General features: G+C 40.1%; 6 protein-coding genes and 2 non-coding genes across 13 annotated transcripts; 4 read left to right on the top strand and 4 right to left on the bottom strand.

The window, feature by feature from the left end:
• Window positions 1-41,009: 41,009 nt before the first annotated feature.
• On the bottom strand, window positions 41,010-41,082 carry trnav-uac. The gene has a single exon. It is a non-coding gene; the product is annotated as a tRNA-Val (tRNA).
• Window positions 41,083-47,145: 6,063 nt separating this feature from the next.
• LOC111234523 (histone-lysine N-methyltransferase, H3 lysine-36 and H4 lysine-20 specific-like) lies at window positions 47,146-79,057 on the top strand. Its single transcript, XM_022762669.1, has 25 exons — window positions 47,146-48,128; window positions 51,306-51,447; window positions 52,256-52,428; window positions 52,649-53,662; window positions 54,431-55,781; window positions 57,043-57,155; window positions 57,302-57,557; window positions 58,837-58,937; window positions 59,817-59,859; window positions 60,138-60,397; window positions 61,808-61,945; window positions 63,991-64,114; window positions 65,609-65,809; window positions 65,908-66,087; window positions 66,450-66,606; window positions 67,662-67,867; window positions 68,052-68,164; window positions 68,619-68,765; window positions 69,047-69,169; window positions 69,332-69,448; window positions 70,502-70,643; window positions 71,100-71,206; window positions 71,458-71,659; window positions 72,795-73,294; window positions 79,013-79,057. Exons 1-25 carry the CDS (start codon window positions 47,271-47,273, stop codon window positions 79,055-79,057), a joined length of 6,813 nt encoding a protein of 2,270 aa, XP_022618390.1. The 5' UTR covers window positions 47,146-47,270.
• Window positions 76,497-89,363, bottom strand: rab24 (RAB24, member RAS oncogene family). 5 transcript variants are annotated; one of them, XR_002665651.1, is made up of 10 exons: window positions 88,970-89,363; window positions 87,524-87,712; window positions 86,129-86,197; window positions 84,997-85,075; window positions 83,825-83,892; window positions 83,621-83,720; window positions 82,458-82,508; window positions 81,006-81,065; window positions 79,827-80,028; window positions 76,497-78,465 (listed from the first exon to the last, which is right to left on the bottom strand). XR_002665651.1 is itself a non-coding variant. In XM_022762442.1 (9 exons), exons 2-9 carry the CDS (start codon window positions 87,638-87,640, stop codon window positions 79,958-79,960), a joined length of 612 nt encoding a protein of 203 aa, XP_022618163.1. In that variant the 5' UTR covers window positions 87,641-87,712; window positions 88,970-89,363; the 3' UTR covers window positions 76,499-79,957. The 5 variants fall into 5 exon arrangements, 4 of the variants coding, with proteins under 4 accessions (XP_022618163.1, XP_022618160.1, XP_022618161.1 ...); XM_022762442.1 differs by having other exon boundaries at window positions 76,499-80,025; XM_022762439.1 differs by having other exon boundaries at window positions 76,499-80,028.
• A 2,399-nt stretch (window positions 89,364-91,762) lies between these two features.
• Window positions 91,763-97,396, top strand: pgrmc1 (progesterone receptor membrane component 1). Its single transcript, XM_022762603.1, has 3 exons — window positions 91,763-92,092; window positions 94,367-94,522; window positions 95,183-97,396. The coding sequence occupies exons 1-3, from the start codon at window positions 91,798-91,800 to the stop codon at window positions 95,275-95,277; spliced, it is 546 nt and encodes a 181-aa protein (XP_022618324.1). The 5' UTR covers window positions 91,763-91,797; the 3' UTR covers window positions 95,278-97,396.
• A 621-nt stretch (window positions 97,397-98,017) lies between these two features.
• trnal-caa lies at window positions 98,018-98,128 on the bottom strand. The gene is made up of 2 exons: window positions 98,091-98,128; window positions 98,018-98,063 (listed from the first exon to the last, which is right to left on the bottom strand). It is a non-coding gene; the product is annotated as a tRNA-Leu (tRNA).
• Window positions 98,129-98,350: 222 nt separating this feature from the next.
• Window positions 98,351-101,451, top strand: LOC111234265 (cytochrome c oxidase subunit 7B, mitochondrial-like). Of its 2 annotated transcripts, XM_022762242.1 has the most exons (4): window positions 98,391-98,456; window positions 99,296-99,350; window positions 99,782-99,897; window positions 101,218-101,451. In XM_022762242.1, the coding sequence occupies exons 2-4, from the start codon at window positions 99,314-99,316 to the stop codon at window positions 101,299-101,301; spliced, it is 237 nt and encodes a 78-aa protein (XP_022617963.1). In that variant the 5' UTR covers window positions 98,391-98,456; window positions 99,296-99,313; the 3' UTR covers window positions 101,302-101,451. The 2 variants fall into 2 exon arrangements, with proteins under 2 accessions (XP_022617962.1, XP_022617963.1); XM_022762241.1 differs by lacking the exon at window positions 99,296-99,350 and having other exon boundaries at window positions 98,351-98,456.
• A 2,769-nt stretch (window positions 101,452-104,220) lies between these two features.
• pgk1 (phosphoglycerate kinase 1) lies at window positions 104,221-116,789 on the top strand. Its single transcript, XM_022762501.1, has 11 exons — window positions 104,221-104,409; window positions 107,757-107,807; window positions 107,946-108,101; window positions 108,655-108,799; window positions 110,667-110,770; window positions 110,952-111,071; window positions 113,451-113,565; window positions 115,170-115,349; window positions 115,451-115,628; window positions 116,214-116,312; window positions 116,460-116,789. Exons 1-11 carry the CDS (start codon window positions 104,345-104,347, stop codon window positions 116,498-116,500), a joined length of 1,254 nt encoding a protein of 417 aa, XP_022618222.1. The 5' UTR covers window positions 104,221-104,344; the 3' UTR covers window positions 116,501-116,789.
• A 15,069-nt stretch (window positions 116,790-131,858) lies between these two features.
• On the bottom strand, window positions 131,859-135,916 carry LOC111234328 (myosin regulatory light chain 2B, cardiac muscle isoform-like). Its single transcript, XM_022762343.1, has 6 exons — window positions 135,833-135,916; window positions 135,081-135,156; window positions 133,955-134,059; window positions 133,744-133,822; window positions 133,202-133,250; window positions 131,859-132,027 (listed from the first exon to the last, which is right to left on the bottom strand). Exons 1-6 carry the CDS (start codon window positions 135,866-135,868, stop codon window positions 131,923-131,925), a joined length of 450 nt encoding a protein of 149 aa, XP_022618064.1. The 5' UTR covers window positions 135,869-135,916; the 3' UTR covers window positions 131,859-131,922.
• Between the last annotated feature and the right edge of the window lie 8,263 nt (window positions 135,917-144,179).

A 144,179-nucleotide genomic window follows, 5' to 3' on the forward strand; every position in this document is an offset into this window, starting at 1 on the left:
TCAAGGATGAATTGATTAGATTTTGGTGGTCAAAGGTCAAGGTCAGTGTGTGACACAAAACACTTTTTAGCTGTAACTCAAGAATTCACACAGTAATTAAGACAAAATTTCATACAAATGGTTAATATTATATCTGATTCTGGATAAACAGGGATGTAATCTGAAACTAGTAGAGCAGTACTGGACAGAGATTGGAGATATTATTTAAAATCAAAATAATCCAAAATAAGGCATGATTTTTCCCTACACACTTTTCGTTATTGTCACTGATTCAGCTGCTAACAATACATTTGGGGATGTTCAGCCACACTTGTAAAACTTCAACACTTTTATGTTGTGAAGTGCAGAGAGAAAGAATTGCTTCTGTAGGGAGAAAACAACAAAAACAATAGAAGCTGGCAGAAAACAGAAAACTTTATAAAGGCCATTGTGGGCAAAAAAGATTTGATATGTAAATGACAGTGTGAAGGTAACATGGCTTTAGAGGGGGGAGGGGGGAGGAGTGAAGATGAGAGCAAAGTAAAAGTAGGAAGTGTTAGACGAAAACGTCCTGATGACAGATGTCTGTCGACTGGAGCCTGTGACTGAAGAACAGGAACTGGAGCAGATAATGAAGAGGGGCAGATAAAGAGACAAAAAGGAAGAGAGAGGCTAGTGGTTGTGTTTAAATTCTGGAAATTACTCTGAGCTCTTTCAAATGTAAAATTGTTTTGATTTTCAAATGTGTTTTTGTTGACAACGTTACGGACTGGCCAATTTAATCCCGCCGGTGTACTGTGTGCCTTTCCTGGTCACAAAGCTTCTCTGTTCAGTCCAAAGGGAAAACTAACCCGAGAGAAAAATCATATCCAAAACTGTGAAATCAGACCAGACCTGGGTCCTGTACGTTTTTCTGTCTGTGTAAGATATGCAGCATGCTGCCCAACTTGAGTTTTTAGACCTGACTAACATCAGCCAAAGGTGCTATGTGTGACATTTTGTGCTGACAGAATCTTGAAATTGTTATAATTTCCAACCTCATATTTGTTTTCAGCCGTTCCTGTACAGAATTCAGATTTCCTTCACACACACAAGGATTTCACAGAAAACAATGCATGTAATCGAGTGTTAAAGTTTGTAATTTTATCCCATTGATATCATTTTTGAGGTTCAGAAATGTGTGTGTACATATATATATATTCACATATAGACAACATTTGAACGGTACTGACTGGATGACAGATATTTCATGTGTGTATTGCAGCGCTGGAATTTTGTGTTTCTGTGTCCTTTGACATCAGATTTCCCCCTTTCATTTTTGTAAAATCATCTTATTTCTCTCTGGGTGACAGCAACATATCATCTTGTTCCAGCTCTTTATTGAAGTAATGAGGGAAATATTAAAACCAAAGATGTGATTTTAAGACATAATTAGTAATTTTGGAAACCTTCTATTGGAATTTAAAACAGATTCCTGTGGGTCTGAATAAATTTTGGCTGCACAGCACGGGTTTGTAATGCCTGACCAACTGAAAATGTCACATTAAATATGATATAAGAGCAATTACACACTCAAGGCCGCACTATTTAACATTCATACTTCATGAGGTTTTGGCAGAAATGTGGCTGAAGGCCGAAGTGCACCCCCCTCAGACTTAATACACACAAGCTCTATCTGTGTTTCTTTCAACCTGGCAGGAAATCAGTGGAGAAGCCACTTTAAGGGACGACTCTGGTGATATTCTGTTTTTATTATTGTCAACAACTCAATGAGCAATGAAGTGATTGTACTAACAAGTGTAGCCTGTGTGTGTTAATCTGTGCCAGAGACCTCAGTAAATACTCACTAGAGCAACAAGTGTGTATTAACCCACCAGTGTTAATAGTCCCCAATAAAATGCACAGTTTCCTCCTATTTGCTAGTTTGCTAAAAAAAAAACAGCATAGCTCAGTTGTTTTTATTGAGCCTTTTTTAAAATGTAAGTGGGTGTTTGTGAGTGTTTTTCTAAAGTCAAAGTCGGGACAAAAGATTTAAAATCAGGGTAGGGAAGTTGGAAAGAGACAAGCCATTGTTGATTTTGGTCTTTTCATAGAATTTGGTGGCAATAAAATACATTTTGTTATTTTATAGATATTATCCTTTACTTGTATTCCTTTATGTACCCATAAATCAGAGCCCAGGGTTGTGTCTCCATGGAAAAAACTCACTGATTCAAGAACCTCCGAGCGGAGATTGTTCTCAGACTATCTGAGGTGAAAACTCATCTAAATTGAACTTTCAGTTATACCTAAACGAGTACACAGATACAGTTACGTACATGAAAGTATGACACGGAAACTGGTGACCATGTAACATGAATACATTTGAGTGTACTTCAAACGACGATAAATCAAAACTGCACTTTAACAATGTGCATGAAACAACACAGGAAGTGCAGAAAAATCCAAGGGCATGTGTTCCTGTGATGTGGCCCTTTACGTCACTATCACGGGGGGGAAAGTCCACTCCCAGCCACCAGCCAAGACGCCCTGTAGGTGGGCAGTTTTATCACGGAGTGCGGAGACGTGGTTGGCGGGAGGGTAGGAGATGGGGGGGGGGGATGAATCGGATATGGGGTTTCAAGGAACCTTTGTGCTGCTAAAAGCTGTTCCCTTAAATAAAAATCTAATCCTTTTACATTGTGTGTACTTCTCAGTCATGCGAAAGAAGAGGAAAATCTGTTTCTACAGATGATTTCTGACATTTGGTCGAATTATCATGCAGTTCACGACAGGAGACTCTGGTCCAACAACTTCTGATCCTTCAGGACCGCAGGAGAGCTGCAGGCATGTAATGTCCCGCTGTGTGATTGGTCAGATTGTGTTTCTTTCTGACAGGCAACATCAACTGGATGTCATTCTCATGTGTCTGTGATTTGATTTGATGTGATGTGATTATGTATCCTGATTAGTTCCGACTGAACACTACCTATATGACACAAAAGTTGTATAAAATAGGCTTTACATACAGTCTCAGTGATACTTTTTCCTTTTAATATGAACACGGAAACTTTTTTCCTTCACATTTTTGCTTTTGATCCCTCCTCTGTTGCTCTCCCTGAGGGTTTTTTTTTCCCCATTAAAGTTTTTCAGGGGGAGTTTATCTTTATCCAAATCGAGGGTCTAATAACAGAGTGTGTCATATGCGGAGCCCCTTGAGGCAAATTTGTGATTTGCGATGTTGGCCTATATAAATAAAGCTTACTTGACTTCACAGGTACAGTAAGTGCAGAACAGCTACTCACGTCAAATTCATTAGTCGGGGAAACTGGTGGAAACAACAGCTAAACAAGCTGCTGGCTCTATTACCCATGGACTATATTTAACCTGTGCCATTTTGTTTGAGTAAATTCTAAGTGTGACATTTATTAACTATATGGTGACCTCAATATTTCCTAGCAATCCCACAATGTAATTACTGTCGTGTGGCTGTACACAGCAGTGGCACAAAATCACGATACAGTAGGTGCCTGAGAACAGTGTGTGTTACATGTGAGAGGCCTCTGAGGAGAAACGGGAATATAGATTGACAAGCAAAAACTGCAAACTCTTAAGTTCAACCTTGAGTGAACACAATCACTCTCACTCGGCCTGCTCTGTGCAACGCCGTGATAAACAGCCTGAAGAAAATTGTCTGTAGATTTTATGTTGAGAGCTTCCATCCCAGCAGAAAGAACAAACACTGATTGTATCCGTCAACTTTCCCGCACGCCAAACAGTTAAGAAGCTCGATAAGCAGCTGTTTGTTCTAAAACTAAAAAAAACAACAAAAAAAAACACCTGTGTCATGTGGCAGTGCTGAAACTGAGAGTGCAGCTTTGTATTTAACTTTTAATATCAGGAGCAGTGTTTTAAAATACACTGTTTCCTGAAGTTTGTTTTGGTTTTTTTTTCCACATGAGTTGTTGGAAACATACAATAGTAGGTAAACTACTATTGGGCAGTTCTCCAGATGAAGAAGATAAATACAGCACAAGATCCAGATATTCGGTACAATCAATGATTTCTGACTCCACAGGTTTGAAATCAGTTTGATGAGGTTTGTTCCACTCTTGTTTCCCATTGATAAATCTCAACAAGCAGTGTGGGAGATAAACCAGGAGGAGGCCTGCAACTCACGGAGATAAAGTGTGGTATGTCCAACACACACACACACACACGTACACACACGCGCACACACAGCTCCCAGCACTGATAACTGCTCTCTGCTCTTTGATGTGGCTCCTTGAGGGAAGAAAGATTGACTGAGAAGGGGAAAAAGAGAAAAGAGTGATTGAGAGGGAGGGAAATTGAGGGAGATTACAGGAATAGCTTCAGGGTTGTTGTTTTGTGCAGTGTTACAGACCCCTCAGCCTCTCTCTCACACGTACACACACACACCTCACAATTTAATCCTTATCAGTCTACCTTCATCTTCTTTCCTTTCAGGTGGAAATGAAGTCTGCACAAGTAGCTTCAAACTAATTTTAACATTGACGACGTTTGGTGGCCAAAGGCTTTTCTATCATTCCAGAAAAGAGTCTAGCATCTGGGCCTGTGTCAATAAAGGCCGTTACAATTAATAATCTCAGTGTCCATGCAGGTAAAGTTAGAATAGGACATTTGTCTTGGCTTAAACTTGCAAACCTATATATGAAATCCCATTATGAAGCTGTGTTTTATAAATAAAAGAAGTTTAAGAATTAAAAAAAAAAAAAAGATTGTGCAATTTCAGTCAGTATTCAAACATGGGCTTTGTGAAGGGGATGGTGTGACTTTGTAAGTTTGCTCTGTTAGTTCAGCTGACCTGTTTCCCCTTTCAAACGCGCCCTCATTTTTTACATATTTCTCAGGTCCGTGTTGTGGTGTCATAGTCTCCATGGTAACCCTTTACATACACCGCCCTGTGTATATAGATTTAAAGGTTCAGAGTCACTGTGTCGGACGTACAACAGCATTCGTGCCAAAAGATCGTTATAGCTCCCGTTGAATTTCTTCTTGTTTCTATCTCATTGGTTTTGTTTTCAATAATCTCAGTGTAAAAGATCATCACTATGGTCCTGTCTGCAGTTTGAAATTAAAATTCCAATCGTGTGTGTGTGTGTGTGTGTGTGGTTATAGTATAGCCTACGTGTTGTTTTCAGGCAATTTAATGAAGATAAACACAGTGAACGCGCCACAATGCTGAAAGTGGTACAGTTACATCAGGATGCCCCTTTAAAATAACATTGAAACACTTCGCCATTGACTTCAGACCAGTTTTTCGTGCAATCAGTTTCGCTGCCTAAAGTTAGCTAACTGCTAACAGCTAACCACACTTCATTTTAAGACCAACACACTCATAGGCGCTCCAATGGGCGCAAGTGCATTTGCTATTTAAACAATGTGGTCACTGGACAGGAATATGACTGAAACTTGTATAGACACTTGCGTTGCACTTGTGTGAGTGTAAGATAGGGACCTGAGACTTTATGGTTTGTGTTGACGTTCTTTGAACAGAAGTCTTCAGATAATATTTTGAAAGCTTAAATAAGATCCAAACCAAAAATGTCAGCATCACGGTTGTGCTCATCTGGACCAAAATGACGTGACTCACATTACCGTGCCTAACCACACCGCTAAAACTGACAAACAGCTGAACAACTAGTGAGCATCATCAAGAGAAGACATCAACGCAACGGAGCATCTGAAGAGCGAGAAGAGAGACGGGGAGAGAAAATAATCTAAGCACTCTCCATGTCGTCTATAGATTATTATTGTTTAGGCTGATTGCGTTTTTACTCTGTCCGCTCCCACCTCGCAATAAATTTTCAAGCCTTTGTTGGCTGACGTGCACATTGAGGCCGGTCAAAAAATACGATTTAATGATGTTATTATTTCATCACCATGTCCTAGATCTCTGAAGGACGTCATCTTTTGAGTAAAAATATTAATGTTCAACAGCGAAGACCGTCATTCCTCTTGATTCTTGAAACTGTTCATTCCCATGAATCTCTAATAAGCCAGCAGTTGAACGAGTAACTGCCGTGTAAATTTAACACACACTCTCTCTCTCTCTCTCTTTCTCTTTCCTTCCTACAGGATGTTATCCTGTGAAATTTGAGTATGACATGAGAAAGAAGAGGGGGAAAAGGTGTGTGTGTGTGTGTGTGTGTGTGTGAGCGTGCGTGTGTGTGTGCTTGTTTACTTCCTGTAGGATGTTATGCTGTGACCTCTGAGGATGAACCTGGGGTGAGTGTGGAGGCTCTTCAGAGCATCCTGACACTAATAAGATACCTCCGTTTATCTGTGTGTGTGTGTGTGTGTGTGTGTGTGTGTGTGTGTGTGTGTGTGTGTGTGTGTGTGTGTGTGTGTGTGTGTGTGTGTGTGTGTTGGTGGCTTCACTCCTCAAGTGTCGTGATAAAGGAACGTCCAGTTGAAAGTAGCGCCAGCCCAAACTAAACAATCGAATCTCTGCTATTGGCCGTTCACACTTGTACGTTCTGCCTCCAAGAGATGCCCACACTCTAAAGCCGCTGCTTTTATATGGTACCAACTGCAAGCTAATTCAATGAAATATCTATTACCCTAAATAGTGTTAAAACCTTTTTAGTTTTTTTCACTCTTCCATGAAAAAGGCCAATGATGAGGGAAAGGGTGAAATTAGATTATACTGCATATCACACAGTGCTGCGCTGCATTCAGCAACTTAAGAAAAGACTGGGATCGCTTGTTCGTGGCCTCGCCTTCATGTAATCCTGGTGGGAAAACAACCTAACTTTTTGAGCTCATTCACAAAGTGACATTATACTACCAAATCGAATTAAAGCCAAGTTAACACATTCTAAGAAGAGATTTCTCCGTTTGCCCGGTACTCATGACTCATGTCCTACTTAAATCTGTGATTTGCCTCACTCTCTTCCTCCTTCCACTCCATTCATCCCTTCATCTTATCCTCGCATTCTGTCGCCGTCTCCCCTGGCAGGAAAAATAAACTTGACCCCTGCATCCTGGCAGGGGCTGACCTCCCCACCTCAGCGACCCCCGACCAACACACACAGACACACACGCACACTCCTCATTCCTTTCACTCTCCTTTCTCCTTCGCTTGAATTTTTCGACTGCTCGATCTGAACCTCAGCTGTCTGCCTTCTCCTCTCCTCTCCCCTTCATCATCTGTCACCTTGTCTCCCACTAAATTTTTAGCTCTCAAATAGCATTAATGTACGTTTCCCCACCTCTAGTGAGGAAAGAGAAGGAAGGCCTCAGCATCCTTAAATCAGAATGCTTGTTAGATCATCTAAAGCTGGGCAGACGCTGCTCAGATTGAGCCTGATTTACATCCCAACTCATTTTAGAACCGGACTGGTTGACGTGCAGTTTGAAGACGTTCACAACACCTGATAAGACTGAACTTCACTGCAGAACCAGAGAGACCATATTGTCTGCATCCTCCACACATCTGTCGCTCCATGTGTTTCTTTATTCCTGCTTACTCTCTGTTCATAAAGGAATTGTACAGTAATGTCTTTTTTGGTAGCATTGTTGAGACAGTGTGAGGATTAAAGTCACAGGTTCTGGCCACAGAGAGAGGCGGATGAAAACGTGTAGTGCGAGGTGACACAATGCAGAAGATTAATGGACAAGGCAACGATGACATTCGCTCCATGCAGCGACTGGGCAGGTGCACAGAGGTGAGGAAGTATTCCGGATTTGAACTCACACCGATTTCTTGGACTTTCTGAGAGACCGTGCAGCCAGGAGGAGGCTATGACAGCAGGCTTTTTGCCACTGTTTTCAGTGTGTGACCATTCAGGACGAGTACAGACAATACTTCATACTAAACTTGTTTGCGGTTTACAGAGGCCCTTGAGGAGCAATGGAGGAGGGAGAACGGAAAAAACTGAAGAAAGAGGGGAGAAGAGGGAGGAGGAGAAGCAGTGCTACTGTGTGTAGGAGAGGAAGAGGAAGGCTAAGAAACCTGCTGTTGGCCAATTGAAGGGGATGGAGGAGATGGAGGAGGTGGAGGAGTGCTGCAGCAGCAACACATGGTCCCAATTTCACAGTTGTGGACAGAGGAGTGCCGGCGGATGCGGGGGCAGGAACAGGCCTGCAATCTGGAGACATTAATACCTCAGTAATAGTCACATTCACTTCCACAACCAGGAAACTACTCCTCTGGACTTGCTATGTATGCATGTGTGTGTGTGTGTGTGTGTGTCTCTGTGTGCAGGTGTGTGTGTGTGTGTGTGTAACCCTCTAGTACGCAAATTCTCCACTCTCTCCTCCCAAACACTCACTCTGTCTTTTTCTGTACACGCACACCCTCTCAAACCAAATCCGTCACTGCCAGTTTCTGTTGTTCTGGTGCTAATTCAGTCTCTCTCTCTCTCTCTCTCTCTTACACACACACACACACACACACACACTGAGACAGAGCAGACCATAACAGAGTAGTAAAAGGCATGCAGCAGGGCAGAGCAGGACACCGAGCGCCTGACTTCCTGTGCCTCGTGTTCTTCCTGAGCGCTTAATGAGATCTGTTACAGTAAACCACCACCTCCACTTCTTCATCCATCCTCCACGACCTCTCCTCTCCCTCTTTCTTTTTTCCTTTTCTTCTCAGTTCCCCGGTCTCCTCGGTGCTACATAGCATTTCAGCAAACTGTTTTTGGTGGTACGACTCGTAACTGTATGGGTTTGGTCCATTCTCACTTACCCCCGCTGCGCACCACCTGCTCAGCATCGAACAGCACACACAGACGCAGCTAGCGATTAGCTGGTGAACATAGCAGCTAAAGAGTCACATGTTTAGTTGGTTGAAACTAAAGCAGGGCAAAGAGGAGCGTAAGTATGGGACTTACATTCATCTGCTGGATGTATGAATTAGGGAATTCCCATATAGTTGAAGTGACATGGAAATATCAACAGGAGCTGAGCCAGCCAACATTTAACACATTGGGTTGTTGTTGAATCCATACACAAACGGATACGTAGACATGACAAGTTGTGGTTTTTCAGAGGGGTTACGTGACGGTAACGGTTTTTTGGTGAACAATAGTGACAGAGCCTTGATGCCGCAGTGAGGTTGCCAGGTTGGGTAGAACCCAAAATCTGTGCAATCAAGCAAGATACACACACATAGCCAGGGACAGTGCACAGAAGTGTTATGTGCTGACTCAAGAAGTGAGATACAAGAAGACAGCTCTGAAAGTTTTGGAAACATAACAGCAAATGTGAAATTTTCAAAACCTGCCAAATACTGTATGAAAACATGTAGTGATTGACTCATTTAAAGACCGGAACAAATAAGATCTTTTCCCAAATATGTTGTCTGACGTACATTGTGTACAAAATCATATCAAACTGCGCCGGGCAGCCATGGGAAACAAGTTTGTATCCAAACGTTTGTGGGGATTCAAAGTTTTATACATCAAATAGGCCTCTGTTCGTTGTTTGACTTTTAGAAAACTACTTAATCATAAACACAGAGACACACACATAGACTCATGGTCTCAGTCAACACTCTCACCACTGTGTGTTTAACTGCAGCTCCTGGACTCTACCGGAGGCATTTCATCAATGTCAGGACCGGTTTGAAAACGTCCTCTGTCAGGCCACACTCGCTGGAGAGCCAGGCTGCTTAAAAAGAGCCAGAGACCTGAAGACATGCTGAAAGAAGCCCTTGGTACATCAATGGAGCGCTCAGTGGGGGAGAGAGAGGGAAAGATGGAGTTGGGGGAGAGGAAGATGCACACCGTACGTAAAATACGAGAGAGAGAGGGAGAGAGAGAGAGAGAGAGAGGAGAGAGAGAGGGAGAGAGAGATGTCAGCGTATAACTTTGATGGCACCTTTCAGGCGGAGGCACTGACAAAAAAAAAATAACAAAAATGTCTGCTTTATTTTATACTACATCAATATTCGCTTCTCTGATTGGGTCGCTTTGATCACTTGGATGAAGTATGTTAGACCCAAAAGAATCTGCAGGGAACACCGGGGTTTTCAGAAAGCGGACCTTTCCGCTTAAGATTGTCTGAATCTGAATCTGGATCATCTGGACCCTCGACTGACTGCAGGTCAAGCAGCACTTTTTCTAGTCTCAGTCACAAGGAGCTCATGAAGAAATGACAGATTATAGGCATTATTATCAGGATTGATACACTGCAAATCAACCACATTATGAAGACTGTTGAGTAGAGACTGGACGATGCGCATCTTTTAATGGACTGTAATGATCTTCCGCAGTAAACAGAGCAGGACACAAGCACCACCAGAGCAGTTTTAACTCTTCTGACTTCTGACTCTTTAAGTTGTAGACCTTCAGAACAAAGTCATTTTGACCTCACTCCGTCAACATGACAGTTAGGTTAAGAACTAGGATTAGGATTAGTTTATCTATTATAAACGGATGCCTTAAAGTCACTCCCCTCCCCCCCACCATCCCCCATCCCTTGTCCACCCCTCAACTTCTCCCCCACCCCTCAACCGCAGGCGCTCAGATCTCGGTGTGGTGCTGCTGCGTCAGTCCGGGCCTGTATGGCGTCCTGCATGCTGTTGGTTCAGACCACAAAACACACACTCTTCAATGGCTGCCCTTTAATCGAAGGACCAACATACACCCACAGCGCTCTGGGCTCGGGCCTTTAATGATCAAAATAGCCTCTGAACACTGAGGAGAGAAGACGCTGGCGGTTGAAGAGGAGCTCTGAAGTTGTGTTTTCGCCGTCCTCTTTGGTCAAACAGTCTAACCAGGAAAAATGTTTGCCTTTCTTCACGTTTATGGGTTTGATCTTGGTTTTCAATAAAGAAGCCAATCAGCCACCTGCACATGAAACAGCTGTTTGGTATTATACAGCGCTAACAGTCATGTTTTTCTTTTCTTTTCTGTCAAACAAATGAAAATTCTGCCGGTGCGTTAAAGTAATTTTCTATATTCCAAGAAAATAAGCGTCAGTGTCTTTAAAAAAAAAAGCAAAAAGAAAACAGATTGTCACACTAGAAGTCCATGCAACAAACTGATTTGCGCTGGAAACAGGGTTGAATAAGGACTCAATTCCAGGCTTCATACCATCAATAACGATCATATCCTGTGCGGGACAGATCTCATTGAGACAGTATCTTTACCCAGGATCCTCCAGCTGAAGGAGAACCTCTGTATTTACCGACCGTCCCTGTTTCCTCTTAAAGCAAACTCAGAAGTGTCAGGGGTCATTAAGGACAGGCTGGAGTACAGTTGAACCTCTGTGGAGCTGACACATCCACAAACATTAGAGGAAGATTTGTAGGTCAGACCTGAAAGCCTGGCTGTCTGTGTGGCTTTCACAGTGGGGTAACTAGCCATTTTTCAACCTCTCACAGTCGGACGAATGAATCCATCTATCCATCTATCTATCTAAAAAAGCAGTAAACAGCAAGAGTGTGAAGAGGGGAGGGATGTGGCAAGGAGTGATTTAAAATAATGGGGGTGTAGAGGTGGGAGGGACGAGGGGGACGATGTCTGGGTCTAATTTATGGCCCTAATAAATCCCCTCTCTTTACCCTCCAACCCCTGAACCAGGCGGGCAGCTCCCTAAAAACCTTAATCACTCCCCTGCCGGCCCCCTCTATATCCTCATGGGGCGAGAGAGAAAGGAAAGAGAGCGAACAGTGGCCATATTATTCTGCTGTAAAACCAAATGGCGTCCTTGTAATCACCTGACTGCCTCGTCAGCCAGACAGCCAGTGAAGCAGTCAGCCAATGAGACAGTTTAGTTATTCAGTGAGTTGTATGGCTGTCAGCCTGGCTGGGTGACTTATAGAGGCCCTTCTAGCTTCAGCACACACACACACACACACACACACACACACACACACACACACACACACACACACAGATTTATCCCTGGTCCATTCCTGCCAATCCTAATGGGATAAATCTTCATTGTAGCCTCTGGTCACACCTTTTACCACCAAACCTGAGCGTTTTATTGAGGGTAAATTTGAAAACGGTTTTTCAGTGTAAAGTCGACAGAAACAGAAATCCCGCTTTCCTTCATGTTTGCTTCATATAATTCAAAAATTATGTGTTGTCAGATTGAGTGCTTTTCCAGCCATTTGAGCTACTTTTTATTTAATTTGGTGGGTAAAATGTTTTCAGACAGCTTGTGATAATTTGCACTACTTTTTGTGGCATTTAGTTCAGTTTTCCTCAACAAAATGTTAGGGTGTAACGTCTCTCCTCTTCTCCAGTTAATATAGACATATCATCGAGACTGACAGGGCGCTGAGTTCGTTAGTCTCAACCAAAATGACAAACCTGTCCTCATCAGCTCCATGATGAAAGACTTGAGCTTACGTCTTTTCATATCAGTCATATTATTCAGAACACTATTTTTCGTTACTGTATTTGGATTTACGTAATTACACTAATAAGACCAGAGGCACGTCTGAAGACTCGTATTCAGCCACATAATAGGAAGGCTCTGATATACATGTATATCAAGGAAAGAAAAGGGAAAGTTTTCAAAGAAGACCTGCACAGAAATGGACTAATATGCAGCAAAAAAAACATCTTCCTCCTCCATTTCAGTGAGACTACTGCACTGGTGCTGCAGGTTGCACACAAAAGCAACACAGAAAAGTTACAATAAAACTGAACGTCATTCATCCCAGAGAAAATTGCCAAAGATGTTCAATGTAGACAGTAAAATAAATATATACTGTAGAAGAATATACACAAATCATGGTGCAAGGCATGAAGGGCACCAATATACATGAAAGTAATGCACTGATTTTTGTTGTCGTGATACTCTAGTGCTGTTGACACTGTGAAAGCCCCCGACTCCTTCCTAAACAGACAGGTTTTTTTTTTATCTGACTGACAGCAGCACTAACTAACCAGCCGGCGTCCAGAATCCTGCCCGGCTGGCCGACCTGTCTGGTTCGCTGTCAGCTGGGCTGACTTACCGGACTTACTGACTGACTTGTTTCCTGGCTGGTGGAGTGGCTGTGTCAGAGTAGATTTATGTCGCCTGGCCTTGGTGATAACTCATTTCAGACACACTGAGCTCCCCACGGGGGAGCAATTAAAACCACTCACTGTGTTAACCTGAATTCAGTGGCAACACTCTGGAGAGGCTTTGTTGACGTTTACGTCTCATTTTCCGCCCGTGCCTGATACTTTTATCCTCAGTCACTGAAAACAACAGTCCAATAACCTTAAAGTCAGAATTAACAACCAATGACATATTTCCACTCTGAGCTATTTTTAAGATATGGTTCATCATATTCAATACATTATTACTGTGGAAATCTGCTTTCAGTCGCAGTGTTCAGGATCCAAAGTCATTGATTCAACACAAACGCACTGAAAACCTGGCACAAAGGTTAACATAATGATCCTTTCAGCTTCTACACTCACTTGATTTTCACTGACCTCTGTCGTTGTCACTTGTTCATTTTGCTTCCACCTCATTATTCAAACGATTTACGTTTTTTAAGGAAAACCCATAATTGCCCAAACTGCCTGGATTCTGTTCACAGGAAATGTGTTGTTTATTTTATCCAGTGGAGAACGTGGTGGTCAGGGTGGATGGTCGGCGTGCAACGTAGGGCTAAAAGCTAACGACTATTTGCAATGTTGATTAATCTGCTGATTGACGAATCTGCTGGGTTCAACTATGTTTTTCTGGTCTTTAAAAACATGTTGATCATTTGATTATAGGTGAGACGAGGAGGCGCTGGCTCCATCTGCCACTTATACAACTGTGGATTTTTGAGCCCGAAAGCAAAACTTTTTGCTGATATTCAGATTTAACTTTTTGCAACTTGCCACGTATGCAGATGAACAATGTTTCCTCATTAAGGTGAAATCTAAATACAGGTGGTATTACCGGTATGTTTCCTTCAAAATATATTTGCTGTCACAAAGTTACATATAACCATGATTTCAAGGAGAGGGGGTTCTGTTATCCCAAAAGAGAAATCCCTGATGTCATTATTGTCATCCTAAAAACCTACGTAAACTCTAGGAATTTGAGTTTGTCTCACTAAATGCCTTATTTGAATATTGAAGATGAGCTGCAGGTGCTAAGATGTGCTCAGTTTATCTCCAAGCTACTTATCTTGGTTCAGCAGGTTCAAGTCCTCCACTTTCAAGGACAAAAAACACAAAGGACGGCGGCATTTAAGAGTGTGGTGTCTGAGAGACACTCAGTCGTGAGGAAACTGCAGCTGTAAAGACAAAAGAGGAACCCAGAGGTCTCATAAATCACTTTTTAAAAAATGCAGCGCTCACACCCACTTTCAACAACAACGACAACCACTTCCTTCAAGGCAACCGCACGCACCAATAACAAGCGAAGAGGAGGATTCTTTAAAAGAAGAGTCGGATGTTTGTCTCGTCTGCCAGATCGTCCACAGAGGGTGGAGCAAGGCACCAACAGTGACAGGGTTAACGGTTTGAAACCTCACATTTAGTGCGTCAGGTGTTTGTCAAGAGGCCCAAATCTACTCTGACCGTGTTTTATTCTGGGTTAAAAAAAAATAGAAAATAAAAACGACAGATGTTCATGTTTACAAGAAGGTTTGATTCCCTGTGACTGTCTCTTCCTGTCGCCTTTAATTAGGGTTATGTGTTTAAGGCCATACCAGTGGTTTGGTTTTCCATGGTCTTGCCTATTAATTACAATTCGCATATATTTTACATTACTGCAAACCATTTTCTAAAGCATTGCAAACATTCTGTACTTAGATTGATCTCCTGTCCTGGGAACAGACATTGGTCCAAGTTGTTTTACTATTATACTGTTATGTTATCTTATGTTTTTGGTTCACATTATCGTGGCCTGATTTTGCAAGCAGGACCCTTTTTCAAAAATCTAAAATGTGAGAAGTGGCCGTGCAAACACTTACTCGAACTTTGCTGGGAATCAAAACCACATCTTGTAGACAAAACTCTTGCATTCATGATATTTATTGAAACATTTTCTGTTAACCAACAACTGTGACCGTACACATGAAACAAGACGACAGCTGTAGCCTCAGAATGCTTATGCAGGACGCTTAAATTAAAACTGCACAACAAAAATGAAGCTAAAATCTCACTCACGAAAACTAGACCATAATTTGTTTTTTATCAAAAGAACAAAACGTCCTGAAAAACACAAAAAATAAGAGTTTCTTCTAAAAGCTTGGTTTCACATCTTGAGTATTTCTGTATAATGGAAAGTATTAACAAGTGTTTCTACAAATAAGCGACAGTTTAAGAATTGAGAGCCCTGTGTGGCTGTGGTTTCATCCGTTTTGACTGACAATATAAAAAGGTACAACAACCACACAACGGTCACCAGCTTTTCATATGTTGCTAAATCCTGATCAGAAATCTCTCCCTCAAAAATAAACAAAACTGTTCTAACTACAGCGGAAAGTGCTGTGCTCGTTTAGGACCCTACTAAGCCGATTGAGAAAACAGGTTTTATCGGGCTGTAAATGCAAGATGAATTTCATAAATTGCTCAAGAAAAAAACTGTTAAAACCTGGGTCTGTTTCTGCATAGATGATGGTAGCTTGAGGTTGTGTGCCCAGTTTAAAAGCAGCCGCGTCCTTTAATGATATACAAAAGTGTCATTTGGAAACAACAGGTTGTCTGGGGCTTTTAAGAGTCATTACTCAGCTGATGTGAACGATTACCGTCCGCTGCAGTCAAGCAGGCCTGTAATTGTTCGTGTATGGAGCCCCGAGGATGTGACTGATTGGATGTCATTAAGTCAAACGTGCGTCAACGGACGTGAAGAAAGTGTATTACAGTCAAACTCCCTCTCTCAACCCTACACTTTCTCCTCAGAGGGTGGCTAATGGCTCAGGAGGTCCAGGTGGCAATTTAGGCCTCTGAAGTTTTAAATGCTTCCTACTGTAAGACACAAGTACAAACACACACATACACGCACTCAATTCAGCGCTTGCTAAGAAATGAAAGTGGGACTGACATTGCAAAATGAACACCAAAAAGATGTTTGTCAACTCGTTGTATTATACCTAAGTGTCTGTGACCTCCATTTGCTTTGTAACGATTAAGTGTTGAGATTAAAGCATTTAAATAAGGCAAGAAAACTGTCCCGGAGAGTGAACATAATGTTTTCCTTCATGTAGCAGCTTCGAGTTTCTGAATAAATGTGTTCTTATTCCACCAAAAGACAGATGGATAGAGAAAGGGTTCATAAATTAGGACGAGGTCTTTTGATTCGATAGTTTTCCTAGCAGCAGGATGTCGGAAAGATCATTTTATCTCGATAACTGGTGGAAATTATACTGTAATTTTCTTAAATAACCTGCACCGTGCGGGCTCCGTGTGCCTCGGGGTGTTCAGACATACAGTGCATGCCAGAAGAAATCCCGGCGCAGCCATTTGCCTCAGTTGGTATCAAGAGTTGTTACGTGAATTTCAGGCAGATTGCGGCAACAGATTTTGTGCTGTGCTGCGTTCACGTGCTGTGGTGTGTGAAAGTTTCTCACAGTCTGACCTAAAAAAGCTTCCACTTACAACACGGACTCCTGTAGACCATGAAACCAATTGCAAGTCTTGGTGCCTTGCAGTCGGTTTCATGGTCTACAGATGATCATCAGATTATCCAGATAAATCAAATACATTAATAAACAAACTTTTTGGGGGCATTTTGGATCAATTTGCAGTAAGATTCATTTTATTGAGAAATAATATCGCATGCCATTTTGGCAAATAAACTCTCTAATTTACTAGAATTACTAAAATGCATCTAAATACATCTTAAATCACTGTGAACCACTTATCACAGACTTTTTTCCCATGTCAACAAACTGTTGACTGGCTGTTTTCTTCTGTCTTGCTCAGGGGCAGAGCCCTTTCCACCCCTTGTTTGTGTAGTAGTGCTGATGCTGTTTGAAAAGCTCAGTAAAACTAAGCCGAGCTGGGAGGTGTTGGGGCTGTGTGTGGAAGCATTTGTGATGTTCGGGCGCGGTCATGTTTGTGGGTTTATCTCTCGTGTTTGTGCCTCTCTGAGCGGGAATCAAAAACATGTTCAAAGACAACTGACTTCTGCAGGGTTTTACAATGCCGGGATTCCATGAGACTGTTTTATGGCTGAACTTTACAACATGAACACAACACAACAAAGAGCTAAAGGTCTTTCTGTATATGAACCAACCAAATACAACAAATCCTTTCTGTCTGTAAGTGGCACCACTGGCTGTATGTGTTCCTTATGAATTACAACATTACGCAGCTTTTAAATTAGAGTCAACAGTCACGCTAGCGCCTCTGCGACTAATTAGGCCTCGGCATCCACAGTGCTTTGAGCTAAATGCTAACATCAGCGAGCTAGCATGCTCACAATGACATTGTTATGTTTTTCATTCATATGTTTTTTTCATTCTGTGATGACCCCTGGTTGTGAGATTGTGAGATTGTGAGATTTGGTTATGGGTTAATTCTTGGTTTAAGCCTTACGTTTGGTTCTGCACTCACACACACACACCACACACTACTGATTTTTACTGATTTCTACACCTCATACTTGGAACATTTCATTTGGTCTCCTAATTTGGTTTAATAAAAAAATATTCTTTATTGATCTAAACCATGGTATGTCTCCCTTTTGCTGTGGCCACTGGAGCCAAGGTCATAACAAATGGGGGCTCGTCCACTTCGGTTGTTTTGTTCGTGCCCTGGGTGGCAGCAGGCACATGGTGCTGATTGCACATGCTGATTGGGTGATTTGGTCCAGCTGCGTGCTGGTTTGGCCGTGTGCTGTGTTTGCCAGAGCAGCTCTGGTTTTGCTCTGGATTTGGGAGATGCACCATGTTTTGTTTGTTCTCCTCTGATGAACTTGGTTGGGGTACCATACTGGAAGATAACAAGATCAAGAGGCAGATAAATACATTTTTTAATACAATTTTGTATCCACACACACACAATATATATATATATATATATATATATTGTGTGTGTTTTATATATGTAATTATGAACTGATGTTGTAAATGCAGTTTTGACAAGGGAGACTTAGGAAATATATGTGACAAAATACAGTATGTGATTAGTTTCAAGTAAATCAAAACGCACTGTCTGCACACACAGTACAGACAAAGGTGCTTATTCAGGAAATAACACAAAAGCATAATGAGTCTAATTAACTGTAGACTGCAGCAAATGTTTTTCATTAGTTTGCACTAAAAGCTGGAAGCGTTATTATATTATAGAGTGAAATGTCCTTTTAAGCCCCAGAGAGTCTCTGTGGCCATGAGAAGCACAATGGAAAATAATAAAAGAATGTAAAGAAAAAAACAAAAGACAAGAATAAGGCTGTCATCACCCGCTGTTCATCCTTCATCAGTGAAATATGTAATTATGAGTCCGGAAGAGCAGCCCTCCTCCTCCTGTTTATGTTTATCCTCTTTCCTGAGTGAATGTATGTCTGTTTGTTTTCTCAGCCGCCTTAAAGTCTCTCTCCGTGTCACACACACGCTCACACACACACACACACACACACACACACACACACACACACGTACACACACACACACATAGCTGCATAAGTGCATTGTCACTGGGACTTCTTTTAGTAGAAAAAAAAAAACGTTGCATTAATTAAATCTCACAACCATGACCAGCTCATCCCTATGTCTCTCCCACAATAATCAAAATCCACTTTTTATTTTTCCATCCCACATTTAACAACAATCTGCTGTAACTGTGAAAACAGACCAGACGGGATTTTTCTGTGGGAAACCTCACATATAACTATTTTTAGCCACATTGCTGATGTGGCTTTAGAGGTGGCATTGTCGAGCTGTTTGTCCCACAATTTTGGTCCAGACTGAAATATCTCAGCAGCTATTAAAGGGATTGCCATACATTTTGGCACAGATATCCATGGTAACCAGAGGATGCATACCTACTTCTGGTGACCCTCCGAGTTTTCCTTTAGAAACACTGGCAGATCAAACTTATTTCTGTGGGTTTTCTTTGTGTGATCATCTGGCTGAAATCCAGTTACAATAAACCAGCCAGACCACAACTGGAAGTGACCAGGCTGATCTAACCACATTGTGACCACAGTGACAACGACCATACGTGATTTTCCACATCCAGCTTTTAATACCAGGTGTAAATGTGGTCCATGTCTTGTTACTAGTCTTGTCACTTTTTGTTGAATCTTGAATTTGTTGAATGAATAAAGACGCATTGGACATTTACATAACACCTGCCTCCGGATAACAAAAGGCCAACTCACTTGGATAGATGAAGAACAATGTCGCATATTCTGTCTCTGAACAGGGCTGTAGACTTGCAGACCTGTAAACCACACACTGGCTCATCCAGCTCTTTCAACCTGATGGGAAACTCTGTGAAAACGTGTTTGTTTGCCTCTTTGGCAAACAAAAAGTTAACAGTTACCATTGTTAAATACAAAGGCTTCAAATCAACATTTTGTTTACACGCCCTCAGTAAGTCAAACATGTTGTAGCAGAGTCACGTGTGTTCCAGGATCCAGCAGATAAAGATTTCCCCGGGAGTCCGATCTCCTGCCGGCAACCAATGGAGTCAAGAAACTGACCCACGAAAAAGAGCACGCGCCTCTGTAGACTCTTGTCATTTGCTCTCCGATTAACTTTTACTTTAACTTATCAAATCAAACCACGTGTGAATCTGTGATGCAGATGAAGAATGGTGGAGTTGTTTTTTTTTTTTCTAACATTGCAGTTACATGTATGTTTTATGTTTATCAGGCAGCAAGTACAGAGCATTGTTTCTCTACAGGGAGGAGAGACCCAGAGACCCTCCCTACCCCTCCCCTCTTGACACCAGAGATCTCAGGAGGAGGTTAATTAAAACAAACTGGCAGCGCTGTCGTAGATGTAGGTGAAACGTGAAACAACTGGAGCCTCAGTGTCTCTCAAACTAAAACGAGTTCTGCACCAGTAAGCTCATATCCACAGCCATGTGAATACATGTGCTTAAGAAATGTTTTTGACATTTTGGTGATATATGCTAATTTGCTTTGTTGCTCAAAAGTTTAAAAAATTCACCCACCAGCATCTCTAAAGTGCTCTTATCAACATCATGTATTATAACTAGTTTGTTTAATCTATACGCAAACAGAAAATACAGCATTAGTTTTTTGTATGGATTAAAGAAGCGGAGCCAGGCTAGCTGTTTCCCCTGTTTCCAGCCTTTATGCTAAGCTAAGCTAACAACTGTCTGGTTCTAGCCAGTGATATTGATGTAGAACAAATGAATCCCCACTACTATAGCTCTTCAAACCTGCATTTGTTTAATTTCTTTTTCCCACACAGAGCTTAAAGAACAAGCTGTAAACACAACAGTGACAGTTTTTTCACCTTTTTAAGTCGATGTATCAAACTTGTTAGCAAATTGTTGCTTATTTACACATCGAGCAGATACAGAACAGCATTAGCATTCATTTGTAGTTGTGTTTGTGTTCACCTAATGAACGCATGTCCAATATTAACACAGTCTCCACCAGCTCCTGAGGGAAATATCTGGCTCTTCGGCTGCTAAATGCTCCACTGTGTTTACCAGCTAGTCTCAAACTGTGTGTGTTTGCTGTTTGGTGCTGAGCAGGTTGTGTACAGAGAGTTTTTTTGTGCTTTTTTTTTTTTTATGAGAACGGCTGCCTGCTGTGACCGAAAACAACACTTTTATACAGTAAAGTAGTGGGTCGGAAAAACCGAGAAAGATGTTTCAAAGATTTTTGAAAGATGTTAATCTGCTCCATGGAGCTGGGGGGAACAGAGTCGGGTGATAATTTTATGTGGGTTTATCACTATTAGAGACTTGAGAGTGTGAATCCTCGAGGGCAGATGAGATCCTTAAGGACCAGACACCGATCATCGCGCCCTGACAGTCATACAAAGCTCATCACTGAAAACCCTTTCATAGAACAGCATTTACAAACACACTCGCTGTGGAAGTGAGGAGAGAAGTACAAAACTGAGAAAAGGATGTGTGTTTTTTTTAATTTATCAGTATTGTGTATTGTGTTTGTGTCAGTGATGACCCTCCTCCCTCTGTTTGTTTGCCTTTGTTTTGCTTTCATCTACAAACCTCCAGAACAAGACAAGGACCAGCTGGAGGGCCAGAGAAAGTGAAGCTGTGCTCTCACCCAGAGGTCAGAGGTCAGCCATGAGTTAAGGTTTGTTTCATAGAGGACACAATTTAAAAATTTGACGGCAAAAAAGACAGAAGAAACTTTAGAATTGTAAACTCAGAGATAAAACCAGTTTGTTTCTGTTGCTTCTGAGCCATAAGGACAACACATGCAGAATATGGCATGCATAAAAACACTTATTCCCATTGTTTTCTATGCATTACCCTATTCTGGCCCCCTGATACATTATGGATATTCAATACGGGTATACTCTCTTTATCCTCAGACAAATTGGCGTTCAGTACAGCACTTGTTTGTAGAGATCAAAACCTTTGGGATTTTAAAAAAACAGTCATTACTTTGTGAGCACAGAAAAAACTATAATTCCCATTAAAAAAAAACTACAAGCGTGGCAGCATAGATATTTCTACAGCTTTCACTCCCCTCTGTCCTGCTGGGTTGCTAAGCCCACACACTGGTGACATCAACAGCCATGGGTTCATTGCAAGTTGAGGTGCTTTACCGCCTCAAGGTCCGACACTGTCTTATCCAAGCAATGATGCACATCATTGCCCCAGACAAGCAGCGGTTTTTATCTGCGAATGTGATCAGTCAGACTGGATTCCACATCCAAACATGAGTTTCTGAAACGAGCCATGAGCTGCAGGCACCTGTCTGTCTCCGAGGCTGTGGCGAGCGCTGTGGGGGTGAGACAGTCTGGCGAGAGCCCCGGTGACCGGGAGGCTCAAACTGTGACCGACGTCTGCCCACACAGCTATGGGTCAGTCTACACAGAGACAGACAGGGAGACGACGACTGGGGTCTCCTCCAGAGGACGTTAATGATCCAGACAGAAAGAAACAGGGCAGAGACAAATAGAGACGAACGAACTGTTGAAAGCACCAGAGTTTATTTTTTCCAAATGTTCTCCATCTGATCAACAGTTTCCACCAAAACGTACATGACCAGTTCTCTCCCTGAAGCTTTTCGTTCAATAAAAACATAACATTTTCATCTGGTTTTAGCAGCGTTGGTCTTAATTCAGGTGACACTTAAGCTGTCATGCTGAGTGGAAATTAAAAAGATTTGATCCACAAAAGGGGGAACAACTGCCTAAGAAGAACCTCTTGCACTGAACCAAAAATAAATGAACACAACATTCGAGATATTCTGAAAATATAAAGGAGCCAGTGCGATCACACTGTAATGTGTTTGTTGATTTAACCTTTCCACCTGCACTAAGCTCCATCCTGATTGTCACTTGTTTCAGAAAACTAAAATGTGTCGTGATGCATCCATCGTGTTTCAAAAAACTATTGTCTTGAAGCTGCAGAGTTTTTATGCACACAACGTCATAAACTCGTAACTGACAATGACGACAAGTGTTTGCCAGACGCTTTACTGCCAAGGTGAGTTTAACAGCCTACATACAGGAAAGCAATGGGGGAAATTTCTGAAAGAGTGTGAAACATGTCTTTCACATAGTCCACTCCATTGCGTACTGTAGCTAAAATTAGACGCTTTTTGGCCAGTGTCGACATTTATAAACTCATAACTCACAATAGAAAAGAACAGAACAGGTAAGTTCTTTCTCGCTCTTTCTCGGTATGGAAACTGAGGCAGACAGAGGCCTTTCTGTCTGAGCTGTAAGGGAGGAAACACAGGCGTCATGCAGCGCCGGGACATCCTGACAGGCCGGCAGCCGCTCTGACCAATTAAAAGGTGAGAGGAGAGGAAGAGCAGGATGTCAGGAGCTGAGCGGAGAGCTGCCTGGACTCCCCCGAAAGACTGGGCTCACTGTAATACTCAAACTCACTGTTTCACTTGTTTCTATTGGAGCTTATTTTAAAATTGAAGGCAGGGGAGCTGGGATTGATTCGTTTCAATTTTCTGAGTTAATCTGCTTCACAGCAAAGAGGTCTGTTCTTTTATGATTTGATGATTGAGTGGAGATTGTTTTTTCTGTCAAAGCCTCCGACTGCACGTTGGGTCTAAAAAGGACAGTTGTTTGGCTGGGAAACAGGAATGAACAACGCAACCCTGTGTGTGTGTGAGTGTGTGTGTGTGTGTGTGTGTGTGTGTGTGTGTGTGTGTGTGTGCGTATGTGTGTATGTGTGTGTGTGTGTATGTGTGTATGTGTGTGTGTGTGCATATTTGTATTTCTAGTTTGAAGATTAACCGGGTATTCAAACATCTGACTACTGCACATTGGTTTTATCAATACAGAAAAAACTAGAAGGGCACCTCACAGAACACAGATGTCCGCCAAGGCCAATGCCAAAAAACATGTCAAACAACTTTAGAGAAAAAAAATGCTAATTCATAGTAATTGATCTGGATCAGCCTCAAAGTTTAATGGGTTCGTCCCTGACCAATGCTCAAAGTGCAAATCGGTTCAGTATTTCAGTATTTTCTGTGTAATCCTGCAGACAAACAGACACGAGTGAAAACATAACCTCCTTGGCAGAGGTAAAGTTCGTACTAAAGTCAGTCAAAATTGCATCATTAACCTCCCATATGATCAAAACAGAGCAAAAAAAGCACATGGCACTCATATAAAGCACGTGAAACTTTATTCCAAGAGTTACTCTCATTTTCCATTTGGCTAATATATTGCAATAATCGTATTGTTTTAGTTCAGTATAACCCAGTCAGAGGAGAAGCATAAAAGAGTTGAAAAAACTATGAAAATAGTGGAGTTGTTTTTGAATGTCTGTTTTTGCTGATTGTCCAGAACATCATAAAAGAAAAACAAAAAAAAAAACTGGCAGATAATGTGACTCAGCAGCAGAGGAGGAAGAGGAGCAGAAAAAAAGGGTCAGAGCTGATGTAAAATGAAACACTTCATCAAAACGACAGTGGCCTCCAGGCAAACTCGCCACATTTAGGGTGTGTTTATTAAAGTGTTATTTATTGCCTTGTAAATGTGATGCTTTGCAGTTTGAGACAAGATTGATCAAACCCACCTCCAGATCTTTAAATGTCTTGAAAGAAAAACATGTTTTGCTTGGTGTTTGACTGTGGCATATCCCCACTGTTAGCCCTGAGCTCTTACAGCAGCTTATTCTAAAGTCTCAGGCCCGTCTGAGAAATTTTTGTAGTTTTTGGCATCTTTATTATCAACATTTTATCCATCAGCTTTGTTGCTGCATAGGCTCTCTCTTGTCCAGGTCATCTGGCAGCACTGGTGACTGTTGGGATGGCTGGCCTCAGACCAGGCGTAAAAAACTGTGGCCTGCAGAGGAACTTCAGCACTTCAGATGAATATCAAACAGTTTAGGAGGGTGATCATTTTTTGATAGATAGATGTCAGCTAGGCTGATGTTTCCTCCAGGACTGACAGCTGTTAACAAGACAAAAAAAACAGCAGTTTTAATTAATTAAATGATAGTGAACAGCAGTGAGAGATGTCAGACCTACTTTGGTTTTTGTTTTTTTTGTGTCTATTTCTGTCACATTTTGCAGGTCAACCACACCTGTAAACTACCACTGTATTTTGTTCACACTGAGGTTGAAGGGAGTCTGTCTAATGGCGGGCATATTACACTTACTTAATAAGAGCATAGCTATCAGCTGCCTGTTTACTGCATTGTAAGTTGTATAACTGACAAAAAAGATAATCAAAAGTAAAAATTTAGATTTATAAATGAATATCATAAAATGTGGTCAGGACATCCAGAAGTGAAAGTCAGATATTAATTTTAACACCGCCATAGAAACATGACAAGAGTTCTTTCTCTATATCATATCGCAAATACGATTACAGCAGGAGTAGATTCATAACAGAGTCACTGATGTGCATGTAAAGGTATAATTAACATACATGTTGTTTGGATCATACTAAGCAGACGGCATCCCTGGCAGAGAAGTGAATTATGCTGAAGGAAGAACAATATAAAAACAAAATCAGCAGTAATCATTTGTATTTGTATTTTAATCTTCTTTCTTTAGCTGTCTTCTATGGCAGTCAGTGGACTTCAAACAGTGTGGTGCTGTGAAGTCTGGCAGGTCCGGCAGTAATCTCAGTGTTGATGGTTTGGGTTTTTTAGAAAGGGGAGACAGCAGAGAGGCTCACGGTCGTCTTTTGATGAGGCCAGATGAGACCTTCACCCACATTCCTGGTCAGTCTCCTGGGCTGCAGCTTGCCACATTACTGCCTGCTGTCCAAACAAACAAGGCCAGTCGTATAGGGCCTCCTAGGCTGTGCCAAGCCAAGCCGGGACAAACCGCCCACCTCTGACGGTCCTAAAATATAGACTCTCCATTTTTAACTCCAGGAACAAGAAGCTTTTTCATTCTCTTAAAAACAAAGTCGTTCCACATGTTGTGGCACAAGCTGTTGTTGTCGGTGTCCAGACGTCACCAACCTGTGAATCAATGTGTGTTCCTGAAAGACATGAAATAAATGTGGCCAGTCTCTCCTTGAAATTTTGTAGAATCTTGTAAGAATAAATTGACTGTTTGCTAAAAACCTCCACCAAGTACGATAAGCAATACTTCCCAGAACCATAAAACCAACCAGGAAACAAAAGACAAGAGCAAGACTGTAAGGAATAGATTAAACAGCTTGTTTTGTGTTGCTCTAACAACAGTACAATGGTTACCATTTTCTAGCAACTACATTACATTACATTACAGTAGTGTTAGTTCAAGGCCATCATTAGCTAACTATTTTAAAAAGTCTAGTTTAGGAGAAGCACATTCACTATCTGTAAATTGGTCCTGGATACTAGAGTTAAGCAATAACTTAACAACCCCAGCTTAACTCATTTTTACTTAGTCCTCATCCATAAAGCCATCTGTCTTGTCACGTTAAAAGTGAAAACTTACTGTTTTCACTGAAAATGCCGAAACGTACATAAGCTAAGCAACTTAACAAAATAACAGTCGACTGATCGTACATTTTTCATCATAATCCTAGAGCGAACTAGTTCTACACACAAACATGTTTCCACGTGTATACTCAACTGATGAGGTTGTGGACTTTTCCACAGAGACCTGTAGCTTTAGCCTGAGTCATTTACCATGATCATATAATCCTTAAGTGCATATTTATGACCCCTTTTACAGGTTTCTCTTGAAACAAGTTAGCTGGAAACATTGAGGACCGTGTATTCAACCAACTTGCAGAGATAATGTTAACTTGATCAGGTTAGGCTTAGCAAATGGTCAGTATCACACAAATACTTAAACAAGAAAGACATGATTTGGCCGGTAAAATATCCTACTGTAAGAAATATCGCAATATTCTTATGTGGGATGAGATTATGTTCAAGTAAAAATACTGTTAATATCTTCAATCATGACCACTGTTAGGTGATAAAGCAAATATACACTTTGTTGACATGAATTCATGTCAGCAAACAGAGCATCTTTTTTTGTGTGATGTTTCAGGCCTTTGCTTAAGATATATCCGACAGCTGGATGAAAGCAGTTTGTGTTTTTGCGTGCATGCAGGCTTGCATATGTGGGTGTGTGTGTGCAGTTGTGATTTAAGTGTATATGTGAGACACAGAGGGGAGGATAAGGGAGGGATGTGTGTGACACAGAGGTCTAACAGGGGCAGAGCACTACTTGTAAAAAGCACAGACCACAGGATGTTGATTCACCATAAAACTTTACTAGACCTTTGTTTTTCACAGTATTCCTGAGCCATAGTTTGATCGAGCCAAAGCTGCAGGATAGTAGGCTAAGTCACCTCTGATTCAAGAGGAAGGAAGAGCGTGTAATACAGTCCATGAGGGTATTCTAAAAAAGAACTGTATACCCAGGAATTCAGTTCATATTAAACATCTGTGCATCTCATGATTTACGTTCAATGCCAATATTACATCCAATATTTAGTGCTGATTTTTTTACCACTAGGGGGGCAGCGTAAACAAGCGGCAAACACAACACTGACATAATATTACCTTTGAAACGGTGAATGCAAACAGTTGCTTATTTACACATCCAGGAAATACGTATAAAATCATCTGCCATCTGATGAAATTAAAGGGATAGTTCGGGTTTTTTGACTTTCCCTTTAAGTCCAATATTCATTCTCCTTTAGCTCTGTCTCCACTGACTTTAGCTGCTGCAGACTGTAGCTCACTGCAGTTTGGTTCTGTGGCTCAGTAAGTAGTGTACAGTGGGTTTTAGAGCTGTTTTTTTTCTGAAAACATCTGCTGCCAAAACAAAGCAGGTGAGAGCAGTGACAGTGAACCAAAACAATGAGCCAAAAGACGTTGAAACGCTATGTGGAGCTGAAGGGAACTGTAGAGTTGGATGATGACTATTTGTGGGTTCGTCACTATAAGCCGTCCCTTTCACATTACATGTAGTCATCTGTCTATTGTTAATATGAAAAACATTACTGCCGTGACCAAAATCTTTCCCTAACCTTAACCATATCACAGTTGCCATTCACAGAAATATAAGAAAATGGGAATTTTTAAATACATTGGCACTTAATATGACGTAGTATATGAAAGAATATGAAAAGATGAGTTTGAGTCATACAGTAGTAATCATGATGATAGTTTCCATTCTACTTGTAGAGGTTGAGAACTGCTCACACTGAAGTCTGTGGAAGTCACCTCTTTGTTTTTATCATGATGTTGTACAGTACAAACTACCCAGCCCTATGCAAATAAATTCTCCCTCTCCCTCTCCTTCCAGTGGCTCTCTCCCGTTTTGAATCTCAAATGTAAAGAATGAATTTTAAATTCTAAACAAATTATGGTATTTACATAATTTTTACATTTTACATTAACCAGACACAAGCACACACCAGAGGGACGGTTCAGTAAACAGACATAAAGAAGATCAACATCAACATTAAAAAAAGAAGAAAATTTTGTTTTGTTTGCACATGAAAAGAACAACATAAAAGGAGATTAAAACAGCAAAAGATTCATGTAATGAATGGATGTGTCAGTGCAACCAAAACAGCCCCCCTGAAAGTCCCTGAAACATAAATCAAAACAAATGAAGTACATGCTCAGAAGTGCAGTACTGTTGTATATGATGAAAGATTGTTGTACACAAATTAATAAAATATGATCTAAAAATGTAAATGTGGTGGTACCATAAAACTGATACTAGCAGATGAAAATTTATTATTAATTGTTAAAAAAATTCAGATTTTTCTGCATGGGAAAACTTTACAAATTAAGTAAAAATTAAATTCATAATTGGGCCTCCAGAGCTCTTTAGTAACTCCAACACTGATTGTCTTTACAGCGTAAAGCTGGATTTCTGCTTTAACAGGTTGCACTGTACCTACAGTGGTTATGTACATAAGGACCAAAATGATGCTGTAGGCTGTCCTGTCACTGATATGTGCCTCCTCAGAAATATTACCAGAAGTTGGGGCTACTGCAGCTGCAGAGATGCTACATGTAGACCATAAGAATTGTAACTGGTCATACTGGGCTGCTGGTATTTGCTCCTGCAAGTTTCTGATGAAGATTGTTCAGAGTGAAGACATCATGATGAATGCTGAAAATGACTCAATGCCAAACCCTCTCCTCTCTGCCGCTTCTGTCTGCATTAGAGTAAATACATATAAATATCGCCACAAACCGCACAGGCTAGTCCCATATATTCAGTACTGAACCAAGGCAGACCTTCCCACCATCACTTGTATCACAGAGTGATTGAAAGAACATAAGCTGTTGGGAATACAATAATAATAGCACTATACTGTCCAATCATGATACAGCCATTTAATTTTGCAGTACCTGTAACATGTACCAAGGCTTCTTCTTAAAGTTTATCTCATCCCAAATCACCTGGCAGGCATGACAAAAAACAAGTTTTGCACGACCACGACATTATGCCATTCCACAACATTCATCTGGTGTGGAATTTGTGTTTGTATTTTGAGTGGGACTGAGTCTAAAAATCTTTATCATGGTTGTCAAATCAGATTGACATGTAACCTTTGAAAGAGAATCTGTCAGGATGCCAGACTGTGACCGCGGGCAGCTCTGTGTGTGTCAGTATTGTGTGTGCGCCTTTGTGTCTGCGTCTATGTGACAGACAGAGACGTCAAGTCATCAAAGAGGACAATGCGTCTGGTCCGGAGCCGAACTCTGGGAGATGGAGACAGACAAAGAGATGGTGTGATAGGTGGCAGGAGGTGACGGAGAACTAGAGGCCAACGGGTGAAGCTGTTTGTGTCGCCACCTGCCCCCTCGCTGTCTGACGAGCTGCAAATCAAGCAAATGACTGCAAGAAAAATGTTTCCTGAAGATCCAATCAGTGAATTTTCTTTCCGCAAACATTAACTTTAGAGCATTTTGCATCTAGTTTGTTTATGTTCACACTGTTCTGTTCTGGTTGAGGTAATTCTTCTCCTCACTGCCCTCACACTGATTCTGTTTGTGAACAAACTCAAAGGAGTGGAGTTTTGGTGAGCTCAGGAGTGTGTCTCTACCTTTTTGCTGACGATGCAGCTCTGTTTGCTTCCATGGACCGTGACCTCCACTGCACGCCGTGACGGTTTGCAGCTGACTGTGAAGCACCTCCAAGTCTGACACAACGGAACTCTGTCAGAAAACAGTGAATTGGCCTGTTGGGATGAAGTTGCTCCTCCAAGTGGAGGACTTGAAGTATCTAAGGGTTGTGGTTCATACCCGAGGGTAAAATTGAACCAGACTGTTGTATTGATTAAAAGGCTGATCAATCTATGTTCCAGTACTCACCAGTGATCTTGAGATTAAATTATTACAGAGCCTGGGAGGTGTCACAGACCAAAAATCAAACACAAATATGTGCACACAATTTTGTAATTTGCACTCTCAAATCAATAATTCATGCTCTTGATACAAGCCTTTATACCATTAGTCTTGTCTTACACTAACCTTTCACACACATATGCTCCAGATTTGAAATGTGAAACAGAATTTTGTGAATGTGCGACGCCAAAGGCGTTTACTGCCCTCTATAGAGGGGAGGAAGCAAAACATAAAACGTGTTAAATCGAGAGTATGAATTGTTACTGGTTTACCATCTGAACAAAGTGGGCAACTGCCCCCAAGAACCAGGAGTCCCAAAAGCCCCTGGTTCACTCCTTAATAGCTGGTTTTATGTAAATTTGTTTGGGACGGTTTCTTCGTTACCTCATCTTTTGCTTCTCGTCGGCCTCGTGTGGAGGGAACCTGTGTTAAAATACAGTTGACATTTAACTTATTTTGGTTTATTGTGCGTTTACATGGTATCCTTTCATACATAAAGTTGTGTCTCTCTAATAAATCCACCAAAACAGTGCACACAATGGTTTCTAATACTAGACAGGATTTTATAATTCCAAATGCAGTCAAAAAATAAAAGTCTTTTTAAAGAGGGAAACTGCAGATTCACTTTGGCATTTTGCTGTTTTTGTCAACATGACTTCAATCATTGGACTCAAGTTACTTTGAAAACACAGACCTCATGTACTGACAAATGTTATTCGCTGATAATCAACCTAGTAAGACACACCAGCTTTGTTTGTGACTGTTCGTGCTTCTCTATGAAGACTTGCTGCTTGTTTCTCTACCACCTGTATCTTCTGTGTACCTTCCAGTCCTCCCCACTGACCAGCGAGCCAGCGTCCAGTGTCCTGATTGGTCCCGTGTCCACTGCTGCCAAGGCACCACAGGGGGTCGTATTATGAGCTGGTGGGGGCGTCACTCAAACCTCTCAGAGGAGAAAAGGGAGGGAGCTGATGTAGCATTAGGTCATCCCCACCCCTCCTGCTCGCTCTCTGTGGCTCTCTGACAGGTCTCATCATACAGGGGACCTGCCGGGCAGATTGACAACTCAATGAGACAACCAGCGCCAGGCTTTTACAAGCACCATTTCACGGCTTCACTCTTTGTATGACAAACTCCCTACACCACTCAATATCCCCTCTGCTACCACCCCCGAACTCTCTTTTTTTTTCTCTCCCTCTCCCTCGTCTTTCTCTCTGCAACCCCTCCCTGTCTTACCACTGTCCTACCTCTGTTGTGCTGGTTTGAGATGGGACGTAGCTGCATTGATTATGACTGAAACAGCCACCAATAGGAACAAAAAAATCTATTAGAAAAGAAAGAGGACTAAATTCTTGTCCTCTTCTTTATTTACAAGAGGGGATCATGTGCAGTGGTGGAATGTGTTGTACAATTTTAAGGTAGTTGTACTTCAGTATTTAAGTTTTATGCTACTTAACACTTCTACTTCACTACATTTCAGAAAGAAAAAGCTTCGGGCCGGTGTGGAGCGAGGGTAGTTGCCCCTATCCTCACTTACATATGGCACATCAATATTGTTTAAAGACAGACTTGAACAATCCTGAACCTGAACCTATCCTTTAAACAACTGCTTCCCCATTCATGGTACGAAAACATCAGATGTAAAGACTGTTATGTTCCTCAAATGAATACACAAAACAAACATATATGTCATATTTCCATCACAGTTTTGGTTTTCTGTTATTTGTGGTTTGACTGGCACTCTTTTATTAACATCATCTTGTTGAGCCCTCTTCTTCTGCGATGATAAATGGCAACTGATGACTGGAGAATAACCACTGCCAGCTGTTTTACTTAACACTTTCTGGAAGTTCTATTACATTTTTCACTACTTTTAAATAGAAATTTGACTAATGACTATGTTTGTCTTTTAAAGCCCAATGCCAACAATTTAAACATTTCAACTATTTCTGCACATGGCAACTGTGGTACGGTAAAAGTTAGGGAAAGTCGAGATTATGATTAATGAAAAGGTAAATGCAGGTCTGTGATGGGACACAACCTTCAATGCCCAACATGAAATTTAGACACGTTACATCTACCTGACCTCCGCACCTTTACTCTCCATCGTGTTAAACCGTGAGATGAAGAATCTTTCAGTGTAGACGTAAATCTTAGGGATGCTGGGCATGACATGAAAGGAGAGGCAGAAGGATGGAGGGAAACATGGATGCAGGGAGAGAGGAAAACATGCGAGGTGGAGGAGAATGAAAGAAGGAAGCAAGGAGGGGAGGGGAGGGGAGGGCGAGGGGATGAGGAGAGGAGAGGAGAGGAGAGGAGGGAAAGTGGGAGGCATGAAGTGGGAGGGGACACCGTCACGCTTTGGTGCCTCTCAATTGAAGTCTGAACACCGGCCACAAAACCCGGCTCGCTCCATATACCTCATCTTTGCATGTGAAAGGACGCCTCCATTGTCCGGGTCTAACTGCACATTTAACCTGTCTGGACTGAAAGAAAGGGGAAATTTCTCTCCCTGTATCTCCCCTCACACCCTCTCTCGTCTTAACAAACCAATTAGCTGGACATTTCTCCTGCAAAGACGACTTCTTTACACTTGTACTAAATAGTGAACAACCAGCACTCGGATGTTTAATTCGTAGCTGGAGGGAGAAAGCAGAACTTCTCCAGGGTTTTCTCTTGTTTCCTTCGGGATTTGGGCCTTAGGAATCTCCATGTGGTTTTAATGCAGGTTTGAGGGCCGGTGGTCACTTTGACCACAAGACAGGAATAAACCCAACTTCACATTCAGACATCTAGAATTTGACTCTGAAGAAAATATTTTTATAAAACTCAAGTGAATTCTTGTGTCATATTAGGCTGGATTTCTGTTGCAAATATTTAAAAAGTCAAATTTTCAGCTCCACAGAAAAGGCCCTATAATGCACTTATATTTCATAACACTTTTTTAAAAACTTTTCTGCTCAATTTTAATCAAGTTTTTATTTCCGTTATCATCTCTCCTGAAAAAAGTAATCCTGATTTAAAAAGTAGCAGCTATGGGTGTAATTTTATTTTAATGACAAACTGTGTCGTGAAATTGAAACATATAAAAACAGAAAAATAGGAATTACTATTGATCTCTGTAGGGCAGAGCATGATTGACACTTATCATCTACAAACTCTGATCAAAACATATGATATAATTCTGCTGGAAAGTAAGAATGCATTTAAAAAATCCTGAAACTGATGGTGCTGTTGTGAAGTGCAGCCCTTCCTGCATTTTACAGGTAGGTAAAGGCCTAGTTTTATTTCACCAGAATAGATGCATAATGATCCCAAATCATTCTGCGGCCATGTCCACAGAGAGTCTGCTGCTCACGCTGAGTGCCCGAGTGGAGATTGTTTTTCTGTCAAAGCCTCCGACTGCACGTTGGGTCTAAAAAGGACAGGGACAGTTGTTTGGCTGGGAAACAGGAATGAACAACGCAGCCCAGTGTGTGTGTGTGTGTGTGTGTGTGTGTGTGTGTGTGTGTGTGTGTGTGTGTGTGTGTGTGTGTGTGTGCATATTTGTATTTCTATTTTGAAGGTACCACTTTCAATAAAATAAATCTTATGAAAGTGTCCGTCGTTGTAACTAACAACTCAATTAATCATCTCAGTAAATCATCTATTAATGTTTTACAGATCTGTGCTTTTGGTTTGTGAAGAATCTGTTTGGAGGGTCTTTATCTTCCTCCAAAAACAACTTTCTAACATCTACAATGGAAGACTTGATGGCTTATTTTTACAAAGGAAGCTGTCACACTTTCATTAAAGGATAATGGTGTCTTAGTGCAACTTTTCCAGCTTTGTCCATCCTTCATCTATCAGTTATGATAACATTAATAACACTGACATGGTGACATGAAAACAAAGTCTGACGAGGGCAGAAACAGAAGCAATCGGACAAGTCGTTAATGATAAACAACTGAGTGCAGACAACTACGCAACGTCCAGTAGGTCGAAGTTAAATCAGGGAAGTGGGTTTCTATCTGCGATCTGTCAGCAGCAACCGTGTCTTCTGGGAACTATGCTGAAAATACAGCACGAGAGCTTTCTCCCAATCACGCTCTTATATTACTAAATTGTTTTCCCTATCACATAGTGATGAAAAATGTAATGGCTGCTTGCTTTATGTTCAGAGGGAGGCGTTCAGGGTGGATGGGGTTCACATCCTGAGTCTTGTCTGTGGTTAGGTTTCTGCAACGAAAGCATTTTGGTTAAGGTTAGGGAAAACTGGTGGTTTTGGTTAAATGTAAATAAGCATGTCTGAAGTCACTATGGACTTTTTAAAACCAGATCTCAAACCTAACCTAACCTAACTGAGAGTAATGATGGAAAAAGAGGTTAAAAGCTCATGCTATTAACATTCCCTGACAGCTTTCAACCATATCGGAGTAATTCTACCAAGTGAGAAAGTAAGAAATACCAGAACTTGAAACTTATAGTACTTGAATGTTATATCACTTTAAAGTAGGTCTTTCAACTCAAAGGTTTTTCTCGCTGTGTCTTGGCAGAGGTCAGTCCAGGCCAACACCCACCGTAAGAGGCCATGGACATCATTGTCAGTGAAACACTAAAGATGTGAATGCAGACTTAAATGGGAGAAGCTTTCCTCAAAGCTGCACTGCTCCCCTAATGCTCCGCCATGAATACTGGCTTCCTGAGGAGTAGAGTCCCAGAGAGAGGACGCCGTCTCTGTACCTGTGAAGCCGTCAAACAGCCGACTGGGGTTTGTTTGTGTCGGCAGCCGAGTCGATCCTCAGCAAGAGCTCTCTCAACACAATGTCCAACGCCCCGGCCCTGTGGCTCTGAAGCTCAGCCGAGGGGCCAGCTGTAAGAGAGTCTCAGCCGGGGGGCCCAAGGCCAGAGCAGGTCCAAAGGCCTGGTGCTGGGAGCCTCTGACGGGGGCAGCTGCATCCCAGCGGCACCTCAACGCCCCCGCTCATTCTTCTAATTAGACACTTGGAGAATTGACTCCCGCAAAGGCGAGATCTGCCTCCACTCCCCTTCAACCACAGAGCAAAAAAGAATGAGATTCATTTGATAAGTTCTTCAGTTTTCACTGTTTAAACTCTACGTTTCACTAAAAGAGCCAATTGTCTGTCAGTGCGCTGAAGTGATTCGCTGCACTCAACCTGTTCTCGTTTATTCACTCAGTCATTCGTCTCCAGTTGAAGAGCTTCATATACTCGTGTGGAATCCCATTTAATTAGTCTGGTTTGTACAGTAGCTGGTGTGAAAGTGTGGAGATGATTCCCTCTGCAGAGCCCAGCAATAGGTTCTGCACATCAGGCAGGGTCGGGGAGAGCTTTATACTGGCAGGATCCCGACGCTCGATAGGATGAGGCCATGTGGAGGAAGGTTGGAGTTTTTAATCTGCTGTTACAACAAATGCAGGTTTTCGCTATATTTCATCCATTAGTGACAGCCAGCTCGCTTGTTGCTGAATTTCATTCCTGCACTGAAAATTCATGATGTAGCTTTAAATATTGATCCCTCTACATCAGACAACATTTGTTAACCTGTGTTGATTAAAACCAAAGATGAGAGAAGAGAAAGGTCTAACGTCAGTGAGTCTATAGTTTTGGGTCCACTTTGCTGTTCATGATCTCTTAAGGGGTATTTGATGATGCTGCACCAAACCATTTGCCAATGCCAATGCCAATGCTTCCACCTCCTGCAGTGCCTATGCAGATTGTGACTGAAAATGTGGAGCAGCTTTTGTGGCCATGACCATATTTCCCTGAACTTGGGGATACCATTACCATACTGTAGCTGCCATGCAAGGATGTTTCCCGGAAAAATAATTATTAAAAACACAATTTTTGAACTTCTTCGTCTTCATCAAGCTTAATAGAATAAAGCATCGTTATCAATTCACATTTATCATGATAGAAAGTGGAGAGAGAATCGAAGTACTTGTAAGTAAAATTTACATTTTCACTTTTGTTGTTGCTGTTAAAATTAATTTTTCATGGTGTGTAACGAAATCTAAAATGTAAAATAAAACTATTGCTCCTGTATTCCCATTTTGTTTCTCAGTATTATTTGCTCATATATGTGTAACCAGGTGGTAAAAGCAAAAAGTTTAATTGAACTAATGGAAAATAAACCCACTATAAGGAAAGTTCTCTGATAGCAGTCTTGTTGTAGGTGTTGATTTTGTACAGCAGGGGGTGCAGTTTTGTCTCTGAGGGGTTCAGAGGGCACCGTGAAAATACAGGAAACACAACAGAACACGCTGTTGGGATGAAAATGTCTGTGGATGCTAACAGTGAGGGTACCCACGAATAATACTATGCTAAGAATCATTTAGAACAATACAACATTGTGTTGGTTCAATCTTGTCCCACATCCGTATTTTGAGTTTGTCCTCTGTGTGTTAGGTAGGGACCTGTGTTTTTATTTGCCTTATATCTTTTACAAATGGACATATTACTTTCTCTGTAAAAGTGAGAAGCTTCTAAATTTGATAATTTGCGCAGTTACTGCAAAGAGGTTTCACAGGACATTGTATTTTTCTTTTACCATACGTCCCGCCATGTTTTCTGCCGATGAAATAATAAGTAGGGAACAAAGATCCACAAAAATAGTATTTGGAGTTGTGTGCATGATTTATCCTGGCTTCATATGGTGGGTGTGTATTTCCCTATACTTAATTGTTTTGGCCAAGAATTTGAATCTTGGCACATGTCCCATGTTTTTCTCTAAACTTAAAATGTGGGGACATTTTTCAGTGTGAATGTACTGCATCATAATTAGTGGGGATGGGACGCTCCTCCCTGCTGAAGCCCCACTTTGTGAGGGCAGGTGCAGCTTTAAATGACTTGTTGACATTTTTTGCAGTGTGCAGAAGGTGGCAGGTTGTGATCCTACAACCCACATCTCATATACATAATCCAGCAGGCAGGCGGGCCCCTGCTCTTGTTGAATGGGGGAGACTCTCCCTTCCTCTGGGGACGTTTCAGGGCTGAAAGAGAACCCTCACCACCCGGCTACTGGGGGCCTGTGGGCGCAGTGAGAAAATGAAGACCTCTGCGCCCCTCTAAATCCCCAGGAATTTCTCATTAAGCATAGGTCCCGGGCTGCCGAGGGCCCTCTGGGCCCTCACCCACCCCCCGTAAGGGGTCTCCCTCTCTGGCAGGGAGAATGGAGCTCTCCACTCCACTTTGTGCTGGCTGCCGGCTACCAGGGCCTGTTATTCACCTTTTCCTTTCTCACCAGCACAAGAGCTTTCTCCCAATCATGCTTTCAAAGCCCTCAGGACTTCCTCTTCCTTTCATTCAGTTTTTACATAAGTGTGTGTGTGTGTGTGTGTGTGTGTGTGTGTGTGTGTGTGTGTGTGTGTGTGTGTGTGTGTGTGTGTGTGTGTGTGTGATGTCTTTTAAGATGCAACAGAGAGAAAGGCATAATTGAATTTGACATTTTTTAATGGTCTCCTGAGATATTTTTGTCCGGAGGCGCCAAAGCTGGAATGAAGCGGACTCTCATTTCAAAGAGTTTTTTTTTCTTTTTTTTTCACACGTTGTTCATGAGTACAAGTAGGATTAATGAGGATTATGTATATGAGGAGAGGTAATGAGTTTTGATGAGACTAGAGAGGATATTTAGTGTAAGATTTCAAAACATCTCAGCGAGTCAGGATTTGGCAGCATCAGTGGCTCCTGACTTTTTCTGTTGTTTTTGAGTCGCTTTATCCTCAGGTTTTTCCAAGAATATACTGACATGAGATAATAACGTGAAGGACAAAACATATGTCAGTGATTTTATTTTTTTTCAGACGATAAAATGCTCTAATAAACTGAAGACAGAAGCAAACCTGTCTCTTTGGTTCTTCTTCTTAAAGAGATGCTGTCACCTCGCCTGTGTGAAGAACTGATGGGTTTCATCCCAAAATGCTCTTGATTCCAATTATTGACTATCTGCTCTAAAATGTTTAATTGATCTTAAGGTATTAAAATAAAACAATATTATAATAAGCAGACGTTAATATTTTTGATTCCATCTGTCATGATTTCATACAGTTTTCATAAGGCTTCAGTTTTTATAATTCTTTTACTCAGAAGTCAAAATATTGTTTCTAATACACTGTGAATATGTATAAGATTAACAATAACTCCAGCGAAGACTTTGACAATACATAATACTGTATACAGGGATGAAATACATTTTCTAGTGTGATTAAAACTTATAGCCGCTCTCATTATTGAGTAACTGAATTAGTTTGTTTGAATCTATTCTTTGCTCTTGTTCCTGGTTGTGAAGCACTTTGTAACTTTGGTTTCACAAAGAAAAAAACTTGATTATATTTTTTATAACAGCTCAAAAAGAGCCAGAGAGAGTATTTTGTGGTCAGTGACATCCATGCCAGATGGGGGATTACTCAGCCAACAATGAAAGAAAAAAAATGAAACAGGAATGAATCAGTCACATGAGATATTGTTGAACTGCAGGTGAACAGTGTGAGAATCTCAAAAGATTCGGCTGTCCTCGACCAAACGTGGCGCTTCATGTTGGTGCCAGACCCGCCACTTCACAAGTCCACTGCTGCCCTGACATGTTCTGTGGGACAGCAGAGGAGCGGCTCCTCCTGGTCACTGCAGTTCTTCCATCGGCTGTGCGTGTTGGCAGGTCCGTGGGGAAGTGTTGGAGCAGTTGGTCGAGGCTCATTACCACGAGTTCGTCAACGTGTCCAAGCAGGAGAGCAGCTACATACGGTTCTCTCACTCACAGACAGCCTGGGAACTGCGGTCATATGATGGATGTGCGGGGCGACCTTAAAGGCCTGATATCTGTTTCCATGGTGATAAGATGATTCAGCATCTGGGGTTGTTGGTCAACAGTGACTCAACTCCAGGTGCTGAGATTTCTGGCTGTTTGTTTCCCCCCTAAAAAAAACACTTTCTCTGGTGCCATGTCCTCCTTTTGTCCTTGCTGTGTGTTGCTGTTTGCACAATAAATTATAATACTGAATGTGTAAAATAACAACAGGCAAGAGGGCCTGTTTATATCCTGGCAGCATACTGCTAGAATCACTCAAATTCTGGGTTCATGATAAAATGATGCAATCTGTAGACAATGAACAGCTACCACCAAACACAAAGAGCATTGTGCTTTGAGTCAATGTTAAAAGTAGAAATTGATACAAAGGCTGAATTCTGATGCAGAGGTGTATGACAACTGGATTCCAACACCAGGAAGTGTCTGCTCCTTATTTTCAATATACTTTTTCACTACCTTCCTGAAGTTAACAAATGGAGCAAAAGGGTCAGACATTTCTGTGAGCACTTAACAAAAAGAAACATAGATTTTCTAAACTTGAAACAATCTGATTTAAAAGTAGTCAGGCTCAATGACAAAGACACAGTTACAAGAAATGTTCAGAGTTATACTGAACTATTAGTTAACTATATTCTGTAGAGTTTTTAACAACTAATAGCGTGAACTAGAGGAAAGAACTCCACATACTGTAGCTCAGCAACAGACCTTATGTGAACATACAACTGAAGTGAAGACAGTCTGAGTCAGCGCTGAACATGATTTGTGGTTTCCACCTCTGCGCTGGACAAGAGCAATAACTTCAGTGTAAGAGAAGTGGACGAGAGAGGAGGAATGAAACTGAGACAAAAAGAAAAAAAAGTTGATAGAAAGAGGGAGAGAGAGAGAGAGAGGGAGAGAGAGAGTTGTCCCAAGCAGGCCAGGACAGCTGACAGCTGGGTTCAGCAGGGGTCAGAGGTCATGGATTGGCAGCAGTGGGGGAGTGAAGTGGAATCTAAAACAACAGGAAGACACACACACACACACACACACACACACACACACACACATAAACACACACACATACACACAGTTCTAGGAGAGGCCTCTGGAACGCTCTCTCTCTCTCTCGTGACAGACAGTTGACTAAAACTTCATCAGTGTGTGGACTGAACGCCTCCTCCCACAAATCTTATCCAGGAGCTTTCACTGTGTGTGTGTGTGTGTGTGTGTGGGTGTGGAGATTACCCACAAAGTAAAGTGGGCCCTAGACCTCCATGTATACTCCATATCATATCATTTGAGTCTACATAATTTGATTAATCACAGGTTTGTTAGAAATTCAAATAAAATTTTCTATGTTTCAAGCGATCAACACACAGATAACCTCAAGCGAGGTTCTATTATTCCATCATAGGAGAACTGTGAGGCTGCAACCAACAATTATTTTCAATCTCAATACATCTGACAATTATTATATTCAATAATCAAGTGATTTTTCAGTGAATAAAATGTCCTAAAACAATGACAATGCTAAAAAGCTGATGCTGATCAGGCATAATGTTCAACATCTCAGTTTGGCATGTTAGCATGTTAACATTTGCTAAGTATCCCTGAACAACTGAGGCTGATGGGAATGTCATTAGTTTTGCAGGCATTTAGTCATAAACTGAAGTCATGGACAGATAAAAATGTTGACCTGATGGTGGTGCTAGAGGAAAGGTCGGGGGATCACCAAACTCACAGGCATTCATCCTCCAGAAATCTAATTTCATTTCAATCCATCAAATAGTTGAGATATCTCGATCTGGAGAGTGATGGATTTACACAGCAGCTGACAGTGCCATTCCTAGAGCCAAGTGAATGTAGTTCAGTAACTATGTCCTCACAGTGTTTGTGGGAGTGTGCACGCTCGCTCTTCCTCTTGTGAGGAGGACTGGCTTTATGGAGACCAAATCTGATTTTAATCTGTAAGAGTGAGGACTAGTCCTCAGGCTTATGTTCTTAAACTTTATACATTGATACATACGAAGGGTGGAAGGGTGCTAACTCACTAAATAAATGTTAATATATATATATATATATATGCTAAATTAAAGAAAATATTTTAGATATAACTAAATGCACATGTATTTATACAATCAGCATAAATTGGTAATTAATCTGCACATATAAAAATCAGGAATATTGCCATAGTGTATCTACTGCTGTATTTCTACATTTCAACCCTTATTGTGTAACAACTATTACTGGATTTCTGTGTTAGTATGTTAATGAGGACAGTGGAAGTCACTTTTTGTCTTCCATACAGGTTTCACCATGAGGACACTAACCCCAAACTAACCTTATCAAGGACTGGAGCAGTGTGGTAGCTGAAAATACATTCATCTTATTACAGCAAAGACATGATTCCACTGGGGATTGAACCCAGGATCTTCTGCGTGTAAAGCAGACGTGCTAACCACTACACCATGGAACCACACAAAAGACCCTTTTGTAAACACATTCCCACAGTTCAAAGTCTCAATCTGGCACCTAGCTGTATATGTTGTCACTTGTGTTGCTTCAGACAGTGAGCAAAAAGTTCTTGCTTCAATCTTGTTGTCAATAAAGTTAAATTACATTTATAAAAGCTGAAAATCTAAGCTAAGAGGAGTACTGTCAATATAAAACTTAAAGCTTTGGGAGAGTATGGCCTTATTTGGAAAAAAAAATGTGCAAAAGTAAAAATAGTTCATAACAGTGATGGTGTCACCTGCTGGGATTCTTACAATGTTGAGTTACTATAAACTGCATTTATAACCTGAATGAGTCCAGAGGACTGAGCAATCATCACATCAGGTAAACACATAATGTCCTGCATGGTCAAATAAATGCTTTCGTCAGGATGATACTTTCGGACAGAGATTATTACACTGTGAATCCTGCTCACTTCTCAAGTTTCCACCTTATATCGTGTGCTGTGCTGCTCTCCAGTGGACATCTTGAGTCTTTACAAGGGATTTTTATTGATTGATCAAGAAAATGTGAGGCTTTCGCCAAGAAATAGAGGTCTGTTGGTATTGTGAAGTGATAATGACTGAGGACATCATGTGTCAGTTTAGTGAACCTCAAAGTCCCTGCATCTAATATTCCTGTCACTAGAGCCTCATACCAAACCAACTGTGAATCAGCTAAATATTACAGAAGTGCTAAGATCATTTACGCAAGTCAAAGCAGCAATACAGCAATGTAAAAATGCCCCATTACAAGTTCTATAACTGGTTAAGATAGTTTTACTGTTTATACAGTTCAGTAATTTAGTCTAGTGGTTCCTAATGTAGGGGTCAGGCCCCTCCAAAAGGTCATAAGAAAACTTTGAGGAGCTGTGGGATGATTAATGGAAGAGGAAAGAAAAAAAACTTAAACTTAAGATACACAAATTTGTTTTCAGTTTTCTTAACTTTTCACTAATATTTGTTAGTTTGACCTCTTTGGGTCTCAAAAAGTCATTTAAATTAAATCATGGAAAGTTTAGAGGTGAAATGTCTCTTTGGTGGAGCTGCTAACAACTCATAAACATCCTAAATGTGACAAGGGGCCCAAGCAAGGCTGGATTATCAAGCAAAGTGGGCAAATGCTTGAGGCCCCTGGGCCCCAGGGACCCCAAAAAAATCCCCAGATTTACATGTCAGTTGATTTTTGGGGTTAATGTGGTTAACAGTGTTGGGAAAGTTAGTTGAAAACTGACATCATAGACAGAGACATACTAAAAAAAAGGAATTGCGTTATTGTTATTGTAAGATGTTACTCAGTCATGTGTTACTGCCCAACACTGGTGGTTAATCCCAAAGCTGTTAGACATGTTATAAACAATGTGCTGATTTATATCGCGTCTGTTTACAGGTGTAAGGAAGTACAACTGCATATATGAAAAACAAGTTGCAGGAAGCCTTTTGCATGAAGCCTCTTGTGTCTCCAGAGAGATATGTGGAAAGTCTGATAAATCATGTGACATCACATGAATCTGAAGAATGCAAGTCTGAAAAAGAAAAAAATCTGGGGTTGGGGAGTCAGAAAGTTTACTAAACCTCTGTGGCTGCTCCTCATCTTTTTAATAGTGCAGACATAATGACATGTTGACACCACGGTGTCTTCATCAGAGGCAAAATACATAAAGACATAAGGAAAAGGCACATATAGTTGATCTAGAATAAGTTTACAATTGTCGTTGGACAGTTGGTATATTGGTTTCCCCCTCTTGAGCTAAATGAACAACTGAATTTGTCATGTTTCCTCTAAATGATTATACGTCATTTGCAGTAATAACAAGTGGACACCTATTACCACTCGTACAAACTGTAAGCAAGAAACAGATTTCTTATATGAGTAAACATTTGACCAATAAAGTTGATTCTGATTCTGGTCATTTGCTGTCATGTGCTTCTAGCCTGTGTTATGCAAATGTGTACAGATCTTTAATCATTTCTCATGCGTTTGTGGAGACACATATTTTTTTCAGTTGTTAGTGTGTTGTCAGTTCCTGGGTGTCTGGGGAAATAATGAAATTGCTGTGTATTGTGGGAGTCTGTAGGAGCCCAACAACAAGTTTTTGCCCCAGGGCCCCCCTAGGAAGTTAATCTGGCCCTGGGACCTAGACACTGCTGTTTTGTAAAGAGTCACAAGCCAAAAGGGTTGAAGACTGTACTCGCTGAATCTAGTGCAGCAGAATTATAAAGTAGCTTTAGATAGAAATACTCAAGTAAAGTATATTTACCTCAAAAATGTAGTAGATGTACTTAACACCTGGCAGCTTTCAGACAGAGCCCTCACCACCTGTTGACCAGTCTCTCAAAAAACCCCATAGTGGTATTTTCACATCGTAATATATACAGAGGTGGAACGTAACTGAGTACATTTACTCAGTGAATTACTTAAGTACAATTCTGAGGCATTTGTACTTTTTTGTATTCATTTTATGCTTGATACTCCATTGGATTTCAGAGGGAAATATTGCACATTTTCCCCATTACATTATCAGACAGCTGTAGTGTCACATTACAGTTTTGCATACAAAAGATAAGAGATAGATAAAGTAATAATACCCAATAATACAATGTGTCATTCATATATCACTCTGAACAGGATATTTTTGTATAATGTGTTTTTACTTTTATGTAGCCGATAATACTTATATTTGAAATGCTTTTATGTAACAGAGTGTTGGTTATATTTTTGTTTTTCAGGCTGTAGTTTGTGAACTACAGTCATAATGTCACAATCAACTAAATTCATAGTGTTTCTGAAACTGTTTTAGAGGTTTTGGTTTCATTTATCGTCATTTTTTAAAGTCTGGGAAGCGGAAACTTACCAACTGGTCTAAATGAGAATGAACCCACGTTACCAAGGAGCCTGATAATGACGGTTCCCAGGGAGATGCGCGGTGCTGCCGAGCCGCGGCGCTGTTCTGCGCTGCGCAAACCCGCAGCAGGCCCAGTCCTGTCTGCCCGTGTCCCTCTCCTGTCTGTCTCCGTAGGTCTCCCTCTCTCCCTCTGCCATAACAAACCCTTCCTGCAAAGATCGAGGCTTGAAAGCAAATCGCATCTCAAATCATCCGTGTTTCCGCTTCAACTAGTTGAAAAAAAAAAAAAACCCGCAAACACCGGGGGAAAGTGAAGGGCTTGATATTCACCGTATGTGGCTGCAGAAAACGTATAATCCCCCACACAACTGACCTGCAGAGACTCGCCTTTTCCTCTGGGCTCAACATTGACCCAGTCGAGCTTTTATTTCACTACATTGTCACATTTCTCCAGCATTTCCCAGAGGGGAGGAGAGGTTTTGCTGTTTTGCGGCCGTGTCGATCATGAACGCTGTTTCCCCCACGTCGACACCCGGTGACAAGAGTGGACTGAGAGTGTGTAAGGGAGTATTTTTTTTTACACCTGAAACAAGCCTCTGCCCGCCATGTCTGTCCTCACTGACACATCGTCTCCAAATCTACAGCTGTGGGCTTTTCTTCACCCATGAAAAAAAAAAAAAAATCAAACACACCAGAGCAGAAATCTCGCATGTCTCTCAGCTCAGTCTCACCGGCCGAGAGCTGCAGTTGCCTTCACCCCTTCGTTTCTGAAGAAGAAAAAAAAACAGAAAAGCTGAGCGTTTGTTTTCATGTACATGAAAAATCAGTACCCAAATCAACACAGTCGACGCTTAAAGTGCCATCAAGTGTTGTGTTTTTTACTGTCAGACGTGCGTTTGGCACACAAACACACACACACTTACACTCTCTCTCACACACACACACACACACACACAACAGAGGATGATTGTGCCTCAGTCCCCCTGTCGTGGCAGAAACGCTCATAGACAGTGACTTTGGGAGGCATTACATGTAAAGGAAATGTTCCTCTCGTGGCATGGGTGATTGAAGACTCTACCAGCCTCCAGAAACACCTCCACAGCACAGGAGAGGTGCGCTTTCTACCCCAGTTTCTCCGTGGCTGGGTGAACTTTATATCGAGCATATATTAACACTTTGTGGCCTGTTTTTTTTTTTTTCCTCCTCTAAGGCTGGAGGACTCCATTTTGAAGGGACCGGGTGTGCAAGCCAGAGACTACACAGCAACTCGTCTCAGGAAAGGAAACTCATCTGATTTTCCGGGTAGCCTGCAGCACCATTTCACTGCTTCTTAGACGTGGTGGTGGACATTTTTCTATCACTTCATTTATTTATTTTTTCGTCTCATCTCCAGGCGCATGTGTGCTGCCCAAGTGCGTGTCGGGGTGATGGTGGTGGTGGTGGTGAGGAGGAGGAGGAGGAGTGAGGAGGAGGATGCCAGTTGTTGCCACAAGTTTGGCATGTGACATGTCATTGGTGATGGCAGCCTGGTTTAGGTTAATAATTGATGCTTGTAATTAAGGGGAGGGGCGGGGCGATTTTTGGAGGTGTCGTGTGGTGGTCCCGTGCGTTTTTTTTTTTGGGAGGGGGGGGCTGTCAGCTCAGATTAATATATTTTTTTTTACCCTTGAAGAGAGATTTACGGCCCCCTCTGTACTCCATGCTGTGGACCGGCTGGGGAGGGAGGCAGTGGTGACGACTGGCAGTGCGCACAGCAGAGAGAGACTGATTTTCAAGGGGCAGGCAGAGTGTGCAGGCAGGAAACAGCCAGTCAACAGAGCAGAGATCCACAGACGGGGAATTATAAAGTTGTAGTTTATCACAAAGTAAAAGTGGGAGTGTCGCTGGAGGAGCACAACACGCCTGAATTTCTATTCCAGGGGCCGCTGGACCAGGCTTTAGCGCATGTAGAGAGGAGGAGGAGGGGGGAGGGAGGAGGAGGAGGAGGAGGAGGGAGGTGAGGGGGGGTGAGTGAGTGAGTACGTTTCACAGGATCCAGGCCTAGTAGTATTGCCGCTGGGACTCTCCTCATCCGCTTTCAAAAAATTGGAAATTGGCACATTTAAACGCCAAAATGAGCGGGTTGAGGGTCAGTTTCGCGGTGGGCGACACCGGAATGGTAAGATTCTCGCGACAGATCCCGTGTCATTTGGCGTTTTCTGCGTGATTTTGTTGTTTGATGCACATAGCCTGCATCTGTCGAAAGGGAAGCCTTGTAGAAGTACGCGTGTGCGTCCGTGAGTGTCAAGCCAGTGTGTGTGCGTGAACGCGTTGTGTGTCGTCGTCGTTGCATGTTTTGTGGCGTTTGTGTTTCTGTCTCGTGCAATCATAGAGCCACTGCAAGCCACGAGCGACACACAGCTGCACACACCTACACACACACTCGCACACACACGCAAGCACAAATACACACACCTACGCACACGCGCGGCAGGCACGCGCACGCGCACGAACGGGTCCATTTTAATTCCAGGTCGTGGATTCAGCGCCGGCGTTTTTAACGTCGGGTTGATTTTTCACATGACGCGCTATAATAATGTCACAGGGTTTATTGTGTGTGAGTTTACAAGCTGCTGACCTTATCTGGCTTGATGTCATTTTCATCATATCGCGATAATTTTTTTTTTCCTAAAAGGCTTTTCAGTGGGGCTGCGGTGCTGGCGCAGAATCTCTGCTAAAATGTCACATTAGGTCGATCCGCTCGTCGCCAGTGAGTGTGTTTACGCTTTTATTTTGACATCATATGACGGCAGATTGTGTTGTGTTTACGGATCTGATGTGGGAGCTGTGCCTTTCTTCTGTTACTTTTAAAAATATCTCATTACCAGCTGCCTGGGTTAACTTTAGATAAGCTGCATCAACGCTATGACATAGTACTGAATGAAAGACAGATTGTAGAAACATGCTAAACCAAAATCATGGATGTGTGGAATTTCTTAAAGGAATATTATTGGAGGGTCATAGAAAATAACCTTAAATCACAATTGAGTGCCTCAGGCAGTTGGTGGAGGAATTATTCCAAGCAAATTATAATGAGGTTTGGTTTAAGACAAACAGTGAAGTTTATGTTTTAAAGTCATCCAAACTGACGTCTCTTTGTCCAAGAATGCAGGGTCCACACTGATGATTTCATTTCTGTTTCAGGGAGGAACCATGCCAGCATGAGTGGGCCTTATGCAGGCCCTGGCAGGGAGACTCATCAGTCCAACTGCCCTTTGACCCCTGGCCGTGACCTCTCCACCCACTCTTGCTCCACCAGACACCATGACCACAGGATTGGCCTAACCATGTCTGCTGCCACCTCCTCTCTCAAGCATGCATCCGTCTATGGGTTCACACAAAGGGACCACTCCTCCTCCTCCTCTTCCTCCTCCTCCTCCTACAGTCCTCTTAGGAGGCTACAACATCTCACCACCATGGTGAGCCAGCCTGACCTGGTCCTGCCGGTGAGGGAACCAGACAGGAGCTGGGAGTGGGGGGTGCATAAGAAGAAGGAGAGGGGGAAGGAGATGGAGAGAGACTCCTGGGCTGATTGCACTAGCAGGGATTATTCTGGCACCCAAAATACAAGCAGGGAGAAAAGCTTTGGTAATTCTTCTGCTAGACAAAAACAACCCGAGGTCCAAACTGGAAGTAGAGATGCGCCACCAGCCAATCGGAGCGATCCTGTCACCTCAGAGAAAAAGACAGAAGGTTGTTTCTCAGGCCCGCCTAGCCCGGCCTTCTCCCTTGATAGCAACAGCCCCTTCGCTAATGGCCTCCTCCATTTTGAGTCCTCTTTATTTGAGGATGACGACAATGATCAAGTGCGAGAGGCGGTGTCGCCCATGGGAGGCTTGCAGGACAAACATGAGAGGGCGGGGAATGTTCTTCACTCCACTCCTGGAGACTTAAATTCGGACTCTAAGGATGCTACCCTGTCGTCAGCCAAGGTCGTCACCCGGTCCCAGTCCTCGGGTCAACGCAGGAGATACTGGGATGGCTCAGAGGATGAGTGGGAGAGCGACACCGATCTGTTCCTGTTTGTGGATAGTCCCTCAAGGCATTCAATGGCAAGTTTTACCCCTTATTACCCTGCGTCAACTTGGCACACATTACCTGGTTGTCAGGTTTTCTTTAGCAATAGCAACAGCACTATCAGACAGGCATACAACCATTTTTTTCTGGTGTACTGAGACAACATTGTAACATTTCAAAAATGGCCCTCCGTCAAAGGACGACTGACATTCACCTGACCAGAGAATATCTATTGTGGTGCTGGATCACAACTATTTAGAACACAAAATCCTGAACATGGCAAGGAACACCTCACTGCTGTTGACTGGTCGTAACAGAATATTGGTCATTGTAAATATAGACAGGTTATGGTTCCACAACTGTAGCTCTGTCGTTGATAAACACAGGAAAAAAACAGGAAAACATTCAGCTACTCCAGATGTTTGTGAGGTGAAGGGGTCCGATACAGATCTACAATAAGTAACAGCAGAAGTTAGTTATTGTACCGTGGTCGCTGACTTGGCCGGCTCACCTACACGGTCAGCAGCTGCTGCAGTGGCTTAGACACACAGCTCATGGAGGCAAATACGGTACTTAAAAACTCTTAGTGCCCAACTGCAGCAATTTGGATCAAAAAGGCACTAAGTCAAACATGACCACACAGACATGATATACATATTTTTAGAATCAGTGTGTCTTGAACTCTATTGAACTATATTATCTCAAATCATAGAAAAAAAGACTCCTGAACTTGCCTGAGAATTATCACGTTTTTTTTTGTTTGTTTGTTTGTTTTTTGTCTTTTAGTATTGAGGTAATCCAGCAATAGAAACTGCTAATAGCTAATTCGACATACTTTTGATGGTGTCAGTTTGCCAAAAAGTACATAAATATAGGCTGAAAAACAAGGGCTTCAGTTGTGGCCCACAGCATAACTCACTGAGTCCATGGCAACATTTTTACATTTACATACATATAGGACAACTTAAAGCATGATTAGTCCCCAAGTAGAAATAAGACAAACAATAATGAGAGTGACAAAATGCATTCATTTGACAGTTGCTGTGTTGCACTATCAATTTCTTTTTAACATTGCCAAGGCTCAGATTGTCCCATCAGCATGGTTGTTATATTTCTGTACACTGGCACTTTCATATACAGGTATTTATTGTGTTGAAAACATGTGGGCATCAAAACAAAAAAACACATACAAATTTTAATCAAAATCAAGCAATTAAGTGGTCCAAGCTGTCAGACTTACTTCTGACCTATTCTAATAAGGGGCTGACTCACAAGTAAAGAAAACATTTTTGCAGGCTCTGCTTCTGTTTCTGCATTTTTATTCTTTCTATTTTTTATTAGTGATAGTAATTCTAAAGAAAGAGGAAAGAGCAGCATTCATTACTCTGATGGAGTCATTTCAATGTTACTGATGCGAATCAGTGTTTCAGCATGTGTTGCCTCCTCCAAGAAAACAACCACTAATGACAGTAAAGCACAGACCATTCAAATGAGCTCATAGGGCAACCAATGTGAACGAAGCGAGCACAGCAGATATTCTGACTTGTCACAGCAGGAAAGGTAAAGGTGTTACTGATAACATCAACAGTGGCTTTGTTTTATTCAAGTTTCAATGTAATATGATAGTTTTCAGTTCCAGTAAACCATGACACTGTGACAGTGAGCCATCGTGCACAATACCAGAGCCCTGAAACTGAAGCAGCTAAATGAAATTAATCATCGCTGATTTTATTATTTACACGTGTGCTTCTCTTACTGTCATTCACAGCCACTCAAACCCTCCAGTGTTCAAATGTGGATGTAGAACAACAAGGAAACAATGAGCAGTTTTTGATTGAAATTATGGGCTCTGATAACAAGGTCACAAGAAACGTATACGTTTTAACTTCCTATATCTGAAAGAGTCTTACACCCATTCCTGACTAAAGCAACTACCTGTTTAAAACCTGTGTTAAGAGTCCGGTTGGATGCTATCCTGTCGTCAGTCAGACGTTTTTTTTTTTTTTTAAACTCCCTGTAAAACCATGACTTCTCGTTTTCAACTGTATGTCTGCAGATTTAACAGAGATATAATGTGTTAATTACTGAGCTATAGAGGTGCTGGTATACAACTGTTTTTCACACGTGCGGTCATACTCACCAAGACGTGTAAGCAGACTCTGATGTGTAAAACTGGCACTCTTCTCCTTTTAAGAGACAGAAACAAGAGTGGTATCGATTAATTTATTTTTTTTAATGTAACTCTATACAATAAAGTGAATTTCCCAAAATGTTGAACAATTCCTTTAAAATGCCCCAGCCAGGGTTACATCGTAGCAACAGCCAAAATTGGCCCTCTGTCCAATTCTGCTACATACCAGTCATAGCTCCTGCTCGTGTACCCCACCAGTCCACACGACCTGCTGCTGTGAGCAGTTACTCCTGTTTACACTGAGGGGGAAATAGAAGCCACAAGTGCTACCAGTTTGTGATATTTTCATACTGTGGTTTGAAACCTGTAAGAGGTGATGAGCTGGATTTAGATCACAGAAAAAAAAGTCTGTAGAGAGCACTGGTCAGAAAAATGAAACCGTCGACTCACAATCAACAAGAACATTAAAGGTAGTGAACAGTATAGCAGATGATTTTAAACAAACTACAGTTCACATTTTGTCTTTGCCTGACAAATGTGAATGTCATCTACCTCTATGTTTTCTTTACTCTATAGTCAGGTGAAAATTATTGATGAAAAGCAAACCAATACCAAGACATGGATGCTCATTCCCGGCTGTTGAGAAGCTCACAGTATGTGGTGAAGAGAATCTAAACAGAGCCTGTAGCTAAATATCTTTGAACTGCATGTCACGACCTACATTCAGCACTGAATGGAGAGAGCTATTAAGTGGACCTTTTGTGCTCATTTTCTCCTCACCATATAAATCAGCATTGCTGCCTCAAGCATCTTTGATGTCTCTAGGCATACACCTCACAGTGGGTTCACATTTCCTGCCACAACAGTTTACACAGAGACTCATAGAGGCCTAGACAGGTCAAACAAGGCCAAACATATGATTATGAAATACAATTTTCTATAACAGTTTTATTAAACAGGCGGACATCACCATTACTTTGCATTTTGGATTATGCAACATTTCTACGTTGATGTCTTTGACAATGGAGTAATTGCACATTGAAGTGCAGTGGATCACGATGGACATAAATTATGTTGAGATGAGCTCTGATGCAGCACAGTTGGTCCTGTCGGACCTGTCTAGTTTTCAGACATCTCATTGCACTTGTGTTCTTCATTGTCATTTTGTCATCAGCAGAACAGCCTGAAGAAAAAGCCTTTGCCGCCTGTGAAGTTTTTAGAGGGTGAGATTATTTGGGCAAAGTTCAGCCGAAGACCCTGGTGGCCCTGTGAGGTGATCATTGACCCCATACAGGGAATCTATCACAGAGTGAAAGGTGGGCCTGAAACATTGTTGGCTTATTGTTTTTACCTTGACTAATGCATTGTGTATGGGTATCTTTCATCAGTGTGATGTGCTCTGTGGATTATTTTGGTCAGCAGTTAATTGACATGGTCTCAGATGGTAATAGCAGGGCTCTTTTGTATCAGTGAATGAAAATGACCACTGCATAAAAAAGCTTAATAAGATTGCTTGAGATAATGATTTAGACACATTCAGAAATTAAATATAATTATTATGTTGCAAACTGTTCCATTTTCTTGAATATGCCATTTTTGGGTCAAGCCTCCCAGCGGAGAGAAGCATTGTGCTAGAAATGTTTTCAAAACATAATCAAATGATAGTCTAAAAGTGCACATCTCACAAAAACATCATACTTTCAACCAATGAATCTCCTTCGTCACTATCCAACCATATTGAGATTGGTTCTGTTAAGCACCTGCATCCACTGACATATATAGACTGTATTATGCTTTCATAATATAAAAGTGTTTGTTTTGGTGGATTGCTACAGTTAAAGTCTGTCCAAATACTAATGTCTTTTGCTGGATTGTTTTAATGTCTCAGTAGGTTCAGGGGAATGTAGAAATTTAAGAGCAAATGCATATTACATACATTTTTTTCCCTAATGATTAATATTTTGGTCATGTAATATTTAATATTCTCTAATTTTATAGAGTTCAGTGTTCTTGCAAACTTTCCTAAAGCTTTGTTGATGTTCTTGTGTTAACTTCCTGTGCAGGCTAATGTGATTTTAATTTGCATCTCATGAGACTGAGGCTGATGTTTTGTTGTTGTCTTAGAGCCCAGTGACCGGCCCTGTCGGCTCTACCACGTCAGGACCTTTGGTGAGCCTGTGGAGCTTGTCTGGGTGGAGGAAAAATCAACTCACACTTTCCATGGAGGCTTTGAATTTGAACAGCTCCCCCTACTGCGTCGGAGGGGGAAGCAAAGGGAGCAGAACTACAAATACACTGTAATTGCTGTTTTATCAATGCCTTGACAAAATGTTAGTCTAAATCATCATCATTGCTGGGTGATCATAGTGTTAGACAGCAGTACAAAAGCAAAAACAAAATAGTTTTTCCCTTTGAAACAGAATTGTTCGAAAATAACTTCAGTTACAACAGTGATCATGAACAGATTCTTGTGACATTTACAAAGACTGGTCATTGTTTTTCTTTACCTTCCTGTAGATTGCAAAGCGTTATCAGGACTCCTGGAAATCCAGTGTGGCAGAAGCTGAATCTATTCTCCCGGAGAGACCCAAAATGGCTTCCTCTGTTTCTTCGTCCATAGATGAGGCCTTCCACGACAGCTCCACACCGGAGAGAGAGAGCAAGACCCATCCGACCTTTCCTCCCTCCACTTCGCCTGTCTCCACCCTGCCTGAGACATCACACGTGACCAATGGATCCATTTCATCCCCAGTTATTTCATCCCCAATAACAACTCCAGCAAAGCCAAGCACTTTAAGGAAATCTTCTGGCAAGAAGAAACCAAGCAAATCATCAAAAGACATGAATAGTAAACACTCTAAAAAGACACTGCGCAATAGTCCTGACCAATCAGATAGAGAGAATGGAGAGTGCCCATATTCAGACCTCGATTCAGTCCCTAAGATTTTGTGTCCTAAAGCACTTGAACGTCAACCTAAGCTAGTTCCTACTCAGCTGTCTGTTACGGTTGTCAAAGAGGTGAAGAAGCAGCCAGAAATTCAAAGCGGTCTTTGGTTCAGTAAATCAGGCAAAGACAGACGACCTAAAACATCCAGTCCGATGCCAGACCGCACTCTCTTTAGCAAGGCGTCGTGTAAGAAAAAGAACCAGTCAGTTGTCAGTAAAAAGATGCTGGTTACAAGTGTCTCCTCTAGTGGAGGGACCAGTGACCACTCAGGGTCGTCAGACAAGCATAAGATTCTGGTACCTGCTGAAGCAAATCTGCCTCCTGAACAGTCAGGAAATATGAAGTGTAAAAACACCCCGGTCGCCAGTAAGTGTTCTGATACAACTGGCAGTCTTGCTGACCAGTCAGGACTGTCAGACAAGCAGAAGTCCCCGGTGTCTGTTGAGACCGGTGTGCCCTCTGACAAGTGTGGATACTCAAAGAGTAGTCAGACACCCACTAATACAGCAGACACTGTTATTGGCCCGACGTCTGATCAGTTTGGTAGCTCAGATGTTAAAAAGGCCTTAGATCCCAGCATGAAAGTTAGTCTCAGTGACCAATCCAGGTTGTCAGAAAGTGTAAAGAGTGTCAGTCGAACTGAACATCCTGACATGATGGCTAATAAAAAGGTCCCTGTAATCGACAGGATTTCCAATCAAGCAGAGGAAAAAGAAAGTAACAAAAGTCCAGTGTCCAGTTTAAATGCTGACACTACTGACTCATTAGCAATTCTAGGAAAGCAGACAAGTCTGGTCTCTAAGTGTAGGCTCCCCTTTGTCAAATTAATACGCAAGGACATGAAAGGTAAGAAGTTCCTGAAGTCCAGTGTAACCATTAGTCCCACTGACCAAACTGGATGCACAAAGAAAGAAAAGACACCAGATAATAATGTGACTAAAATTTCCTCAAAACAATCAGACTGGGTGGATGGCAAGGCAAGTGTCTCCTTAGATCAGGCATTCAATTCAGAATCTATAAAGGTTTCAGTTGTGAAGTTAAAAGCAAGTGGTGGGAATGGTGTGATTCATCTCTCATCAGAATTATCACAAGGGAAAACTGATGTGGCCTCCAGTGTGGCAGGTGACTCTGCTGATGGGTCAGGTAGCCCAGAGGCGGAGAGAATGCCAGTTTTAAATGTTAGCCCCAGCAATGTGACGTCCACGTCCTCTAATCAGTCAGACCGGTCAGAAAGTAAGAAGACTCCTGCCGCCGATGTAACAAACACGTCTGCTGAGCAGTTGGCCAGCTCAGCGCAAAGAAAAACTTCTGTCACTAGTACATCATATAACTCAATTCGGCCTTCTCACCAGCAAGGGAATTCAGTAACTAGGAAGGCTCCTGTTTCCAAAGGCCTGTCTTCTGAGAAATCCAAGAAGGCTGTCCACAAATCAAAGCAGGTTCCAGATGAAGTGAATAAAGTCATACTTGAGCAGCCTGCACACCTTCCAGCCAGCAGTCGGCTGATGACCAGAGCCCTGAAAGCCATGCAGGAGGCAGAGCAGAAGAAGAAGGAAAAAGCCCAAAAGGAGGCTGAGCAGAAAGAAACCTTAAAACCGTTCAAAAAAGCTGAGGACCTCGTGCGCCACTCTGCACGTAACTCCACTTGGAATCCAGGGACCAAACTAGACTCTTGCACTAAAAGGAAATCTCGTAAATCTCATTACAATGACAACGGTGAGTGTGATCAGGACACACTGTCTAGCTGTAGCAGCACTCCTTTGATGCTTTCTGATTCAACTGACTTTGAAGCTGATGTCAAGAGCGAAGATGAAGACCTCTCAATATCCTCAACTCCACCGATGGACTTCATACCCCTTACTTCTAAGGTAAAAGCAAAGAGGGAAGATCAGTCCTCCGACATATGCTCCTCATCCTCACCTTCCTCACCTTTTTCTTTTATGAATGCCTTTAAAAACGTGAAGCAGGTATCCTTCCAGTCTCTGACAAATGAGGGTGATGGTAAACCCATCTCTTTCAAAGCAAACACAAACTACAAGTTCAGCACTTTTCTCATGATGTTGAAGGACTTGCATGACACTAGAGAGCGAGAAGGGGCCCCCTTAGAACTGGAGATCGGGCCACCAAGTGCACATGTTAAGGAGGAGCCGTTAGTGATGCCTGGGGAGGCTAAACCCACAGGCCCAGATCAACCAATTGGACATGTCAATAACAATTCAAATTCAAGTCCAGACAAAATCAAACTCACACAAGACAGCACAAGTCAGATTTTGAAGAGGCCCTATAACAGAAGGGGCAGCTGCACAGGAGGGAAAAAGAAAGCCAACCGCAAAGTGCCTTGTCGTCCTGCCAGGTCTGGACCTGGTTTCCCAGGACTGGAGTCCTCACCAGGAATTGCATCCTTACCAACAGTGGACTCGTCATCAGGAGTGGATAGCTCATCAAGAGTCCAGTCCTTGTTGGGCATGCAGACCAGCAGCTGGGAGAGGCAGGCTAGAGGTGGTGAAGCAGTGGTTCGGGAGGAGGAGGGGAAAGAGAGCTGGACCAGAGTAAATGAGAATCTACAGAACATGGTGCCTTTGGAGCAGCGGGGGTCCGACACTACACTGTGTCTGGGACAGCCGAATGGCCTTGTTGCAGACTGCACTGAGACTAACACAAGCTTGATGAACAATGCTGGAGGACGCGACAAGGCTCCAACAGGTAAGGACAGAGTCTGCCCAAAACAGTGAAGCACAATCTGACCCGTAGTTCTACACAAATGTGCACTAAGACCAGCCTCAAATGCCAAACTTTTCAAGCTGATCACATTGCAGTAAATGTCCAGCATACTGCCCAGTGGGATAACATGAATGAGGAGGGTTCATTTAACAATTGGACTGTTAGGTCACATACATAGAGACTGATATAAGGGGTGTAATGTATAAATGAGCAACAGCTGGGCTTCATTTAAACAATATAGTTCCTGTTTACATGGAGTTAGATGGAGGTGGAGTTTGTGTGATAGTTGTCTCGATATTGTCTCCTTGGGGCCCACAGTGTCATTGTCTTTGAGAATGACTGTGGACTGTGCTGTTGACAGATCAAAGTCGGCCACAGCATCAGTAACGGCAGAAGCAGCAGGCTTGAACAGCAGGCTTGATGCTCATCTTGGTAACGGGTTTTGTATGCCGTAGAGAAATGGTAAACGTTGCTTCCATCTGCCGTGTAACAGTGTTTACTAGTTAGTGATTTCCATACCAGAAATGTTTGCAGACAGTGCGCTGTGCAACCTAATACCTCATTCTTACTAGATTAAATATTAGGCAAATGTCACTTTGCTAGACTTAGATTAGACCAAGGGGCTAATAACCATTTGTGAGTTTAACTTGACTTTAAGGATGTATTCACACTGAGCAAGTGTTTTTTCCACAGTGGCGATCTTACATTCTGGTGGGCCCCAGGCAAAGTAGCCCATTGAAGCCCCCACCCCCACCCCCACTCACACTCACACACACATACAGATGCTACAATTTACACATGTTCCCTGAATCGCTACAGCACACGTCATCGGGGGCTCCACTTAGGGAGGGGATTTGGGGGGCAGCAGCAGTGCACTGTCGTGTCTTTATGGGAGGTTTAAGGGGGTTTATATTTGTCATTGCAAAATGTGCTAATATGAGGGGCCATTGGGGGGGCCCTGTCTGGTTTGCCTCTACTGACAATGCTCCTCTGTTTCTCTAGTTTGTACAGTCAGCACAAAGGACAAATCTGTGGTTATACACATATAACCAGCAGACTGTCAAGTTTAAAGGTGTCTTGATATAGAAATGATAGGACTCCTGGTGTATTATCAACAATCAGTTGAATTAAATCGAGGCCTGTGTTTTTCAGAATAAACAAGAAGGAATTCTTATGTTTTGCAGACTATAAACAATGGGAATAAGACAAAAAGCTAGTGTCTTTCCTTGTAAATCTTTTTCAGCACATAAGCGAATAAGAAAACCAAGCAAGAGGCTGATTGAATGGACTGAAGAGTACGACCAGATTTTCTCCACAAGGAAGAAAACCAAAAAGCCTCTCCAGTCGATTGGAAAGGTAAAAATCATACAAAGTAAGATCTGTTGTAACTTACATGTTGTTATATGAGCATAATACTGGCATTGGCATTAAGCATCCAATATCACCACATGTGAAACTTGTATCACTCATTGCCATTTAAGTCACACCATTTGTTTTCGCAGGCAGCTCAACCCATTACCTCCATGTCTGAACCCCCGGGATCGGACACGAACGCACATGACCACCCATCCTTGAACTTGCTTCCTGAAATACAGACACCACCTCCTGAGGAAATCGTTGCAACGACGCCCTCTGAACTACAAATTCCGAGCACTGAAAACACAGCTCCCCAAGATGCACCCGTGCTTTCCATCGACACACTGACCCCTCCTCCTGAAGCTGAACCCTCGCTGTCAGAAGGCCTCGTGAAAGACAGCGGTGAGCCAGTGTTTCTTTTTTAACTTGACTGCATTCGAAGCTTCCCCCAGAAGGAACTGAATTGCAAGTTTACATGGTTGGGGGGGGGGGGTATGACCATTATTACGAAATGTGTGTGTGCTGATCTACTGTGGTCAGTGCGCCTGAGTGTATCTCCTGTCAACAACACCTGTGGCGTGATTGATAAGGACATGTGCAGGGTATTTTTTTTTACTTATCATGGCTCATGGGCTGCTGTCATGTTGTGCGCCTGTTCTGCATATTGTTGTGCATGGATTTGGTCTCAGATCAGCGATTTTCAGCACGCGGCTACTGGAGCGCACCTCCTGACAGTACATTCAGTTCAGCACCCTCTCATTCATCATTTGTGCCGTGCGTTAAAACCTAGTATTGTGTCAGTCAGCAGCATTCAGCGAAGACTTAACTGCTGTTCCACATCACACGCCTGTCAGATTTTTGATCACTCAGGTTGCTTGCTAGGAGCTATCAACTGTCTGGCTAAGCTAATCAGCAACAAGAGTTATCAAGCCTTCACCTGTTATTTTTTTATATTTTATATAATATTTTCATAATATTTCAAGATTTTTTCTGTTTGTGTGTGTGTGTGTGTGTGTGTGTGTGTGTGTGTGTGTGTGTGTGTGTGTAGCTGGGGTCACAGCAGGCTAAAGCTAACTAAACCTTGATTTGAAGCCAAACAAAAAAAAGAACAAAGCAGCATTTGTGATACACTGTGTCGTACTGTCATGCACTGTCTGAGAGTTTGCTTAGTTTAAATGGAGATGACGTCAGCAATTCCAATAGGTCTGTTGTTGTGCTCATTGTGGTCACTGGTTGGAGAAACATTTGACCAATCAGAGCTTAGAAGGCAGGGATTAAGAATGTGAATGTGTAAGAATGTGTCATCTTCCTAGAAAGCGATAGTAGCTATCTGCACAGTTTTTGTAAGTCCACATACAGAAATAATAATCCTTATCTTAATTCAACATATTTCTTAAAAAAAAAAAGAAAAGTTAATGAGTTATATGACAAAGAAAAGCAGAAAATCATCTCTTTTGAGAAGCTTTAACTGTTTTTTTTTTTTTTTAAGAAAAACTTCCAGTTATCAAAACAGTTGCAGATTAATTTTCTGTTGCTTGACTAATCTGCTTGTGCCGGCTCTATACTGTTTGCTTTAAATCGTGCTGAATAAAGCCTCTTCAAACTTTGATAAACTCTTTTGAAAATGTGGATGAGCCTCTGTATGCTTAATGCTAACCTGGCTGGCACGTTTGATTGACAGGAAACGCTCCTCTGCTGGAGAAGAAGCGGAAGAGGAAACCCACTCAGAAGATCCTGGAGTACTGTCTGGAGGCAGAGGCTGCGACAGGCCCCAAGAAGAAGGTACAGCATGGACATGTGTTGTGTGTACAGCAGCTCTACAATAAATCCTGCCTGTGTGAAGCTCATATGCATCGAGAGGTGTTCATAATGTTCTCTGCCCTTGTTGTGTATAACCATGTACAATCCATTGGAACAGTAACACTAACTGCAGCCTTCACTTTAATCAGCTCCTCTCTGACACAGTGTCAACAAAACCTCAACATTTAAAGCTTCACAAAGATAAGTATTTTCTTTAAAATGCATTAGATCTGAGGTTTTCAAACTGTGAGGGGTGCATCCCAAGGTGGGCACAGGAGAGCTGATGGGTGGTGCAAAGACACACATGACCAACACGGTCATCAGCTGCAGCGGCACACACACAGCTCACTGAGGCAGTTCAGGTACTTTAAAACCCCTCACCGTCTAGATTGTCGCAATTTGCGTCAAAAACCGTAGAGTCATAAATCAGGCAAACCTGAACATACAGACATGGTACGCACATCTTTCGATTCAGTATGAGTTAAAGGATAGTATTATCTCTGATGGCCATCGCAAATAAATGTCCATTAACCTGATAGAAATCACAGAAAACGTCAGGACTTGCTCGAGAATCATTATGTTTTTAAGTCTTCTTCTAGTTATCTGTATGTCCATGGGTTCACTGCAAACTGGAACTGATAATAGCTAATTCGACGTATATTTAGTGGTGTCAGCTTGGCAAAATGTAAACAACTATAGGCTAAGGAAAGTCTTTTGTTGCTGAGATCCACCAAAGAAGCATGGAAACAGTTTTTTCCAAAATGTAGAGCATGGGGGTTGTGACGATGGTGTTGGATGAATACGTCTGAATATTATACAGTTATATAGCTTTTGATAATGTTTCTCTCTCTATGGTCACAGGTCAAAACACTGAAGAACAATTCAAATCCTGCCCCTCAGCCAGGTCAGTAAATCATCTCATTACAGTATATTTTAAATGTATAGGTGCAGTTCACTGTACAGTTTAAACTGTCGTATCTTTTTTTTTTTGCGAAAGTAATTTCCTTTGTTCCTTTGAATTTGTGCAGTATTTTGAAGCAAAGCTAACTGAAATCATACGTCCTGACATGAGATGATTAAAGAAAAGCCCTGTTGGATAAATTTAGTTGTTTTAAATCTCATTAAGTTTTTCTGTCTTGTCTGTGAAAACCGATTCTAACGCCTCTTCCTCACATCACCCAGATCCAGGGCCACCGTCTTTAAAATCAAAGAGTAAGCATCCTACAGCATCCACCTCCACACTGACGACCCCAGAGGTTCCCACCTGCACGCCCACGCCCTCCATTCAGACCAGTCTCACTCCCAGCACTCCGGCACCGACCACTCCTGCGCCAGCTCCACCCGAACCCAGCCGGGTGGAGGCAGCGTCAACGGACGTCGAGGCTCCTCAGCCAGAGGACAGTAAGGCACAGGAGGTCAAAAAGGACACCGCGGAGTCAGAGGTCAGACATCTTTACTTTTACTCACAGATTTGTTCTTCTCTTGTTAATAGAGTATGTGAGACTGTTACATTAAAATGATTTACTGTGACTGTGCACAAACTGAGGAAGATTAGTTTTCCCACCGGCTGTTCTTTCACTCTGATAAATTTGATATCAGTCCTGACTGCCCATAAATTCTCAAACACATACAAGTTTGGTTGCACTTTCAGGACGAGGACTAAAAGTATTTTATCAGTGTTGTGGAAGTCTTTATCAAGATAAAGGCTCAGGCACGCTCTTTGTGGGTTTTATTCAAAATATAACATTTGCAAATGGCCTCAGCACTCATACAGAGATCAGCGGCCCCTACGAAGTGAGAGCCCTGAAATAAGAACAATCCGGTCTCTTATACGATGGGAAACAAGAATGTGGGAGTATCCGCCCCTTGCTGACTGTTGCTGATGTCTGGCGGATGTCCAGACTTGACAAAAACTGAATCACTGCAACAGGTTTTTTTTTAGTAACTGTATAAAACATTGCTCTCACAGTGCGTCACATATTGTGCACGAATCAAGAGTGCTTAAATGGTGAAACTGGCAATATTCTCTTTTCTGTGGCATTTAAAAAAAAAAAAAAATTTCATTTTCAAAAAACATTATTCAAGCAGCAGTAACAGTAACAGTGGATTTGTTGGGGGCTATTTTAGTCGTGGATTTGTGCTGGGGTGTGTGTGTGTGTGTGTGTGTGTGTGTGTGTGTGTGTGTGTGTATGTGTGTGTGTGTGTGTGTGTGTTCACGGTAATGAAGGAACATGTCAGCCAGTGTAACTCCGTGACTCACTGATGTGCTTTTTATAGTTTTCAGACAACAGTAATACAGTATATCGGGCTTGGATACACAGACATGTACTTGTTAGTGGAATTGTTGTTTTGTTTCTCATGGGATTTGTTGACATTAAGAAGAATGTGGAACTTTCTCAGACTTCTCCTTTAATGAGAGCAGAGCAAAACCTTTCTTTGAACACAAACTCATTCTCTTTATCTCATCTATGCGATGTCGATAAAATATATCGACAAAGCCTTGACTCATAATCCCCCTTTTTCCAGACTAAGTATTATATTATATTATTTTACATGGCTGTGTTTGAGAAATATTTTAATATTGTGCTGGTGTATTTCCCAAGACACAGTGACAAAAAAAAAGGTTATTCCTTGAAGAGTGCAAGATGTGCAAGATGCCATTCTTACAGGCATTATAAAATGATGTAGCAGGACTGACTTGGTAACAAGTCCAATTAGCCACCATTTTCATTTTTCAGCCATGTGTCTTTGCTTAATAAGATTGATGAAGACGACACTTGGCTACACTTGGCACACAATGTGGGCTCTGATTTATTGCTATAGAACAGTGAATTTTCCCTTTGCCTCCTAAGGGTGACCCGTCCAGCTTGGCTCACAGCTTCTCCTCCATGAAGGACGACTTGTCGCTGTGCGACGACCCACTTTTACCCTCGAGGAAGATCATAGGGGACCGAGGAGGCCCTGCCTCCATGAAGGAGAACATATGTCAGGTGAGACCAATTCACTCATGCGAAATCTTCTTCAGAGCTGCATCCTCTTCGCTCTCACAAGCTTTCTGAGAAAAGTTGTAACTTTCCTTTAGTCTGGAGTTCAAGGTTTACTGTAGCGGTGATGGAACTAATCTTCAGAGGCTAAACCAGTGGTGAGAATGTGGGTTTGCTAATAAATTCAGTCATCATGAGAACCTCTGGAACAGCTGGACTTTATATGCTGTTTATTTGTACAGCTACAAACAAACAGTGTTCTGACTCTTTTGTGTTTAGCACAGAGCGTGTAATTGTTACATAATCAGCTCCGGTTGGGAAGCTGTGGTCTGATGTTGCTGTGCACTGGATTTCACCATACTTCACCAAACAACTACTGCAGGTGTTCAATTAATTAACGAAGAACCACGTGTGAAAAAGTAACTTTGGCAAAACTAAGTGACATACTGGAAGAGTCAGCTCTTTATTCAACTAATGGAGTGTTGAACCAGGAGTCAAACAGCCTGAGGGAGGACCTGTGTCAAACTGCACTGGTTAGATAAAAGCAGACTCTTCCAGTAGGTCAGTGTTTCTGATTCACTTTTGCGTATTTGATTTTTTTTTTTTGGTACAACAGCGTATTACATCACAGAGATGACATCATATTCAATCAAACCATATAAATCAGTCATTGACATTTATTTAGCTGATGTAAGCCACAGTGTCCTCTCTGTGTGGTGGTCTTGTGATGATATAGTGATTTTGCATTAAGTTTTTGCTGTTATCTCTTATAAAAGAGAGAAAAATATGTCATAAAAATCTTGTTAAATATATGTTGTTTAGGTTAAATCCCTCTCAACTGAACCTTGTCATGTCCCTTTTGCTCTTTACATCTCTGGTGTTTACCTCTGTAGCAGCGCTACTATCCCACCTCCTGCAGACTATTGTTTAGGGTCCAGCAGCCCCACTTAAGGAAAGTAAACAGTGTGAGCGTATACAGCAGGCAGCACAGCAGATGTCTAACATTTCTGGGGTTCTCTAACTGTAGTGGTTAATTAAACTCACAAAAAATACGTCTTCTCCATCTAAACCTCTAAACGATATAATGTGAGGTTTCATAACAAGTCAAAGTGGGTTTTACCCCCACTGGTGAGTATCACAACCACTAGGTGAGGACTCAAAATGCAAGACTCAGAAACAGTAGTCAGAGGCAGGGTGGTACACAGGAGGTCGTGACAAAGCAAAAGGCTAGGTAAATCAGGAAACTGGTCATACACACACCAGACTACACACCTGCTGGAACACTTGCTACTAAGAATTAAGACGAACTGGTACAGGTGACAGGGAGCACACAGACATCATTGTCCAATCCCAATGTCCACCCTCACAGCCCTTTATGCACACTTTACGTAAGTCCACATTTCTGCAGACTTTGCCTGAGGGAATTACCCAAAGGTCATAGTGTTGTGACATTAAACACGGGGTTACCGTGGTTATCAGGGGACACCCGGAAGCGTTAAAGAAACACGGATAAACGAAGAAGAAGAAGAAAAACGGTTCACAAACAAGCCTGAAAGGAACGAGAAGAAAAAAGACAGCCAGAACTGTGTAGTTATTTGTCCTGTGATGACATGATGATGATTACAAATATCCAAATTGGATCAGATCTGATTAGACACACACCAAAATAAAACAAGAATTGAAAAACAAATATGATGAAAACAGAAAACATAACTTAGATATCAGGACGGGACGCGACAGTGAGGTTTGTGGTAAAGTGAGTCCTGCTGGAAGTGGAAAATTCAGCAGCATTTGCTTTCTTTTTGTCATTGTGGTCACAGTCTTCAGCAGGGATGTTAGCCTTGGCTAAATGATGTTTGGTTCCAGAGTGGCTTACTGCACCCGGAGAACAAACTGTATCAGCCTGTGGATTCCCAGTGAAAATCCAGGGATAGTAACACACTTAACCCATCAGATTACAAGAAACGGAACCCGTGCGCAACACTTTCACAGCTACTTCGAATCACTCTTATTATGCTATGTCTGCTATGTGGTTTGTTTTTTTATCTCAGGTGTGTGAAAAGACGGGGGAGCTGCTGCTCTGTGAGGGTCAGTGCTGTGGAGCCTTCCACCTGCCCTGCATCTCTCTGGCTGAGGCGCCAAAAGGGAAGTTCGTCTGTCCTGAATGCAAATCAGGTACGTCTCTGTTTACACTTTACAGCTTTACAGTTAAAGCTTTAATCCCTGCAGTGTAAAAGTAATCCATCTAAATTAAATAAATGGATACATTAAGCAAAGGCTACAGTATCAAGGCGCAGTGTTAGTGGGACCAAAGCATCATTTTATGATTATGTAAAATATCATCTGATCATTTTAAAACTCGGCACAAAGTTGTTGAAAACCAGAAAGTCAGGTTTGTACATAAGTAAACATGTCAGAGGAAAAGCAGACCCATCAGAGAGTGCCAACAGCACCTCCCAGCACCCATGCAATTGTAAAAAAAAAAAAAAAAAAAAACCCATATTGAGCTCTCCAGATTGTAAGCAAGCCTAGTATAGTACAATAACTTTACCCAATGAAGATCTGAGGACTGAAACATCGTGAATAAAGTGAGTAAACTGACCATTTGTTGTACTGTGGCTGTTCACAAGTCTAATGGCTTCTGGAATAAAACCAATAAAACCTTCTACTTGTTTTATATGCAGGTAATCTAAAATGCATGATGGCATCAGGTTCAAGTATTCATAGAAGACGTGTGTGGGGTCATTGATCTTGATCTTACACGCCTTTCTGAGGGCTTGTCAGTAATGAAGCTGTACTAGGGATATTTTTGTGTTGCCAGTAATTTTAGAGCCAAGGTTAACAACCACTTGCAATCAGTTCTTGTTCTTTTGACCAGAGGGAAGTAAACCAGCAAATAAATGAAAAGGATGAATAAAACATTGTCAATATTCTCTAGTGACGAAGGCAGTACAGATGCTGCTGAGCCTTTTCCACAAACGCATCTCAATCCTCAAACCTCAATCTGTCATCAATCATATATATATCAATCTGTAGCTCTGGACGATATCAACAGTTATCCAACGAATGACTGTTGGGTGAGATTATGGTGAGATTATCATTTCTGTATTTTTGGATACATTTAAAAAAAGAGAGAAAAAAAAGATCTCTCACACTAGTCCACAAATGCTTGCATTATGGGTCCATGTGACTCACTGACATTTGAACACTGTAGTCAGCAGATTTTACAATATGGTGAAGGTAGATAGTGACTATGAACGTGTCCTGTATCAGCTGTATACTCACTGTACCTGTCTGATAAAACCCACTGTCAATGTGTGCCTATTATTATTCTTATTTATGGTGAAACCTACTACTGCAGGTTTTCACCAGACACAATTTTTTATGTTTTATGTCTCTTTGATGGATTAGTTTATCGTTCATTATTGTCTGTAATATTTGTTTCTATGGAGATATAGAGGTTGGTAGTGTAGGTTGGGGGGACACAGGTTTTCAAATTTTAAAAATATCCAAACAAATCTGTGTATTTCTGTTGTAATAGATGTCTAATATAAATATAGAATATAAAAGTAAAGTCTTATCTGATGGTGCTAACATGTATTGGTAAGGTTTAAAAATTTATACTCACAACGACTAAATTACTCGTATAATGTTTGTTTTTCCTCCCAGGCATCCACACCTGCTTTGTATGTAAAAAGCGCAGTGAGGATGTGCGGCGCTGCATGATCCCCGTGTGTGGGAAGTTTTACCACGGGGAGTGTATCGCCAGCTTCGCCCCGACTGCGCCTGTGAACCGAGGCTTCCGCTGCTCCATCCACGTCTGCCTCACCTGCTTCATCACCAATCCCAACAGCGTGTCCATCTCTAAAGGTAAACAGAGGACGCTTTGGTACGTTCGGACGCCACCTTTGTCGTCTTCTCCGACCGCGGCCCTGACTGTCCGTTTGTTCTCTCGGTCTTGTCTGCAGGTCGTCTGGTACGGTGCGTGCGCTGCCCAGTGGCCTATCATGCTACAGACCTCTGCATGGCAGCGGGCAGTGTTGTCCTCTCCAACAACAGCATCATCTGTCCCAACCACTTCACCCCCCGTCGCGGCGTCAAGAACCACGAACACGTCAACGTCAGTTGGTGCTTCGTCTGCACAGAGGGTACGGCTTTAGGAGTAATTTCAGCTGCACCTGGCCAGATTTATTAAAGCCCCAGATCATGTAAAAATTTGCTAAAATTATTGGGGGTGGGGAGGGGGTAGTCAGACTATCCTGAAGGGAGGATAGTCTGACTTTTTTTCTGAGTTTCACTTTTCCTCATTTATATTTTATTTACTCTTCTCATGAGTATAATATCTGTCTCTTTAGCCTCTAAACATTTTTCACCAGCTAGTCACTAATTGCGTCTGTCTGTTATGTGGTGATGGGCAGGACTGACTTAAACAAACGCTAAGGTAACGCTAAGCACACATCCTTCAACAATCAGCAGTGAAAACAATGTTGTTGTTCCTCCTGCGCTCCAGGGGGAAGTCTGCTGTGCTGCGAGTCCTGTCCTGCTGCCTTCCACCGGGAGTGTCTGAACATTGAGATGCCTAAAGGCAGCTGGTACTGCAACGACTGCAAAGCTGGGAAGAAACCTCGCTACAAGGACATCCTCTGGGTCAAAGTTGGGCGATACAGGTGAGGGGCGAGCTGGAGAAACTATTGATATAGGCTCAGTTTTTCTGTTTTTGTAACACACTTCTTTTCTTGTGTAATAAGATATGTTTTAGGGATTTATTTTTTTTATCGACACTAACTTCTAAAAAGTTTTGTCTGACAAACAATCCAAGACCCAAAAATATTCAATTTACTATGATGTTAGACCAAAAAAAAACAGCAAATATTCACATTTGAGATTTTGGAACCATCGAATCTTGAGGACATTAATTCAGTGTCAGAATAGTTGCTGATTAATTGTCTTTCTATCAACTAATTCACTAAGAGTTGCAGCTTTAGTTCAGTGATTCCTGAACTACCTGCAAAACTAATGGCAATTGCTAATTGCTTAGTTCTAATTAGTGAACGTTAGCATGCCAACATGCTAAGCTAAGAAGACATGGTAAATCGTCATCGTGAGCATGTTAGCATGCTGATGTGATGATGTCATCACATACAGCCTTACAGAGCCTCTAGTCAGTTATTTTTAAGAAGAAGTATAAAACTTCACTGATTCCAGTTTCTCAAAAGTAAATATTTTCTGGTTTAATCTTCTACGATCGTAAAAACAAAGACATCTGGAGACATTACGTAGGCATTTCATATTTCAAGATTCATTGATTAACTGAAGAAATAATAGATGGTAATCAATAATGAAAATGATTGTTGCTTGTTCTACATCCCAAATTATTCGATTTTAACAAGAAAAATCATCTTGTTACAACAACAAATTACTTTATCCCATCATACCAAAAGCCTTTCTCATCATTACTCAAAATCAACACTAATCACTTTTTATCATTGTTTCTTAAGAATAAAGCAACATCATGCTCCAATGAAACCAACCTTTTCTGTTTTCCTACAGATGTGGGCTGAACAGATAATGAGAAATCTGAAACAGACACAGATCAGGGGGAGACAGATGCAGGATGACTCCTATAATTACTGTAAACAGATACTTTTCATTAAAACCTTAGTCCACCATTGTTGTACAGTTCTCTTTTTTTTTGTGTGTGTTTTTCCACACCGCTGTAAAGGTGGTGGCCAGCGGAGGTCAGCCATCCCAAAACCATCCCAGAGAACATCCAGCGGATGAGGCACGATGTCGGCGAGTTCCCTGTTCATTTCTTTGGCTCCAACGACTACCTGTGGACCTACCAGGCCAGAGTCTTCCCTTATATGGATGTGGACGCCAACAGCAAAGAAAAGATGGGGAAAGGTGTCGATGCCACCTACAAGAAAGGTATCCAGTGCGCTCGGCAAAATGGCTTCTTTAACAGATCCTGAAAGTGGAATTCGACATTTGTTTTTTTTTTTTTAAGTCAATTTTGTCCCTTAATGTAGTGTTTCATATGTTATTTGTTTTGTCTCCAATTTGTACTTTGTGTGACGACTTGACTTCTCTGGCTGTCGATCTTCCTCCTCAGCTCTGGAGGAGGCAGCTGTGCGATTTCGAGAGCTGCAGGCAGAGAAGGAGCTTCGGCAGCTTCAAGAGGACAGGAAGAACGACAGGAAGCCCCCTCCGTACAAACATATTAAGGTCAGGGATGGAGACTTGCGATCCACCTTTGTCTTTCTTCAGTCCAGAATACTGCGAAAGTTTTCTTCAAAAGCGAAGCCGTCGTATCTGCTTGAATTCCAAAATTTGATGTTAAATTATAGCCGTCACTTTAGCTTTCGAGATACATAGCTGGGTTTTATCCAATAACGCCATTTCCAAGAATCACTGAAATCTGTCCAACCAGGCCAATTTGCTGCACTTAAAATGGAAAGTATCCTCTGGAGAGCTGCTGTCTGATGCAAGCAAAATGAGGCTCTTTTACTGAGCATTAGTATTCTTAAAACAAAATAATGGAACGTTTCACTAAATAATATCAAGTCTGATAGACCTGAAAGATTACTTGATATATTGACTCAGTAACAAGCTGTGAATGTGTTCAGTCTGCTGTTCAGAGGAGAGTTCATGTTTGCTTCCACCTCTCTGACTCATTCAGGTGAATCGTCCAATAGGAAAGGTTCAGATCTTTACGGCCGACCTATCAGAGATCCCGCGCTGTAACTGTAAGGCGACAGACGAGAGCCCGTGCGGGATGGACTCAGAGTGCATCAACCGCATGCTGCTGTACGAATGCCACCCACAGGTACCCACAGAAACGCCTCCATCACACCCACACAATACTTAAGAAACTCCATGGTAACACATTATAAAGCACGTTGACAGCGGACAGTATTTTCACAAATCAAGACTAAATTAAACTTTTACTACGACTTCATTTGATCCACTCTTTATATAAAAATATTACAGTGTGGTCTTAAATGGCTTCCTTTGCTCTCTTGCAGTGTGTTTGATCCAGCCAGGTGTAAAGTACCCCTGCATCATATATGACTCATATATTTTGATGATGACCCTCTGAACTTGCAGGTTTGCCCGGCAGGTGAACGCTGCCTCAACCAGGCGTTCACCAAGCGTCAATACAGCCAGGTGGAGATCTTCAGGACTCTGTCCCGAGGCTGGGGGCTCCGCTGCGTCCATGACATCAAGAAGGTAAATACAACACTGTGAATAATAGCACTGCAAATGCTAATGCTATTAACGCCGGCGCTTCTACATCAACCGGTGCAGAAGTTCCCTGAGGTGGTGCGGCCGCTGTTCAGTGAACTGGATCAGGCTAAATAATGAACTTTCCCCCCCGTGTCGTTCTCCCAGGGTCAGTTTGTGAGCGAGTACGTCGGAGAGGTGATCGACGAGGAGGAGTGCAGGTCCAGGATCAGACACGCGCAGGAGAACGACATCTGTAACTTCTACATGTTAACTCTGGACAAGGTACAAACTGACTGCAGTTTGTACTAATGCTATAAATGGATACACAACCATACATGCTTGTTCAGATATGAATGTACTATCAGTGTGTAGTTTTAAAAATGTTCATCCATTCGATCAGTTATTGAGCCTGAAACAGAAAACTAAAAAAAAAACTGGTCTGACTTTTGTTATTTAAAATGGAATAATAACTGTGCTTTCCTGTTTGTATCTTTAAGTGGGTAATAATGGAAAATCTTACCTAAACACAACGTGCATAAACAAACCCGATCTCTTGTCATCCCACCTGACATAGAGATAGAAGTAGAGGATAATTAGACTCGATCCAAAATCCATTCAACCTGAACAAACGCGAGACTGGTGGAAGTAAAACAAAACCCTTCCCAATTAGACTGATTATAATTTGGACCTCACTCAGGTTCTGATCTTAACACATCTACTGGCTGGAGAGTGTTTCATTAAATTGTTTATATATACAGAGCTCCCGTAGCTTGGGGGCAAGTATGCAGACCATGACCCTCAAGGCCCTGATTCAAGTCGGATTGGAACCTGTGTTACGTCTCTCTTCGCTTTGTTTCCTGTTATTTCTACTGTTTGTAAATAAAGGCAAGGAAAATACCCAAGAAAAATAGCTTATTCAAGCGTTCTTCCATAGTTGTGGTGCAGTTTGTCCTTCATGACAGAATCGCCAATTTGCCACCTGAGTGACTTTCCTCTAGAAACAGATGTGCTTCTGTTCTGTTGTCCGTGCCTCATTTAAATGGAACTCCAACGTGTACTGCCACCAAGCACTAAATTATCAGACAGATCAGCAAAGTCAATTTCGAGGTCAGGGAAAAATACCAAACTCGTTCATAGAGGCACCATGAAAGTAGAGCCCACTTAACTGTGTTAAGAATATGTACTGTGTACTGTATGCTGCACAGAGTGAGAGTGCAGATATTATAACGTCTCTGTGTGTGTGTGTGTGTGTGTGTGTGTGTGTGTGTGTGTGTGTGTGTGTGTGTGTGTGTGTGTGTGTGTGTGTGTGTGTGTGTGTGTGTGTGTGTGTGTTAGGACCGGATCATCGATGCTGGGCCGAAGGGGAACGAGGCTCGCTTCATGAACCACAGCTGTCAGCCGAACTGTGAGACGCAGAAGTGGACGGTGAGCGGAGACACCCGGGTGGGACTGTTTGCTCTCGTCGACGTTGCTGCAGGTACGCCGCTTCATCTAGTGCTGAAATAAATAAAAAAAGGACCACTTTAATCGGGTGGTTTTTTTTAAATCAACAACGATCAGTAACATCATTCACTTTTCCTGGTGTCATATTTTGAGCATCCACTTTTGAAATATGTGTTCTCTACATGAAATGATATGTAAGATACTTGATACTGCAAGATACAGGTGAAAACCCTGAAGCCTTCCTTATTCCGTATGTTAAATCCACTTTGGGCAACAAGGAAAAAAAAACTGTTAAATGGAGAAAACAAGTAAATGATGGAACCGTATGTGTGGATATTACATTTATTTTTATTTTTTGAGAAATTTTAAAATATTAAAATAGTCTTTTGGTTTGTTATTAGACTGCTGAAGCCTCGTAGTGAATTCAGCTAGCACGAGTTAGTCAGATGAAGTTGCAGCCTCCTTCAGTTGTTTGTGTGTGTCTGTTCAGGCACAGAGCTTACCTTCAACTACAACCTGGAGTGTTTAGGGAACGGGAAGACAGTCTGTAAATGTGGAGCACCCAACTGCAGCGGCTTCCTGGGCGTCAGGCCAAAGGTGAGGGGTGGCGACGTAAAATTACATGCTACTCGGTTTGTTAAACAATTCATTGAGGTACAAGTTAAGTGTGGAATTGTGTCGACGATTTCTTTGCTCGGTGGCTGAAGGAGAAGGTGAAGGAGTGTTGGGGTGAAAGATCAGCTCATAAAAATTAGCTTTAGTTACGAACAACAATGAAAGCACCACTAAGGTTTTTGTTTTACCGCTATTCATCAACCTGTGCCCCCCCCCACCCCCCCCGCAACCAGAACAACCCTCCATCTGAAGACAAGGGTCGGAAGCTGAAGAGGAGAGGCCACGGCAAGAAGAAGAACAAGGTGGTGGTGACCAAAGAAAGAGAGGACGAGTGTTTCAGCTGCGGAGACGGAGGACAGATGGTTTCCTGTAAGAGACCCGGATGTCCAAAGGTTTACCACGCCGACTGCCTCAACCTCACCAAGAGGCCTGCAGGTCAGTGGCTCTGCGTGGACGCTGTAACACAGCAGGTGGTTTTGGTGTTTGTTTGTGTTTATGTTGGTACAGTCGGTGGTGCTGGACATTTCCTGTGTGTCAGGGGGGAGTTTTCCTTGGAAACATGATGAAGAATAATTAAGTTGTTTTTGGCGTTTTGGGATGTTTCGCAGTCAGAGAGAAAGAAGGGCGAAACACTTGCACCTCTTATTTTGTTAAATGTGACACATTAAACTGAGACGACAAGTGGCTAACGAGAAAATGTGTACATCAGTTAGATATAGGAGATAAGTAAAGAAACGAAAAACAAATACATTTTAGTAAGTTAAGGGAGGAACTGGGTTTTAGTTGGATAGTCAGATGAGCCCATTGTAGAGTGCACAGGTGTGGTAGAAGCTATATGGGTAGATTAAAAAACAAATCATGTCAATAAGAAGAAAATATTTTTTTTTTTCTGCATAGACATTGTGTCAGGATTTAAAATACTCATTAGTGAGCAGAATGACGCCTATCATGTTCTACTGCATTATTGATTTTCTGTTGTGGCCAGTTGAGGTGGAGCTCACTTTAACTGCTTCTTATGCTGCTGGCTAGTTCAATCCGCCACGATGCATCATATTTTATGAACATATTTTGTATGTAAAGCCTTGATCCTCCTGAAGTATCCAGTAGCCATATTTGTTTCAAGTACATGTAGTGTACTAAAAAGTGCAATATTTCCCTCTGAAATAAACTATAAAGCAGCATTAAATACAAATACTTTCCATCACTAAATTTGGCACATATTTGTATATTTGACTAAAACTATTCCAGAAATGAGGATAACTAAAATAGTAATATAATAATAATAATTTGCTAATTTGATATTTAGTTCTCGATAACTTGCATACATTCAAACTCCAGACATTAAAACAAAGTCAACTTGTTTGTCACAGTTACTTTTGTAGTTATTTGATCTTGTCTTTAAATTGAACTTTATCCTATTTTATTGTAGTTATCTTTTATTTATTGTTTTTTTATTGTTTTTTAATGATATGACGCTTTGCTTTTATGTTGCCTTTTACTCATAAATTGTGTTACAGAAAATAAAGTTCATTATTCAAAAAGTTTGTAACTTTTTAACTCTGTATTGTAGGTCGATGGGAATGTCCGTGGCACCAGTGCGACATATGCGGTAAAGATGCGGCGTCCTTCTGCGAGATGTGTCCCAGTTCTTACTGCTGCCAGCACCGCGACGGACTGCTCTTCATCTCCAAGCTGGACGGTAAGCTGTCCTGCAGTGAACACGACCCCTGCGGCCCTGAACCGCTGGAACCGGGGGAGATCCGAGAGTACACCCCTGAACCCAGAGCCCTGACCTCTGGGCTGGGCATGGCCGTCATCCCTGCCGCCACGGCTTCTAACGCAACCACCAATCTGACCCCGACTGCCAGGAGGGCCAAGGACAGCAGTGCCGGCGCTGACGTGTGTGCTTCTGAGTCATTTCCTGCTTTTTCCATCCCGGTGCCCATCACCATACCTGTCGCTGCTCCTGCCGCCTCGCCTCCCCCCAGCAGCTCCGATGCTCCCAGCAGCCCGCAGGCGTTCGACCTCCCGCACTACTCGCCCATCTCTTCATATGAGGAGGAGAGGGACGTCTTAGAAGAGGAAGAGGAGGAGGAGGAGGAGGAGGAAATTCTGACAGAAGTGGAGGAGGAGTTAGTGGAAGAGAGTGAGAAAGAAGAGAAATCAGATCCTCATGAAGAGGATGGAGAGGCGGTGATGGAGGAGGCCAGGCTGGAATACTTGGAGATCAAAGAGGATGAGGAGGAGGAGGAGGAGGAGGAGGAGGATGATGACGACGACGACGACGACGACGATGACGACGACGACGACGACGACGATGATGAGGAGGAGGAGGAGGAAGAGGAAGAGGAGGAGGAGGAGGAGGTCGAGGTAGAGGAGGAGGAGGAGGAGGTCGAGGTAGAGGAGGAGGAGGAGGAGGTCGAGGTAGAGGAGGAGGAGGAGGAGGTCGAGGTAGAGGAGGAGGAGGAGGAGGAGGAGGAGGAAGAAGAGGAGTAACATACAGATGATTATTATTTATACTGGCACAGTACATGGAGGAAGAACAAGCAGTCAGACAACAAGACATCACAGTCGCTGCAGTGGGGAAACACTTGGCGATCAACTGATCGCATTACACAAGTAGACCAGTCTGTCACTGTTTGTATCCAGTGTGCAGGTGCACGTACGGAAAAATTTTTAGGACAACACTAAAATCAGTTCATAAATAAATTGTGATGTCATTAAATAAACAGAATAAATACTGTGTAGACTCACGGCAGTTGCACAAATTATTTAAGGATTTATTGATTTAGTTTTGTCCTATTAATGGCTCCATGTTCCCTGACCTTGGTACACACTTGCTGTCGAGGCAGTTCATGACACAGTGACTTTGCACAAACTGGCTGCACCTTCATATGGGAGATCTGACAGAGAAAAATTAATCTGGAACTGCAACATAAAACTTGGCGTTTGTAAACATATTTCACACCGATGTACTTGTTTTCTCACATTTCGACCAATTTCACCTGCCGATTTGTTTTGGTATTTCTTTGAGTAGTAGTTCAGGTGTCATATATGTCAGCGAGTTGACCTGCAAAAGCTTAAATGTAGTTGGAGACAATTATTGTATCTGGTGTGTTGGTGTTTAATGCAAGAAAAGACTAGACTAGCTTCCTGTCGGGGTGGGGACTAAACTCTGCAGCCCATGAATCCTGGGACAGGAGGATTACCAACAGTCACAGACTTCTAACCCGGTTACATTGGAATTACACTGGCCCCATTTACATGGCTGCAGTTGGATGGTGGCTGTGGTGACAAAAGTATCAGAAAAAAAAAACATGAATTTGTCTGTAAATAAACCAGTTTCAGTCAGGTTGTGCTTTCAGTCATGAACACTGTTCCAAATGAAACATAACCAGCCTCTGCTGGACTGAAACTTGTCCGTGTGGTCAGTGGACTTAGTTCAGTGATTGTGTTATTTTACTGGACGCACACTCCTGTCTATATCACCTGCCACAACCACTTGAATCCACTTCCCTCCAGGACGGACGACCTGACGTGCAGGAGTCGTCACTTCCATTAACACCGCTCTCCCCTTCGTTTCCACTTCTTCTTCACGCCTCAGATCATTAGGTGGTTCAAGATGGGACCATCTATAAAAATGTGAAAGTGCCAGATGACAGTGATGGTGATAGTTTTGGATTGAAGCTGCTAGAAGCCAGTATGAGGAAGAAATATTCTCTTGACCATTTCATGCCAAAAAAAAGGATCCTAAACTGACATGGAGTCAGTGTTTGACCAGGCTTCATGTCAGGGTGGGAAAGATATAGAGAAAGTATTTATGCCATCATGGAACACTAAAACTGTCTAAGATAAAGAAGCTAGTAGGTTATTTAGCAGCTCCATAAGTCAGGCTGAGGCAGGTTGGACTGCACAGACTGATGCTCCGGTAGAAGCTGGTAGAGTAAAACGAAAACTCAGTCTTGCCCTCGTGGTTGCTGGTGGTCGTAATGCAGAGATAGCACTAAGTTGACTCAAGTGTGTATGCTGTTTATATATTATTCTGTGACGCACAAATGACAACGGGCGTGAGTGGGGGTGTTAGTTCTCCCTCTCCTCGTTCTTGACTCTCCACCGAGGGGAAACAAAAGTCTTCGATTGGATAACGAAAACGACGGACTTCTGCCACGATGCTTGCACTTCAGTATGTGTTCTTGCCACATGCGTTTCGCTCTGTCTTCAAGCTTATAATATTGTCTGTGTGTTATCTGCCAATGCCTTAGAGTGTATTTCTTTGGAGATATTTTTAAGGAATGGTTTGGCGCCCGTGAGAGCCAAGTTTCCCTGATAATGCCTTTTTACAGTTGCCCAACAAGCAATGTTTCATTCCAGTGTAATTATGACCTGTTTGATCTCAACCATTGACCAGTAAACTGCTATATAAATATATAAGAAGATGAAGTTATAAAATAAGCACTTTGTGCTGGCCTTGTTCTTTTTTCATTTGTTGATCTAACATTAAACTACATAGAAAACATATATCTGTACATAAAATTAAAGCCACTTTTTTTTTTTTTTTTTTTTTTTTGCAGCATCTTTTCAATTATTTTGATGATGGTCAGACATTTTCAAATCCCAGTCATGTGGCTTTAAATTAATTTAATTAAATCACATAATTCCACATTTCAGGAAGATATACTGTGCACAAATGCAATTATTTATCTCCCATGTCCTTTTAAAATGTATTAAAAGTCGGTCAACAATGTTTTTTCAACAACGGAGCTCCCAGGGCAGGGCCCACAGCTCCAGTTTGATCCTGCAGCTGAACACTGACATGAGCTCAAGGATTGACCTGTGACCTGTGAAAACCTTGAGCTGATAAACCACCTGCTGATGTTAATAATAATAATTATACATTTTATTTATAGGCACCTTTCAAGGCACTCAAGGACACTGTACAACACACCATAAAAGAGAAAATGCAAGTACAAGGCATGAAATACAAAATAAATAACTAAATAAACTCATAACTCCACATTTAATTATTAATTTCTGCTGTTTGTCATCCTTGTGCCACTGCTGGACAAAAGCCATGGTCTGTAGTAGACAAAATATGATGGTAGATAGTTAATGCCCTTCCCAGTGCAAAATTATTAACACAAGTTTTATTGGAAAAACACAATATTTTTTTATTGTGTTTGGGAGAAACTGTTTCCAATGGCCATCCTCAAATCATTACATTACCTGTTATCCAGGGCTGATGCCAGGTGGCACAGGAAGCAGTCAGAGGGGGGCCCATGGGAAATGCGTCTGACTTACTAAACCTCTGATTGGTCAATTGTTTCATAAGACGAGACCTATTTGAGATCTGGGACCAAGTTAAATCTCTATTAGCCGATAATCAAACAGAGACATGTAGTGGAGATGCTGTGGTAAACTTTATTTTTCACTTTTTACAGCAATGTTTCCAGAGACGTTACAATTGTTTTTGGATTCAACCATGAGAGATCAGAGATGTAAATCAAGCACACTTTCTTCACACCCACAGAGTCCAGAGACGAGGCGTGATTAGTCACAATAAGTAAAAACACCAGTGTGGGTGAACCATGGGTAAAATAATAGAAAAGGCAGCTTCAACAAAGATTGATGGAGAGATTTAAATAAAATTCTTCAACACTAACACACACACACACAAAGAAAATAGCTCAACTCAAGTTCAAAAATAAATCATAAATCACAAGCCAGACTCATAATGAGTGTAAACATGTAGAAATACATTCAGACTCATGAAGGCTGAATACAGATACAGAGCGCTTTAAAATAATGGCATTTTAACCCGTCATTTAGCTTAAATTAATTTATGCAGGCAGGAGAAATATCGAGAAATTGATTGATGGATTTAACAATTTTAAAAATAATGAATCCATTTAAGTTTCTTTAGGTTTTTCTAAAATTGACATTTGGCCATTATCAGAGAGTGAGCTCATAGCTTCTAAAGCTCACAATGGTGACTGGGTCTGATGACACTGACTTAAACTCTTGACTTTAAAGTCTCCTGAAGGCCCACAAACATGTACAAAAAATATAACTAATGTTAAAAGGCAAGAGAAAATATGGGACTTTTGTAAATTCTACTTTTTTAATACCTTCTGAAGCCATTTTTCAGCCTGCAGCTCCCCTATAACATGATTTTGTTTCTTTATTTAATGTCATATAAAATGATTTTCCTGCTTTTTGGCGAATGATAATCAAGTGTAACATGTCTGAGTGTCCCTCAATGCATCACCAATTGTAGTTTTTGAAAACGCTCTCAACCTATTTTATTTTGAAAATAGTTTGCAATAGAAAGTTCAGGTGATGAGCTAAACAAGTTACCACAGAACGGAAAAGTCAACTGTGAACACTAATCTTGTCTTTACTTGTTTTGTTCCAGCAACAGTTTTACTGGTTTGAAGGGATTTTATTTGGCTTATAGTAACATCCCTTTTTGAGGCACAAGCTTTTATTTCATTTATTTTTTTTCTTTCAGTGTGGGGACAGACAACATGAGATGATGTTATAGAGATGAGATATTTTAAAACAGCAAAAACTTTTGCAAGTGGAATAATAAAAAGTTGCTGAAAAAGTTTAACTGAATACAAAAGTTTTCACTATGCCTCGAATTCAGGCCACAGTGGATTCATGCTAGGATTTGTAATGATTCGCAATACCCCTTGATTTTACACTTTACAATATATTGCCATTATTTTTGCCAGTTTTTTCCACAGAAATGCATAAAAAGCTCATATTATACACAAGGGCAGAAAAATTACTGTAAAATTTAAGGTCCATCAGAATTTTGAAACATTATTTCAATAAGCTTTTAATTTTACATATTTGTATTTTACACCAGTCTCTCTTCAACAGCCTGCAATAAAAATATTGTGCATCAAAATATCAACACATATGACATGAACACATCAAAGCAGCAACATGGGGGAGACTGAGATTGTGTCCACTTATTTCCCCACATCTGGCAACACAACTTAAAAGGCAATAAATTAGTGACTTGACTCTTAAATATATATGTAAATACTGTTCTGAGAACATTGAGAGATGACAGTTTGTATCATATTACAACATTCACGCACAAGGCTTTTTCCTGTGTTGGTTAAATCGACAGTTTGTCACCAAAGCCGAGGGGAACATTGATCATCATCATTTCTGTAGAAGTGGAGTTTTTCCTAAAACCTTTCAGAGTTCATCTTCAAGGGAACATTTCACTGCAAGAAATGACAGAAAGATCATTTGATATTTCCATATGTGTACCATACCACATATGCCATTTAGAATTACAAAATAGAACTTGTAGGAAACTGTCTTCAAATGTTCTTCCAGTCAGTTTAGGTCTTGTAGTTTTATAACAGATCTTGACATTTTAGCAACCATCACCTAAAATCAGCTTTTATTTCCTTTTGACAGAATCTTAGCTTATGTTGCAAAAGATAATTTACCAGATACATGTTGTACATACTGTCAGCATGGATGTATTATAAGAACTGGATACCACACTCCAAGATGGCGCCTGTTTGTTTCAATGAAAAATTACTTGGAAAGCGCATAAGCCAAAAATGTCTTTTAGGTTCCAGGTGTGCCCCTGAATTGTGTGGCCCACTGCTCGAGTATTAGTGTTTCTCTCGCTGGCTGCGTGGACTTTATATTGGGATGGTGTCACACGACTAAAAACAGCTTTAATGTTTTTTGAGATGTCTCTTTTATATTAGTGGTCTAAAAATGCTTTTTGGGCCGCTTAATGTTTTTGCACTGCAGTACCACAAGTGGCCACAGGAGCAAATCAGCAGCAAGGCTCAGTAGCGGGGCTCATCAGCTCTCTTAATACATCCATAGTTGTCACATGGCAAAAGTTGTTGTAATGTTGTGGTAAACACACACGTGGTCCTGCCATTTCTACTGTGGATACAAAGGCCTTTATAAAGATCACTGGTATCTTTTCATTCATGCATTGTACCAGATTTGTCAATGTTTCATAAGTGTTCATTTCAACGGAGTATGGCTGAGAACATAGGAGCGTTTCGTTTTGTTTCTTGACACATGCCCTCATTGGATTCACTCCATTGGTGTAGGCTTCATTTAAGATGTGCAGGCCTAACAAATGGGTTTCCACAATGAGGTAAATTGCAGTTCAAAGTAAACAAAAATTAAATGCTGTAAACAAAACATTCACCATCCCGGAGCACTGCACTTGCTACAACAATAAACAGCATCAATCAAGTTTTCTCTGCCACTGTGGACTCAGTCAGATCCCTCTTTCCTGTCAGTACCATTTAAACGTCCTCATCACTGCAGATCATCTTTTAACCACAGCACATCTTCAGACTGTTTAACAGCACAGCTTTAGGCATATGTTTATTCCATGATATGGTCCAGCTCAGAGAGGTGACCAGCTGATGTGGGAATAAAACACAGGACATAACTGGGTGAAAGATGGAAGTGTTGGTTTTTAAATCCCTCTTCACCCAGTAACAGTTGCAGCCGTAGTGGATCCTCTTCTATAAAGCTTTGTAGCCCACAGTTCTTTATGGCACAAAAGAAATAAACATATTTAACAAGGTATAAACAGTACCGTTTGATTTCTTTTTCTGTCACTTGGATACCAGATCCAGAGCAAAAAATCTGATGCCCATCCAGCATTTCCAGGTTTGACTCCAGCTGAGGGAATGTGACCACTTGTGTTTCCCTTCCCGCTGCTCAGAATCAGTTGTTGTGACAACAGGAGTAGAAATATGAGTCTTTCTTCTGGCCCAAGTCGACGCCAGGTTCCTCTGCTGAAACAGAGAGAGATTTTGTTTGAAATCTTCTACTCAGCAGTTTCAGACGATGGATCTTTTACATTGAAGAAAACCTTCCCTTGCAGCTGCTCGGATATTTTTTTTGAACACATTACTCATTGTTTTTACAATTTGGTTTTATAGAGATTAAACAAACAAAATAAAACATGTTCATGTGTGAGCTTTAGAGGTGCTGGAAAGCAGATTTTGTTGCCTTTAGACAGAGCCAGGCGAGCTAGGCCTGGCTAGGTGCAATAAGCTAAGCGAACTGGCTTCTGGCTGTAGCTTTATTTCAAGCAATATGTTGTATGAGTGTACTGATCTTCTCCCTTCCCAAAATGTTCAAATAATACTTTTAGCCCCTGGATCTGAACTACTTTTCTGCTCATAATGTGTATACAGAAATATTTCTGTTGCATGTGGAGGGTCTTTCTTCCACATCTGGCTCCTCACATGTGGTGTTCCCCAGGGATCCATTTTAGTGCCCATCTAATTTATTTGTAGCTGCCAATGAACCACATACTGTATTTCTGCTATACAAAATCAATTTCCACTAATTTGCCACTTCTGTGCCACCCCAAAGCTTGGTTACTCAGTAAATACAACACAAATCCTGGCATGCCGTTCAGATTTTGAGATGGCTCTGAATATTTACAACTGTAACCTAAATCTAAACCTGCCTTTCTGGACTTGCCCACTTTCACTTTTAGAAAGATAAGGTTTTGTTTGTTTCAAATATACTTTGGGCTTTTGTGAAAAGCAGCAGATTACTGAGATTTTCTTTTAAGTCCTTCATGTTGTCTTTATGGTGAACCATTTCCACCAGCATCAGACCCTTGTAAGTCAGTCAAAGTTGTTGTTGTGGCAATTCATACAGCCTCTGAATATACACTGTGACCAATTAACAACTCTAAATGCCATTTGAGAGAGAGGATTCATGCAAAAAAAGGGGCGTATGTACATGAAACACTTACCTGTCATATACTGGAAGGCAGTGTTGTTGTAATCCTCAGCAACTTTCTGGAATAACTCATCTGAGAAGCAGAGGAAGAATAGTTAGTTCATACATCATGGCACAATAAAAACCGGTCCACTCACATTAGTGATACCTGTTTTACTGAATATGTGTGAGATCGCTGTGAGCAACAGACAGAATATTACCTTACTTTATTACAAGAAACTAAATAATTAAAATAATTTTCATAGATCCAGTCCTAAATACTGTATTGTATCAGTTTCACATACAAAAAGAAAAACAAAAAAAAAAGAAGATTAACTGCAGAAAAACGTACTGTAAAATGTCTGTGTTAAACTCTGTGTACCTACATTAAAAATAATAATAAATAAAATCTTTAAAAATGACATTTCAATTCACAAATAAAAAGAACCCAACGAAGATCCATGGTTAAAAAAAAGTATCTTTGGCTTTTTTGTCACAGGTGAAACGCAGTCCTGTGTCCATGTTTCTCTAACAGGTTACAACAGCGTAAAGTGTTGTTGATTTGAGATATAATCACAAGAGGATGCTCTACAGAGAACAGAAATGAATAGCAGACTGTCAGTAGATAAACACAACTGCTGGTCACCTCTGTGCAGAAGCTGATTATCCTTGACAACATTTATACTGGATGGCTCTTTTAGACATAAGTGTCCATTATGGCAGTGTTTGTGCGATATTCAGCACCTGGTGTGAGAGGGAACAGTATCACCGCTGATTTGGATAGTAATGCTCTGAAGGAAGAAGACTGTTTTCTGTTCTCTCACAGGCCGCATCAGCGATGGAGTTTAAAACATAGTTTGCAGTTGAAGCCATTATATGAGCAAGGGACAGTCAACCTGCTTCTCTTCTTGTGAATCCTGTTAAATTTTCTCATCTTCTTCATGATTTATAAAGAGAATTTATATTTCATGGTGGTCAACAGTGAATAAGCAATAATAGACAAGACAGTTTAGAATCTCGTCATTCATATGTATCCAAATGCTGCATGTAGAGCACTTTGAGTGTTGCTCATTATAGTGCATTAATGAAGGGTTTAAAAACCTCTTATGCTTCCTATGAAAAAAAGATTTTTTTAAAGACTGATTTGACAGCCTCCTATTTTACAAGCTTTAGTATTTATATAGTATTTAATAGTATTTCACGTGGCCTAACAGATTTCAGTGCAGACTTCTTTAGTGAGGGAATCAGCTGTGCTGATTACTGACTTTTGTCATGTTTGTGTTTTGCTTTTCTGTGCATCTTAAACTGGTATTAAATGATGTTTTTTCCTTAAGAACCAAGTATTAACAGCTATCTTGGGTTTTAGTGCTACAATTCTGAGGGAAACCCACTTACCCCACAAACAGACCATGAATAAATACAGCTGTGTTTGGAGCCTACCACACGTGTTAAATGCAGTCTGCAGATGACTGAGGTTGTGACTCACCCACGTTATTTCCTGTTTTACTGGAGGTCTCAAAATGTTGTGCACCAATCTCTGTGAAAGCAACAAAAACATCAAGGTTAGATGTCAGGCTGAGGCACAGACTTGTGCAAGAGGACAGAAGTTTTTGTCCATGTGCCAATTCCTACTGATTACGCAGAGGCTGACAAAGGTCACGGTTTTATTAATATTCTTTAACAAGGTTACAAGCACTTCAGTAATCTAATTATTCCCCAATTTCAGAAACATCCATGGAAATGGAGAACATTGTTTCCATTTTTTCCAGGTTCAAAGATTAACTTTTAACGCAGCTAAGTTTCTGTTGGTAGAAACTCCTTATGTGGCCAATATAAAACCTTAACCTCCTTTTTTCATTTCGGTGCACATGTCAACAAGTTAAAGCAGACGCTGTCTGCGTGACACACACGTGAGAAGCGTGTCTCACGTCTCATGGCTGCGTCATGTGGTCTAGAGATTCAGCGTCTCGCCTATCTTACACGCATGACATGCGGTTCCCAGCAAAAGGATGGGACAGAGAAAAGACCTGTTGATAGTCATATTGACATGATACCAGCAAAATTACATAAAAGTGACACCTTTCACTATAATTTCAATGTCTATGCTGAATCTGACAGACATGATAAAATATAAATAGCTTTTTTAGCAGCTGCATGTTGAGACAGTGAATTTTTAGTCTATTTTTCTGTCAAAAATAATTCAGAAATTAATTTATAATGAAGAGAAAGCAGACATTTGAGTGGCATGCAAACATAATCAAGGAAATAATCAACAAATTCTTAACAACAAAAATAATGATTAGCTGCAGCCCAAATAAAGTAAAAAAAAAAAAAAAAGAAGAACTTCTAAAATGAAAGTATATCATTAAACAGATTGCTTATACAGCATTTTAACAAACTACATTGCAGTGCACATACAAATATAATACAATAAAATGAAATTGATATCATGGATATGTTGTGTATGTAAACATAGGACAGTAATTCATGTTATAAAGTTAGATATCTTAATTAAGACTGCAGGAAACTAATGTATCATTAATTACACACAGTACATTAGTAACAACTAACTAAATGAAAAATGAACTGCTGACCAGGCCACCAGGTCAAGAGATAAGGGCAGGTATATAACATTGAGACTCTAGTTACCCTCAGCAAAGTCCTGAACATCGTGGTAGTCGATTTGGCGCAAACTCCGATCTCCTTCAATCAGGTCATTCTTCGTGCCACACAGGTAGATCTTACAGTGCTGGAGTGTACAACACAGACAAAAAAAGCAAAGCAAAACAAGAACAATGTTACTAAGTGAATTGGTGCCTCACATACAACTTAAGACTAAAGAAGCTCTCTTACTTCCTCGCAGTTTTGCAGCTCTTTCACCCAGAACCGAGCTCTCTGGAAACTGCTGCTGTCAGTGAGATCTGAAAGACAAAAATGACAAAGCAACCATGCTGAGTCACCAACAGTAGTTTGATATGTGTGTGTGTGTGTGTATATATATATATATATATATATAGAGAGAGAGATAGATATGTATAGACTTTTAGTTTTCCACAAAGGATTCCATATTCTCATTCAGATGTGTGAATAAACACAAGCATGCAAAAGGAGAAGCAGAAGGAGTGTAGTATTAACTAACTGAAATCCGCAATCAGTCTAACAATTCTGACCACTTCTGTCAATTTTTAACAATGGACATGGTCAAAAATTGAATGTAATTAAACGGAACTTGGGATAACAATTACTAATTTGTGCAGATGAAGTTTAAAAAAAACAGGGTAGAAAACACAGGTGGAATAAATTCTACAGAAAGACGACGGAAGATCAAGAAGAAGGCCAGCAGACCAAAAAGAGGATATTAAATAAAATATGACAGGAGTGTGACTAATCCAGTGGGAAATGCCATCGGCTATTTTGTAAGAGGCAAAGTTCCTCAACTTGCAGCAAAGACGTAAAGACCATTTAGAAAATGTGTAAAGTAGCAAATCTTAACCTGAAAAAGGAATATTCAGAGAGAAACATTTTATTAGCATGATATGAATTCAGTTTATTTGTGTTGATATGTTGAAAGATAAAGCAGTACAATCCTGGAGTCACACAAGGTATTATGTGTGATCAGACTGTATCAAGCTTTAATTATATTCTCCACAGTAACTGTGTCCACATTCTTTCATTGACTTCGTGATACAGGGCTGTGATAGTGGTGAGCAGAAGTTATTGAGAAATGGGGCAGATAACTGATAACTCATTCCTCAACTTGCTCCGTCTTGTCTTCACTATCAACAGTTTCTACCAGCATCACAAACTTGCAGGTAAAAAAAACAGACTATCTAGTAACCATAGCCACTGTAACAATCCTAACATCCTAACAAGACATTTTTAAGGAGGTGAACGCCAGCTACATGTGCATGTGAAGTTGGTAGTTTAGAGAAGCCTACAGCTGTTCTGGGCTGTTTTTTGCCACCAGAGCTTGAGCTATGACACCTGAAAGCTCTCCATAAGATGATTAAGCAGTGTAGTTTTACCATAGCAGACTAGGGCCGCCCGAGCTCCTCTGTAGTAGATTCTGCTCATAGCTTCGTAGCGCTCTGATCCAGCTGTGTCCTGGGTGAGTATGAGAGAAGAGAAGAGTGGGACGAAGGTAAGAGAGATGGCGATCCTTCTATACAAGGTGCAATGATATGCGAGAGAAGACTGTGCTTCCTGTTAAACTTTGTTAAACTCTGTTAAATGTAGTCATATGTGTCTGTATCCAGGTTAATCTCCCCTCATAGCTACAAAGTAGTGGAGTCACTGAAAACTGTGATTCAAATATATGCAAGTACTGCAAGTAAATCATTATGTAAATATGATAAAAATATCATCGTAAGTATTTAAATCCTCTGACTCACAGCTATGCAACTGAAACTGGCCTTCTGTTATTTCCTTGACAGACATCACATTTAAACAGTGAGCTGGACAGAGGCTATTAGTTCTGTATGTACAGTAGTTACATTGTTGTGCAAATGACTGTATGCATGAGAATGCAACATTTCAAGTTCAGAATAATATTACAGATATTAATACTGTCTTACAAAGGCAAAATGCAGTGACTACGTACTTTGTTCAAACAGACAGAATTTGACATTTTTACATTTCTTTTTTTTGACAATCTTACATTATAATGGAGAAAAAACACAAGTTTTAGTAGTCCTGCTGAATGTTAACTAGCCTAGCTAGCACAGGATTGACGTGATTTGATGTTGTCTTGGAATTGCATATTGAAACTGTATTTAATGAAAGAGGAATTTACTAAACTTGCTAATTATTTCAAATGTACAAGAGAGCTGAAGAAACACGAAAACCCATTTTATTGTCTGTAACAGTAATTAATAATCTGTATAAAAGGCACAAAATATATGTTTTACAGCGTTTTTATCTGTCACACAGTTTGAGTAAGAGCCTTCTAACTTCAAACCTTTTGTACTCTACTTCAGTGTTACTGTAGTTACTACTCTCTGATTTTGTTAGGCAGAATACACTGTGGTGCTTTTAAAGAGGATGAAAGGAGCTGATGTGATGTGACTTGCTATTAGGCCGTTATAGGGGGCACATTTTCACATCTCACCTGGCTACAGTACAAACACTCAAATTCACATGATGTGGCCTCCAACTCACCCATATGCCGAGGGTAATCACTTTCTCTCCCACCTGGATTGGTTTAGCAACAAAAGCAGCACCGATAGTCTGTCAGGAAGAGAAATCAAGTGCAGTAAAGCATTAGACACTCATGGAGTCCCTGTCGACTGTGGATACTCTCAGTCTGAACATTCACAGACCACAGTCTAAATGGGCACTAATGGGCGGCAGGATGAAGTAGGGTTAGACTGATACTTGTGTGCTATCTGAAGTGCACATCACATTGTTCCCTTCTTAAAATAGATATTGTACACAACTGCCAAAAGAGGGCAAGGGCCAATTTATCACAACTAGTTATCATGCAGTTTTTTCAGTTAAACTACTAAAAATCACATTAAGATCGTTACTGATACAGCTATGAATAAGCAGCATTTACTGTTGTAAGTGGCCGAGGTGGATTCAGTTTTAACTACTTTATATAGAGCTAGGTAGTTTAGTACTTCAAAAGGGTCACAAGATGAATGTGAGGGCTTGTGAGGTGATTAATGGCACAGGAAAGAAAAGAAGAAAAAACTAAGTACTGTTACAGAAGTACATTATATATATATATATATATATATTGTGTATAATTTGACCTTTTCGTGCCTCCCAGTTATTGAAAGGCTTTGGTGGGGCTGCTAACAACTCATGGACATCTGAAATGTAACATGGGCCGACTGAATAAGTACTTTACAAAAAGGGAAGTAGATCCTGATTTTTAGTAAAGACAAAAATGTTGGGAACTACCAATTTAATCTTTAACAATGCATACACTTTATACACATATATTTTTAATGTAGTATCTTAATCTGCAAAGTAACTAGTAATTATAGAAAAAAATGCTATTCTTCCCTCTGAAGCATCGTGACATAGAAGTATTTGTATAAGTAAATAACAGATACTTGTAATACATGTAAATGTACCCAATTACTTTCCCCCTACTGTGAACTACTGAGAACTTACAGTATGTAAATGAGAAATGTATGTTTCTGATGGACTTTATGTTTCTGAAATTCTAAAAAAAAAAAAAAACTGTCATTGTGGGTTATTATTGTGAAGCAAAATGTAAATGTCAACTTTCTAAAACTATTACAGTGTATTTTTTAAACAGGACACAAGTGAGGCATGACTGAATAGTTTCCACATTAATATGTAAGATACTTACATAAACCCTTGTCTAATGCGGTATGTGTTAAAAGAGACAAACTGCAACATTACTACATCCAGAGATTCTATCAGAGCTTTTATGGTGATGATGATCCCAGACTTGAGCCTCTATTAGCACAACATCCTCGGGGATAAATATAAAAGTAATACTTTTCTTCTAGGCAGCAGTCAGGGAAGGAATCAGCAACGGGCAGACATGGAAATTAAAGCGGAGCAGCTGACACTCACGTTCTGGTATGGGCCGACCAAGAAGCGATGATGAACATATCTCTCCACCAGGCTGGTCTTCCCCACACTCTCCTTTCCCAGCATCACCACTTTGGCATCCACACGCATTGCACTCATAGTAACTGAGTTTTGAAAAGCCCAGGACAAGCAAACAGATGGGGCTGGGGGGGTTGTTAATTTAAGAGGCAGCTGCAGATGAGTGAAAATAACAATTAAGTCTTAAACACAATTTGCATTTATTTAGAAACAGAAAATAATCATTTTCTAGACTGAAAATTATGACACATGTGCTCTAACCCTTCATGATATCTAGGGCTTGCCAAATTCTAAATATTTCTGGTATTACTTACAAATCGTTTCACTTCCTCTTATTGTCTATTTCTTCAATATCAGTTGTGTCTGCAGTTAACTGGTGTATTTTCACATTTTACACACAAATCTCTTCATGATAAGATCCCATACTTGAAACATGAAATGTTTTCAAGTGAAACCAAACTGCAAAATCTTGAAGTCACAACTTAGTCTCTTCACTCACTGTTTAGAAAAAAATAATTCGAGCTGCAGCTAACAATTATTATCATTATCATCTAATCTGATGATATTTCCTTGGTTCAACAATTAATCATTTAGTCTATAAAACGTCAGAAAATAGTGACAACACAGCCATTACAATACAAAGTGGTTGTTTTGTCTCATTTTGTCAAAGATACTCAATGTTATGAAATAGAGAAGACCAGGAACTCTTTATACTTCACAGGCTAAAAACACAAACCTTCGGCATTTTTAAATGAAAACTGCTCAAACGATAAGTTAATTATGGAAGTAGTTTGCGATTATTTTTCTGTCAATCGACTAAACAATTAATCAACTTATTGCTGCAGCTCCATATGCCTCCTGTAAGTGTTTTACTTAGCTGGATTTCTCTGTCCAACAATCCAAACACCCATGTATTCACTTCATAAATTAAAAATTCATATAAAAAGAGCAGTAAAAGTTATATAAGCTGTATTTGCAGTTGAGAAGTGACTAAATAAAACACATAACGACCTGATAATAACTAATAAAATAACATGTATATGTTTTAATAGACTGAGTTAGTTAGCTTCAGCACAACTGTAAATGAGTGAATTAACTACAAAGCAACAAGCGCTAGCTTTCGATATATAACCTCACCTTTTGATTTGTTTCACTTCGTACTGTTTACTTAAAATTTCAGCTGTATCAAGCTGTTAAGTTGCTGTCCTCTCTGCGGATTGTTATCGTCACTTTATATGATTCAACTTCAAAAATATATATAGTTGAGTTTGATTAAATTAAGTAAAAATATGAGTCGTTCAGTTACCTCAACATGACATGGCCAAAACACCAGCCCAGCATTACTGGTTACTGGGGTTTGAGAGCTAGCCTAGCTAACTTCAGCACCATACACAAATACTGGAAACTCACCTGGTACGTAGCTTGACTCAACAAATCTTTCACAACATCAGGAGCCAAACCGGGTCTGTCATCCGTGGTTACCACACCTGATTTAAAGTGAAGACGGTCGCAGTCAAACCGCTCGTCATTTCTGCCCAGCCTTGCTAAACCGGCTGCTGCTGTAGAGTGGCAGCTAGCTAGGTTAACCCCACCGACACTGTTGCGCAATGGCTGAAATTACAAGCAAGCCGTCAGTTGGATGAGGTTACAGACAGAGACGGTAAACATCGTCTGCGGTATACAGGAGCGCCATTCTCTGAAAACAAGTCCAGCTAGCTGATGGGAAACGGCTAGCAGAGGAGAGAGATGGTTCACGTTTCTGAGGGGAAAAAATATCCAGCTGAGCTTTGTTTGTTTGGGTGGGAACCACAGAGGCAAGGAGAAGCGGTTTGCAAGAAGGAAGTGCCCGAATTGCATGACACAACCACCGGATGTTGGGAAGCCCAGTTGGCTGTGCAGCCTGTGGCAATGGTGCTAAGTTAGCTAACTGAGAGCAACATTTGTAGTGTCTAATTAGTGCAAAAATTAGGGTTTTCACTTATTGTATGTTTCTACATTGAATCACACATTTAAGAATTGGAAAAAGATTTTTTTTTTTTTTTTTTAGAAATGATCTCTTTATGTGGAACTTATTTTCTAAATGTTTTTTGACCAACTTTTTGGTGGCCTTCTCTTACTGATGTGTTATACAATAGATAAAATCCTAATTAAGCAATCAGAACTTCATTTAAAAAAAAACTCTATTAGCATGGAAAATTATTTACAATTTTCTCTTCATCAATATATAGCTCAAAGGTGACATTTAAAAAAAAACAGATCTATCTTCTTAAAGAATTGCTTTGATAGGAACATTGTTTTGGTGAGTCAGCTGATCTGCTCTCAGGTCATATGACAGTGAATGTATTTCTCATTTCGATTTTACCAACATCAACCACAGAATATACACTTATAATGCAGGTGATATGTAGTTCTGTGGCTCTATACAGAAGTGTTCTTTATCCCATTGACAATGTCATTATTTAACCTTACTGACACTATTTATGGTGAAATCTGTTCACTATAACCCTTAAAGAATAAAAATAGAGGTATTTATTTAGTATTTCATCATGTCTGGAATAATTGTCTTGGTGGTATTCAATGACAGAAAGCTTGGGAAGGGAATACTGAATATCGGCAAACTCCAGCAGTCCTGCATGGCCTGCAACAAGCCCTGCTTGACTTTAAAGCAGAGAACAAGTTGCTAAAATCCTGCTCTGAGGGTGCAAATAGCCAGCAAGTGACTCAGCTGGGATCAAAAAAGAAAAAAAAAGCTGCAAGATGAAAAGGACACTTTAGCTTCAACTCTGTTTCCTGCGAGGAGGGGAATGTAGTCTGAGCCTGCAAACAATTTGAGACTGTGGGCAGGGAAATGGACAGGAAAATTAAATAAAAAAAGGATTTCTGCTTCCAATGGCTTTAGGCCAAGCCAGTCAAACAGTACTGGAAGACAGACAAACTTTGATTCAGCAGAGGGGAAAAACCAGTGGATTGTTAGCCATCTAGCTGAAAACTCTGCATCAGGAGCAGAATCAGGTTAAACAAGGAAAAGGATGATCTGATCACCAGTGACAGAAATATAATGATGGCACTGGTACAGGCAGATCTGGAGAACCTGGCTAAGCTGAGAACAATATGGAGATCCACAAGAGCAGGACAGTCGAAAACCAAACACAAAACTCTAGAGGATTGTCTCAGGTTTGAGCTGGAGCTGCACATGCAGAGTGGAGAGATGGTGGAGAAGTGGCTCAACATGGCAAGCCGAGTGGTGGAGGACATCGAGCTCCTGATCCAGCAAAATGCTTAACTTCAGGGAATGCCAAGTCAGCTGATCATATTGATTTGATCACATTGATTTGAACACCTTGTTGGATTCAAACAGTTTGTTTGGAAGAGAAATATTGAAATATATGCTGTCTTTACAGGAGCTTGCCATAAAAACTGACAAAAGAGCAGGTGAAGATGGAAAAGGAGGAAGACAAAGAATGAGACAGAAAAAGGAGAGGAAAACGAGAGGAAGCAGAAAGAGAAACTGCACGCGCGCGCGCGCACACACACACACACACCTTCATTTATATTGTATGACTATATTAAAATGCAATTGCTATTGTGACGCCTATCACAATATGAGAATATCAGTCAGCCACACAGAACCGCCCACCTGAGTGATGTGATGATAACTGGTGAAAAACACGAATCCCATCCAATCAAGAGGACTTAAAGTCACTGGTTCATTTTAGAGCTCTTCTCTCTTCTCTGAGATCTTTAACAGTGTCAACAAAAACTGAGCATTATACCTTCATGGAGGTAGGATCTGTAATAGGACTGTAGGACTGTATAGACTGCATTAGTTTTTGCTGGGTTTACTGATTAAGAGAACAGAGTGAGCTTTAATGATTAATCAATTAATCGATCAACACAAAATGAATAAAAAATGATAACTGATTTATTGTTTAACTTGTTTCAGTTATTTATTTTTGACTTTTTTTACGACAGTTTATAGAGCAAACAAATAATCAATGGACCTTCAAAATAATGAACATCTCAATATGTATATTAAATGATAAATAATAGAAATAGCAGTATATGCTGATACACTTTGTAATGGATACTGCAATATCTGTCACACAGTTAGAAGAGTTCGATTGGTCTAAACAGTTAACCGTTGCCCGTGAGGCTGCAGCAGCGATTGGTTCAGGATCCATGAGATCCACCGGTCCCACCCCAACTCACACACCGGAGAGAGGGAGAGAGGAGCAAACATGGCTGAAGAAGAGGGAAGCGAGGTAACTTCTGGTGGCATTTTTCAGGAGATCTTCACCTCCCCGCTGAACCTAACCCTGCTCAGCCTCTGCCTGTTCCTCCTGTACAAAATCTTCCGCGGGGACAAACCGCCGGAACTCGAAGAGTTGGAAAAACCGCTGCCTAAACTGAAAAAGAGAGATTTTACTCTGGCAGAGTTGAAACCCTACGATGGACTGCAGAATCCGAGGATCCTCATGGCTGTCAACGGAAAAGTGTTCGACGTGACCAGGGGGAAGAAGTTTTACGGGCCAGGTAACGTTACGGGACCCGTCCGCGTGAAGATGTTACAAACTCTTTCGTCGCCCCTCTCGTGTTACCAACGGCAGCTAGCATGAAGTGGCCATTGGTTTTGTGTTAAAATTTATTGATCGACAGCCATTCACCGGTAACATTATCGACCATAAGTCGCTGTTAGGCAAATGTTTAAGTTGAGTTTTGTAACTGGACGCTAACGCCACACCCCCTCTAGATTGATAGCTGAGATCGCATTTCACAACAGAGGAGCTGCTGTAGCCTTGAAACCAGAGATCGTCTATGGAAGAAGTTGAGTTACTCCGTGTTTTCAAAAATGCAGTGGGAATGTGGGTGTAACTGCTAGCCTTGTCCGTAATCACTCCCTGTTCACTATATAGTGCACCAAATTCACTGTCCGCCATTTTTAATTGAGTGTCCGAATTCTCCGTAAGTATATTCATTTTATATCCCTCAACGATTCCGCAATGCAGATTACCACTGAGCGGCTCCACAGGTGTCAAAAGTGGCGCAAAAAGAAGGATGATGATGTTAATTCCCTGTATAGTGAGTACCGAGTGGGAACACTATAGAGTGATTTCTATGTTAACCCCATTCGAACAGGCTCACCATACTTGGTCCATTTTTGTTGTTTTGGTAAACTGTGGTAATTATAGGCAGGGTTGGGAAAAGTAATGGTCACTCTGTTCCTTGGTAATTTAACAAATTTTTCCACAGGCACTCTGGGAAATTACAAAACATGGTTTTTAATTGACAGATGTCAAGCTGAGGGGAGAGCAGCATTTTTTGGTTGTTTGCTCATGCACATTGTGGAAAATTCTGGGATGTTAGCTGGGTGAATAGCTATAGCTGGCTACAGACAAGTGTCCTTGTCAAGCTGCCTGTGTCTCAACTTCCACTGTTCTGAAATCAGCTATGATATTGCAACTGATTTCAGTTGCAGATTGGTGAGTTTTGTCACCCCTCTGTATCTTTCACTCAACGTCAGTGGCTCTCATGACAGAATCTTAGCTCTATGATTGGATGTTTTGGTGTTTAGATGCACCTTGGGAGACGTAGTTAACTCATCCCCTGAAAAGTTTTATATACATGAGGTTATGCCTTTGAACTTTTTATCAAAGAAAAAGATATTTTGTAACTCGGTTTTTAATCCTTTGGACTGATGATTGAAGTGGGAGAGTTTCATGCAGATCCAAGATAAAGAAGAATTCCAGACAATCACCTAACAATGTGAATGGACGCCTGAAATATGTCTTTCCACTTTGCAGTTAATATGTGGCTGTTATATTTGTTATTCTTTGTAGCAGTGAGATTAAATCTATGTAGACCTTTACTAGAGAGACATGTGTTGCACCTTTTCCATTTCTCCAGATCTCTGAAATAAGAATCTGTTCTGCCATGCTTCACTGGGACATTTCTATTCGCTGAAAACAGATACAGAGTTAGACCTCTCTGTTTTTATCTTATCTCAGACTGTAACCTCTGTTGCATGTGACCTCTGACCAACATGATAAATGACTGTCATGCAAACTTTTTTGGTACACTGTGCGCCCACTGAAATCCTACATTGGTTTGCTCCATTTCAGGAATTTAAAATTTGTCCTCAGGCAATGGGTTCAGGGTTTTGCTCAGGGAAACTTTGACAGCACTCATTGCTGCTGCAGGTTACTAAACTTGTAACATTTAGTGTTGGGTATTGTTTGAAAGTTTTGGATGTGAATGATGTAAATGAATTTTGACATAATATAAAAATGACACAGTGATTCTTTTACTGTTTTTCAGAAGGCAAATATCCCAAATGTCTGAACCTAAGAAGCCTTATAATTAAAATATATTTTATATATTTCTTACTGTCAACAAACACCATGAAAAGACTGTAACCTACAATGTGATAGTCCATCTCTCAAACATTCTTATTTCCCTATCCTATCTGTGGCAACAGTGAGGCTCATTTACATGTTTTTAATTGTTTTAATGTTGGTCTTTGGCTCAGAGGAATAACATATCAGGGTTTGATAACCAGGCAATACTTTTTACCAGGGTTAGTACATTGTTGGTTTTGATGTTTTCATGGGGGAAAAAAGGATATCACCAAATTTTCCCCTCAAACAGATGCATAGCTCAACATCACGCCACTAGAGAGAAAGCGAGACATGTAAATGACGCTAACAATGATCAGTTGTTAGCATTGTCCACCTGCCATCGTTGCTGCTGCTGTTATTGCTGTGCATTCACCCCACCATGTTGTCCCTCTGTGTCTTGTCTGTCCTGCAGAGGGGCCGTATGGAGTGTTTGCAGGCAGAGATGCATCCAGAGGTCTGGCTACGTTCTGTCTGGAGAAAGAGGCCCTGAAAGACGAACACGACGACCTGTCCGACCTAAACGCCATGCAGCAGGAGAGTCTCTCTGAGTGGGAGACTCAGTTCACCTGTAAGTGGAGATGTGACTGTATCAGATTTTCACATTACAATTATTGTGGCCAAAATATCACTTGATCTTTTCTCACTTTCCCTTTTAGACAGACAGACAGACAGACAGACAGACAGACAAACAGACTTTATTTATCCCCATATGAAATTTGTCTGCTATATAAATAAACATTATAATTTATTCCTTTTATTTGATTTTATTCCCCAAAATACTTTCCTGTCCAGTGGGAATTTGAAGCATATTTTACACACCTATTCCTGGTGTCCTGATTTCTGAGTGTTAACGAATATAATTATTTTTAGTTAGTAAAGAGCAGTGGGCAGATGGACAGTTACTGAGTTAGCTCAGTTACTTTGAGCTCTCTGCTTTTTGACATTTTGTTAACTTCATCAAGTCACTGAAAAAAAATGGTTGGATTAATCGGTAATGAAAATAATGATTCGTTTCAGCTGTAGTTCCACCAAGTTAGGTTTCATAGAGTTCTCTTGTTAGTTAATAAACAGATACATGTTGCAATTTTCTTCAAAAATGACAGTAAATATTTAACTTTATGGTTTAGGTGATAAAAACAAAAAATGAAAAATGTTACATGAATAAATTCCACAAAAGCTACAGTACAAAACACGATGAAAAGACCTTGACTGTTTTCATCCATTACAGTTAAGTATGACTACGTCGGCAAGCTTCTGAAACCAGGAGAGGAGCCCACAGAGTACACAGACGACGAGGAAGGAAAAGACAAAAAGGCGGACTAGACAATGAAAAGTGACCAAGAGGGAAAAATGACAGATGCCTTAATGTTTGTTTGTAATTTGATGCTGGTTGCCTCCTGTTAGGGCCATTCACAGAAAACTCCTCCATCTTCTGTTTGCATTCTAGTATTTTTGGATCATCACAGTCCTGGAATATATATGCCGACTGAACTCCATTAATTTCCATTTATGTTATGTGAAGGTTAGATGGCATTAACAGCTAAATATACTGATTTCTGATGTAGAGTAGTGCAGCGTTGTTAGAGTTTAGATCACTTTTTATGAAGTTAAACATGGATCCTTACATTGTTGTGGAGAATCAGAACTCAAGAAAATGAAGGACTGGTTCCAACATTTTTATGAAGCTGCTGATGGTTAAATGTCCTGCAGGTTTTAAGAAGGAGATCAGCTTTGTTCAGCCCACCTCAATTACAGCTCGTCAAATCAGTTTGGTGATCCGTGATCCACAGGTCTGATGTACACTTTGTTAATATTGCTGGTTGTACACATTCCTTTCATTCAAGGTTCAGCTCTCTTTGTTTTGAAATTAATTATCTCAGGAAGTTTCATTCAAAGTTAAGAAAAATACAACTTAAAGGAAAATATTGGTATTTTTCAACTTGAGCCTTTTTCTCATAGTTGTCTCTATTTTGACTATTGTGCTTTGCTAAATTTGCACTTTCCACCGTCTGTTGATAGAAATCATCTTCAAACAATGTCTTTGAGTCCAACTAAAAGATACTTTGGTTAGCTTACAAGATTTGTTTGTTTACTTTTGCTTGGATTCTGAGACAAATGTTTGAAATGATGTATGTAAAATCAAAGTTTATTTTGAAAGCTCTGGGAGGTTCACATTGTTTGCCCTGGTATACAACGTTTTGCTTGAATTGTGTCTCCTGAATCTCTACAACGGGGGTGGCGAGTGCAGAATTAGCACAACCCATAGTAATAAACACCCAGGTTGAAAAAAAAAAAAAACAACAACATAATTTTCCTTTAACAAGAGAGCCAATGCAGCTAATTGGACCAAACACTAATGAGCTGAGGTAAATATTTTTAGACATTGAAGATGTCATCACATAAACAATGCAAACCATATCTCTTTTAAAGCACTTTTTCTCAATAAACTGCACCTAATTGTAACCAAGCTGCCAGTTGTATCCTTTCTGGCTTAAAGCCTAAATCACCATTATATAAGAGACGATATTTCTCAGCTCTTCACAATTAAAGAGGATGATGACATTCAGATGTTTGGAACATTCCAACACATCACATGGATCTGCTGATCTGAACAGTCCTGTACATTTAAACTAGATTTAAAATGTCTGACTTTCAGTGCTCATTTCTATTGACACCCCTTAAGTAACTGAAACCAATTTTCATAATTGATTAACCATTTCGGTCGTTTATCAAGTAAAGATATTGATCATTCTCTGTTTTTTTGAGTTTTGAGTTTCTCAAATATAAGAATTAGCTGCTTTTCTAAATTGTAAGTTGAATCTCCTTTTGATTTGGACAGTAGGTCGGACAAAAGTAATGTGCAATGATTTTTTTCAAAAATAAATGAGTAAAAACAACTAAATAGGCAGCCCTCATTCACATGCAGTAATGTTTTTAATGTTAACGGTTGTAGTTCATTACATGGTGCCAAGGAAAAGTGTCAGAAAGTTCAAAGTACAGAGAAATGACATAAGTTAGGTGAAAGCGTCTGATGACAACTAGGTAAGAGATAAATATGTTGATTGCTAATTAAATCATTTTTCAGCAATATTTCACAGTCCAAGTTGGAGTGACAGGCTTTTCTACTATTGTCTCAGTGTATTCCTGCAGAGGCTTTGTTTGCAAGGAAATATTGTGAATTTTTAATTCTGAAGTTATGTGGAATAAGTTAGTTTTTCTGACCGTAGAAAAATGTGCTGTGTTAAATAATCTGTTAACAACATTTTTCTTTGCCACCATCATCCTGTAAAAGCTGGAGAGATTGGCCACTTTCCATAAAAACAGATTCAATGAGGGAACATTTTCAGTATGCATGTACATACATAAATTAATGTCATGGTACTGTCATACCGTTATTATCCTGAATGATATTTTGATTTAATAAAGAAAATTACAAAATGAACACCTGCTAGTCTATTTATTTTTCTTTTCAAGAACCCCCCCCTCGAGCCGCTACACCTCATAATTTCCTGGTAAAATTCACTCCACCACTACCTGCATCCAGGAAATCCTTGTTGTCCCCAAATTATGGGGAAATTTATACAGTAAATGAATTTGAATAAAATACAGTTTTATGCAAAATTTTGGCCAGCTCTGCCAGCGAATTGCATATTTTGTTGATTTTTAAAGTGGAAAGAAGTAAATACAACCCCTGTAACAAACTGTCGTTAAAATGAGCCTTTCTTCAAAAGTTAATTTACAGTAACCTTTTATTTTATGAAAAATATTAAACAGAAATTGGTTTCAGATGATGATAAAGGTGAATAATACGTAATTCGGGGTTTTATTTTTTTGTTTTGAGTGTATCGTATTATTAAAGCATCTCCCAAATTTTATTTGATTTGCGAATTAGAATAAACCAAAAACTAAGGCATGTAAATACAGTAGAAACTCTTATATGCACACTTGAAATCTGACTCTTGAACAGTGGAAATATTTCGTCCTTATATTAGTATTTGAATAAGTACTGAATATTATCAGTTTTATCGATATTTTTGACGTAAACCAACTAAAGAAAAGTATGTGTCAGAAGTGGGATTCGAACCCACGCCTCCATTCGGAGACCAGAAGTCCCGTTTCAGCGGAAGGAGCTTATCCTTGAGTCTGGCGCCTTAGACCACTCGGCCATCCTGACACGGTGTAGAAAGAGTCATTGAGTTTGATTTTTATTTATAACACGCATATGATACACTGAAACATTAATTTGGTTGCCATAAAAATTGTAGTATTTGTAACACAAATAACTACTTATCCACTTTATGTTTGTCTTTTGTCTTACTACATGTCGCTTCCATTTACGCACTAAACGTGTAGTTTTTTTTCGACGCATGCGCATTTCGACAGTCGTAATATCCGCTCTGTCTACGTGCGGCAGCCATTACACTTCCGTTCTTCAAGGGTATCTGAAGACACTAGTCGAAACAACATGTACCGGTTTGCTAAAGCTGCAGTTAACGCTACTGGTAAGCAAACTGGGTTTTCATAGAAATATATTCTGTATGTATCTATTTAGATCAGGTGACAGTTCAATTTCAGTCGAGCACAAGTTTGACCGGCCTCTGTTTGGTCGGTGACCGCGGTCTGCGTGTTAACACCCTACTGTTAGCCAGCTAACATTAGCATCTCACCAAAGAAGTCGTAATATGTCTTAAAACACATGTATTTGTGTAATTAAATGTATTAAATTATTGTCCACAAATTAAACTACTTATTGCGTTTGAAGTAGCCTTTTGATAGCCATTTTCTTTTTCGAGGTGTCATTGTCCAACACAGTAATATGATTGTAATATTTATCATCTTTCGGTTAATTGTGAAATTGTATCAATTTCCCACGGATAAGATTAGGCAACGGTAAACTGTAAAGATGGTGCCCACAAAACTAGAGTGTGTGATAAAGAAAGGGCAAATGAGGACAGTCTTCCCAGCTTTTGGAATGAGGGCTGATATGACCAATAAGTGATAGTGATAGGATAGTTCATTTCCCTGATGGGAAATATTACCTTTTTGGTGCAAGCAATGTGACCATAATTTCCAATATATATTATTTTGTTAATTTGCTATGGTCACATTTGAATTAAAAGTGAAAAAGGTTCATAAAATTCCAAAACCCAAGGTGACATCTTCAGCTCTCCAGTATTGACTGATTTACAATCCAAAATTCAAAGATTTCAGTTTACAATTATATAAAACAGAGAAAAGCAGCAAAAGCAGTTGCACTTTTGCAATACAACTGCAACAACAACTGAAACCTGTATCATAACAGTTGCACGTTAATTTTCTGTCCATCAATTTGTCATTGCAGCTCTAAGATAACGACGGTATGACTTGCACAGACATCCATTCTTTCAGAATTGCTGGTGATTGATTTTCTGTCAAATGACTAATTAGATAATTGACTAATTATTACAGCTATTACAGTGTAACAATGCATATATGCCAGTTTTGGTTTCCACAGGACATTATTGCACTTTTTAGTAATAATATATTCTGAGTTTATCAATCAGTAGGTTAACACTCGTATGAGAGAGATGAAAACTTGACATGACCATGAACATAGCATACAAATCTAGACAAGACAACTGAAGAGAAAAGAACAGAGGTCATTGGTCTTATGTTTTTTTTACTCTCATGACTGCATCTTGACTCATGCATATTTTACATTTAATAGTGTTCAGCTTTAGATAATCCTTGTGTGTGTAGTCTCCATAAAGAGGACTTGGAATGCTTGAAAGTGAAGTCATAAATGATAAAAGTTGGTAATAGTGCAGTGTGTTTTGTTGTCGTCCAGGTCAGGCCGTGCGGCAGGTGAGGCATGGCTCCACCACCAGCCAGGACTTCCACTCCAAGTATGGCACCGGCCTGATGATCGGTGGAGCTGTCTTTTGCACGGCTGTGTGGTCATACGTAAGTAGCACTGTTGTGTCAGTCCATGCCACATTTATTTATAGGTATGACCTGAACAGACATCTTGATCATATAGAGGAGTGCTGGTTAAATAGTGGTCATATTTTTAAGCAATTATAAATTAATGCTACACATGTCCCCAGGGTTTCAGTGCAGGAGGAGAAAGAAGTTGGGGTGTGGGGGATCAGTTGCAATCTGGAAAATATTGGTGTTGTATATAAAACATTATCAGTGCAGAGTCACATATTGTAATGCACTGAGGACAGTACGGATGCAGAAATATTGTGAACATGTAAGCCTTATGACTTTAAAGATCAACCAGAAGGTCATATTTGAATTAAGATATTTCCATGATTATACTGCAGTTTCTGTAGTTTTCTAATTTTTTTCATAGTTTTTATATATAGAAAATGTATCATGAAAACCGTAGACAAAAATGCATAACCTAGACCTTACCTGTCAATTGACACCCTCTGCACACATCCATAAAAAACATCTATACTCACTTTACAATCACTGTTAGAACAAAATATCAGGAATTTATGTCCAGGAGTTATTTTCCATTGATGTCATCGCCTTCAAATTTTCAATAAAAAGTGTCAGTTTTCCCTTTTGCTGGCAAAAACAGATTTTCTATTGCCAAGCTAGAAAAGAAAAATTAAAAGTGGTTCAAGCTGTTAAGAATACCAATAAAATAATTGAGAAATGTGTTTGCACATGCAACATTTTGACTAAAAGTGGCCTCTGTCATACCTTGATGAAAATGTTATGTAAGCTGACCATTCGTTTTGTTTTTTTGTTTGTTATTCTTGATTCACAAATAACATTACACATTAACATATTATTTACCAAATTACATATGTTTGGATAATTGTCTCTGACTGTCAGCTGCTAATTATAACCACTTGAGGGCGATCTCAGCATGCTTACTTTGACAGCTTGAATGGCTTTGTGTAATAAGTACATAAGTCTGAGAATGTTTTATTATTTTTACCACAGTAAAGAGCCTAAAATATGCTCTAAGGTCAAAGATATTTATAAGACACGTATATTGAAAGACAAAGTCTTTAAGTATATATTTTTTCTTAGTATTTTATTTATATAAGTGTACTTATGACAGTTTGCAAAACTGGTGTCACATTTGCAGAAATGAGACAAAAATGGTAAATGGACTTTTTATATTATATTTATAATAATTATGTAGTGCTTTTCTAGTATTACTGACTACTCAATGGGCAACTCAATTAACATTCACTTGCTGGTGTTTTTTAAAATAAGTTTTTTTTGGGATGAAATTATGTGTTTCTTGTCTTTGTGCAGGTGCTGACTCAGACTGGCATCACCTGGAATTTGTCACCAGTCGGAAAGGTCATGCCCAAAGAGTGGAGAGAGGCTGAGGAGTGAAGAGCCGCCATGACAGACCTTGTTCTCGCCTAATGAACCTTCTGGTTGTACAGATGAATAATGAATATCTGTGTGTTCAGACAGTGAATGCCTGTGCTTATTCCAACATGTTACTTTGTTCAAATAAATTATCTGTGATTCTACTGACAATTGTTTCGTCTTTTAGCTGTGAATTCTGCGTACAGTAGCTACCATTATCTATCACAGCAATCTCTCCAGCAGTCAGTCAGTCAGTCAGTCAGTCAGTCAGTCAGTCAGTCAGTCAGTCAGTCAGTCAGTCAGTCAGTAGTTAATCCAAGTTGACATGTTAATGTTGAAAGTCATTATCAAATTTACATCCAAGTATGAGGATTGATATTTTTTTTTTTTTAATGAAGGGGAACTGTTTGGTCAGTCTATGACAATCTGTCATACTACATTTAAAATACACCATTCAATTTAAGAGACTGACATTTGCTCATATAAACAACTCTATCCCACAGCAAGCTACTGGAAACTGAAGAGCTGTTTACTCTTGCATATGTTTACCATCACTGATTGATTAATAGCACCCATTTTTTCATGCATTTTCTTAATTGTGTTTGTGTACAGTTCTCTGAAATGCAAAGTCACTTCTCAAGAACACATTGCCAACCTCTGTGAGTTGGTTGATGCACGTTCACCCTTATTTAGGGGGATCCCTGTGGCCAGAGAACATGAAGCCACTGCAGAACAAACGGTAAAATTCTCAATATTGCTTAAGACGGGTACATAAATAACACATCTTTCCCATAAATTGGGAGGAGGAAGTATTCAAATGTTATACCTAAGCAAAAACGGTAAGACTAGAATATCAAAATACAAAACTATACATTCAAAATTTTACTTCAGTACAGAGCTGAAACACTAAATTAACTGATTATTCTTTGATGGACATAATTTTGATAAATGATCGTCCACCTATTTTTGAAATTAAAAAAAACAATTATTCTCTAGTTCCACCTTCTCCAGTGTGAAGCTTTGCTAGTTTTTATATCACTGTAAATAGAACATCTTTTGGTTTTGGTTGTTGGTTGGACAAAACAAGACATCTAAAGGCTTTGCGCTGGGCTCTGGGAACCTTTTTCACTCTTCTCTGACATTTTGTCCCAGAACAGTTTGTTCTGCTCTGGAGGAGTTTTTTTTTTCTTTCTTTATTGAACAATAAATCTACAAAAAAAAACAAGGCAGGTTAACAATGGTAATTGAGTTCTTTGGGTTGTGTCGGAGATTTGAGATCAAATATATAAAATAAAAAATATTGCAAATTGCATATTTGATTTTACTTGTACTTCAATTGAGTCTTTCCTTTTCATGTCACTTTGTACATCTACATCACTACATGTCAGATATTATTTTTTACTCCACTACATTTATCTGATAGCTTTACAAAATTAAGATCTTCCATACAAAACATGTATGAGATCCAGGCCAGAGGGTGAGAAAGAGGTAGAGGACTCAATGGAAGAGGCGGAGAACATGGACAGTGCCAGCTTCAAGCGTGGAAAAAAGGGGCATCAGGCAAAAAAACTGCCCTGACAACAACAAGGTTGATTAACTAGCTGGGGAGCCAAGGAAAATGAAGAATCCATCTGGTTTTGACACAGAGATGGTGAGCCACATGAGCCACAGAATCAGTCATCAGATGTCATGAGTTTGATCCTACTCCTCAAATGAGCACACGATACCTGGACACAGTTGGAGCATCGGGCGCATCTGTGATAGAAAGAAACACAGTTCCATTGTCATGTCATGATGAAGTACACTTGCGTGCGTATTTGTTGTCTTGCTCCTCAGGCTCTGTGGGCCTAAGCTCTGGAACCTGCCTCCTCACGTTATTGGTTGGATCTGAGGAGCTACGGCCAATTAGTCCAGCTCATCAGCCCATTAGCCCATTAGTTCACCTGGAGTATAATGGGGATGAGGAGCTGCAGTTCAGGTCTCTCTCTTCCTGCCACAGGCTTTTGCCTGTATGTAAGTGTGTATGTAGGCGCTATATATGTATGTATGTATGTGTGTTTGTTAAGAGCTATGTTTGTCTACATGTTAACTATGGTTTGTTGAATTTCAGTCACTGGTTGTACATTAAGTTACTACTAATATGATATAATCTGTAAGTTTTAAATCTTGGGAGGAAATACTCTGTAGGGGAGAGCTGCCATTGTGTGATAGGACAATCGGAGCAGAAAGTGAGTTTGAAAATAAATGCTACAATGGTCAAGATACAGAAACTCAAGCTAGACTGGATTTTGAAAAGAAAATCAATGACCCCACCATTTTTATGATGAAGATGATGTTTGAATTTATTGTTCCTTTATTTTATGCTTTGCTGTTATCATGTTAAATCCAATGAATGTGAATGACTATAAAATGTATTTGTCTGTAAGGGAAATGTGGTCAATTTTAGACTTTTTTTCAATCAATGTGGAAAACGTTTATGCACCCCTGAGCAAGCTCCAAAATAGAAAATAATGAGAAACTGCTACTCTTTCAGAAAACATGGTGAAGCACATGTTTCAGAGTGTTTTCTTATGTTTTAGTGTTTTATACAGTTATTTATTTAATGGTATTTTTAGTTCTGTGATATTTTGTTATATTGTCTTCCTCCTGCTATGCATATATGTAAAATACATTTATGCAGCAATTTATTCATTTATTCATATATATATATATATATATATATATATATATGTGTGTGTGTGTGTGTATGTAGATATAATTTATTTTATTTATTTATTTATTTTAAATGGGGCGACTTGCAGTAAGTTGTATCAGAACCAGTCTATGACCAGACGACAATGTTACGTCAGAGAACTAACAGCAACTGAATCCAACCAAATGCAAGGCCGTCATTCTGCTGTAGCCAATCACCTGCGGGGGAGGGTGCTCTGCCCCGCCCCTCCGGTGTCCATCCGTGCTTCAGTAAGGTCACTGCTGTCATTCGGTGTCTTACTAGCCGTCAGCCGAAGGAGGCAGAGGATCCCCAGCGAGGAAGGTACAGGAAAGAACCAGCAAAACCAGCAACATGTCTCTGTCTAACAAACTCACCCTGGACAAGGTGGACGTCAAGGGGAAGCGCGTCATTATGAGGTGAGCGTTTACAGTCTATCTGTTAGTCTCTGGACCCTACGCGGATAATCGGAAATGGGATTGTCTGACGTTAGGTAACAGACATTTTAGAGCCCAAACATATCCTTCCTCCATTAACAAACTGCTACAGTGCTGATGTGAAGACACTTAACGGGCTGTTAACGGTGTGTGAGTCGGTTCAGACCATTGAACAGAGAACAGGAAGTGAACTTGTTGGTTGTCACGTTTTCCATCCATGTTACGTGCCCGCGAGGAGATGCTGCATGGATGAAACCGACTGAGTCACTGGAGTCAGACCCTTACGTTAAACTACCATCACCGAGAGTCTCTGCCTTACGTTAAACTACTTTCACTGAGAGTCAGCCCCACACATTAAACTTACATTGCTGCATTCAGTGAGCCCTTTTCGTTAGAATAACATCACTGCAGGAACCCAGCCTCTCATGACGCAATAAGACTCAATACATTTGTTACACACTGCATTGATAATCTAAATATGTTCAGTGGTTGCTCGGGAATTCTTTTTTGATTAATATGTCAAATATGTAAGCTTTCAGTCTGTTACCTTCAAAGTAAAGGCAATTGCTCCATACCTATGTGAGCCCTATGTGATGTCATCAAATGATTATATATTATAATTATGAAAATAATTGCCAATTCATTTTCTGACTGAGCAATCAACCAGTCATTTAAGCTCTAAAAGTGGCATACATCTGTCATACTTGATATGTCAGATAGGTAATCTATCAGATTAATGTTATGTGATGAATTATTGCAGCTCTACAAATGCAGAGAAAATCAGGAAACATTACATAATTATTTTTACAATTTATTGAAATGTTAAATGATAGTGAAAAACCTGTCAAAAGTTCCATGACTAATCAATTAATTCATCACTAGTCGACTACAGGCAGCAAGATGGTTCAGTGCCTTGCTCAAAGGTAGTGCAGGTTTTAATCCCCTCCCCTCCTTAGCTCCAAGGATGTTGTGCTGCCTTACATACTTTTTTGATAATAAATAAAAAGATGCTTTTAAACTTATCTGAAATGCAGCACTGATATATTTATTTTATAGTATTGTATGCCATTTCTGCAGACTGTAAAGGCCAATGGCAACAGAAGAGCACTTGAAACTGACACCCTGTGTGGAAATGTCAGAGGGCCATTTTGGTTCGCTCATCTTGGTGGTGCAACAGGCGGCATAGGACAAGGTTCACCGACAGCAGCCCCGAGCCTGCACTGCTCAGTGTTAAAAGGTCAAGTTCATGTTGAATTAGTCTCAGTAAGGACTATCAGGCTGCACTGAGTGACTTCATATCACACCCAGGGCCTGTCATAGCATGCCCAATGTGTGAGTTTTATGAACTTCCAGCTGCAAACAGAGTGCAGTGGAGGCGCTGTGTGAGCTGCCGGTCCAGAATTAAAAAGAAGGAAGGTGGGACGTTGCTGTGGAGACCCAGCAGTGCCTGAAAGAAATCTGTTCAGCAGCCAAATCTAAGCCAAATACTGACTCTCTTCATTGGCCTCATTGGTTGAGTTTATCTAAACAGATGGAGTTTTTCTGTTTAGACAAAGTTAGACTGAAGTCCAGAGAAAATGACAAGAGAAGGAAGATGTTTTAAAACTGAGCTCTCTGCAGTTGGCATAAACATAGCTGTCTATCCATGCTCAGTTATCTTGATTAGTTAACCTAGCCTTCATACACATCATACTATATGAGTAAATTGAAAAATCAAGAGCATTGACACTTCATTTGTTGTTCTTTGTTGTCCAACTTTACCATTACCCAACCTGTGCTGTGAATAACTGCCCTTCTTTAGCTTCACCCATCAGCCTGAGCTTATTTCTGCCTCCAGAGCAGCTCTGCCTCTGAGTCCTGTGTGTAAAGGATGTTTAACAAAACCTTCAGTGATATGCAGATCCACACTAATGAGGAACAGAGGGAACAATAAAAACGTATAAAACTGTTGGTGAATGCCTGGGCATTGTCTGTGCATGGGAGCTGTTGAGCCGCTGAACTGCTGACTATTGGGTTTTAGACTTAAGACAATGGATGGCGGTTATTACAGCAGTGGGTGCAATGTGTGTGTGTGCAGAGAGTGTGCAGGCTGATCATGTGGATCAGTGCATCAGTCCAGAGAGAGGAGGGAGGTGGTTATGTAACTGAGTGGAGTACGAGGGATGCAGCATGTTCTCAGGAGCTGCCTGCCAGCGTGCAGTGATGGAAGTGCAACCAGCTCATTGGGCAGAGCAACGCTAGCTGCTGGAAAATTACTGGAAAATGGATAAAAGCCTTCCACCTAATGGAACTGTCTGAAAATGTCTGTGTTGACTATCTGGCAGCAATGGACTAAAACTGTTTGTAGTAGTATTGAATTCTTGCTGCATATAATATTCCTGGTTGACCACCCCTTTTGAAATCTTGACATAATTTAATCACATGGGGAGCCCCCATAGCTCGAGGGTTAAAATGCTGACCGTGAATGATTTCAATCCGGCCCGACAGCTTTGTCGCATCTGTCTCTCCCTCATTAATTAAACCTTAACCAAAAGCAGTCAGTAGATGAAGGGCATCTGTATTAGAAAGTAGAGCTAGACCAGTAATTCAGGATGATATATCTGTCAATATCAGCTTATTGTAGATACTGTATATACTTATGTAAGTCAGTCTGTAATTAATAAGAAATAGCAGTACAGACATGCTAAACTAGGTTCGATGTAATTTAGAAACTGTGTCACCATCACACAGTTTGTCCAACAGAGAGCTTCAGGCAGGTTTTTAAATAACAGGAGGACCATCAAGGTCACCAAAAAATAGTAGGTAATTGTGGCTGTAATTACTACTGGAGTGGGGATGGAAAATTATTCACATGCCCTCCAGATGAGACAAAAATCACTGACCAATGTCACCAAAATCACCTGTAGCCAGAAGAAGTTGACATGACGAATATCTGACATCTTGTTGAGCTCATCATACTGACTGACATCAGTGTTGCCATGTCAAAAACACAGCAGTAGATCTCATCAAATTAAATCCTAAATCTTTCAGCTACTTGGTTTATTTGGTTTATCAGATTGGGAGCCATAGCCGTTCTTTGTAATAGAGGGTAACCGTATGCAGCCACTTCTCATTGCAACCGTTTTGTACTGATGCTCAGAAATCTTACAGGTACCATAATGCTATTCCATATACTGGTGTTAATATCTTATGTGTTAATCACAGCTGAAGAACATCAGACATGTGGGTTGTACAAAAGAGAAACATGGGAAATCACAAAGAAAGTCCTTGATGCACGACACACTCCATTCGTCTCTTTCTTTCTGGTAATTAAGTTTGCTCTCTTTCAGGGTTGACTTCAACGTTCCCATGAAGGACAAGCATATCACAAACAACCAGAGGTAAAGTCCATCTCATTTCTGTTCTCACTGTAAAAATAAACTGAAGGTCATAGCAAACAAAGCCCTTGTTTCTTCAAAAAAAATGGGCAGGAGTAAAGGGTGACGGATGGCTTTGCTCTTATGCTCGTTGATTTTCAGGATCAAGGCGGCCGTTCCCAGCATCAAACACTGCCTGGACCACGGGGCCAAGTCCGTTGTGCTGATGAGCCACCTGGGCCGTCCTGATGGAAACTTTGTGCCTGATAAATACTCCCTGGAGCCCGTTGCTGCTGAGCTCAAGACTCTGCTGGGAAAGTGAGTAGATGGACTGAACAACTGGGTTCCTACTCTTCTCCTCCAGTTAATACATTCAATTAATTTTATTTCTTAAAGCAAGCGATAAATCCTTAAATTAAATATTTATATTTTTGCACCAAACAAATTACAGTTTTGTAATTCTTGCTTGATTTGGCTAAGAGAAAATAAGCAAATCATAAATACCATTGTAAATGGAGTTTGATATAAAGACAATCCCAAGGTTATAACTTTAAGAAACAAACTCAAGTTATACAAAAACAAAAAATGTCCTTAATTGTACTGGATAAAACTATCTAAACATTAAAACAATAACAGAATAACCATCCATGTAAAAGACATTTTTGTGCAGATTTCCCAGTGAAAAATTGGTCACAATAAAAGTATTTAATCATCCAAAGTTTTCCTGAGATCACAGGATATTATTTCATGATCACAGAATGACTACTGATTGTCATAACAAGAAGACAAAGCTTGGTCTGTTGAGATCATAAAATAACACATTTTGTGAAAAGATAAACTATCAAAAATTATCTTCACCGGTCCTCCGCAGGGACATCACCTTCATGAAGGACTGTGTGGGTGCAGAGGTGGAAGCTGCCTGTGCTAACCCCGCCGTGGGATCCGTCATCCTGCTGGAGAACCTCCGCTTCCACGTCGCCGAGGAGGGAAAAGGCAAGGACGCCTCTGGAAACAAGGTGGGTCCTTCAACAGTCTGTGTGCTCTGATTCAGGACACAGTTAGTGTTTAGTTTAATGTTCGGCAGAATTTGGTGCCTCATGCGTTTGGTTTACATCAAGTTATCAATGAGAGTCAGCAAATATATAACTTGTTCATTCCTGTATCCCTTAAATATAACATGTTAGCTGTAGCTCTGTAAGATAACGACTCAAAACTTTAGAAGAAAAGAACCAGGCGGTGGGGCAAATGCTCTGTTTGGGCTGTTTGGGTTGAGCACTGATTGTGCTCTGGCTGTCAGACAGACAGCAGAACTTCTCACTGCTGGGTCACTTGGTGGAAAATGCACAGTCACTCCAGCTGCAGTGTCCTTCTGAAAGAGCTGCGTCACCGTCTGATGATGTCACGGTCAGGAGTGCTGCAGTGTCTGCTAGGCTGTAGCTCAAACTGTGTTGTCTGCCACATCTTCAGCTTCTTGAGTTTGACGTTTGAATGTTACACAGCCTTAGTGTGTCATCTGTAAAGTGCCAAATCACAGCTCTGTCTATTCCAGTCTTCACCCTTATCACTAATGTGCCACCTCTGCTTTCATGCCTTATGGAGGCAATGAGGAAAGGAACATCGACATCTGAGTGATGACCGTCTCTTTCTTTATGCTGAGATGCAGATGATATGATTATAAAAACAGGCCCAGGCCCAGGACTTAGTATAAATGCTGATGCTGGGGGCAGCAGTGGATCAGCAGCCTTGTCCTTATGACATTTATCCTTAAGGTCAGTGGGCTGTCCTGGCGGGTTGTGTTGCTTTTCCTGTCCTGAGAGGCCTGGCTGGTATGCAGCCTGTGTGGGTTGGTTTCTACTGTACTGCTGTACTGTATCACACTGGGACATGTTATATTTTATTTCATTCTGAAAATATTTATCATTTGCTCCTGAGACTGATATAATTTCACTGGTTTAGTCAAACCTTGGTGAGGGGAGCAGAAGCACCACAGTGTGTCCCAGCTCCATATGATAATACCATAAAGTACGAAAGCGACACTATAATGTTATCTTGGTAGTAGATTTGTACCAAACTAACATGCATTTGGGGAAACGTAAGAACACAGCAGTAACTTATTGCTAGTTTTTAATAGTATAATCTGTCATGTGGACTGAAGGGGGAAATGTAGGAAGCAGTGACCTGACTGTACTCATGTCTGACATTTGAACGACACTGAAGAGCTCTCTTGACCTTTTTCTGCCCTCCGGTCCCACAGTCACGACCTTTGCCTGTTAAAGTGCAGCAGGAACCTGATCCACAATGCACAGACTGAAGAGTGATCGTGAAAATTTGTTCATATTAGGGCAAAAAGAAATCATATTGCAATTATTTTTGAAGGACCTTGCGATGAGTCGTGATTTTGGTGGGAATGGTAATTTATGCATTTAATTTTCATTGAAAACAATATGAAAAATATAATGATGTAATTTTTTGTTTTTCCTGGTCTCAACCAAACAAGCATGTTCCCTTACATCAGGAGAGTATGATTTGTATGCTGTGACCATAATGCTGTATTTATAATAATGTGTTGTGAAACGTTTACCTTTGTTAAAATTAGCAGCTCCTGTGATTTCGATATTCCAAAAATGTTTTTTAACATAAAATGAAATATTATTTTGTGTGAAGAAAGAATGAACACTGTGAACCCTTTAAAAAGAAAAGCCGTGCTTAGAAATCACATGCCCATCCAATTATATTATAGTGATCTTAAAGCAAATTGTAATGGGTGGATCTGTCGATAAAATGTGAAGGGAAACGCAGACTGTAGCCACTGGTACCTTTTGTTTTCTTTCTTTCCGTGTTCGTCTTCTTCTCTTACCCTGTCCTGTCTTTTTTGTCCCGCAGACCAAGGCCTCCCAGCAGGAGATTGACTCCTTCAGGGCGTCTCTGTCCAAACTGGGAGATGTTTACATTAACGATGCCTTCGGCACAGCTCACAGAGCCCACAGGTGAGCAGGAGCGCAGGCTGCTTAATCCATTCATCCATGTTTCTTCTTGAATGTGTTTGGCCAATAGCGAAAGAGGTGTTAAATTACATTCTATTTGGTATTAAAAAATCTTAAAATGTCTTAAATTTGAGTTTGGTGAACCCTGCTTTTGACTGCTCCTCCTCATCTTCCTCTCTCCCAGCTCCATGGTGGGAGTGAATCTGTCTCAGAAGGCAGCTGGTTTCCTGATGAAGAAGGAGCTCGACTACTTTGCCATGGCTCTGGAGAAGCCTCAGAAGCCCTTCCTGGCCATCCTCGGAGGGTGAGAACAGTTCGTTTCAGCAATTCATCAAGTCTGAACGTCACCGGGTTGTTAGCGGGTGATCAGACTGAAAACAGCTCAGTGGTTAAACAGTGCAAGGGGCTGCGTTGCTGGTGCTGTATTGCAAAGATACCAGGGAGAAATGAAATATAATCCAGGAAGTAAGAGATTAATGCATTTAAAGGCTTATCAGACAATAATACAATGCACACCAGTTTGTAATACTTTTAAGTGCGGCATTCATATTACAAAGTAATCTAGCAGGAATATGTGCTTGTATGTATTCAATTGTCCAACATAGTGGATGTAGTTTTCTTGCCAGTCCACATTTAAAGTATAGATCAGAGTTAAATACATGTTTTCAGCTCATTTAAAAGCTCTCTGGTATACTACTGGTTAAAACAGACTCGGCATGTAAAGATAACAGAGGTGAAAGAGTGGGAACATGATGCAGACACTTGCTGTGGACATTGCCTTTAACAGTAACTTTTCAGCCCTTGTAGAACATTAATTTTTAACCTCCTGCGGTGTGGTTTACATTGTGTACCAGCTGGTTGGATTTGAGAGGATGGTGCTGTTCCTGCTAAAACTGACAATACCAGCTTTTATCGCAGACACCAATTGAATTTAAAAGAAGTCTTCTTATCAGCAATGTCCTCTCTTTTTTTTTGAGAGCTCCTCTCTCTCTCTCTCTCTCTCTCTCTCTCTCTCTCTCTCTCTCTCTCTCTCTCTCTCTCTCTCTCTCTCTCTCTCTCTCTCTCCTGCGGTGCAGTCTCTTTTTAAAATACCCAGGTGACCATCCAGGAATAGAGACTCTAAGCTCATTATGTAATCTATGGTGTCACAGTACACTGCTCTCTTCAAGACACTGCTATCACTGCTCAGACCTTAGTGTGCACATAGCAAGCAGGCAGAGATGAGAGGTCATATAGTACATATTGGTGAATAGCTCTTTATTTCCATTCATCAGTTAACACTCCTCACTTATTTTCAGGGTTGTGTGGTTGAAGATGTGATTTAAAATTCCTGAAGTTTTCATACATTTTTAACTTTTTTTTTTTTTTCGCATTCATGCATCAGTGAAGTGTATTTTTGTTTCATCTGAAAATACAAAGATATCAGATATACACAGATAGAAAACTACCATCAATATCTGTCATCAAGCAGGACTAAAGTAATCACTCTGTATTTGCCCAAACTGAGGAATGTTAACTGAGTAAATTACCAAACATCATTCTGTTTCATCTGATATTACACAAGTTTAATGACAAAAACTACAGCAAGTTTAAATAAATTCTTTAAATTAAAGTTAATGAGCTCGCTACAAACTCCTGAACGCACCATGAGCTATCAGAGCACTACGTCCTGTGGCGTCTCTGTGGTGCAGCAGGTGGTTTCATATTTGTTGAGCCATTGTTTCTTGTGTTACTCCAAGTTGCAGCACCGTAGTTGGATGAATAAAGAGGAAACAGTGTGTGAAGCTGCTGTAACAGACACTCTGTTTCACCGAGCTGCCGTTGGCCACATGTGGGATTTGGCCTTGTGTCAGAGTCCATTCTAGCCTGATTGCATTGTGCAACTGTCACATCCACTCAGCGGCGTGCAGTGCCACCAATCACCTTCTTCCAGTTCACAAACAAAGGCAATCGACCATTAGAGTGTTATGGTCATCCAGTGAACGGCTGCAGAGTTCACACAGCAGTGAAACGGATAAATCATGAGTTTGAAGAGGATATTTTCATCAGTGTTGGTGGAATCGTATGTGTCCAAATGAATAAGCTAAGAAATGAATTAGAGGGAGTTCAGATGGAAAACAATAATATGCAATGGGCTGCATTGATGGGATGTGTTGCTTCATGTACCAGTGACACCATGATAAACGATCCAGGAAGTCCAGTTTGAGTGACAGATTAATGCATTTATCAGAAGCCAAAGCACTGCACAGTAGTTTATGATATGACACAGGATTTCACAACTATTGTAAGTTATCACAGCGGCAATTACTTGATGTTTCATTGTGATGATCACAAGATAACAGCATAGAGCTGCTGATTAATTGATCTGTCAATCAACAGAAAATAAAAAGCTATTTTGATGATGGATTAAAGTACTTTTATTTAAACAAAAATGGCTGTTTTTTGTGAAGGGCTCCTCTCTCTCTGCATGCAGCCTTATTAAAGTTCTAGTTTTACATGTGTGAAGAGTGTTGTTTGAGGAACAACATTTAGATCATCTCGTCTGTTTTGAATAAAATATTAAAACCCAGGTCAGAAATTTAATTGAAAGTATTTATTTATTTATTTAACTTTTTTTCCTCCTTTACATGCATGTTTCTTATCTATACTGATGTGTTCCGCCTCTCTTGTGTCTGCGTTTTAGAGCCAAGGTGAAAGATAAGATCCAGCTGATCAACAACATGTTGGATAAGGTTAATGAGATGATCATCGGCGGCGGCATGGCCTTCACCTTCCTCAAAGTCCTCAACAACATGGAGGTGAGGAAGTCTGCAAGTCGTGTACAGTGATTTTTAGAGCTTTTTCTCTGCGAACAGCTGCTGCTGTGAAAGCTGTGAGAGTGAACCAAAGTAATAAAGCTGAAGGTGGGGAAACCAAAACAAAGAGCTGAGAGATGTTATAAGCTCTGTAGAACTCAAGAGACCAGTAGAGTCAGGTGATCATTCTTCATGGGCTCAACGTGCTCTCTTCATCGAGCTGCTGGACTGTTGAATATTGGTGGTGTTCAAACAGACTTGGGAAACTTGTGAAACTGTTAGTTTTAGAGAGACTAAGAATCACGTTCATCACCTCAGTTTGACCTCTGACAAAAACATTTGAAAAGGCCAGCTTTTGTTTAAAGGGTCAGTTCAAAATTACAAAAGAACATATTTCCTCACTCCCCCTTTGTGATATGTAGACAGATAGTTTTGTTTGATTTGTCTATACTTTAAGAAACCTATATCCACTGCCACCCCAATACAATGCTCAAATGCTGAGCACTTTAACAACTTATGTTTCTGCAACACCTGGATCAGGTAACAATAACTAAAAGTTAGTTTTGTAGTTCCAAACCATAGAGCAGAATTTTATTTAGTAAATTTTAGAAGAAAATTTTTCAGTTCTGTGAGAACCACAAACTAAATTCCATTATTCTCCATTGTATTCCGGTGGAGCCAGAAATCTCTTAGACTGATATCTGAAATCATGGACAAATATCTAGAATATACCACCACGGGTAAGTGAGGAAATATTTTCTTTTGTTATTGGGGAGAACTGACCCTTTAAACAAAAGCAGGTCTGCACATGATTCTCAATCTCTGCTGTGACACTAACAAAACAAATCATTTCCACAAGTCTGTTTGAACACCACCAGCATTCAATAGCCCAGATTTGCTGCGCTCCAGCACTAACAAATGTCCTATCGAACCCTTATCTGTCAGTGGAGAACCGTGACCATTGGACCTTAGGACTTTTTGCTGCTGGAAGTCGTCACTGTTTTATCAATGAAGGAACCCTCCCTCCTAGAGCTGAAATGTGATTGGTTCATTAATTTTACTCCAGAATGTAGCTTCATTTGAATGAATTAGCAAGACCTTCTAGAAATTTATAGAGGGTTCACCAATCACAGAGCTCCTGACATGTTTTTCACCCAGTAACAAGCCAAAATAAGTTTTCTTTTCTGGGCTTTATACAATACAGACAATTTCCTGTGGGGTTGGGAAGGTTATTTGTGTCTAAGGAACATTTAGTTTTTATGATAAATGATCTGTTAATCACTGTAGAAAAGATGATTATGAAATGATTTGGCTAAAAAAAGTCATGTACCAAATCAAATACAGAACATTTAATGAGATTGTTAAGGATCAGATATCTGATCCAGTCTCTGAGTGAGGAGGAGGCAGAGTAACAGCAATTAAGGATTATTTAATTTAATTTAATCTTGATCAGTGGAATGTGAGAAAATATAAAGCTGCACTACAGTTCTATGTAGAAATATCAGCCTTGATCACTTTGTCAGGTTGTTGTAGAGACAAATTTGCTACTTGCTGAAGTGTGTTTTTCATTTTTCACTGATTCCCCCCGTTCCTCTTGCCTTTGTCAGATTGGTACCTCTCTCTACGATGAGGAGGGTGCTGGCATCGTCAAAGACCTGATGGCCAAAGCCGAGAAGAACGGCGTCAAGATCACACTGCCCGTCGACTTCATCACCGCTGACAAGTTTGATGAGAAAGCCACCACCGGCACCGCCACCGTCGCTGCTGGCATCCCTGCCGGCTGGATGGTGAGAAAACAAGATTCATCTTTTATCACTATTAAATTCCCATCCAAATGATTGACGTTCTTTCTTCTATTTTGATAATAATGTTCTTCTCTCCTCCGCAGGGTTTGGACTGTGGACCAGAGAGCTCTAAGGCCTTTGGAGAGGCGGTGGGCAGGGCCAAGCAGATCGTGTGGAACGGCCCAGTCGGTGTGTTTGAGTGGGACCACTTTGCCAAAGGGACAAAGAACCTGATGGACAAAGTGGTCGAGGTGACCAAAACAGGGTGCATCACAATCATTGGTAAGACAGACAAGAAGGGACGGAAGCTTTTGTGTTTATTTCTTTGTTGTTTGTTTGTAGCCATGTTATTCAGTCTGCTGATCAATCTGTCTTCTAAATATAATCTTTTTTCTTTTTTTTATTTTCTTCATTTTGTTTGATTTACTTTAATTTCATTGTTTATCTATTTTTAATATTTTCTATTACTTTTTATAAATATGTATATATTTTTTTATTTTCTTATTGTTCTGCGGTTTCTTTATGTACTGTTTGTAGTGGTCTCTGCACCTGTAGGCTATTGACTGTCAGAGATGATTGAACCCATTTTTATGATGTAGCTGCAAAAACTGCTTGTGTATTAATACCTTTGGCCCCACGTTGCTTTGGGAATAAAAGCATTGTATTTTTATGGGGTGGGTCTCTACCACAAACACTTGTGGTTACAACACTAATGGTCCAAAACACTGCAGCATTAAATGAACCCAAGTGTGGGTAGAATCTTTTTTTTTTTTTGTAATTCCTGAGTTTAATTTGTAAAACATAGGCAGATTTGAGTCTTGTAGACTTGTGATCATGTAAGAATGATGTATGTTTGTTTGTGTCCAGGTGGGGGTGACACTGCCACCTGCTGCGCCAAGTGGAACACAGAAGACAAGGTCAGCCATGTCAGCACAGGAGGCGGCGCCAGTCTGGAGCTGCTGGAGGGTGAGTGACAGAGAAAACAACATGATGCTGAAGAACAAATAAAAACTTGGTCTTTGAATCATTTCATTGTCATACTGAGGCTCGATAATGATAATGATAATGATAATGATGATGCTGACTGCGTGTTCACTCTCTTTGTGTCCTCAGGTAAAGTCCTGCCTGGCGTGGACGCCCTCAGCAGTGTCTAAACTTCCTATCAGCCCGCTGGTGTGTGTGTCTGTATGTGTGTGTGTGAGTGAGTGTGAGTGTATGAGAGGTGGGTAGCTACTCAGCCAGAAACTCCTGAAACCTTTCCACCCTGCAAAAAAAAAACCCACAACTGCTTTATCAGCCATGTCATCTTGTATTCAGGCTTTGTTTTTAAAGTAATGCCAGTTGTGATTCACAGGGGATAATTTCCATTTCTATCGATGCTGTCTGTAACAAGTAGAGCCTTCTGCCTTACTTTAACCTGCTGATAAAACTCTTCAAGTCAAACTGCTGGGAATCTGAGTCATCACTTGACATTGATGGTTATTTTTTGCGAAATCAGACCTGTTAAAAGAAAGATCAAATGGCTTGTTAATGTGGAAGTTTTCTTTTGCTCAGGTGATAAATTTTCCTGCTGACCTGCTTAATGGACGGCTGAAACACAGCAAACACCCTCCACAGCGTTACTGTCACCTCAATCTGGGTTTAAACAGCAGGTGTCAGTGTTCTGCTTCACTTGCCCGCTTGTTTTCTCTCTGACCCGTTGCGATTTCTTCTGTTTTCCTTTTAAAAATCACGAGAGGAGTCGCCAGCGCTCACCCCTGAGAAACTAAAACACTGGCTCTTGTGTATGTGTGTGAGTGTGTGTATTGCCGCATCACTTTTCCAAAGCCACCATGCAATGTCTTTGCACCACCCTTGACAGAGTGTATACATACAGTATATATACACACACACACACACACATATATATGTATAAATGGTTAATATGTGTGTGTACCTAGACGTTGTATTTTCTGTCTGTTCACACGAACGTCTGCTCTGGTCATCTGTCTTCTCTGGCTGTTGGTTACTGAGCAGCGTCAGACTGAGATGTGGTGTCGATCTTGGCTGATCTGTTCAGGTTAATAAAACCGTCTGTGTAAAAAAAAAAAAAAAATGTTGGTCTCCTCATTCTGAAGGGCTTTGCAGCTACAGGTAGGATAAGCCATGGTGTAATGGTGTCACCGCACAGCTTATTCTGTGATGTGTGATTGCTTGCAAGGACAATCATCTACCAGCTAAGATGTAACGAAGATTCCTTTGATGGGGTCCGTGGGTCTGGAGCAATTTTGAGCATTTAAACAGGCATTCAAACACCAGGAAGTAGACGTGTGCCCCTTTTAAATAAAAAATGCCAACCCACACTTAATACTGGTTTAATCCAGTGGCATAGCACATAAATCTGGGACCTGTATATATTTCTTTCTCACTCATGACTGTCTTTACTCCTTAAGTCGCCCGATTTTACTTTTTAATTCTTTTGAAATTACATGAATGACACCTGAAGACATCAGCATCAGTGCAGTTTTAGCATTTGAAGACAAATGTTTATCCGCCCTGCTGTGGGAGTGGACTAAACCTCTCAGAAGGCTGAGGGTCCTGGGTGGCTTTCATCTTTAGATTCATGAAATAGTTAATCTTTTCATCAACTGTTTCTTCAGGCAGCAGTAAAAGTTTACTTATAATGCTAAGAATGCAAAATTTCAAAATTGAAGATAAAAACAAATGCTACTTCCATGTTGGGGCCTTGGGTACTTAGTTCCACTGTTCCCCTCACTGTTACACCCACACCAGACCCAGGGCTGTACTCAAAATATCCACAGGGCCTCCAAAATGGCTGGGTCAGGAAAAAATAAGGTGTGTCTGTCCTAACTTTAGGACTCCTAAGTTTCAAGTTTTTTGGTGTAAGAGTATTTCACAGAGCATTTTAGCTCCAAAGCCTCTAAGTCTATGAGAAGTTAGAGGCAGTCCAGATAATACCTTAATCACCACAACTCCAATTATTCATAATGAGGTAACATTTAAATTACATCCACATATTTGGCATGTAAAGGCAGTAAATAAACATTTCATACATTTATTTATATATAATTTGTCATTATTTAACTTATGAAGATATACAGTGCTTTACTATATTTTAATTTGTTATCTGTTTAAACACCAGCCTCCACCAATGAGTGTTTACAGGGGGAGTTACGGTTGTTGACAAATACATGATAAACACTTAATTCTGCTTACAAATAAATTATAGTCCTTTATGAAGCATATTCTGCGAATAAGTGTTAAATAGGGGTATTAAAGTGCTACCACTTTTGATATTTAAAGTAATGCTGAATAGGAACATTTATGAAACCTTGTAATCCTCAAATGATAATTTGAGGATTAAACTGGTGCTTCTTTGCTCAGTAATTATATTGATTAGCTTCCTCCTTTATACTCAGAAGCCCCAAACAAATTCTTCAACATTTATCCAGACCCCAAAATCCCTTGTATCAAAGCAAACGTCCAAGAATATCAAGGAGATATAACAGTGTCCATTGTATACTTTATAATAAAGTGGATTTTTTTGCCACTAGATGGCAGCCTCAGTTTTCACAGTTAAGCAGTGTTCATGAGTATTTATTCACACAGCTGTCCACATAATTTGCACATCACACATAGCAGGAATAAAAAAAAAAACAACTTGTACTTTCAGTTATAGACAACAGACAGTGCAGTACAGGCTGTTCGCATCTTTTCACTTAGGTTTTCTGGTGGTCCACGTCAGGTGCAGTCCACGATTTCATTTACATAATCTGGCTCATCTGTTAGAAAAAGAAAATGTGGATGAATAGTTAATATTTCAGCCTGAACAAGTTCACATTCGATGTAAGGAGTTGGCACAATAAACATGGTGTCATGGAGTTCCTTAAACATGATGTCTAGTGTCCACTATACCAGATAAGATGTACTATGTGATATGCTTGGCTGAAAGCTTTGTTACATTTTGTAATTTTCAGCTGTAACACTGGTAACAATTTAGTTATTATTTCACCATCAGAATATAACATTTTAAAAACCAGAGTCATAAGTCGTTTCCATTTAGTCATTTCGTTACATAATATAGCAGCAAAAACATATTTTCCATTCTACGAAATAAGCTTTGTTCAGACCAGGTATTAACATCTGCCTGGTGCGATCGCTAAGTACAAGTGTGAACACACCCATGACGCACTGAAGACGCATTTGAGATCCGATCACTCGGATCACATTTGGAGGGGGTTCGAACCACAAGTGGCCACATTCGTTTAGCAGTGTAAACGCAAATGCGTCCTGGGCCACACTGAAGGACCGCCTACTCCACCTACGTCCTCTGACACAGTCCGATTAGTCCCGCCACAGCTTCATAATGAACCGAAAATTAAACTGACGCACTAAGAGCTGGCAACTTGTAATCGGATCACTGAAAATGCATGTTAATATCAGGTCTGAACAGGGCAGCAGTGAAGCAATGGCGTCCTGAGCAAAGAGTAAAACCACACCCCCTCTGTCTGTGTTGCGGGACCCTCCCCACCTTTATGAACACACAAGGACCACCCACAGGTGTGATGGCTCATTCCAGTAACCGCCATTCAGGTGAAAGGTTATCTCCAAAATGTCCTCCTCTGAAGTAACCACGTTTTCGTGTAAAAGGGTCCCCGACAGAGACAGAGATAAGACCAGAGCACAGTCGGAGTGGCGATGGGGACTACCAGCTCAAATACCAGCTCGGCCATTGGACTTCAAAACATCCATAAAGTCACAGTTTGGAGTCCCAGTCCTGCCGAAGGTCCCAGCGAACATCTTTACCAGTCCGACCAGTGGAGCTAACTGGTCTGTCTTTACTGAGAGGAGAGCCCTACAACCGGCTAAAGCCTGACCTGGAACTGGCTTTTCTTCTCCTCAATGTAAGTACCTTGATGGCTACATAATGTTAAATGTCTGTTTTCGTCAGTGACCTGCTACAGTAGGCATGATAAAGTTAGCTAACTTGCTGTTACCCATATTATGAATTTGTTTTGCAAATGTTGCTATGGCTCGCTGGCTAATGACGGCTAATGGCTGTGGCTGGACTGGGGTTGGTTAGCGTTAGGTTGAAGGTCAGGGTCTGGTTAACATAAGGGGAAATTCATATTGACAGGGGAAACAGATTAACCTTAATTGGAAGTGCATTTAGCTTGATGCATGGTTGTGCACCTACACTTAAAGCAAGGGCAGAAGAAATTAAGTGAAAACACCTGTGTTGTTGTGCAAGAGGCAATAAGTCTTCCAAATTAAAAGACCAAATGTATTGTTTGTAATTGCCCTGAAGAACTACAATTAGAAGTGCTTTCTGATCTGAAGCCCCAGTCAGCAGGACCACACTGGCCTCCAGAACCTTAAAATATTAAATGGTTAAAGGAAGCCATCGCTTACTGTTGTTGGAAATGGGAACTTAAGCAGTGGTCTCCTGTGCTCCTTGTGGTCTGCTTGTGATTTAAAACACCAGAGGTTGTCTGACTTCTAAATCACATGCAGATTTATACATTTATGAACATAAACCATAACTGTTCCCTATGGTGCTTAGACTGTACCCTTTTTTTCTGTAAAAAAGAAAAACACTTTACCACAAGGACTTGAAGGTATGTACTATTTTTTCCACAGTGCCTCTATTGTTACCCCATAGTGATGAACACTTTACTCAGCAATTCATTAATACTTACATTACTTAAATTAAAGATATAAAAATACTTAAACTTTAATTCCTGCAAGCTGCAGCTAACAATTATTTTCAATATCCATTGATCTGCATGTTATTTCTCATGTTAATCATTCGGTCTATGAAATGTTCAAAACCTGCTCAGATATGCTACAGGCTCTTCTGCTTGAGTAAAATATTTTCTTCTACAAACCATAGAGCAGACCGTTTCCGCATGTAATTAACAAGGAAATGCTGTTTTGCCACTCACCATCTTCTTGTTGAACTTGGTCCAGGAAATCAGAGTTCTCATAGTCGTCCTCATCTGTTTGTTGACACAGTTCAAACAACTCTTTAATACTTTAATAACTGGTATTTTGTTTTTTTCTCTTTCACATTCCTACAACTTAACATATGATCTACAAACTATCTCTAACTGAATCACAACTGATATTTTGATACAGTAGCTGAACATACCGTCCTTTATTGACAATGATTGGATAAAGTTTGCATAGACTCCTGGCGTCTGATCAGCATCTAGACAAACACAAGAAATACATGTTAAAAATAATCACACAGCTATCTAAGTTGGAGAGGTTGGTGATTAAATGTATTTTCAATGTTTAAGGGTATAGAAGAGAGGAACATGTAAAAATGCTCACCAGTTATAGTTGTTTCTGTCTGTGTGTTTTCATACACTGAATTTGGGAGTGGAGCTCTATAAAATATACAAACATTTGTGACGCTATTGTTCTGTATGTAAATAGACATATACTGTACATTAGTGGGCACATCCTTTATTAGATGCACCAAGAACATCTTATATTCTTCAGGGCCTGGATTCAAGAAGTTGCTAGAAATGTTCACAGGGATCTTGGTTCATACTGACTACACAGTCACTTTCTTACTTTCAATATGAGCATAAAATAAATTATTTTGTTTTTGGTGGTGCTAACTAAACTAACTGAAATTACCAGATTCTGTTGATTTTTAGAAGAAAATATTAAAGCTGTATATGTTACGATTAAGTGGCATCTCTCCACGTTTGGATGCACAATTAAATTAATGCATGAAAATAACCTCAAAGTTTCTATTAAGTATACATAGCTTTTTCTTTTTGTATATTCAATGAGAAAGTGAACGAGGTGAGCTGAAATACTCACACATATGTATGTTCCAGACTTTCTGTTGCAGGTGCAGCAATGCAGGGTGTTTACACCAAGGACACAGGAATAATGCAGTTATACAAAGATAAATATATGACACAAATATATATACTTTAAGTCAATGTTCTTTTATCATGTATTATGTAAAGGTACCGGGTTGATTGATATTTTCATAGTCTGCCTGGTCATCAGTTGCATCTGTAATACACGGTGGTTAATTAGATCAGCCCACCTCACATTTACGTAGAACAAGAGCCACTTCTGGTTTAATTCTTCAAATATTTCTTTGTTTTAAAACTGAAACCTTGTGAAAACAATATACGCTCACCTTGTGAAAATTCCTCTTGCATTTCACTGAAAAACATTATTAGTTTAGTTTAGAATTAGTAGTTTTCTGTCTGTCTGGGGCACTGTGTTAAAATTAACAACAACAACAATGGTGGAAAATATGCTTGTTTTTGTTTGTTTTGTTTTTTCTGTGAGTTACATAAAGGGGTCATTATCAGTCTCAACTGCAAGCCTGGCTCTGACCGAAACACCTCCAAAGCTTTATAATAAAAACATCAGTTTGCAGTTTTATGGGGATTTGCATGCTGGAACTATCTCTTGATGAACAACAGCCATGATTCTTGTCATGTTTGGTAGCATCGTGTCTGTTCAGAGACTAAACACAAAACCTGGGATCCCCCACAGTATTTGGCAACCCGCGCTGTAGCTGGAGCAAATTTGTTTTTCTAATTACATTACGGTGGCAAACGTAATCACTGCCTGGCCGATGTTCAGAGGCAACATTACAGCCTTCACATGCTACATTAATGAACAACACCATAGTGACAGGGAGGTGGACATACAAAGTAAATTTAAAACTAGAAATTGAAATGCATATCCACAATCCCGTCTGTGGTTTTGGCAACAAAACCACTTTGGTTAAGGTGAAGAAAGATCATGGATTTGGGTAAATGGTAATAAACACTTGAGTTTGAGTCACTTGAGTTTTTCTGCATCAAAACAAGACAATTAGTTTTTCTTAAACTAAACTAAGTGCTGAGAGTGGCTTAATATAATATATTCTAAGATAAGATCAGATATTTTGACAGAAGACAAATTAAAAATGTTGTCTGTGAACATTTTACTGATATGTTTAGTATCAACATATTTTCGTCTTGCCAAAACAAATTCTGGTCATAATTATGTTTTCTTCAAAACCTATTGACTCATGCATATTAGTATTCACATAATTCCTCGGAGGCAGGGCTACCTGAAGGCACAGTAGTGGTCCAACACATGACTCCAGATGAAGTAATTTTTACATTTCTGCATTTTTACAAAATATCAAATGTTAGTCAGCTTTAGAAGTGTTGGTAGGTGCATTTTTGAACTTTGGACAAGGTCAGGCTAGCTGTCTCTTTATGCTTTATGCCAAGCTAAGCTAATGACAGCCTGACTCAATCTCTGTGCTATTTGCTTAGATCTAATCTAATGTTAGATTAATATAACCTCCTCAATGTTTGTGTTTACTACAAAGACCTAGGTAGGTTTTTATCTTATAGCTTATTTCAAACTCTTCTCATGCAAAAAACAAGCATGACAGTCCCTTCAAACACACTTACTGCAATACACTTATACAGAGATGAAGATAGCTGATGTGTGTTGTAATATACATACACTGTGGCTGAAGTTATCTGATTGGGTCTGGTGACTGGGGAAATAAGGTGTCAAAGTTATTTCAATATGCTGATGAAAAGTGAATAATTAATAAATAGAAATCCAGGTCAACAAATACAGTATCTGAGGCTGTGGTGGGTAATAGCTGTCGCTGGTTCACTTTACCTGTTTTTGATTGCATCACAGCAAAAACACTTCCTCCACGTTGGCTGTCCAGATAGTATTTTAAAAATAAAAATTTATAAATGAATAAAATTTTATAAAGTAATTGCAAAAATGTTTTATTATTAAATTACAAATTTACTACATAGGTGACATGGGATCCATTTTAAACTTTTAAAATGACAGTTTTGTTTCTTGACTACTTAAGTGATGTCAAAGATCTCAGCAATTAAACCAATGCGTACATTGTTATCATAAACAACAGAAATTATGGTCAATGCAATTTGCCAACAAGACTTGAAAATATGGACCAAATATTAAATACTCACAATGTCTGAAGGTGATATACTTGATTTTCCTCCTGTATGACCTCTGCAAGAAATAATAGTAGTATTCAACGGTTTGAAGTAGGTTGCTTACAAAAACTCTACCACAGACATTTTATAGATATAGTTACAAGACTGATTACATGAAGCATTAATACAAAAACTAAAACAACAAACAAGGAAATATTTGTGGCTGTCCAGTGTAGTATACAGGGAATAACTGATTACTTTTCCACACAACGTTGGATGCATAGAATGGCCTCAGTGTGCTTAAAACAAAGTGTTGGTCAGCTCATCAGCAGTTAGTCAGTTTCCATCCAAATGTTTCTATGTGCGTTTTTAATTTGAGTGGCAATACCAGAAAACTTTTTTCTACACTTTACTGCGGTGGACACGTGGATGTGTTGTTAAAAACAAAATGTGACAAGGGCAATGGAAACAGACGGCGAGTAAATCATGACGTACACAAAGCATACGACTTAAACGTCCACTGAAGAAACTAAAACATCAGTTCCATGTGGACTGATGAGGAGGCTGTAACGTTCCTCAAATTAATACATGACACAATCATAAAGGCCACATATCCATCATGTTTTCCACATTGTTTTATTCATTTCAACTTCTGCTGTGTTACTTGCACCATATTGGACAATGGATGGAAATGTGCATTCGTCTGCTTTTTCTTTTGCTGAATTTCTGGGAATTTTGTTCAAATCTGCGCTTACTTTGGGTGGAAACCTGAAAGAGTTCGTATTATCAATATTTCCAGGATTTGAGTCTTGTCCCTTTCCATAGACAAGTTTATTATTCCCAAAGACCAATTGAACATATTAAAATTGCTTTTGTTTTCTGACCAACAGTCAAAAACTGAAAGATTGTACTGTCATAGAATCTAGCAAATATTCATATTTTAGCTGGTGCCAGTGTATTTTTTGCATTTTTGATTTTAATGATTAATAATTTATCAAAATTGCCAAATAATTTTCTCTTGACTAATCAGTTAATCAGCTAACACCTTTTTGACCCAGGGCCCTCTAGTTGTTAATCTGGCCATGCCAATGATAGCAGCCTTCCATCTTATTTTTTTATTAACATAATGAAATGTAAATGTATTTAATTCATTTTCTTTCATAGCAATTAAAACAGGATTTAGGTTTTCATGGTTCTGTTTAAGCAGCTCAGGTCACTGGGTTTTAGTCCTGTTCTGTTTAAGACTGAACTTCGGTGGTTATAGAAACCCTGGTGAATTGAATTTAGGTCACTTTGGGTTGACATTAAAAACGTAGTGCTACAAGCAGCTGACTAACTTAGCTTAACATAACAGCAGCTAGTCAGCTAGCCTTCAACATATGACTCAGACTCCATTGTTCTTATTTACCAAACGCACTTACTGGACTTCCTTTTGCACCGCAGACAGAGAAGAGACAGTAGACTTAGTGACAACGTGGTTGCAACAGTCAGGACTGCAGCCAACAGACTGAAGTTTCCAATCATACCTAAAAGACAGACAAACACACAAATGACTATTATATCAACCCAAAGCAACTCTCAAAGTGGACTGACACAGCTCTGTAATTACCAACCAGCTCAAATGTTAAAAGTTATTCGTCATTAAGTGGGGAAGTTGTTGGTGTTATGTTAATGCAGACTTTGCTGGTCAACATTCAGCTCTCTTTTTCTCTCTATCATGGTTAAAGTAGCTGCTGTTTTCCTGTTAACAAGACCGAGTGAATCACAGGATGTGGTTGGCCGAAACAAAACTGAAACATAGTTTGTAGGTTGTGTACAGGACTTACTTACCTATGTATGCTGTCATTTAAAAAGCACCACAGTCCCCAAAGCAAGAATACTGTGATATTATGATTTTTGATGACTTTTAATACACATGATCTCTAACAGTGTAGCAGTAGCAGTGGCTGGTTTCACAGATGTGTGTTAAACTGTGTTTAATGCAAGTTATATAAAGACTGATAGATGTAACATCTAAACCCAGCTTTCATACGATCTCAGACATAAGAGCTTTGTTTCTTAAGTCATGCTACTGTTGACACAGAATACACTTTCTCAACCACTCCATTTCTTCATTGCTGTTTCTTTTGCAAGTAGCTGCTCTGTCAGTAAGCTGCTGCTTTGAAGAGGCTAAATTCATCAAGAATAAACAGCAAATTACCCCTAGAAAATAGCAGTAGATATTATATAGTATAAGAAGCAGTATGTTATTGAGCATGGAATTGATGGCATAGTTTTTCTTTTCAGCAGAAAGTAGTAAAACTCACTTTAATGAAGTGTTAATATAGTATTTGTGTACAATTGTAATAGTTTAAATATAGAACTGGTTTTCCTACCAAAAGATGTGATATTGATGCAAAGATCTTTCCATCCTTCCTTGTTTGTGGTTAGTGAAAGTTTGCTGTATTGATTTTTTCTATTCTCCAAGAGCTGACAATTTTATCTAGAGTTACAGTATCTATGGTGCCGGACAGGTTTTTGAGTTACTTTGGAGTTTTATTGCCCCAGTGTTTGTTAGTATCGTTGAGTCTTTTTATGAGTATCAATAACTGGATTGATATTTAAGGATTGTAAAAATGGACCGCTGGAATTATAGCTACTTTACTCTTGCCACAATGGCTAATGGGGATTCAAATAAACAGACAAAAATACAAAAATGAAAAAAGCATAGTGATTGATTGCATTATTATTAAGTAGAGGTTCATTGGTGTTCCATCCCTGTTTCATCTACCGTATGTGGCAGGTGTCATGGAGAAAAAGAAAAAGAAAAAAAACTAATTTCTGCATACCGATTAATGAATTGTACTAAATGAACTAATGCATTGTCTGCACAAAAAATAATATTGTTTTCTTGAATTACTTCATTTAAACTCTTTTTTTTTTTTTTTTTTTTTTTTTTACAATGGGACACCACTGCATATCACTGTGATGTCTGTGCGTTTTGGATTGCTGGTTGGACAAAATCACTTTGGGCCATTTTTAATAGTTTTCTGTAATTTTTTTTTTTTTCAGACCAGTCAGTGAATCACAAAAATAACTGATGGTAGGCCTACCAGATAATTGTTAATTGCTTTCCTGATTTGAGCATATGTTTAAACGATGTCAGAGACTAAGTTGTTCAATGGGAAAAATGTGAAGTGTTTCTCCATTTAAATCAGAATAAAACTATATAATCCAATAAATTTATCTACTGTCGATTGGTTTGTCTGTTGTCTGACGACCAGTTCTGCCATAAGGTGTGTGATGTCTGACTGTGTCGTCTTACTTATTATCAAGTGAACAGTGAAAGATGTCAGCCTGTCATCACAGACGTGAACTTTGCCTGTTAAACAATGTTGTGTTATCTTTCACAATCCTTAAACATATGTAAAAATGTCTTTGTTCTGTTAAGGACACGCATGTGAGTTTTTCATTCTACAGCATGATTTTTTTTATTCATGTACATACATTATTTACTTTCCTTCATGACATGACTGTGTGACCGTCAGTTTTTAAGTCCTGCCACAGATTCTGGTTTGGATTCAGGTCTGGACTTTAATATTGTTGTATTGAAGCTCTGACAATTTGGTTCTATATCTTGGGTCATGGTCTTAATGGAAAGAAAATCTTTCCATTAAGTAAGTCTTTCCAATGCGCTGCAGTTTTCCACCAGAGTCGTACTTCTCTGTCAGACTGTAATCATGTAACACTGATCCACTACACCCACATGTCTGGTGTTTGACGCTGTCATTTAGCTATGTCTGGTTAAATAGGGCAATAACTATATGCGTGTGTCCCCAATCTACACCTGCCATAGGCCTCCTAACAACTCCATCTTCAGACAACAACAGTCGTTAACAATTCTGCAAAACCCTGGATTATGTTTAATAATAGCATTTTCAAAATGTAAATTCAATATTATCTTTGCACAGCATCTACAGAATGGTTAAGGTTGGGGAAAGATTGTGGTTAGTTGTAGGTCTGTGACGGGACACAGACACTATTAGAGTCCCTTATTGGGTCCAAATGCCCCCCTGTTGTGAGGACCACAGGTCTTATTACCTTGCTCCCTGCTTTGATGTTGGAAGTAAATTGTCCAGTATAATTCTTAGGGATACTGGTTTGGTCTTGGTGAACTCCTGACAGTCAGTTTAAAAAGTCTGAGAAATGACAACAAAGTTGATCAGCGCCTCTTTAAAACAGTTATCCTCAAACTCAACATTATAACAATCATGAAGGAAGGATATTTTTCAGGACTATTGTATTAGACTTCATTAGTTTTTGCTAGATGTACCTAATGATAAACTGACAAGTGAGTGTATTTAACACATAAGGCATACATCTGAATAATGATCCAATAGGATCATCTTGGCCATGTGGAAACTGTATATCCTTGGCTACTTGTATAGTTCGAGTGTGTAAGTATTTCATCCAATATGAGAAATGCTTCTTTTTGATGCAATGCCCTTTCAAAGTCAGACTTGTGTTCACACATGGTGCTATGTATTATTAGAGATCGTATACCATTAAGGACTATGTTATGGACTAAACTAAACAAGTGCCCCGTGGAGTTTCGTTGTAGACACACAAAGTCTAAAAAATGTGCTAAATAAATAAAACATTTGCAAAATCTTTGTTCAAACTTTGAAACCTACTTTCCATGTTTGTCAGCTAACACTTCATTGCTATGACGTACAACTACGAAATATCTTACATGTATTTAAAGTAGTCAGCTCCGAATTTTTATACTTATACTATATTTCTTTGCCTAATTTCTATTGCTACTCTTGTGTATTATTTATTGCATACTAGCATTTTTCACACACCTTCAAGAATGTGCATTTCACTGCACATATCCATTGTGACAAATAAATAAATTTTAAATTGAGATGACTCTTAGAAAACACTTTCCCCATACTTTGTATTTCATCTCAAGTATCTAGTACGCCATGATTCAAATCGTTTTACAGTGTAAAACTTTACTTGAGCCATTTTATATATTGCGATTTTTTTTTAATATAATTATACTATAACTACTTTATAAGTTTCGCAGACACATTCTGTCGCTTGATTATCTGTATACTGTAATTGTTTAATATGTACTGGATTTTATGTACTTACAAAGTAATTTATTTCTTTTCCCTCCTTAATGCAAATTTGTCCCTCCATTTTCCCGTCTACTATCGTCCACATACCTGTAGGTTCTCAAACTATTTTTATTGATATCCTGTACAATTAGATTTATATTTACTCTGTAATGTACAGCCACCTTTCTCAATTATTCTTGTAAAACAAATGCCTCTAATTTTTGGTTCAGTGAATACATATAATTAGCATGAAATTTTGAAATATTTCCATTTTGTGCATCATTCGACCCAACACTATTTAAATGAACAAATATGGTTGATTTTGGCTCCAATAACAAAAAAAGCCCTATATTTGTAATTTTTGCAGCAAAATGTACCACAAGTGTATAAAGTAACACTCATCAGGCAACAGACCGGATCCTTTTATGGTGTTATATTATTGGATGATTATGTGCATGTTAAGTATAAATTATACAATTATATAGAATATATTGTTGGATAGTTTAACAATGTGTAATTTTTTTTTTAATGAGCTGCATGTTGTGTATGTAAAATCTTAAACTTTTACATAACCAATTAACCTCAATTGTCAGATAAATGTAGAGGAGTAAAGAAACACAATAATTCCCTGTGTAGATCGAAAACAAGTAAATGCACGAAGCTACATTCAATCAGAGTAGAGATTTGATCACTGGTTTTTATGTGTTTGTGTTGACCAAATTGATTGGTCAACTGGTGTTTTGGAAAAAAATGTTAAAATGTTTTTGAGCTTCTACAAGAACAGTAAGTTCTTTGATCAGATTTTAAAGCCTCTTGACTGTAACCAACTTCAGGTCAAACACCATCATCCAAATTTAAGATATTATTAATCTATTTTAAAATCACACACTACAAGTTAACATGATGCTTTACGAGTAAGTCAGAAAATGTATCTGATATATTGGTGTGTTACCTTCAGTGGACCAGCTGCCTTCATTCTTCAGTGGCACCAGCACAAAATGTGCTTCCTCTTTCAACGCTTCGCCACATCCGTCATGCTCAAGACTGCCAAGACATCTGACACACACATCTACAATCTTTGTGTGGTTTGAATTGGACACAGAAAAGTAACACTGATCAACTGCTCCTACTGTTTGATATTTTAATTAGCGGTTTCATTTTTCTCAAGCTGCTCTCAACAACAAGCCTCAGTGATATGACTAATGTTCTCCGTTAGCTCTTGTTATATGCAACTATTCTGCTCGACCAAACCAAAATGCACTTACTAGCTAGTTCCCTATTTAAAACCGAGTACCATTTATTAAAAAAAAAAAAAAAAAAAAAAAAAAAACCAAAACAAACAAACAAAAAAAAACTACCATAGAAATGTGTTGAGTTTTTTTTGTGATGGAAAAAAAAAACAGCATTAAAAATTCACAAGAACTAGAAAAACGAAGTGTTGTAACTACACCACAGCTACTTGGTGAGATCAAGGTTTTAAGGTACAACACACTGTTAAAGATTAAACCAGTGGTTTCCAACATGTTTGCCTTCTGGCTTACATACAGTTACATACAGTAAGATTATAAAATAAAATACTCCTTGTGGAACGAAAAAAGTGGTGTTGGAGCTCCTTGTTACATTCAACCTTGAGTTGTTAGCAGCTCCAGCAAAGTCTAAACCTCTGGGATTGTTTCCTTTTTAAAGAGCTGTTCAGGTACAGGTAGAGGAAGAAGGATTATGCAGCATTTCACAAAAAAACAAAGGCTTGAGAAGAGTCACAAGAAATGAAGATACCTTTGTGTAGCATAAGTTTGTTTTTTGTTTTTTTTGTACCACATTAACTATGTCACGACCCTTCAGATTTTTTCCTGTGACCCTTAGGTTGGAAACCAGTGGCCAGAACTACTGAACTGTTTTAAAGTAGTTAAAATTAGCTCCATCTCTGCCTGCTATGACGGTGAAATACTGCCTTTGTATCGTTGCATTAGTATTGTCAGTAATAATAATAGTATAATCATATATAATATATAATTCAATTCATTATTCCTTTTTCCCCTTTTCCTTTTGATACTTTAATACTTGTTTTCTTTTACTTAACCAGGATTTATTTTGAATACAGGACTTTCACTTGTAATGGAGTATTTTTACATAAATGTGTTGGTGCTTTTACTAAAAGGTATCTGAATCCTTCTTCCATATCTGACTGTAAGCTTGTTTATTTGAACACTGATAAAAATAAAATGCCTCTAGTTTAACCTTCTCCCTCTGAGCATTGGTGTCATCTCTCCTGTTGCCATGTACCAGAATGACAAATGTTTGTCTTTCTTTCTGAATATGGCAGCAAGATGATATAGAGTGTCACTTATGTCATATAAATTAGTTCATACAGCAACAATGAAGACAAGACTCTTCTGAAACTTTTATTGTTAAAGCTGTAGATGAAACAAGAGAATGTGTGGTGATGTTTGGTTGAAGTCTCAGATGGCATGTGATTGACAGCTGATTTGTGGGCTGTTATTGGCTGTTTTACTCCTGTTCTTTTTCCTCTCCGTGGGTAATGATGTAACACAGGTTCTTGTAATCCAGGTTTCCAGCAACATCCAGGGGAAAGTTTGTGAACATCTGGTTGACCTAAAAGAAAGCAAGTGGGATAAGAGTCAAAACGCAAACTGATAGCGAAGGAACCATGCGCTTGATTCATGTGTATTTGAAATGGCATCAGCATCATGAAGTTAATGATATAAAATAATTATTAAAATGTTCAAGTAATGAATTGTGAAGAGTAAGTTGAGAGAATTGCTGACACTCTCATGTCTGTACTGTAAATATACAGCCAGGAGACTGTTAGCTCAGCTTATTTTAGCAAAGCTTAGCTTATTTAAGCATAAAGGCAGGAAACGGGGAAACAGCTAGTCTGGCTCTCTCCAAAGGGAAAAAACTACCTACCAGCCCCTCTCAATCTCACTAATTAAACAAATAAGATATAACATGCTAATTGGCAAGCTACTCTTGGCATGTTAACACATTTGGAGATGTTTCCAAATCAAGTCACATATAAATTGCTGCTGAAATATGAACTGAATCAATTGAGTAATTCCCAGTGATGTTAGCTCTCTGATTTCTGTTCTCAGTGTTTTTGTGCCCTGGAAATGAATCTCTGTGGTTTTGGAGTTCAGTTTCACTCCAGCATCCCCATTCACAGTTTCAGATATGACTCTCAGCTGTATCAGAAGTGGTGCCGTTCCTCTGTAAAAACTGGTCAATATAACAAGATGTGGAGATGTTTGACACTCTTTGGTCAGTGCATCAGTTTAAAACTACAGTAGCAGATTTTGGCCATTAGAGGGCAGTGGAAACAAGTTGTAAACAGTATTGACAAATTATCCCTTTTATAAGTACTATTGACACATCCAGCAGTTATGGAGAAAGATTTTTTATTTCTGCTTTGGGCTTTACAACTAAGAAATTAGCTCAAACTCACTGTCAAGCTCTGTGAAGCGTAGCGGAGCTGCAGATTCAATTTTATAGTAACATTAGATGACGGAATTCAAACAGAGGAAACAGCCACAGTTAGATGGCAGGTGAGGAACTGCAAGTGACTAGTTTCAGTGCTTCAGGCCAGAGCTCAGCACAAGTATACCAGCATGCCATGCATCTTCTCCTTTGTACAGTGTAATGTACGGTTTACAGTCCTTTTCAGTGTGAAGGTGCTGTATGTCTATCATTAATAGGTCACTCCATGTATCACTGAGTCAGGGAATAACAAACGCCTGTAAGTAATGATGGACGGACATGCATGCATTACCTCATCCTCTGTGAACTTGTCTGCCTGAGACATGAGGTGGTATTTGATGCTGTGAAAGGAAAACCATAGTTAGTTACTTTTTCTTAAACATCGAAAAGAACACAGAATTTCAACTTTTTTTTTTTTTGCATGTGCTCTATATTGGATTTTTTTCAGTGTTGCTGCACAGGCCTTTGTCACAGAAGACGTGTCACAGCAGGAAAAGAACAGGTCTAAATAGTAAAAGTAATGATGGCTGAATTCCCTTTGTCTGCTTCAGTTTGGGACACCATCTCAACAACTATTGGATGGATTGGATGGTCTCCAGAAGATATATCCCACTCACTTTGGAACTCCTCTGACTTCATCTGCCATCATCAGGTCAAATTTTGAATTTATCCAATACTTTGCGTTTGCCCAATGCTTTGTGTGGTAAACATTATACCTGCTTATTATCATTGTGAACACGTTAGCATGCTGACGTTATCTGCTGTGCAGTATAGCCCAACGGAACCACAAGTATGGCTGTAGACTTGTTGTAAAGGTATTTTTAAAACGCTTACTCGTCTCCTCTTAGGACGCCTGTTCCCTCAGGGTCAAAGATCTTGAAAGCATTGAGAATGGTTTCCTCAGGGTCAGTGCCTAAACGATGAAAGATGCTTGAAAAAGACTGCTTTGAAAAAACATTGTGGTACATCATGTCAATCAGTGTCACCTATGCACAGCTCTAGTTGAAACCAGTTCTAGTATTGCCTCTAATATAGCCTGACTAACCTTTGAGCTTCTCTCCAAACATAGCTAGGAAGATGGTAAAGTTGATGGGGCCTGGAGCTTCCTTCATCATCTCATCCAGCTCATCATTGCCAACATTCAGACGCCCTGTACAATGAGCAGACAAAACAATAATTCACTCACTCAGAAAACCACTGAGCTGCACACCTGATGCTGAGAGGAGTCTGTAGGCAGAGTCTATATACGGACACCTGTTGACTGTTGACACTCCCTGTTATATCATTAATTGAAACCTTCCAGATAGTCACTCCTAAAAAGCATTTGTTTTGTCGCACACAGATGAAAAGTGGCAGAGGTGAAGTGAAAAATGATGAGATGGTTCTGTCCATTAATTCTGTTCACTTTCTCACCTCCAAATGCCTGGCCAGTTTCAGTGTGATGTAGACATGATTGCCAAATCATTGGTTTTGAAAAGTTCTAGAAATTGTAGCATGCAGTAGTGTGTGGGAGGGGTTTTAAGAGACTGTTAGACCATCTGACGAGCATTTCAGTTGAAAAATACTAAAACATCAAGGGTTGGAGTTTGCCATATAGTTTTGGTTGCAGTTGGTTAGTTATGGGTTCAGTCAGTCTTTAGGGAATTAATTCAATGTTTTCAGAAAGATGGGCAGATACTGTCTAGAACTAGTCCCCCCAAATGATTTGAGATTTTTATGTTGGAACACAACATCCAATTAACTGTGTGAACTATTAACAATCTGGCTCTCGGATTTCTGGCATTTTGGTCAGTTGTCTTACAGTGTAAGCAGTTCCATGGTTCGATTTCCTAACATGACTGTTGTCAAAAGATCCATTATAAACTGTAGTAAGCTTGTTCTAATATTACTTGAATAGTAGAACAGACAAAAATGTCTGCAGTAGAATTACACAAAGTAATGCCTCCTTTCCTTCTTTTTGTCAGCATTGTTGATCTGTTCTTTGAGAGCGTAAGAGGTGCAGGTTGTTGCTAATGCAGAAAAGCCAGATTGTACATGATGTACAAGATTTATAAAAAACACATTGTCTGCCCAGCTCAAGCGATGTGTGTGTGTGTGTGTGTGTGTGTGTGTGTGTGTGTGTGTGTGTGTGTGTGTGTGTGTGTGTGTGTGGGGACAGGGAGCCTGCTCACCTAAAGCAGCATATGTGTCTCTCAGGTCGCCCTTGTCAATGAAACCATCTCTGTTCTGGTCCATGATGGTGAAGGCCTGGAGTAAAAGAGACACACAAGGATGTGATTTCTGCTGTTGTACTTGTCAACATGCATTCATTACAAGCATCTTCACCTGTTAATGTGGATGTTTTAATTTCAATCAAACTTTACAGCAGTTTATTTCACCGATTAACACACCTGCAGCTTGTCAGGCTACATCCTTATTACTTATTTGTCATCATTGCTGAGCCAATACCCTAATATCTGAATTATGATACAGTGTGTTGATTAGTGAGCTTTAGAGCTGTTGCTTGTTTTTAAACTTGGCTAGCTGTGTCCCCCACTTCCAGTTTTTGTGCTAAGCTAAGATTAAAGAATGTCCTGAATCCAGCTACATATTTAATGCACAGACATGTGGTATCAATCTTATCTTACTCTATTATGAACTATTCCTTGAAATAGAAGTGCTGAGTAAAAAGTACGATATTTCACTATGTTATGTAGTGGAGTGGATACAGTAGTTTTCTACAAGTGCCTCAAAAGTGTACTTAGTGGAAGTAAAGTACTTTAGTGAATGTACTTATATACCTCCACCTCTAAAAAAATAACTGTGCTCTTACGTGCATCAATAATAAAAATATAATACACTAATAAAAAAGCTCAGATGAAATTATTTGTAATACAAGAGTGATAAAACATGTGACAGACATAGCTCTCAGCTGTTGTCTTACCTCCTTGAACTCCTGGATCTGTGCCTGCTCAAACATGCTGAACACATTGGAGCCAGCCTCGGCCGTCTTCTTCTTTGCTTTTTTTGGTGCCTGATGGAAGAATTGGAGAAATAACTTGTATATTACACTGGGCCTTGTTGCCTTAAATGTCTGGTGTTTATGAAATGTTGTTTAGTTTTACTTCTTCTTTGGGCCTTTTACAGTCGTTTAAATGAAACTGTCTGGGAAGTTTAAAGAAGAAATGACTCTTTGTTGTAACTGCTAACAACTTACAAATAATCAAAACGTGACAAGGGGCCCCACGTCAAAGTTAGGGGTCAATATTTCCTTTTGAAATGTCAAAAAATATAATTAGAATTATAAAATAGCATAAAATGGAGTTTGTTTAGCATGCTGCATAGCTGTGTACCTACACACAGTGAGGAGCAAAAAGTGAAAATATAATGTTCCAACATGTGAATGCAGCCCAACTTTTCATTGATTGAGACCAAATTATCTCAACCTGTCCAAAGTCATTGTTACCTGCTGCCCAGTTGTATAAAAAGTCCAACTCGGAAGCAGGTAAACCACCCAATCTGGCAACGGGACATATACTGATCCCTATACTGAACAGGGACATTTAGCTTTGTCTATTTATCTGTTTCTTTGGCTCGCATATGGTGGATCCCTGAGAGTGCTCAACACACAGCAACTTTAAAAAAGCACATGAAAATGAAAAAACACAAGCAGGCTATCCTTCAGTTTTTCTTGTGCACCAAGCACTTTAATTATTTAACCCTGATATCAGTCTCTTGATACGTTCAATGTAACCTTTGTCTAATTATCAGGATGAAAATATCCAGTATTCATTTTTTTCTGAATGCTATTTCTCAGAGAAACAGTAACTTGGCTCTTCCATCCTTGTGTATGGACTGCAGAGGTTGAAGTACCAGACATAAAACTGGATAATTTTCTTCCTACCACCAACCCAAGAGAATAGACCTGTACAAAGAAGCTGAGGAGAACAGACAAAGAAGGATGTAAAGGACAAGGAAGGCAGTCTTACCATGGCGAGGAGTTTCTGAGCACGTCCTGGACTTCTCAAGAGACAACTTTTAGTCTCTCTTTGCAGTTATATAGACCCGACCATATCAGCCACCTGGGCTAAGTTTAGACAATGGGGGGTGGATCAATATCTCAGGTATTCCTGCCATATAGAGACTGAACACTTTACACCCACCTTCATCATCCATAAAACTTCTATTGTTACCCATTGTAGTGACAGGGGGAGCTGTCAGCACAGGACGGGTATGGGCCATGGACAAATGCTCATACCTGAAGCTTCATTCAGGCTAATCATAGCTCACAGTAGCACCCACATTAGCTCCATAATAAAATAATACTCCTGGGCGTTAAAAGAGGCTTCATACATTAGAGTGACCTTTGCAGGCAAATAGACAGTTTTGTGTAGTTTTTACATTTCTGTCGAATTGAAATATGTTTTACCACTTTTATGCTAAGTTGTCTAAATTTCTGTCGCAGCTAGTATGAATCACAGAGCAGCTCAAGACAAAAGTATAGCTAATAGATTTATTTTATTTACTTTACTGGGTGAAGGAGCATGTGCTGAACCTTGAGTAACTGGAGAAAGTGCTCTGATAAATATATATATATTTTTTTTTAGTTTAGTTTTTTTTTTGTAAAAGCAGTCGACAGTGTGAATCTGTCGCACAGCGTTACCTCTAACTTGTGGCCACACAACCTTGAAACATTTAGGGAGACACATGTTTTGGATGACTGATATGTCATCTAAAACAGGTGTATATTTTCATATCCATTTATAGTGTGTGGTTTCTATGCACTATATGTGTTCCATGTGTGCAGATAGTCGTATAATGATAAAATGAGAGCATGCAATGGCCAAGAGATGCCAATGCACTGCAAACATATTTGTTCAAATATTACATTCCATTCAATTTGACATAGCGCTGCACTGCAGAGGAAAGATTGACCTTGTTTGCAGTTCAAAGTATCCTCTCAACAGTTTTATACGTGTCTCTTTTGTGGGGAGAGTGCTTTTTGGGCCACAGGGGATTTTTATTTTGCAGTACTTGCTGTGGCCACTGGGATGAAATAGCAGTGTGGCACAGCAGCAGATCGCCTTAATACATCAATGCTTTTACTTTACTTTAGTCTGTCTCTGCCAGGGAGCTGCCACTAGCTAGAGCCATCAGTCAGCAGATATCAGGGTGATGTCTTGTCAACACAAACGGTGCAGATGAATTAGTGAGCAGACTGTTTCTGCCCTGTCTGTGCTGAAACTACTTTTATCAATCTGGCTATTTAAGTCATTTTTAAGGCAAAATCCCAAACTCCCGTACAAAGTGACAGCTTCTCAAATGTGAATATTTGCTAGGTTTTGTTGTTTTCCATGATAGTAAACTGAACTTAAGCTGAAACATTTCCAAAAAGGTTTACTGGTGTCATGTCATTGTCCTTCAGCCATGAACGTCTTCATGTTGTACAGACAGTGTATATATTAGAACAGACCTTGTGTGTTTTAACATATAAACACATAATGTTCTAACTTGTTATAAAATGTTTGACAGTGGGGGAAAAATGGGGTAAATCATAACACCAGTTGAATATGTGTCTAGTGTTGTGTGTTTTGAGTTACAAACCATCAGTAGACACAGCAGATGAAAAATCTTCCAAGCCTAATTATTGAAACAGTCCACAAGAAATAGTCACACCTAAAGCTGATTCATTACTTAAGAAGGCTTGAATGTATGTGTGTGCTTATCATAGTATATATATATATTAAAAAATAATAAATATAAAAATAATAAACTTATAATATATATATACTGTCCTCTAATATACATAAGACAATGATATTATACTATTCAAGACATAAACTGATAAACTGTGTAAATACACCTACAGTAACATACTGTATTGAATGTAACAAAGCTAAATTCTTTTAACCTTTAAGAATTTATTTTTTCTCTTTCAGTATGAACTGTGCATCTCTTTCTTGACTGTCTTGACTTTGAGCAAAGACGTGGTCAGAGCTTCCTGTGTACGTGTGTGAGGAGTTTCCCAAACCAACCAGCACAGAAGAAGCACATGGAAACAGCCTCCTCTGTGCTGGTCAGGTCGGGACGCTCCTCATCGCATTGGCTGGTAACTGAAGAGGGTGGTGCTGGGGTTGGAGGGGCAAGGAGGTTGTCATGGTATTCACTGGGTCTTCAGACTGTTTGGTGCTTGGATGGATGTATGCTGCTGAGAGTGCTGAAGACACAGAACGAGTCCTGCCCTGTGAAATAGTCAAACATGTAATGAATAATTTTGGACACTATAATTCAACCTTTGCTTTGTAGGCAGCTGTTTTGTTGAATTACTGGAGTTACATTATAAACAATGGAATAATATTCAAAAAGGTTCACATAATAATGTAATCCACATACAACATGCATTGTTAACTTTAGCTTATCATCACTTTAATGGTGCTCTTGTAGTCTTAGTGAGAGGAGTACTTACTTAGCTGAGTTAAACAGGTGACCACCCCTCTCCAGTTTGTCCTGTGGTCATCCATCCCTCTGATCTGGCCCGCAGCATGTTTTCTCTGTCGTCAAGGAAACAACACCATGTTACACAGCTCTGCTCTGTCAGACAGAACAGTAAGGAATAGTAATGCTACTGAAGTATCAACAAGTAATATGAGACATTCGTAAATGTGGCCATTAAGCACTGACTTACCTTTTGTTTGGTAAAGCATCTACAGCTTCTAAAGGAAAAATACATCAAAAATATAACAGAGTGAAAAAAGAGAAACAATATCTGAGCCACTAAATAGGTGAAACTGAAATTTTCAGGACACTGTTGTTAATGTTGTTAATAATTTTTAACTTACCTTTGTATGGGCATCTAGAGCTTAGGTAAAATTAAAGAACAGAGTAAACAGGGTTACATATCAGATCATACTTACCTTTTCTCCCACATCATGTCAAGAGCAACGTCTCATGTGGTAGAGCATTTCCTACATTACCTGCAGGCTTGTTGTTGTTTTGAATCCCTGGCTCCTCCGCAGGGTAGCATACCAACGCTAAATGGGATACTCTAAGTCCTGGCAAGTGAGACCAGGACAACTTCCTCTCTGTAGTACATCTACAGGGAGGCATAGAAGCACTTCATACTTTAGTGCTCAGCAGTGTCGTCATTAAGGTTCTGATTTTCCATATTCTCCTTGGGCCTGCATGTGTTTTCTGAGTCCAAAGGCGTCCAAATATGTTTGGCCAGTTCCTGAGAGGCACATTGTAAAGTGCTTTGGATTTAAGTCATCGCCAAGCCTGCCAGATTCATGGGAAGGCTACATGTAGCTTTGCCAGCTCTCCAGATTACAATGGGACATTCTAGCTACCACATATGTACAAATAGGCCCTGGAGCAAGATGCTACCAAGGGCTTTGACAGCCTCGCCAGACGCGAAGGCTACCTGTGGCTGTACCCAGCCAGACGCAAAGGTCAGCCCTCAAAGTTTCAAAGAGATGATTCAGATACAAATGGGCCCTGGTGCAAGACACTACCTAGCTTACGACCTACCTTGCCAGACGCAAAGGCTACCTGGGGCATCACCAGCTCTACCAAATGCAAAGTTTTTACAGACCAAACCTGCAGCAAACAGGGTTTTCATACTCTAATCAGAGTCCCTGTCTTCAGCCCATCTTGGGGCTCTAAAAGGAACCCCAAAAATAGACCCTGCGGTTCCAAAAGGAGGACAGTGTGCTGTGCCTGTGAAGCCTCCAAGGCCTGAAGTTGATGGAGCTGAGTCCTTGTAGTCCTCTTCCCTGTTTGTCAAGGAGCTGAGGCTTGATGTTGAGAAACTTTTTCACAAAGATGGAAATTTTGACTACAAGTATTTTCACAATCACAGTGTAAAAGTTTGAGTCATTCATTAAACCTCAACAACTTTGTTTGGAGTCCAAGCATGATTTAATGCCTTGGATCAAAGTTATTTACACACACATACATTGCAAATGCTGAAAAACATCATTCTTGTGAGCACAGCCATGAAATAAAAATCATGTGAAAGAACAAAACAAAACCATAAACGGAAGTTTAATATGTACATTTTACATACGAGTTCTTCAGAAGCCCGAACAGAGAATTAACCGCAAAACAACAACGACAATAATAATCTGAATTTAAAGAAAAAAAAAAATTTTTGTTTGTTTTTATCTTATGGTGTCCGTCAACAACTCAGAATTCATAACTGGCGAAGAGACTGGAGAGGAGAGGAGTAGCCCACAATGCTGTGCGCTTTTACGCACGGTTCTTTCTCCAGATTTTTTGGATTCCGGCTCCAGCCAACAGAGCCATGCCCAAATCCTAGATTTCATCAAAACGCAAGAAACATGATAATCAGACAACAGGGGAAATGAAATAGTGGGATAGGAGCTAAGTAACGGTGGAGAGTGTTACTACCAAGCACGGAGCTCGAGGAAAAATGTGATCAGTCTGTCAGTGGCCATTAACCAACTGCTGTGTACAAGCAATGGCTAAAATCTTTTTTTTTTTTTTAGGACAGAGCATAGTAAGGACTTGTGTGTTTATGTCCAGGATTTTAAAGCGATTAATGGATTATTCAGTCATATGTAAATCATTTTGATAATACTGAATAATTGTAAAAGTTGTCTTACCTTCATGGTTGTCGAGCAACACATGGACTCCTCTCTGCAGGTGCAGCTCCAGGTCCTTAGGTCTATTGGCCATATTCAAACTCCACAGAAGTTCAGTAATGCAATAGTTTTATCCTCCAACACGATCCAGTAGTTTTCCAGTAGTTTATTTCCGCTTCTCCAAGAGTTCGCGTTCCGCAGCTTTGGTTTGCAACAGGTGAAGTCGTATTAATTGTATCCAAATCCAGGTGCAAAGGGACAGATCCAAATGACACGCGACCCTTCTACACCCTCAGTTAGGTCTCATTACGTTTGTTTATGTGTGGCACGCGCATGCGTGTGACATCATTCCAAACAGACATCATATTTGGTATTTCTGCATGCAATTCTGCATGGCTTCCAGCATATGTTATTCCCATTTTGGGATTTCTTGGCTGGACCCCACACTTGTGTACCATATTATAGTATTGGGTTTATTGCTAAATTTATCATTTTGACTGGGGTCTTAATTGGAATGTAAATCAAAAGTGTTTTGTTTTTTTGATGGCGTAAAAAGCCCTTCCTGCTTTTACTTTCAGCGCATTGACAGCCATGAGAAAAATATCCAGTGGAGTTGATATTTAGGCTTAAATATGTATGATGATGTATATGGTCAATTTCTGTGTTTCATAGTGTGAATTTATTTCTCAGAGAATTGGATTTTGGATTGTTTTTGAAACATCAATATTTTGGTCTTCTCCATATTGACAGTTAGTGCCCATGTACGATTCGACTGTGGAGTCAAACATGGGCACTTGTGGAGGGACCAGAGAACCTGTTCATCAGCAAACATCAGACATGTGTTTCTATATATATATATATATATATATATATATATGTATATAAATAGAATCACATGTGATGTATATATATATACACACACACTGTTGCCCATATGGTTGGAATAATTTTGTTTTCAGACACAATCCTCTGTTTATTCCTATTTAAATGCATCAGTAATCACTTTTGATCAGGTGCAATGATTACATTATGTGTCCCAGTTACCCAGGTGAAATGAAATAAATCACATTGTCACAATCATTTAATGGAAAGAGGTAAAATAAAATTTTATTCCAACTTTATGAGCAACAATATATATATATATATGTATATATGTATGTATAGTTGAGTGAAAAAGTTTGCATCCCCTTACTGTGAAATGACAAAAACAGTAAAACAAAGAAATTTGTTTTCATCATCACAATATTTAAAGCATGTTCAGTTGGCTCAAATGTTCCTTCATCCTCAAAAGTAACAAAAATGTTCAAAGAGTGCATAAAAAGAACGTTTTACTGAAATAATGAAAATTATATCAGTCCAAACATTTGCATCCCTCTTTATGAAATGCTCTCTTATCCTTTGTATGTCCTCCCTTTGCCTTTATAACCTCTTCCAACTTCTTTGGATACCCTCTGAGCAGCTTCTGTGCCCTCTCAGGAGTAATGTTAGCCCAGTCTCCATGGCATATTTGTTCCAAGTCTACCAGTTTGCTTCGTTGCTGGCCTGTACGGCCTTTTTCAAATCCATCCACAGGTTTTCATTCAGGTCAGGGAAGGCCATGGCCAAAACTCTCACCTTATTCTTTTTAAGCCATTCCTGATTTGACTGATTTGTAATTTGGATCATTGTCTTGATGAAGGATCCACTGTCTCTTCATTTTTTAGCTTTTGGACAGGTGGTAGGAGGCTTTGCTTTAAAATCTGTTGATATTGGCCTGCATTCATTTTTCCTTCCACTTTATGCAGAGCTCCAGTGCCTGATGCATACAGACACCCCCAAAACATCAACAAGCCTCCACCATGTTTGAATGTGGGAATGGTGTTCCTCCCCTCATAGGCAGAGTTTTTTCCTCGCCACACATACCTGTTCCAATTATGACACTATAGTTCAACTTTGGTCTCATTAGACCACATAATGTTGTTCCAAAACTCACTTGGTTTGTTCACATGCTCTTTAGCATCCTTTGAGATTGCTGCCTTGTGTCTATAAGCAATGGCTTCCTGCCTGCTTTCACCTCAAACATTTTAGACTTGTGCAGACTGCGCTTGACTGTGGAGATGTAAACTTATATTCAATTTGCCTCTAAGGATTTTGTCAGTCACCTGCTGTTTGTTTCCAATTCTTACATAGCTCTAAAGCAAGTTTTCTATTTTTCTTGGTCTTGCACTCCATAGTAGAGTCTTAGTGTGTTCAGGTTTCTTCCATTTCCGGATTATGGTCTTCACAGTTTGTAGTGGTATTCCAAAACGCTTTCAAATATCTTTATACCCCTCTCCAGCTTATGAAAGTTTACCAGTTTAATTGTCTTCTGGCAGCTGTTTCCCTCTTCACATTGTTGTTATTGCGCTCAGCAAACTGCATGAACATCTTGGACATTTATACCCACTTGCAAATATAAAATGCAAGCCTAATTGAACACACTTGTTGCCACTCATCAAGCATTAAGTCGTGACAATGGTTTTTTAAAGACCAGACACCTGATTTTGAATATTAAAATGAATTACTTAGAAGATTCATCAAAAGAGATGTAGACTTTTGAGCTTGGTATTTAAGGTACATTTGGACATGGACTCAGCTATTTTAACAATGAGTCCATACCATAAAAAGGTATTTAGTGGGAAACATATTTAGATAACTATGGAATGCTAT

This window comes from Seriola dumerili, unplaced genomic scaffold, assembly GCF_002260705.1.
Source record: "Seriola dumerili isolate Sdu_G_001 unplaced genomic scaffold, Sdu_1.0 BDQW01000449.1, whole genome shotgun sequence".
Classification (NCBI taxonomy): domain Eukaryota; kingdom Metazoa; phylum Chordata; class Actinopteri; order Carangiformes; family Carangidae; genus Seriola; species Seriola dumerili.

What these genes read in the sequence shown, in the direction of transcription:
- LOC111234523 (XM_022762669.1), top strand. Translation starts at nt 47,271, where the DNA reads ATGTCTGCTGCCACCTCCTCTCTCAAGCATGCATCCGTCTATGGGTTC. An exon ending in ACGCGACAAGGCTCCAACAG is followed by an intron (nt 55,782 to 57,042) that starts GTAAGGACAGAG and finishes AATCTTTTTCAG; the next exon opens with CACATAAGCGAATAAGAAAA. An exon ending in ACATGTTAACTCTGGACAAG is followed by an intron (nt 69,449 to 70,501) that starts GTACAAACTGAC and finishes TGTGTGTGTTAG; the next exon opens with GACCGGATCATCGATGCTGG.
- rab24 (XM_022762439.1), bottom strand. Translation starts at nt 87,640, where the DNA reads ATGAGTGCAATGCGTGTGGATGCCAAAGTGGTGATGCTGGGAAAGGAG. An exon ending in TGGTCGGCCCATACCAGAAC is followed by an intron (nt 86,198 to 87,523) that starts GTGAGTGTCAGC and finishes TCTTCCTGACAG; the next exon opens with ACTATCGGTGCTGCTTTTGT. An exon ending in TAAAACAGGAAATAACGTGG is followed by an intron (nt 81,066 to 82,457) that starts GTGAGTCACAAC and finishes TCTGCTTCTCAG; the next exon opens with ATGAGTTATTCCAGAAAGTT.
- pgrmc1 (XM_022762603.1), top strand. Translation starts at nt 91,798, where the DNA reads ATGGCTGAAGAAGAGGGAAGCGAGGTAACTTCTGGTGGCATTTTTCAG. An exon ending in GAAGAAGTTTTACGGGCCAG is followed by an intron (nt 92,093 to 94,366) that starts GTAACGTTACGG and finishes TCTGTCCTGCAG; the next exon opens with AGGGGCCGTATGGAGTGTTT. An exon ending in GTGGGAGACTCAGTTCACCT is followed by an intron (nt 94,523 to 95,182) that starts GTAAGTGGAGAT and finishes CATCCATTACAG; the next exon opens with TTAAGTATGACTACGTCGGC.
- LOC111234265 (XM_022762241.1), top strand. Translation starts at nt 98,420, where the DNA reads ATGTACCGGTTTGCTAAAGCTGCAGTTAACGCTACTG. An exon ending in AGCTGCAGTTAACGCTACTG is followed by an intron (nt 98,457 to 99,781) that starts GTAAGCAAACTG and finishes GTTGTCGTCCAG; the next exon opens with GTCAGGCCGTGCGGCAGGTG. An exon ending in GCACGGCTGTGTGGTCATAC is followed by an intron (nt 99,898 to 101,217) that starts GTAAGTAGCACT and finishes GTCTTTGTGCAG; the next exon opens with GTGCTGACTCAGACTGGCAT.
- pgk1 (XM_022762501.1), top strand. Translation starts at nt 104,345, where the DNA reads ATGTCTCTGTCTAACAAACTCACCCTGGACAAGGTGGACGTCAAGGGG. An exon ending in AGGGTGCATCACAATCATTG is followed by an intron (nt 115,629 to 116,213) that starts GTAAGACAGACA and finishes GTTTGTGTCCAG; the next exon opens with GTGGGGGTGACACTGCCACC. An exon ending in CAGTCTGGAGCTGCTGGAGG is followed by an intron (nt 116,313 to 116,459) that starts GTGAGTGACAGA and finishes TTGTGTCCTCAG; the next exon opens with GTAAAGTCCTGCCTGGCGTG.
- LOC111234328 (XM_022762343.1), bottom strand. Translation starts at nt 135,868, where the DNA reads ATGTTTGAGCAGGCACAGATCCAGGAGTTCAAGGAG. An exon ending in AGATCCAGGAGTTCAAGGAG is followed by an intron (nt 135,157 to 135,832) that starts GTAAGACAACAG and finishes CTTTTACTCCAG; the next exon opens with GCCTTCACCATCATGGACCA. An exon ending in GTTTGGAGAGAAGCTCAAAG is followed by an intron (nt 133,823 to 133,954) that starts GTTAGTCAGGCT and finishes TTCATCGTTTAG; the next exon opens with GCACTGACCCTGAGGAAACC.